Source organism: Lates calcarifer, linkage group LG17, assembly GCF_001640805.2.
Source record: "Lates calcarifer isolate ASB-BC8 linkage group LG17, TLL_Latcal_v3, whole genome shotgun sequence".
Lineage (NCBI taxonomy): Eukaryota > Metazoa > Chordata > Actinopteri > Centropomidae > Lates > Lates calcarifer.
Genome location: NC_066849.1, coordinates 24,989,978 through 25,091,005, shown reverse-complemented (window position 1 = coordinate 25,091,005; position 101,028 = coordinate 24,989,978). Strand labels below are relative to the sequence as shown.

Sequence of the window (101,028 nt, the reverse complement as noted above, 5' to 3'; positions counted from 1 at the left end):
TGCTTTTAAAGGGCTCATCGTGTGCATGAAAGAAAAGAGAGAAATATAACTGATGAGGCTCAAACTGAATTTCACATCAGTCACTTTAATCTAATGTTTCCACATTTAAAACAGTGAGAAATGTTAGTGTAGCGAAATTTAATAGACAAAACACACGTTAGATAAGCTTCAGTTTAGAAACCGAGCATGAGACGTCAAGTCATTATATTTTAGGAAATCAGTCAATAAAAACACAAGTCAAACATCTTCACAGGTCAAACAGTATCAGGATGTGTAGAGTTGAGAAGTAAGAATGACTGAGTTGTACAGTGAAGAATCTTTAACCTCTGACCTGGACCCCTGCTGCTGTACCAGAACTACGGCTGACCTCTCCTCTGTTTGTCCTGAGCTGCTCCTTTGTGGATTGGTGCCGGCCTTCAAACAGCATTCCTCTGTACAGTGTGTGTGTGTCATTACTGCCGGACGCCTGCTGTTTGCAGCTGCATGTCTCCGGACGGCTCACAGAGTCACCGTAAGGCTCTGAGCCCCGGACGGAAATTGATAGAACAGACTCATCCAGATGTGTCACGTACCGACTCGTCACCTCAGCACTTCATCACTGCTCCAATCTGAGGAAAAACAAGACAAAGCCCAATGTTGCTTTGTGTCTCTTCCAATCATTACATATAAATTTAGCTTAGCAGCTCTGTCCCTCACTGAAAACCAAAGAATTTACCTCAGCAGCATTTTCTCCGCATGGCCAAATTAGAGTTTTGTGCATTTTCTACAAATAAAGCTCGGGACAAACCTGAAGACACAGCTGAAATCTATAAATCCTGGACAAAAGATCCAGACAAAGAAATATTGTTTCCACCAGCTTGCACATTTATTAGTCTTTGACAGTCAGGACGGAGTATAAACCTGAGTATCTACACTGGACAACGCACGGAAAAAATTCTGCAAGAACACCAACTGTCAAATGTTTGTGTACTGAAACAAACATGGACGCCAACCATCAGCTTGCATTGTTTATGTGCAATGACATTTGTGCTGAAAAGGCCAAAAAATAAAGGGACAGAAGCTCAGAGTTTGGTTGCGATCCTGGATGGAGAGGAGACTGTGGAGTTTAAAACTTCAGGTAAAGCTGGTTATGTACTGGTATGTTGCACAAGTGAGGGCACCCCCTGAAGCGATGGACGGTGTTGTTCACCTTGGCAGCACAGTTGTGTTTAGCATATTGTGAGCATTGAAGACTTCAGTCTAGCATGACACAGCTTTTTGTGTGAGCTTTTTTTTTTTTGTACATCATCACCAAATTCATCACATCATCCTCTGGGGACCACGAATGCAACGTACAAACTGCAAACGTTTGTTTTATTTTTCTGCTAATGAAAACTTGTGACGTGGAGGGGCTGTTTTCATTTCAGTCAGAGGTCTCGTGTTTTGCAGCCTGTTGCTCAGCAGAGACAAGAGGCCACTAATGTCACTGTGTAACCAGCTGTGGCCAGATGATGAACTCAGGCAGAGTCAATACTAAATTACAGCTTTCGGACAAAACAAGACACCGACACATGATTGAGCCTTGAGTGCTTCAGAGACTAAGTGAAGATACAGTGAAGAAGCTCTGATGGGTATTTTTCTTTTTTTGTCTTTCACAATAAAAGCCCCTGCTTGTTATTCAGCAGGAGTTTGCACAGCATGACTTTTGCCCACATATGCAACATTTACATGTCCATGTGTCTTCTGTTTACGCAGTGAAGGTGTGTTGTCTCCTTCCTCCTGACGTCTGGATGATGGCTGGCTGCAGAAAGAGAGATCGCTGCCGCTGATGACGCCTTTGACGGACGTTTCATTGACACACAGGACGTGATAACCTTCAGCCCCCCCCTCCCAGGAATTCATGAGGAGACATTTTATGAAGATGATTTGAATGATAATACACTGAAAGTCATGCTTATGTAACGTTTAGTATTTTATATTGCTGTTGGGCCAGACTGACTTTTAAATTACCTCCTCTAATGATTTTACTGGAAGGCACTTCTCTAATCTTTGCCATTTTCTCATTTCATCCTTGTTGCATCGTCTTTTATTTACTAGTTTGTTTTTATCTTTCTGGATGATTTATTGTTTTATTCCACTAATGTATCTCCATCAGTTTAAAGTGTTTTTTCACTGCTTTGAAACAGTTTACGACTTGAGTTTTGAAAAGCAATAAAGAAACAACTAATATTTAGACTGCAAATGAGTTAATTTGGACAAAACTAACCACACAACCACAGCTCTGACATTTACTGACATTTTCTTTGTGTTTGTCAATTACTTTTTCACATTTAAAAGGTGAGGGTTTTGTTTTTTTTCTCCCTGGGATTTTGTCCTAAAATAAACTAAAAGAAGAGCTTGGGCTGAGTAAAGGAGATGAGGCCAGTGTAAAATGTGAGTCCACTCACTCACTGTCGTGGGGTTTTGATGTTTAGTTGGTACGTGAGGAGTTTTTCACAAATGATCTCACAGGGCTGTCTGAAGGTTGAATTTAATTGTATTGCAGAGTGAGTGTCCAGCTAGGAAGAGCTTTTACATTTTCAGTCAAAAAAAAAGAGAACAGCTGTATACAGTCAGTGGAATAGGACATTAAATTCTTTTGGTTTTATATCATCATGACACTGGTGCTTTGAGTTAGATACTAACACATACCAACATCATTATCATTCAGTGACAAAGCTAACATGCATTTAGTGCGTTAGCATGCTAACATTTGCTAATTAGCACCAAACACAACGCAGAGCTGAGGCTGATGTGTATGTGCATCCCCTCGTCAGGCTACATCGATTGTAGTAAATCAGGATAATTACTCATGCTCCATCTGCTAGAATTCACTCACTCTCTCTGTTAGGAAGAGGTTTCTGTGCAGGATTGCTGCAATCTGAATAAAAAACATACTCCTTCCTAGAGTCATAACTCAAACAGGCATGGTACACCCTTTCCAAGAATTTCATTGTTTCCTGTCAACTGCAGACAAATGTCCATAAATACACTTCAATTCATAGAGAGGAAGGTGCTCCTTATAACTGAAGAGCTCAGTCATTAGTTTAAGTTTTCCTCTGCACTAAGGTTATTCAGTGATAGCTGACTGTGTCAGATTTTAAAAATCCCCACACTAGATGAAATGTTACAGGATTAGAATTCATCCTAAGGCGAAGCTGAATGAATCAGAACCAAATTTCATGACGATCCATCCAGTAATTGTTGAGATGTTTCACTCCAGACCTGAGTGTGTGTTTCCTCCCTTAGAGGAAACACACACCCCTGTCCACTTTTCCTGCCTTTGCAATGAAGGGCAGAAGTTTATCCTGAAAATTAAAGGTCGTACTAAATCCTTCCCATTTTAGAGAGAACACACAGCTCGAATATGATCAGAATCATTTTGCTCAGATGCACTGAAATGTGTATTTTTTTTATACTGTGTATTAATGAGTCCAACCACAGTATCGCCAGTATCTGTCTTCAAAGCCCTAACCCTAACCACAGCGGAGCTGCTCTCACAACAACGGCATCATTAAAAAAGAAACATGATCAGCATTATCTTTACAAGGACTGACAACAACAGCAGCAGCAGGTCTCTCCCCACTGACTGAGAGGAACCCTTCAGAATGAAAAGTCTCTTTTCTCTTCTCTCATTAGTCCTGACCGAGGTCAGAAGTCATGACAAACACAGAAAACTGGCGAGCAGGTAAACAGATTCAAATGACAGATGTTTGCAGCCTCCATTAACCTCTGTGTGTAAGAGTCATCATAAGGCTCATTGTTCTCAGGTTTACCACAAAAACAGACATGGAGAAATTGGTTTTAAAACATATTTCTGTCTTAGTGACAAGTTGTAGCAGTTTTTATAAGTTAGATAAGGTCCTCCTGTGATGAGAACAGCTCTGAAAATCTCCCAGCCTTTGAAAGAGAAGAGAAACGTGATGAAAAAACACAAATGAACAGCTTATAATGCACCAGAGTACCTAAGCTAATAAACAAGACAGCCATGCTCTGTCTTTCTTCTTGTGACCATGTGAGGTTTGCATTTGCTGATTAGCTGAGGCTGATGATGGTGTTGTTGTGCATGTATTTGGATAAATTAAAATTTTGACCTGATGGTGGTGCCACAAATGAGTGAAACATTTTACTGGATAAGTAAAGAATTTGATGGAGCTACAGGAAATATCAGGGAGTCGCCAGAGTTATTAGGATGCCATGAATATCTGTACAAATGTAATGGGAATCCATCCAGTAGTGATTGAGATCAGTCTGTGTCAAAGTGGTGGACTAACATGGCTGAGAAAGAACACAGCATTGCACCATTTTGTCAAATCAGTAACTAAACAAATATGAGCATCATTCTTTCATCTACTCCCCAAATGAATGTAAATGTATTCATTGTAACTGTTCTGTGATCAGTTTACTACTAAACAAACTAACCATTAAACCAGCTGTCTGAGGCTAATCTGCTGCAAACAGAACATTTAAACTAAAGCTAAAGTGTTAAATCAGGTTCAGACTCCACAAGAACAACCTGATTCAGTGAACCTGTTGTGAGCTTAGCAGCTGTCAGCCTCTACTGCTGCCTATGATAGTGATTTGTGTGAGGTAACATATCTGAGACTGTCAGAGTGTTTGTTGCTGTTCCTGCTGGTTAAGGAGCAGGAAATCTTCTATATGCAGGATTCAAGGTCAGGGGTGAGCTAGTAACTCCTGTGAAAGCTGCTCTATACTTTTGTGAATCAGGTTTCCCGCTGCACTAATGTATCTGCAGTAATTTTGTTCTGACATTTTTTTCCTCTGATTTATCATCACAGTTACCGAATGTGCTCTGTTCAATCAAAAACTACTTTCATAGTTTTACAATTATCTCCAGTAAAAACTACACTGTGACTCCTGTCTTCAATCTTTTTTGGGAGTGCATTTAGCTCGCTGTGTAGCTCTGCACCTACACTCAGACTGAGGGCATGAAAGTGATTTATTTGTTGTTTCAAGTTATGGTGCTTCCATCATTCAGACTTTCATCTTCATCAGAGTGCTCTGTCCTCGGAAATACGACACTTTACTGAAAGTACAAAATGGTCCAGATGGTTCAGCACTGCCCTGAACTGTTTTTTTTTCTTGACATGAATTTCATGACAATTTTTTTTGTTTTGTTTTACCAATTTATTTTCATTCCAACACTGATAAATTAATAATAATTAATTAATAATACACTGGATCTGAGCCCACAGCTGAATTACCACACACATGTCAGTAAAACAAATCTTCTCTTAAACAAGACTCCTGCTGCTGTGAAGCCCTTTGTCACTCCTGTGTTACAGTACAGTAATCCTCCAGCTCCTCTTTGTTCTGACTTGTAAGCAGGGTTTAATGAGGATATCAGGTTGGAGACAGATAGCTGGCTCCTAATTATGGCTTCATCCAAAGCCAGACTCTTGTGCCTTTTAGAGAGGCCTCATTGATCTCTCATGTTTACACATTTTTTCTCTAAAGAATTGAGCCCTCTTTATGGTAACGGTTGCTATAGAGTTTCAGAGGTCTCAGTTTAATCAGATCAACGAGCCGAACCTTGTGCATTTCCCTTTCGGATGATGTCTCCTAATTGAACATTCAAAGCCTTGCATTTATCATCATTATCTCTGAAGCACGTAAACACTCTTCCACATTCTTTCCATTAGGGTGGCTGCCATTCATTAAGATGATCTGTTTTTTAAGGTGCTTCACATTCAAATGCACACCGTCACAATATGTTGATGTGCATGAGAGTTTGTGTTTGTGTGTGTGTGTGTGTGTGTGTGTGTGTGTGTGTGTGTGTACTGGGTGTGGTCTGGTCCTGCCAAACCACCTGCACACCTGCTTCTTATCAGCTCATCTACTCAACCAGCTCCTGCTGTATTTACACCCCTCCTCCTCGCTCCACTCCTCTCCAGATCTTCTGTTCAGTCGCGTGGTATCATTCCACAGCTAAACTCTAAGCTTTGAGTTAATGTTTCCTCGTGTTGTTTTTGACTCCAGCTGAACTTTTGTCTTGCCTGTGCTGCTGGTTCTCCGTTACTTGCCTGCCAGACCCTGGTCTTGCCCAGATCCTTGTCTTAAACTCCAGTCTGAGATCTGGTAGCAGCCTGCTCAGACCTCAACTCCGCTCTTCACGAACCCTAACCCTGGCCAAAGACTCATACTCAACTGCCTGTCCCGCCCCACAGAGACCTCAACCTTAAGCCAGTCTTTGAAAATTTGACAATAAAACGTCTTTCCACATCCTTGGGTTCAACAAAAAGAAGATGAACTGTTGTTAAATGCTCAAATCAGCATAGTAACATTGTCACAGTGACAATAGAAAGATACTGATTTTAGCAGGTAATATTCACCAGTTTCACCACCTTACTTTACTGTCTTCATGCAAACAAAAAGTCTAGCTGAGGCTGATTTTAATTAGTTTTGAAGGCATCTGATCATAAACCAAATGAAAACTGATGGTGCTAATGGAAGTCAGGGGATCACTTAAGGACGTTCCTGGAAAAAACTTTAAAGCAGTGTTTTCAGTTGTTGTCAGTAGATTTCACTCTGAACCACAAATATCAGTCTCATGATGGTGCTAGAGAAAAGTCAATGGATCATCAAAGTCAGGAGGATTCATCCTGTGGGGACTATCTGTCTGTATGAAATTCTGTCTGTATGCCTTGACCAGAGTGGTGGACAATCCAGCCAGCTGACACTGCCATCCAAAAACTACCAAACATTTTCTGCTGCAGAAATGATACGTTTAGATTTTTCTGCAGTTTTGGCAGAGGCATAAGCTCTCTGAGCGCTTTCTAGTTGACATTTAGCAGATCTCACATATCAGCCAAGAGAATGGTTTTCATACAGCACTGTAGAGATTCAAAGAGATGTTTGTGGCAGCCATGACTCTGCTTTTGGAGACATGAATGCAGCTTTAGGGAGGTGAACGCACGTCCTTCAAAGTGCCAATATTAAGGTTGCAAATCAGTGTCTGCAGCATCCACACAAAGTCCTCCAGGAGCACTGAAGAACAGCAGCCTGCGGGGGATTGATCAGTGGTTTCTCACTAAAAGCCACGTCTCATGTTTCCATTATGGGTAAACTCATCTCTCTGTTTATTGTGATGGATAAATCAGCTGCAGTCCCTTGGGCAGCTTCTCTCTGAGAGCAACAGCAGACAGACACATGAGAAGCGTTATTATTATTATTTTATTTATTTATTTTTATTTTATTATTTTATCAGGCTTCATGCAGCCAACTTCCTATAGCACGTTTTAATTTTTCACAGCACATACTTCCAGATTCACGTGTCATCTCCACTCCCGTCACATGTCTCCTGGGTGTCCTGGGTGTTGGCTGAAGTATAAAGGAGAACATGGAAATACGAACCACTCTGGGAGAAATTTTTGAACCTTTCCAGTGCTAAATTATGCAGATATAACACTGGCCAGCTGCCCCCCTTTGTGAACACATCCCAGGACAGTAGTTCTTTATGTGCTCAGTATGATGGGATGTAGATCAGGGTCCCACAGGTGTGGATGACATACAAATCTCAAATTATAACTAAAGATCACCACATCCACACTGCTGAGAATTAATTTCACACTCTGGAGATGTAAGCCACACAAAACCCTGTAAAGACAACTGCATTAGGGCCAGTGTGCTTTAATGACACATTTATGAGCACTAATGCTGATAAGTAATTGAAAGAGCATCTGACTGTGAAAGTCATAATTCTCAGGGGCTGGAAAGTGTGTGTGTGTGTGTGTGTGTGTGTGTGTGTGTGTGTGTTGGGGGGGTAATAAAAGCCTGTCTTCTCATGGAAGAAGAGGAACTTTTTTTTTTCCATGAATATGAATTGATTAAAAGTGGACCTAGATGAGAATGTCCATAAAAGCTTTAATGCATTCGTGACCTTTAATGCAAATAGTTTATTAGAAGGAAAAAGGCAGAAGAATCCATTCAGAGATAAAAATAGAAAAAGAGAATATATATGAACCAAATAAGAAATAAACCACAGTGACAGAAAGCCTGACTGATACTCCTTTTGAAATCAAACCCAGATCTGGATTGATTTATCAGAATCTGTGTGGGTGACAGGCTCAGCAGAAAAAGACGTCACAGTGACTTCCAGTCCATCATCACTGATCGTATTTGTTCCCCTTCCTGCTGGAAGCTTCCTGGCCGCTCACAGTGACGATGAATGTGCTCAGATCTGACACAGATAACGAGTAAACACAGTGTGTTACAGTGCTGTAGAAAGTGCTTTGGATGACAAGGTGAACACATAGAGTCTGAACAGTTTGTGTCATATATCGATATGTATATATTTCTGTATTGTTTATAGCCCCCGTCGACACGTTTACAGTCACTGCCATATGTTATTATAAAGGAGAGATAATTTGTTAATGAACAGGACTTTGACAGCGTGGGAAAGCAGAAGTGTTTTTAGTTTTTATTAATCATTTATTTCATTAAACTCCAGCTTGTGATGCACTCTGATTTAACACTTTGTTACAGAGCAGAATTAAAACGGGATTTTTTGCAAATGTTCCTCAGCTAACTTCTGAAAAAACTGAAATCCAGTCCTCACTTAGTCCAAAAATATAAGCCCATTTTTAATTTAATCATCAAATATTTTTTTGTATGTTTGACTTGCTATATTGAATCTCTAATTTAGGTGAAACTCTGAGTTTCTGTTGTAGCTCTTTAACATCGTAAAGTAGACAAAGAATAATGACTGGACAAATTTGACACTGTTATTTTACTGTTGTTGTTGTTACTGTCTTATGTGTTGAGTCAGAATAGTCTGTCTGTTTTGGAGAAAATGGTAGAACACATGCTTTCATTTCCTCATGCTTGGGCTACTGCAATGGTTCACTAATGAATATAAATTAACGTGTAACTTTTAAAGGACGTTCATGGTCTGTAGACAGTATTTGTGTTTTTGGATATAAGATTGTTTTGGTGCCTTTGGTAAAACATGTTGTAATTGTATGTGTGTGTGACTGTGTGAGGGACAGTATAACTCCAGACTTTCTGCACAATCTCTGAAAATGAACTGTTTCCCAAGACTAGAAATGTCATGTTGACTCAGTGGTTGCTGCTTTGTGCTCTGTGTGTTTTATTATGCAGTCATTATCTTCTTTCAACAAACCCAGAAATACTTCAACTAGTATACTGCTCAGACAAGCACAACACTCCCCTTTTATGTAAACACACACGCAGGATCTGTACTTTTTTTTGCATAATGATGAATATGCTCAAAAATGCTGAGCATGTTGGATTAAAGGGTTTGTTGCTTTGTTGAGTTGTGGGGCCGTGCATTAAGACTCAAGGCTGCTCGCCCCGCTGCAGCCAACCGTGCCCTTGGGTATATAAAAGAGCCAGACTCATCACAGAGCGTAGCACAGCGCTCCTAACTAGCGTAGAGGTCATCCACAGAGCTGATCACAGCGAGACGAAGAGGAAACGCGGTGGACAGCAGGATCAAAAGCATTCGCAACGAAGACAAATATCCAGCGAGGCATCGTTTGAAAAAAAGATGAGACAGGAGAAGTGAGAGCTGAGGAGACTCTTGCACTTTAATGTAAGAAAACCTTGTGCGTATTCAGAGCACGTGAAGTTGTAGAACATGCAGTGTTACACTGATGAAGTTCAGGTTGGCACGACACCAAAGCACACTTCAACGACAACAAAGCAGCGTTTTGCTGTATCCTAAGTGCAACAGACATTTCAGATCAGTCTAACTGTAAGCCTCTGAAGTCTGGTAAACATTCATTCCCTGCTTTGTTTACATTAACTGCTCTCAAGTCAGAAGTGAAATATGCATTTTCACAAACAACTGAGGCAAACTCATGGACCTCTGTCACCAGGGTTTTATGACTGAGGACACACGGTGAAAGACAAGCGATAAGAAGTTCACTGTTACTGTAATTTACTGTGTAAGAGGGATCAGTCCACCTGGTGGAGTCCACATACTGTTCAGACTTAATGCAAAGCAGATTGAGAGGCAGTGTGACTGCATGCAAATTCACCTGGAGTGACACAAACTGAGGTGAAGACACTTCCAAGGCTGTGTTTCATGTACAGATATCAGAGGGAAATGAAAGAACTGGGGTTCTTTCAGAATGATGAGTTTAGTCAGAAAGTTTCAGAGTCAGGGTTCCATCAAAATGTGACACAAATTTTGAGAGGAAAAGGTGTTTTTTGGTCAAGTAAGTTGGTGGCAGTAATTCTCTCTTGGTTTCCATTAAACCACCACTGTCTCCAGAATGTTTTACTTCTATTTCTGTCACTTCTTTTCCTCTATAGAAATTAGCATACTAACTAACCAGCCCTTCCGCGGCTGACCTGTCTCATTACTTTCCGATAGCGACTCACTGTGGAAACCAGACTGCCCTGAGGACGTAGTGCTGCTGGAGTATTCTAGACTCACAATATATCTCTCTGCTGCCAGAGAGTCCTTTCTCCCTGTCATTAAACCAACATGACATTTTCCTGTCCGGCAAACCTCACTCTCACATTGATCTTTTATTCATGGACACCATTTATTTCAACCTTTTTAAAATGAGTGTGTTAAATATCTTGATCACTTTAAATATTTTTTTCAGCTCTTTGATCTGACCTTCTCTCCTATAAATATCTTTTTTTTTTATCCTGTAAATATCTTTTTTTAGACTTTTACTTCCTTTACACTGCTGAAACTTTCCTTCATACTTCATCTAATGTCTTTATATGTAACTGGTTTGCTAGAACCATAAAAAATAAAATTACTAACTTCTAAAGCTTGTGCCACATGGAACAATTGTTTTATATGTGACCACCCAGATACGAAAGCCAAAGCAGACATCTGGTGAGATGATCAGAAGAAATCTTGAACTTAAGATTTGTTTTACGTAGTGAAAGGCAGTGTTAGTAACACTGCTGATGACAAAGTTCTGGAAATCAAGATCACAAACACCAGTTAAACCTATGTGACCTGTGTGGTACTTTCTGGAGACAGAGAGGATAAATGAGAACATATTTCCTGCTGCTGAGGCACCAATAAAAACAATCTGCGAAGCATCCCGATTATTTATGTCTTTAATACACTCCACCATCGACTTAACTGGGCTCAGGTTTTCAGGGAACAGGGATGTATATAGCTGAGAGTCATCAGTATATTTAATGGTAACTTGGTGTGTGTGCAGCAAGTGCACACTAAACATTAGAGGACCATGAATGGATCCCTGGGGAACGCCAGATGGTCAACTTTCATAAAACTGCACGACTCACACTCGGCCAAAATCAAGGATTTCCTAACAAACATTCCACTTCAGAACTTCATCTGTGATCAATAAGGCACTTTGAAGGATGTCCTTTATTCTTCTTGAGTGCAAGACATTCACTGTTTTTTGTAAACTGGAATTTACCGACATACAGACAGACAGGCCCTCCCATGATTACTGGTGTTCTCAATCATTTTGCAGATCAGATGATTGTTGATCGACAGATAATTGATCACGACAGAAGCATCTTTCATGATCGTTTTAGAGCTGCTACAGACTGCATAGGAGTGGTCACTAAAAATAAGATTTTACTTCACTGAAATTAAAAACAGTTAAAAACTCCAAAGGAGGATGGAGAGCACGGGTGAAGCAGTTTATAGTGTTCAGCTCCATTTGTGCAAGAAGTGGAAACCATTTTTGATCTTATTAATTATGTGTCTTAAAAACAACCGTTAAATACCAAGGTGTCTCTGTAGGATGTTTAATCCTTCCTAGAAACAGTTCAGTTGCTGTGTTTTAAAGTTCCTCTGAGAAATAATTCAAATAGATTTTATTTTATTTGATAAATTTTGTCTTTATGTTGATAAATCCCATGGGTTTGGTTGTTTTAAAGGTGTTTTCTGTGGTTGCTTTGGGTCTGTGGTGGACTGCTGTGTGCCCCATAGAGTTGCCAAAGGGTGGGGAGTAACAATATGAAAACATCAAATATTCTTTGTTTTTTCCTTTGTCACTAAAAACAGCTACATGTATAAATGTTTTTCAGTAAACACACATGGAGGACTTGGGATGTGTTTTATTATTTATTCATTATATTCATTGTACTGTACATCAGAGCAAGTAGCAATGAACTTACAGTATAAATTGAGGGCCACAAATTTAGTCCTAAGTAGCCATTTAAATGCAATTTTCCCAATTTTGCAGTTTTCCATGTTATACAATATTATCCCAAACACGTCAGTTCGAATGCTGAAAACAGGATTGTCATGTCAAAAAGCAACTTATTTCCTGAGGTAAAATATCAAATATTCCAGAGAATACAAACTAATTTTACTGACATATGAAGTAACTGGTCCAGACACCATCCTAAACTCTCATTAGTCAGAAAACATTAAGGTACATTGGTGAGCAAATTAACAACTGTGTATTTACAGTAGTGCAGTGCAGTGGCATTTATAACAAGCCACACTCTACTATATCTATTATACTGTCTTCTTTGGTGGATTTGTTTGGTCTGCAGGTATCATTTAAATTTAATATGAATTTTAAAGATAATTATCAAACACCAGGGAGAAACAATGAACTACAAAATCCTAATATTACAGTGCAACATTTATTTTGGCGACACATACTGCACATCTGTCAACGTTGATTTTCTTGTCTTTAGATTATAGTGCAAAAATACTGAGCAAACATTGTCAGTTGGTGCTTTTTCTTCATATGATACTACGTTAATTAAACATAGTTATAAATTTTGCAAGCCTAATAAACTTTCCCAGCCCCAGAGCAGAAAATTATATAAATATACATGTTTTAAATGTTCCTGTGTGAACTTCAACACATTCATAAAAAAATAACAAAGCAATCGAGCAAAAGGAAATTACATAAACCGTAAAGGCAATAACCAATATTTTCTTCTTATTGACGAGTTGTGCGATGAATAAGCAGAGAGCTTCTCCAGTGTGGCGACGTGTCCTCTCAGCGATAGAGGCTTACGGTGGTACTCTGATACAGGTACATGTAGGCGTCACAGAAGAGACGCTTGGCCACACCTTTCATGTCTCGAGGCACCTGATTGGCCAGCTCTGCAGGAGACATTTCCAGGTACACGCCGACTTCAGGGCAAGGCTGCACCTCAGGGATGTTGTAGCCATCTCTTTCTCCTGAACACAACGAACAACTGAGCCAAAGAGTATTTGTGTAAATGATGTACGTGATGGGACCGTGCATGAAAACAGACCACTCACCTTCTCTGTCAGCCATGCTGTCAAAGAAGATCCAGTCCTCACTGTTTGGTCCATATTTGATGAAGGACACGTAGTGGCTTGTCTCAATGCAGAGCACAGCAAACAGCTCCAGTTTGTCTCTGGCCTGAATGTGAGGTATGCCATGATCCTGGTATCCTGTGGGCAGGTCCACAGCAGCCGGCTGATGGGCCCGGCGCTGCGGGTGAGAGTGCACCTGGAAAGAAAGAGTTACAGTGAATGATATCTGTTATTCTTTATCTTCTCCAGAAACTAAAAGAAAACCTTGCACAATGCATACCTCTACTCCTGCGATGTGATTGGCAGTTCATGAGTCATTTCCTTATATCATCAGGGTTTGTTTGGGACTAACCTCACTTTACCAACTATATATACGTACGTTTAATGTGTCACAAAGCTAATTTTCTGGCCACTTTCCAACATCTACATATCATTACATGTCTGATTTACTGTATAGTTGAATCTTATTCTGATGGCTTTTATTTTTTGTACAGATGTTTGTTGGTTTCCTGCCTGTTTAACAGCTCTAACCCTTAACAGCAGCCAGAGTTGGTGAGGTGGTAATAACGTCAATCCATATCCTCTGTACCTGACCATCCCTTAATTATTCCAAAGACAGACAAAGTCACGCAGGTGTCCAGACAAAGACACAAACCTGAGCTGAGCACATCTTGCAGAAAACTTTGAATCCCGTCTGGCTGAAAACAGGATCTTTAAAACAGTCGGAGCACTGCTGCTCAGCCAGGTTTCCACACAGTATGCACTGCTGAGGACCTGAAACACACACACCACATGTTGCATTCACTTGTTTTTACATTTCAGTCTGTGTGCACTGTGTGTGTGTGTGTGTGTGTTTGTTTACCTTCAGAGAGGAGGTCAGAGATGTCCAGCTCCAGAGAAGGAACAATTTTGTCAAACATCTTGAATTTCTTTCCAAAGCGAGGCATCTGGAGGATGAGACAGGAGGGAACCTGCATTCATAAGGACAATGAAAGAAGAAGATTAAACACTGCTCAGACAGTAGAGGCAAAATGATGAGAGGATGTGAGGTGCAGGAAACTGTCCAACAGAGCCATCTACTGGAAAATTTAAATTAAAGAGGGAAAGGATCAGCTGAAAAAATCTGATATCCTCTGACGTATATAACAAGAAACAGTTTTGTATTAGTTGCACAGACTGATATCAGCTGAGACAAAAGAGTAAAAAGTATGGTCCATTTGGTGTATTAGTGTTACAGTGTATGAAGAGAGTAAATCCAGGGGGTGTCACCTCTGCCAGTTTGAGTCCTGAACTGTGGAAGGAATGTTCCAGCAGCTGTTGGACTGTAGGCAGAACCAGACTGTGGTTCTGGTCCAGGAAGATCTGATAGCAGTAACTATCCTGTACTTTACCTCCAGCTGAGCTAAATGGGAGAAGACAAGTGATTAATGATCATTCCATAAAGAAGTCCCAACATTTCATTTTACTCCAGTTGTATAGAGGACCATTATTATGTCAGTGTTTAACAGTGGTGTCGTACAGTTTGAGAAGAGGGTCCAGAGCGAGGATATGATGCATGATGACACTGAGGAACTCCTCTGGGTCTAAAAGGCAACAACATCAACAGTCACTTTAAACAAACAAACAAAAAAAAAAAAAAAGAAAAACCAGATCACATGGTTTTAAGCCTCCAACAGCTCTGCAGGTTGCACTAACCCTTCTCATCTGTGGTGAAGGAATGACTGTAGCCGTGTTTCTGCAGCTGCTGTCGGAGCTTCATGATGTGCCGCCCTTCAACAAAGCCCTTACTGCAAAGAACAGACGACGTAACAAATAGTGTTTTTAACAAAAATGATAAAATGTGTTACTACAGACCATTTTGTGACGGGATCACACATCACAGGATGGTCTGTAGTTTTACCTAATGTCTTACAGAGGACAGCAGTGATTGAAATTGGGATATAGTGATCCATGACTTAAAACAAATCTGGGCCAGGAGTGTAAAGTGGGGGGTAGGGGGCAACCCTACTTCTGACAGCCCTATTCCTTCATTTTGATCTCAACTGCAGAGCTGTGAAACTACTGCAGTGACAAAATCTGTCCACAGAGAGACAGACATATAAACACCTGTCAGAATACTAAAAACCACCTCTGTGCTAGTTCCTGCTACAGCAGGTGCCTCTAGGACCATATTTTGCCATGATGACACACACACACACTGACTCACAAGTGAAGACAATACCAGGCACGCTGTGGCGGCTGGTAAAAATACATAAAAGCACCTGCGGAGGGGGTTGACAATGTCATGAAGCAGCGTTCTCTGAATTGGGGCATCTTGAGGTGCAGTTGATTTAAACAACATAGAGTCCAGCACAGAGGAGCAGGAAAACAAACTGAAAACACAGAGAAAGAACAGAGGTTTGACATGTCATGTCCTTAAATACATATTATTTCTGATCATGTGTTCATCATCCTGACCTGAAGAGGGCAGCATCCATGTAGCAGGAGTTACAGTGGCCTTGAATCCCCTTCATTCGTCCAATCAGAATCTGGTTGACCTGTTCAGCGCTCAAAGGAGGAACAGTCTCCAGCTTCCCTGTATTGTGATCTGTCTCTATGTCTGACACAAACACACACACACACACACACACACACACACAAATTATTATCTACGTAAACACATTAAACCATAACACATTACACAATCATGTTTGATGCAGTGTTGCCCCCAGCTGTGGGACCAGCTGGAAAATGAAGCATTCAGCTTCATGTGAGATAGTATTTAAGACACACATCGTATGTAGGTAGCAAAACATACAAAATACAATACAAGAACTGAATGTACAATATCCCTGTGTGTGACATTTTTCTTTTTTACTGATTGATGTCTCCTCTTATATTTTTTAAATGATGATTGGTAGAACTACAATGTCCACAAGGGGACACTAAGTGTCCCAACAGTCAATATTCCAGTGTGAATGCTGGGAGTTACAAGTTAGTCAATCAATCCTGTTCTAACCTGTGTCGTCAGGTTTTGGCATCTCCTCATTGTGATTGGTTGATAGGCTCTGAAAGCGTGAGTCAGGGCGGCAGGAGCTCAGCTTCACAAACAGAGCTCTCTTGGGAAGACATGAGAAGTAACGCTCGTTTTTAAAGGTACCATCACTCACTCCACTGTCGTCCTCCTGCAGAGGAAAACACACACTGATTTGACCAGTGACTGAAACTGAATCCAAAGTTAAATTAAAGTGGAAATAGACAACTTTTTTGTTTTGACTCATTATGAAGTAAATGGTGATTGCACACCATCACAGTTTAGACTGGCACCCTATAAGCCTCTCCTTCACTATGCAATTCTTTGTTTTCGCAGTAAAATTAAGGCTCAACTGGCAGCACAAAAGAAGTGCGTCTGCCACTGTACAACCAAAACACAAGACAGCGCTTATGTTTTCTCCTGTAGCTATTGTTAGCTTCCCCCAGGTAGTGGAAATGGCAGATGGTGGAACAAGTGGAGTAACTGTGGAAACTCTACACAGAAAAAATAAAAGAGCTCCTCTGTTGAAGGAGGCAAAGAGGTGAAGAGGGAGAATAGAAGAAGTCAAACATGAGTGAACCTCGGTCAAACATTCACTCGATGGAGAGAGCCACGGTCAGATTGGGACAGAAATTCAGCCCTGGACTTTTCCTCTAGGACCAACTTTATGGATTTATTTTGGACAGTGGCCAGGCTGAGAGCAGTAGCCATGTTGCTAATGCTGCTGCTAGCAGCCAGAAACAAATGGATGATTCATTGTCCATTTGATAATCTGAACAAATCACATGTTTCCTGACCATGACCTTTCTAAATTGAGCAGTGGTGAAACTTATATTCTTCTTTGTGACAGCGGCACCAACATTAATACCACTTGGAAACATAGGGGGGAAAGTTATCCAGTGCCATTTTAAAGAAAGAAAAAAAAAACAACAACCAACAACTTTTGAATCCACACAGTAACGTGTTGATGTAAAGATTACCAGCTCTAGTCCAGCCATCAGCTGCTTTCGATCAGTCAAATTGCCGATCCAGCGGATGATTCCATATGCGTTGCCTTTACCCAAGGTCACCTCCACCACAGAGTTCACAGTCAGACCTGTGTACAGATCATCAGTGTTTGGTTCCACTGGTGGTGTATCAATGTCCATGCTCTCTGGCTCTGTAGTGAAGAATATATTTGGGTCAGATAGATCACAAATGTGTGAAACAGCCTCACACTTCATCATGAGAAGAGTTGCTCCAACCTGCAGGAACCTCTCCCTTCATGACCGAGTCTAGTGGAACTCTAACTTCACCTCCTCTCTTCCCATTCTGGTCTGTGTCCTGGAAACACCAGCAAAGAAAAATTACAAATGTCTTGCAAACTGTTAACTTTGTGCTTAAGAAAGTGGCAAATTGGTTTTACATCTGAATGGTTTGGTTGTGTCAGAGAACTCAAGGATGAGCAGGAACATTCAAACTGTGACAGTATGTGGAGATATGAGAAAACAAAAAGGAACTGCCTCATTCACAGTACATAAAAAGGAAGCCTGAACAGCTACTGATCAGGCAGGATAAACAGTGATCATGTGATCAGCTGTGAAAAAGTGAAAGCATGAGTCACAGAGGAGGTTGTTTAAACGATAACAGGATGGTTACAAATTGAATTAACTTATATTTTAAGACATTTAAAACCTTGATTAATTCACCAATAATCAACTGAAATATTCTTACAGTAGAGATCTGAACAAAATGTTGTCCATCCACTTCCTGCACATCCAACACCATTCCATGGATGACATTTATCATTGATTAGGTAAGTGACCCTGTCCCCTGGGATTAGCTCATCTGTCTGTAGCTGGGGTGAGGTCTCTGGGACTGAGGGCGACAAGGAACGGGGAACCACAGGCCTGACTCTGGAAAATGGGGCAAAAATGCCACAATCTTTTGCGCAGGTGAAGAGGGTTTGATACTGGTAGGACCCATCGGTTTTCCCCTTCCCCTTGTCTGGTCCCTGTGGGTGGAGAGAAGCATAGCAGGACCCCTGAATTAATGTTGGTTACATTCTCAGATCAAAAACTAATATGTACATTTTATTGAAAAGCGTATAAAGGCTCAGTTCATCCACATTACAAAAATCCTCTTTTTCAGGACCAGCCATGCACATACTTCTGGTTTTGCTACCAAAAAAGTTTTGACAATGCAATGCCTTCTTGCTGAAACTATGCCACTGAACTAGTTTCTACCCATGAAATAATTCCTATGTGGATGTTTCTGGGAAGAAATGTCACGATAAGTAAAGTTAATGTAACATGTAAAAAGAAGTTCCAGTGAAAACTGCTCATGGCCTCAGGAATATACACTGTTACTTATGGAGATGGTTTGTGTGCAAGAAATGAAAGCAAAATAATTTATTCAAATACTGTACTCAGAGAAAGTCTGACAGACTAGCTCATAAAGAAACTGATGATTTTCAAACATTATTTAGGGTAAAATGCCACATTAAACTAAATGTGTTTAGATCTGTGAACATCACAGACACAATTCAATTCATCCTCCATTTTTCTGAGGTGGAGGCTTCAAAACAAATGAAACATAAACGTCTGTATAAGCATGACAGATTTCAGTAAGGGAAAGCGGGAAAATATGTTTTTGTTTTTTTGGTTGACACTTCACCTGCAGTTCAATCCCAAAGAAAGTTCCTGATAAACGATCTGAAAATGTTGGCGTTGTCAGCTCCCCAATATAGCGGATGATGCCTTTCAACTCCTCTCCTCCCTCCTCCACAATAACTGCAGTGCCCTCAGTGAGTCCAAGAGCTGTTTGGAGAGCAGCTTTGTCTGTGAACCACTTCAGTCTCTCTGCATCATCAGGCAAGGCCAGCAGGAGCTCGGCTTCCTTTTCACTCAGCGGCTTCATGCAAGTCAGGAGGATGTCATAATCCAATGATGAATGTGAGTTGAAGAGGATGACTGGCAACTTTGAGGGAGAGGGACATCTTCTGACCACCGATCTGTACCTGTATCCAGGGGTGTAACATATGCTTCCAACATTGACATGTCCAGGATATTCCGGTTTTTCTGTTATGATGAAGTAATGGTTTTCTTTTGCTGCCATGCTGGTGATGTAGCAGGGTGCTGTACAGAAACACAGAAACACACACACACACAGCCCAGACAGAGTATAAGCACAAGTGTAAGTACAATAACAATAAGCCTATCATAAAGTCAGTTAGCTGGAGTTAGCTGGAGACAGTAATAAACACTGTTACTGTACAACGTCAGACTGAAATCAGAGCTAACACTACAAACGTTAAATGGAAAGTTAATGGAACAACTCCAGTCTAGAAATAACTCGTCGTTTTCCAGACTTTCTCAAACAACCGTCTGTGACAAACTTAGCTTTAGTTAGCATTACCTTCACTTATTCAGCAGTTTTAAAGTTTTCTTTCTGTTTTATCTGCGCTTCTTTTGGTTTATGTCCAACCAGCTGCCTCGATAAGTTTCACTTCCCCTTTCATTTCTTTTCAGAGCGTCGTCATCTGTGGCTTCGCTCCTTTGGTGAAAGTTACAGTTTGTAGAGAAGTTTCTACAAGTCTGTAAACAGATTAACAATTAAAGTGTACTTCCTCGAAAGAGGTCATTAACGTTTTGAAGGAAAAGTTTCAGTTGTTTTCAAATCAGTTGACAGCCAACAGCACATCGTGCGATTATGTTGGGAGAGATTTTATCCCTCAGTGTAGTCTCACAGGCAACCACCCGTTTTATCAAATTAGTTCAAAACAAAGAACCAAACTTTGGAAACAACCAGTCAGAGCCAGAAGGAGTCCATGACTGCAATGTCGTCTTTTGTGTGTTTTGAGTATGAGATATATCTTTCTATGAATTCTGATATGACCCCAGCACAGTGAAGGTGAACTAATTTATTTGTAGTGAGTATGGTGTTAGAAGTACGCAACAGCAGCTTTTCTTTTTAGAAACAGTTGGTCCAATTATTCTGGATAATCCAGAGAGATTATGTGTCCTCCTACTTAAACTAGGGTGCATTATATTGACCAGATTTTGCCTAAAATTACGACAGTGGTCTCTAATGAAATTCCACCCTGCACGACTTTACTGAGGGCACACAGCCGCCCGTGTTTGTACTCTGTGATTGGACAATATAAAAATCGTCATCCGCAAGGGTCTATGTTAGTCGCTGTTTGATGACGTACAAGTTCAAGCGTAAACATGGAGGAGAGAGAAGCATTGAAGAGGCAAATTGAACTTCTTCAGAGTAAGTCTTGTTTTGTAAATGTGGACAGTTTTACGAGTAGCAAGCGGGTTGAGAAAATAATGTTACTGACTATTCGCAGCTGCCGTTAGCGTGAGCTGTCCCGCGCTTTCTGGCGTTTAAACAAGAACGTTAACCGTTAGCTTCCCCTTCACCGTCAAAAACCAACCGTTAACGTTACTCACGTCTAAAAATAGGCATGTCACTGCCCCCCATATTGTCGAATATTATATGTAGATTTACCTAGTTAATAAACCCGTGTCTAATCTCTGGTAGAAGCGCGTTAACTGGTTGTTTTTGCCGGTAACGGTTAGCTAACAGTAACAGGTTAATAGTTCTACTCGGCGGTTCTCTGTCATGACAACACATCAAACCAGACAGTTTAAACTGTTCAACTGCTAAGCATGCTGGTAACTGATCTAACTAATTACAGGATCGGGTTGGTACTGTGATGTCAAATTTTCATGCTGCAAATATCTCAGTCCACCTCTTTCCGTCACATTTTCCTCCAGCTTTGTTGTATCATTGTCTCCTGTGATCACAGTTAGCACAGAGGATTAGACAGAGTTAATAACTGTTCTGCCGTCATGAGGCTGTTGAGTTCAAGCACACCAGTCTCCTGAACACTTGTCCTGGAAGTGTGGTGATTTCAGCTTCTTAATAATTGCCACTAAGAAAATTTCCAGTTTAAATAATCATCACTGCTCTTGTGTGTTTCTGCTCCAGCTCCTAACGTTAGTCCCTGTTATGTTTTACTCTGGGTTTATTGTACAGTTTGTATTTCAGACTTTCTACTACACTGGAGTATGTTGTTTTTAGCTCTCTGCCCGGGTACGATGGTCTTAATAGAAAGTAAGTTTGGGCCATCAAAATCTATCAGAACAGTATCAAGTGGTTTACACTGTGAAGGTTCAGTCGGGTTAAGATAAAATTTGTGAAAAATGTCTTGCTGTTTTCCCAGAGACAGTGTCTTCAGATGGCATTTATGTCAGACCAGTACTCCAAAACCCAATGCTACTCTAGACTATCTTACTATTACAGGAAGAAAATTAATGCTGGGACCAGTGAATTTCAGGCACTCCCACTGTCCTCTCCTTTGTGCCACACTGTAGTGCTGTAACAGCTACAGTCATTCATTATGTTTTCTTGTTTTTGTTTACCAGAATCACAAACCAAATCACACCTATTTTTAAATTCCCAGATCTCATCAATAAACACAAGAGCGTCCATGGTGACACACCATTCGAAAGAGTTGAGCAGAGGCTTCTAGAGGCTCCAGCAGCAGCAGCCAGAGGCAGAGCTCACAGCACATCTGTCATCCATCCTCACAGCTCCAGAGGGAGGCCTTATGCTCCTCAGACACGTGGAAGTTGGAGGAAAACGTACTCTCTGAATAACAAGAACCCTCAATCCTCTTTCGGACATCACTCAGCTTCTGCCTCCTCTTCTGTGGATCGGTCTAGTTCCAAACCTGTGTCTCACAGCTTGTCACTGCCTGGCCACAGCAGAGGAGAAGAAGGTGATAGAACCACAGCTGTCACTTTATCATCAGGGATTGCTCAACAAAAGAAAGATGGACATGTAAGCAGCGTCACAGGGATTAAGGAAGATGCAACAAAGAAAACATCCACAGATAGTCTATGTAAAAGAGCTGAAGGGGCAGTTGTGTCTCAGCATCAGGGTGGAAAAGGAGATGCAAGCGCAGCAGGCACTAGCATGCAACATGAAATGCCATCTAGACAGACTCAAGATTTTCAGCTGAGGGCTAAAAGCAGGCATGTAGTTCTTCCAGGAAAGCCTGTCAGTACTTCTTCAGAAGTGCATTCTTCAGTCAAGACCAATACCTCGACCAGTTTGCAGAGCAGCTCTGAAGTACTGATCAAACCTTCCCTGACCAGAAAAACCAGGAGTGAGACTAAACAGACTCCAACAGTACCTATGACTGGCAATACCACATTACCTCTCTCTGCTCTGTCTAAGGTAGCAAAACAACCCTCCCTTGACGTCACATTTCAGACCAGCCAGGCACAAGTCGGTGGATCTTTTTTGAAAAAATCCAAGTTCACTTGGGTAAAGAGCCAGAATGTGGGAGGAGTGGAGCCCAGACAAGGTAGCTCAATTTCGACACCCACAGGAAAAGCAGTGACTGTCGCCCCAACATCAGTCTTGAAGGCTGAAGTTGCCAGTGGAAGCTCCCCCTCATTCACAGTCAGTAAGAGAACCCCTGCCAAGAAGTTACCCCGAAAGCTTAGTCCGGTCACTGTTGCCCCCAAGACCTCCAAGTACAAGTGGGTCTCCTCCTCTGCTGGAGCCCAAGCCAAGACGTCTCGAAAACCACTATCACCCAAAGCTCTCACTCTTGCTCAGAGGGCTCTGGATAAGCGGGAGGCCACCAAGAAACCTAGAGTGCCCTCCACTCCCTCTACTAAAATTAAAAAGGCAACCTGCTCCTCACTCAGCAGCCGTTATCGCTGGAAGGCGGCGGGGCAGGGTACCTCTGGAGCAGCAACAGCAGTAACAGCTGTGGCTCGTCGTAGATCTGCCTTCCACTGGTCTTCAGAAAAAAGCAGCAAAGGAGTGAGAGGAGGGCTTGTTGTTTCCCCACCTCAACGTGCCTCAGTCTCACCCTCCTCCCCTGGTGTGTTCAAACTCCGCAGCAGGATGAAAATCATCAGGAAGTCTGCTAACAGGTAAATAATGGAAACATGCACATGATCTGATTTATTGTCTTCTAGGTTTATTTCTGCTCTGAGACCTTCTTTAATCATGCTCTTGAAATTTTTTTTAGTGTAACCGTCTTTAGCCAGAAGGTGGCAGCATAATTTCCCTAATACTGTATATTTATGTGCCCTTCCTCATGTCAGACTGTTGTTTGCTTATACATTAATTACATAGATTTTTCCTGGTATAATGTGCTTAGTAGTAACCTCTGTTGTCTTCCTGATCACACTGTTCTCTTTTGCCCTCTGTATTGTGTCCACAGTGGAGGTGGTTCAGAGAGGGGGAGCAGCCCGTCAGCAGTAAAGTATTCCCCACGGGGCCGAATCTACACCTCGACTAGGACTCCCATAGGAGCTAGGAGGACACCCACCAGGGAGCTTGTGTCTTTTGGTAGACACAAGTTGAGGCGGCTCTCTCTGACCTTATCAAGGACAAGTAAGGAGCACACACTACAGACTACAGCACAGGATTATTGTTGTTTCATATTGGTGCTTTCAGTTTCTTCAAGACCATTTGTTATATTCTGTTTTTCTGTCATGAGTTTGCCATTGCCAACTAATTATTCTTAAGAACTGCCATTCAAATGCTCATGCATGGAAAATAACATTACATGGTTAGGGAACATATCTAATCTGGTTAGTCATGGTCCAGCTGCAGTTTCTATGGTCCTATAGTAGAAATGCTGAAATCATGTAGTTATTTTTGATAGATTTTTTTAATAGTCACCCTCCTCTCTCCCACTAACAAGCCTGTGAATATTAGCAACCACCCAGTGAGAGCTGTAGCAGCTAAATTTTCCAGACAGGATCAAAATCTCACCCGCTACTTAGTTGATAAGACTTACAATCTGCGGCCCGATGGTGGTGCTATGACAGCTTGTTTTACAGTCTTGCCACTAACTCACAGCATTCAGAAACCTCACGTCTCCATACATTCCTCATGCTCTGTTGGATCTACTGACATTTCTGCCTGAGTTCTCTTGAATTCCAGTAGCTGTATTTACTCTAAACAGTTGCAGATCTTAACTTACATCATCAAAGTGCTATAACATACTGTATGTTATACATGCCAATGTCCTTCCAATGCTTAACAAACCTGTTCCTCACATGCACTGTGGTTTATCTTTGTCTTCCTTAAAAAGAAATGTAAACACAGACTTACTGATTAACAGCTTTGTAGTCCAAATATGCAAAAGCCTTTTTCAGACTGAATGGTAATCTGGCCTCTGTTTTCCATATCGCATGCTAACTTATATCTTGTGTATCAGATTCTTGTTCAGCCTCTTTCTCTGCATATTGTTCTCCAGCTTCACTTTAGCTGCTTTCACACATGAACTGCAACCCTGACCTCTTCTAGATATGTATGTGGATTATTTCGTAGTGGACCTAAAGCTGACCTTACCCTGCCAGCTCTGTTGTATAAACTCTGTGTAATGTCATTTTAAACTGATGTGTGAATGGAGCCGGTCAGCCAGAGAATGATTCTCTAGAGTTCATATGTGAAAACTGCTTTGGTCTCCTGTGATCACAGTTGGCACAGAGGACTCCAAACACATAGTTAATGACTGTTCAGCCATCATGGGGGTTTTTATGGTCAAGCACATCAGTCTTCAGAGCAAAACACATGTCCTTCTCAGGTATTAATTTCAACACTCCTCTGTGTTTCTTTTGGCTCCTTGCATCCTAACTTCAGTCCTGTTTTTTTTTTTAGATTCATATTGCTTTTTACTATGGCTTTATGTCTCTATTCAGTGCTTTTGTTACTTCTACACCAACATGTTCTCACTTCTATTCTTGATCAGTTTCAATATTTTTCAGCTGGTAGTAGCTTCTATTGTAACTGTTGTGCTTTGCATTGTAAGGCAGCAGTGTATAGTATACTGACTTCTCTGTGTATAATTTATTTTTGGGCAAAGTGTCTGACTAATTGGCCCTTCAGCTGTAGCTCTGATGGTAGCTGTTAGTCCAGTAGAGGGCAGCAGCTGACACCCATGTTTTCTCTGTAGGGGCTTTGTGTTACTGGCTGTCAGAGAATAGGCCATACACATGGGCTATAAGAGGAGGGGGGGGGTTAATTGATTGCCCAATTCAGCCGTGATGGCGAACAAGTGCCGATAGCGGGTAATTTGCAGAGGTGGAGGCAGGCAGCGACACTGCTATCAAGCCCTGGCACCGCTCTCCCTCCAGTAGATAAAAAGGAGCTAATGCATAATTATCCTTTTGCAAATTGGATTGTTTTAACGAACTGTAGAATATATCCCTAACCTGATGGAAAGCAATCATTGTTTTTACAGCCCCTCTCCCTCTCTCCCCCTCTCCTCCCCTCCCTCCCTCCACTTGCCCCTCCAACCCTCCGGTCATTCTGCGTGTACCCTACACGCCTCATGCCCATCTTGGTGTAATCTCCCATACTCAATGGAGTCAGAAGACATTAGAAAAGCCATCACTATTAACATTAGGCTTTATTCGTCCCCATGGTTCTGCGTCTATCAGTCCGCTTCTCTTTTTCTGATTCTTTAACTCTATGCCCCCTTTCTTAAACCTCCTACATCCTTTTCCTCTGCCCTTCCTCTTCATCATTTCTCCCTGTTTTTTATGTCATGTGGTGAACCTGAATGTTCTACTGTAGGAACACATGCATCTCTAATTAAAGATGTGGATTCAGAATCAGAGACACAGGAAAGGTGGGGCAGGGGTGAGTGCAGAGGAAGATGGAGTGAGGAAAGCTGCTCGTAGCCGTCTGTGCCTCTGATAAGAGCCGCTAATAAAGAGCAAATTGAATTACTAATGATGGGAAGCAGAGTCCCTATAGATGAGCCCGTTAAAAACCAACCTTATGACCACACTCACATGCATGATAATACACTCGCAAACAATGTTTCTTAATTTCCTCCTCAATGACCGGCTTTAGCCTCCCCTCTTCACGTTAGGGGGTGAGCTTTTTCTGAGGTGCTTGGTTATCTGCAGTTTAATTTAAAGGCGGCATAAACCTAAGTAAGCAGTTAAAACTGTAATGAATCGAGAGGTGTGTGTGTGTGTGTGTGTATGTGTATGTATATATCTATATCTATATATGTGTGTGTGCTTGCATGTGCCCAGAGACAACCATGTAGCCCAGATAATCTAATAAAGCAGATAAATGTCAGGAACGGACAGAACACAGAGAGGAAGAGTGCTGAGCCGAGCGGCTTCAGGCCCCATGTGACAGGCTTCTGGAGCATTTTAGGTCTCTATCTCACTCGGCTTTCTTTCCCCCCTCACCATCTCTCATCCAGTCTTGCTCAGTCTTTTTCCTCTCTGTAGCTGTCTTCACTGTTCTGCTAATATTCCCTGTGACTTTTTAAAGCCCAGTACTGTATATCACTGTGCTGCAGACATTTTCTGTATCATCTACTTTTAGGTCTGAACTGAACTATAAAGTCAGGAGAGTTAATCAGACTTTCTGAATTCAAGATATTGAAACATCTCAATGTGTCAAGTAATAAATCTTGTCATTAATTATTAGGATAGAGCTGCAACAATTATTTCCTCTATTGATTTATCCGCTGATTATTTTCCTGATTGTTTGGTCTATGAATGCCAGAAAGATATTCAGTTTACTGTCACGTAAGACAGAGTGAAGCAGCAAATCCTCACATTAGATGATCAGATGTTTAGGGAATGATTGGTATGGTTTATTTAATTTATCAAAATTCTTTTTCTGTTGATGGAGTGATTGATTCACCAATTGATAATGTCACATGTTTTCAAAAGACACTTCAATAGGATAAAGGCAGTACATTTACATTTTCTTGGAGATTCATGAGAAATTTAGCTTGTCCACTGGATCAAATTATTTATAAGTGAAAGTTAAAATGAACACGCCCGAAATATCAGCTGTAATCATTCACTGTATTGAAAATAACTCTTATGGACGTTTTTTTGAAAATAAATGTAACATTTTCACATGCAAATGGTAAAAAAGGTTAACTGTTCACTGCATTACGGGGATGTGTCCAGAACTGCTCTGTTTATTTTAGCTCTGTTTATGTAAATCATAAAATGCCCACTCACACACACAGTGGGGGTCAGATTGTTGACCTGTTGGCGCTGCCACCTTTGCTCTCCCAGCATCAGCTTACCAACATGCTGCCCCCCCTCCACCCTTCACCCTCCGGCACCACAGAGCCCATTACTACCACAAAAGAATCCTCCCCCCTCACCCCTCACCCACCCCTCCTTCAGCGATCCTGTTACCGCTCCTACAGTGATCCCATTTATTTTACCCATAAATCATATGTGCTGCTCTGCATCGAGGCCCCTGCTCTCACTGACATTTTCCACTTTCACCAGTGATATGTGCGAGTGTATGTACACACTGCTGCATGTACAGATACATGCAAACATAGATGGGATACTATTAACAAAACAGGCTTTACTGTGCAGTGTAATAATTTGAGAAGGTCAGAACCATTTTCATAGAAGTGCATCAAGTTCCTCATCAACCTGTGCAGGAGTACTGATCAAAGTATTAGTCATCAATGATCTGAACGAATTTGACCTTTTGATTAATCTGATTTTGGGTTGTGTAATCCACAAAAATACAAACTTATTTAACTAGTCTGATTAGTGTCAAACTTGGTCACTACGTTACTGATGTGTTTTCTTTATTCACAAAAGAAGTTCTTTTCTTCCCAGTTTTTCTGATGCTTGCTCTGATGCTCTCCTGTTTATGCCTATTGTCCAGTCACACTGTGAGACAGTTTACTTTTGCATGCTTTATTATCTAAAGGCCCTCATACACTGACCGTATCTGATGGGTGAAAACATCTGCATCCATTTTTTTTCCTGTGTATTGGGTTTTTTTTTGCATGTTATCGTGGGTTCCGTGAACATTGACTCATGAGGCTATGCCACTGTTCTGGTTCCCAGTGTCAACATGCATATCAGCTTTTCAGAAAAGCAGCAGTTTTTACATTGGCTGGCGGGGTTTGTATCCTGGTGACTGTACCTTCACGTCCTTTGTCTACATGGTACATTTACTGTGTGGGGCACCAGTTGACAATATGTTTCTGAAGTTTCTGTCATTTATGAGAAAACTGGAAAACCTCCCAACAGGCCTACTCTTGTAGGTTTTCCAGGCGTTAAGTTTAAAGTTCACTACACACATGTTAAAAATTCTCTAAATAACGGCATCAGATGGCTATTCACTTCATGCTCTGGGGAGTCTTAATGTTGTTTAGCGCTACTCTTGATTATTTAGATGGCTCAAGAAATTCAGGCAAGATGAGCATATTACAGTCTTAAACATAAAGAAAACTGGGTTTTTTGCACACTGTTTAATTATAAGATTATTTTTAATTGTCTTTCATTTCACTGAATAGTTAATTCAGCAAATCGTCCTTCATGAAGGTTGTAATGTGTAGAAAAGGTGTTGATTCAACTGTGTGATCACTTTGTAGGATGTAGTTTATGTTGCTGTTGAGTTGTGTTCCATTATACACAGAGCTGTTGTCTGTTTAGCCTAACCTCATTGATTTGAATGGGATGGACACAATAATAGGAATCTTGTCAACAATTCCACACCTCTTTAACACACTTCTGACAAAACGTTGAACATTATTATCTTCATTTATTTTATGTGCTCTGAAACCCAACCAGTTAGTTTGTTAGTGCTGGTAGGTGGAAGCCTTGTATCTGTTATTTGTGATGATGAGTTTTGTGAGCCTGAGTAGTTGAATTACCTCATCTGTCAGGGGTTTAGAGATGTCCTTCAGTTCATATGATAACACAATAAATATCACAGCCAGTACATTTTTCATGACTTGCAACATGTGAAACTGGACTTTAAAGCCCCGTCTGTCCTTTTCCGACTGCAGCTTGGCACGACGTGCATTTATTTATTTTTGTTTGTTTATTTGCATCACTCTCTGGTTCACACTTGCTCCAGTTTCTCCCACTTTTCCTTCACACTGTGGCCACTTGTCCTGCGCTCTCCTCTCACTGACTCACACTCCCACATTTATACACACACACACACACACACACACACACACACACACACACACACACACAGGCAGCTTATAGAGGACATTGACTCACTGTTTGTTTGGACCTCAGAGCGCATGGCTAGTGTTGCTATGTGCATACTGGAGGCGTCACTCTATATCATATGTATTTGTGCGCTGATCTTTCTCCGAACTTTTTATTGGTCAAATGATTTTAATAGTTTGTCTGTCTGTGTGTGTGTGTGTGTGTGTGTGTGTGTGTGTTGGTGTGTATGATTCTCCCATCAGCTGCTTTTCTACATACCGTTCTCCAAATGCCATTCCCCAGTGCTCCCATAGTATTATCAGTTGGATGACACACACACATTTGCACCGTGTGGACCTTAACCTAATGCAAACACACACACACACACACACACACACACACACACACACACACACACACTGGCATTCTGCTCATTCCTCTGCACTTTCTCAGGCTCTCTGTGTCAAACAGGTGGACCTCTGTCTTCTCTTTCTGTCTGTCTGTCTCTGCTTCTCTCCCTCTCTTCCTTTCTCTTTATATCTGTCACCATTTGTCTCACTCACACACATGCTCTACAAGACCTGTGCCCACACACACGCAAACAAATCACATATCCAGAATTGCTGCATTGCTGTAATGATTTAGGTAGAGACTGCTGCTGCCGTTACAGAGTGTGTGTGCACTCTAGCATTAAGGACGAAAAAGCAGCTTGAACCTCTGCATACATTTATCTGTGTTCCTATGTATATATAAGCAGTATTCGGTTGCGGGAATGATTCAGTTTCTCGTGTAAGATGGTGTCTTGTGCAGGGCTCAGTATAGCTCTCTGCCACGGTGCACAGTAACATTTGGCATTTTGATTAACCCCAGGACCCAGGGAGCCATGCGTGCCAGTGACCAGACCCCTGTACCTACAGTATGTCCACATGAGTAACTCCTCCCCATGTGTGTTGTAAGACCCCTCCTCCTTCCTCAGACTCTCATCAAACTGTCAACTGGCCATAATTAAAGTTCTGACTCATTTGAGATCAACATGCAGATGGACCTCAGTGGGCTTCTTGAGGACAAACATGCAGAGTAGTGAACACTTGTAATGCTTCGCTGAACCCAGTCAAATGACTGGATGAGTTATGTTAAGTTTCAAGTTACTCAACAGGTTTTTACATATTTTCCATAAGAAATCTGTCATGATTGAGAGGTTCCAACAGTCCTTTACATTCATATTACTTGATCAGTGTGTTTTTGACTGAACTCTTAAGATGAGCTCTGAGTGCTATGTGCCGTCGTGAGGTTTTCTTGTAATGCTGCACATCTGCGAGGGGAGAGAGATCAGCGGCATGTGTTGAAATGTGTAATCAATACTATTGAGTCCTGAAACTTGAGCCTGAGATGACTGTGACTCCTTCCCAGTTAAGGAGGTAAATGTTTTCTTGGTATCCAGAGGAGTGGCCCATGTGCCAGGCTGTCTGAATAAATCAGAAACCTAACAGGACGCAGGCACAGCTCTACTAATTATTTGAGAACACTTCGCAGGCAATGCAGGTGTCATTTATTGGTAAATGGCTTGGCTGGGGTAGGAGGTGTTGCCATCTTTAGCTACAGGAGTATGAATCCTGACGATAATCTAGTATTCCAGTATTTAAACAGGAGGGTGCCCAGTTCCTTATGATGTTGTCTTCCACCTACAGACTGCGTTGTCTGATTTACTTTACTGTTATTTGACTGTTATTGGACAGAAAATCATATGTATTCTATATTGCAAAAGATTTCAGTACTATTGCCAATAACTGAACTTTGGTACAGATACCAAACAATAGTTGATCAATACCTCATTTACCTCCAATCTGCAAACCGGTCGTATCAGTGTCTTTTCAGTATCAGTCAAAACTGGACTATACACATGTGTAGTTACACCAATTTATTTTGATGTTAGCTGAGCTGCTCATCTCAGCAGCTTGAGCGTCTTCATTGTAAAATCTGCGAGTAAAAATGGTGTTTTTCAGTTCCATTAGCTTTACTTGAGTTTAAGTACAGACTGACTGGGGGGGGGGTGATTTGAGAGTTTGTACAACATGACCTCATAATAATAATGTTCTGTAAGTGTGATAAGAAATGTCAAACAAATGTAAACTTCATGTTGATGTATTACAAAACTGAAGCAGGTTTTAGGAATGCAACATTTGATTTGCATACAACACTAAAATGAATTTAAACCAGTAGCTAAAACATAATTAAAAACCTGAAACACTGCAGCATGATTTGCAGAATAGTCTGTAACAATTACTTTTACAACATGTCTCCTCAGTTAGAAATATGTTCTCACTCAGCAGTCATGCAACAAAATCTGAATTCAGTTTATTCTTGAGCTGTTTCTGTAATTGTATTAATGAGTGTGTGTCAGTGCAGCGGGGTTTTGGCCTTGTTGTGTTACATAAAGCATGTCTGTTCTGGTAACAGGGAGGAGAAAGTCAGGGGCTGTTAGGAGCTGCTCCATAAATCTTCACCTTTTGTCAGCTGGAGAGCATGCTGGTAAAGCTGCCCAGCCCCTCACCCTGCTCTACCCCCGACCCTGTGACAGTAACCCTATCCCCCCCAGCTCTCCTCCATATGTCTGCACACACTGACGTGTTACCATAATAATCATTGGGGGTTTGCCGTTTACGTGGGAAGACGAGCAAAGAGTCTGAGGAGCGCTCGGCATGTTAATTATGTCCCACACACACGGGCACGGACACATGGTAGAGCAGGGATTGTGTGACTGTTGGGGGGGTTGGTCACTGGATGGTCATTACGGCCAGGGCAGGGTAATCTGGGCACTGGGCATGGCTGTTGACATGGGTGATGTTTTATGACTTCAGGGTCTTGTTGGGGATTTCAAGGAAGTTTATAAATTGTACTGTACAATTTAATCACGTAATGCAACCATCTTATTAAAGGGTTGACTTAGGGATCTCTATATTAGCGTTACAGAGCCAAAGTTTAACTGTGGATTGATCTAATCTCCAGTTCCAGGGTCCAGAAAACTGTTACTTATACTTTTTAATTGACAGTTTAGTTCTAGCTGTCGAGTTTAGATAAAGATGAGGTGCTCAGTGTGTCTAAGCAGTGTGTACGATTTTAATAGTTTTTATGATTCGTATGTTTTGAAATTGTTGCCTTGTGTGAGGCTCTTTGTAACATTCATACTTTGAGAGTTCAGTTCAGCAGTCCAGAAATTTGCATTAGCCTGTAACTGCATCCAGATCTGCTTGCACAGCTAATTGTGACAAAATGCTTTTCCTACACCCTGTGCAGCAATGATGTAGCATTGCACTGTAGTACCAAGGTATATCACAGCTAAGTTTGGTCTTAAGTACAACAGACTTCAACTAATATGACAATATTCAAAGGCATGACTGTCACAGTATAGTCTTGTATACATCTCTATGGCTGGGTATTAAACAATGTAGTTGTAGGCTGGTATTGAAAAAGATCAAGTATCTAAAACTGGCATCAAATGTTTCATTATTCTGGTTACTTATTCTTCAACAGAATTCCTGATTTAAGTCAGAACCTGCCCGTCTTAGGCTATCTACATTTAACATTTGGAGAGGTTGGAGGGTTGGTTGAATGGAAAAAGGTTTTTAAAGGCTGTTTCTCAATGGGAGGTGTTACATAATCATTTTGGTATCGTGTGATTGTCATAAACTGTTGACTTTATCGACTGAATCAGTGCTTTAATGGCATCAGGGATCTTCAGTTGTGCCATTGCTGCAGAGATCACACTGACCACTCACATGTACAGCGTGCAGGTTATTTTCCATCCCTTTCTGCCTACACTCTCCCTCTTTCTGGTCTTCTATCTGCAGTCGCATTCACTAATTGCTCAACCACACCCTCACTTTATTTCTCTGCTTCCTCCCTGTCCAGAGGAATTAGCCGTATTCCCCTAATTGATGGCTTGGCTGCAAGTCTCGTCAGGTTGGTGGAGCCAAGTGGGGGCCAAGACCCATATTCCTGTAATGTTAGTGAATTTTGTGTGGTCATGTGAACTGATCACCCCTTCTAGCTCAGTATTCATGTTTTATGATCGTAAGCTCTTATCTTTTTTATCTCTGTCTTGCTGTCTGTCCACATCTTCTACTCTTATGCCCTCCCCATCCTGTTTGTTCTTCCTGGCCTTCCATCCAAATCCCAGAGCCAGGCTTTAGGTCGAGAAACCTGACCCCTTCTGGACTTTTTTTTTTTTTTTTTTTCTCAGCCTTTCCAACTTTCCATTTCAGTCATACCGGCCTGGACACCCGAACCCCCCCAGGTCTATTCTGGTCTTGTTGAGTTATTCAGTGACCCCCTACCATCTCCCCCTCTGGTCCGTACTACTCATTTCCCATCCATCTAAGTACCTCCTTTCCTCTCACAGTCACCACTTGTCCCTTGCTTTCCTTTTTTCTCCTTTGCATCTTTGTCCCTCCCATGGGGAAAGTTAAGTTTTGTCCACTCTCTCGGGCCCCACGGGTATTCGACTGAGTGCCTCCAGCCATGATTGGCATGCAAACCTCTAAGCTCAATGTCCCAACTTTTCCTTACATCCCTGACCCCCCTGCTTGCAGTCAGAGGTTAGGCCTCCTAAGACCACCACAACCTCCCTACAGGTGTCCCCCAAATTCAGTCATTAGGAATAATACTGTCTGGGTTGGGGAACAAATGTGGAACAGATTCTTCAGCTTAGACATGACAGACAGGTGTAAACTGAATCATGTCTTGGTCCTGCCAACCACTCTCTTCTTCCTCCTCTCGTTACTACAAATCTGTTGGCAGCAACATGTAAGAGGACCATCAACACAGCCATCAATTTATCATTTATCTCAGGGATTTATACATTTAAATGCATTTAGCTTTGAGCCTTTTATATTATGTTTTATCCATGCTATTGTTACATGCTATTTATTGTTTATACTTTTTTCCCCTAAATAAAGTGGTTTAGATAATCTTAATAAAATGTCTGATCATCTGACTGCTTATATTTCTTGCCCCACTGGACTTTGTTTCAAGATGTCTGAGGTCTATGTTTCCACTTCTCAGCAGTTGCTTTGGTTAATACAGTGTGTCACTGATTAGAATTATGGTAAAAACTAAAAACAAAAATAAGACCCAAGTTGTAATAAATTGCAGGTATCCTTTAATTTGTCCCTCTTTCTCCATTTCATTCATTTGTTTCTACCTTGTCTTCAATCTCACTTAACCCCCCCTCCAGTCAACCTCTCACCTCCTCAGCCTGCTCCCATCATCACACCACCCACACCGTCAGTGTTTCCACTTGTCCCTCCCTAATCCCCTCCTGTTCCGCACAGCCTCAGTTGTGTTTTGGTATTTAATAATGGATGATTGTTTGTGTTTGTCAGTCAGCACGCTATTGTTAAAGGATTTAAATTACTGCTAATTCCAGCAGGGCTGTATTGATTAGCCGCGCTGGGTGCGGATTGTTTTATGGCCCGAGAAGAACGCTGCATCCCCCTCCATCACCCCCTTCCCATGCTCCTTCAGTACCCTCTCCCCCATCTCTCCCTTCATCAACGGTCTCTCTCTCTCTCTCGCTGGTTGAATAATTAATGCTTAACCTATTTAATTAGTGAGATTTGCTCTGAACAGAAGCAGAGTAATTGAGTCCTCAACTCTGTGTGTGGTTGGGGGGAAGTGTGTTGGTGCTCTCTGTGGCTGTGTGTGTGTCTGTTGGTTGTACCGAGATTGCAGCATTAAGTGGCTCACTTCCTCCTGCACTTTCAGTTAAAACCGCTTGTATGATTTATAGTAGCAATGTGGCTTGGGTTGTGACTGTCACTGAGTTGGCATCAGCGGTGTTGGCATTTGTCATAGCGGAGGTGTAACCATTTCAGTATGGCAACTCCTGCGCTGGTAGCTGTGGTTGTTTTCATCTGTGGTCATGCCAGCAGGGTTGTCATGGATTGCAAAGGGGAGTTAGCAGCGATAGGTGGAGAGCTCAGACTATGAGCTGTGGTTGTGATATTAATAACCGGTGAGGGATTTGTTGATCATCTTTGGTGTTGTAATTGAGGCTCAACACTTTGACCCTGCATTCTGATCAAATGAACAGACACTAAAGTTTGGCTTGTTTTGATTCAGAGACACTGAAAATGTGACAGTGACAGTTTGAGACATTTTTAACTAAAGATGCAGCCTCTGCAGATGCCAAAAATTCAAGGGTTTGACTTGCACGTGCCAGATTTTCAATGTGCTGTAGACCTTGTGATTAGTGACTCATTGTTTAGTTGAATCACTTTTTTTTGTCTGGCCAATGTCCAAAATCCTAAGATATTGCATTTTCAGTGATATAACACAAGGAAAAGCAGCATGTTCCCACAACTTAGAGACTGCAAACATACCATTTAAAAAGGTTTAGGAATTGATTCAGTATTTGATGCTTAACATCATAACTTAACGTCAGTAAATTAAAAAATTTGATGATGTCTTGGTGAGTAGTTGGCCTGTTACTAATTTAAAGCCTGGCTGGGTGTTGGTTATCAGCAGTGGTTAGTCTGCTGGCAGAGATAAAGTTTTGACTGTGGCTGAACGTAGAGACCACACTGATTGGTTAGAGAGGACTGCTGGTCTTGATTCCATCATGTCGTCTTGGGCCAGCAGTGACTTGGCAGGAAAACACAGAATTTGGGGTCAGTACTATTTATACTCACCTGTGAGTGGGTCAGGGTGTACAGCCAGATTCAGGACACACACTGAATCGCACACACACTCATACATTCTTAAACACGCACACTTGCTCATGTGCGTGTACGTGCATGTGAACCATCTGATCCCACTGCTGCATTCCTGCCAGTGAGCTGCAGAGGGGGCTCTGCACATGTTCACTGCTGGCTCAGCAACCTGAGCAACTGGTGAACTCCTGCCCCCCATTCAGAACTGAACCACAACCTGTCACTTGAACACAAAATTAAGACTGAGGTTTATTTGACATTTATAGATGCATGTATTACCAAATTTGTCTCTTCATCAAAACCATTGGCAACTTTTTTCAGGATTCGGTGTGACACTTATCTTTATTAATATTTGGAAGATGATGTCCAAAGAACATTATTTTAAGGCAATGTAAATGCAGAATTTTTGCCAGCAGCTAAAACTGATGCATTCTTGCCATTCTGCTTGTTCTGTTTGTAGCTATAATGTTTTAGTCTCTCACTGACAGATCATTTGATTAGAAAGATGAAACCTCAGCTCTTAGCTAAGCACATTTGGTTATTTGCTTCTGGGTCATTATAGGTCACACGTGTTTGCCTTATACCAAAATTCAACAAATGACTGTAATAAACCTCTTATCCTTCTATCAGGAACAATTGACATAAAGGAATTAAAAAAATCAGAGACAATGTTAGTAAGAAAAACAAAAGACAAGCATTGTTAAAGAATATGTAACAGCATGTCAGAAGCAAGCATAACAGACATAGCAGGCATAGGAATAACATATAACAACATTAAAACAGCATTATCATTTTTAACAATGGTGATGAAACGTCATCGTAACATATAAATGCTTATAGCAAACAAAGGAAAGAAACACACGACAAAACGTACAAGTACTACTAGATGAAAATATGAAGGATTAACAAGTGCCATCAGGTGGCTGCTGGTGGTTGTACTGTTGTACTGTGGATATGTTGCTGCAGGTAATCTGGTTTATTCATTGAAGCAGGGATATTGAGTTGCAGTGTATTAAAGCAGCATGTAAGAAGGTTGACCTTAACCAGAGTATGACAAATAGCCAGGTTGCATCATGAATGTTAACCTACAGGAATAGTCTTATGTGGGATACCTGCATCTTCATCGCTGTCCAGGATTCTCACTTGTGGTCTAAAATGCTCACTTAGCCTTCTTTTAATTAACACTTACACGAGTAATGCATGCAAACACTGTCATTCTTATTTTCATCTCTGCAACCGAATAAAAAGTGTCCTCTTCTTCTTGGTGGGCCACACTGAGCTGTGTGTCTGTAGAGGAGAGCAGAGAGTGACTGTGAGAGAGAGTACAGTATTGATCTGGGGCAGTTCATTTTCTGCTGTCCCTGGTGAGTTGCTCTGGGGGAAATAGCTAGTTTGTCTCCTGTCATTGTAGCTTCACAGTTAAAGAGGAGTAAAAAAAGAGAGAGAGAGAGAAAGAGAGAGGTGGGGGAAGAAAGCCACTTGTCTAACAAGAGCATCGTGACCACAAAGACTTCCTCGGTCACAGAGAAACATAAGGATCAGACGGGCCTCAGTTGGGCCTAAAATATTATGTTTATGCACAGGATTGATATACTGTCTCTGGATGCATGTTTGTGTGTTTGCACATGTACTTATGTTATGTGTATCTACATGTGGGGCTAATATTGTGTGTGGGCTTTCCTGAAGAAGGCAATATTGATCACTTGCCGTTTACTGTCCCATGCTCCCTTGTGAATTGCTCTGTGGGAAGTGGTTAATTTGTCTCCTGTCCAGGGGGTTTCTTCCTGTGTGTGTGTGTGTGTGTGTGTGTGTGTGTGTGTGTGCCACATGTGTGTATGCCTGCAGTGTGTGGTTAATTTGTGTCTTGTCTTTGGGGGGCTTAGCTGTTAAATACCTCACTCTGTCTCTGTGGAGACACACACTGATATCATTGATTGTTGTGTTCGATGACAGTAATGCTGGACTGATTGGCAAATAGCCGCCATTAACAATCTAAACTCTAATGTAAATGCAGAAAATTTAAAGTGGTGTAACACAGTTAATGTTTTTTTTTCCCTCCTCATAAAATTATCCTCAATGTTAACTTGTACACCATCACGATACAAGATAGAGCGGACACACTGTACAGTCATATTCCACCCTTTAAACATTCCTATCCAGGTCCAAACTTCAAATTTCTTTTATAGTATATCCCATAGAAACACATGCCACAAAAAGAACATATTTACAGGGACAAACTAATACTGCTTCAAGTCTGTAGATCTAAAAATACAACACATAACAATGAGATAAAAGAAGAAAATAGTCAATTGGAGTCATTGGAGATGTCTAGGTAAGAAAATCTCTATAATGTGCTATAAGTGGTGCAAAAGCTCTCAAATGTGTCTTTACATTAGGTTTACACCTCAAAATCCTAAAATTAAACTCAAAGGCCGGACCATATAGTGAAATATTTAAGTCACATACCTCCATCCTGTTTCTGTGTCTTGTTCTTATACAGAAACCTTAGCTCAGTTTCTCCTGCTAACTCCTCCTGTTTACAGCAGCCGTCCTTTCCTTGCATGCTTGTATGTGATACTTTATAGGATATCGGCTCTCTTACAGTTTAGCTTGTGTACTTGAAGTTCATGACCTCTGGTCTATTTTGGAGAGGATTACTGTGCTTCTATTTCCTCACTTATCTGTCTCACACTGAGGCTAGTCTTTCAATGCATTTTTAGTTTAATGAGTTTGTACATATAAACAGCCATTTGGGAGCAACTTGTGTTGAATTACCACAGTGATGAGGATTGTGTAACTAATGCACCAGCTTTGAGTGATGTCAATTTTAATCGGTTCCATCTATTTTTAATATTAGAATCTCTGAGCTACAGTTACGTAGAAGTCGCACACTGGTGGATTTTAGAATAGCAAAGATTACTTAATAAAGTGATTTGTTGATCTCCGAGATGTTATTTGGTAACTGTTTTGTTAATTGATTAATTGTTTAAATCAGTTTTTCAAGCAAAAATTCCAAACATTTGCTGGTTAAAACTTCTTAAATGTGATGATTTGTTGCTATTTTTTGTCTTTTTTCTGTCATATCTAATGAAGAGCAAGATGAATATATCATCTTGCACTGGAAGTAACCTTTCCCCATTTTTTGACATTTTATAGTCAAACCAGTCGACCGATTAAGTGCAAAAATATTTGACAGATTAATCGATAAAGAAAATAATCATTAGCTGCAGCCTGAGTGGATTTATCCACAAAGTCACAGCATGTGCCTTACATTTTGACGATTGTACATTAGCTGTTTTTCCTGTGCTCCTGGTGTCATCATCTTTGATGTAATCAGTAAGTGATAAATGACAAAATGTAGTGAATGACCTGACTGTTTGTCTGATCTTAATGTTGTTGAGCTGAGGCTGTGACTTTGAAGGACCTTTATTAGTACATATGCCTGTGTATGTGTTTGTGAGTGGACTATGCCAGCGGTTCAGCAGCGGTGTCCGCTCCTAGCAGATGCCCACTCCTCCTGGTTGCGATCAGCATTTTAGCGGGCTGCTGCCAGTTCCTCCTTGGCCCAAAGGGACCAATTAGGCCCTGGCAGCTGTACCATGAATGCCACCATGGAATGAGGGGGCCGTGGGTGGGTGAGGATGCTGCACAAGAGAAGGGCAGATAGCGCTAAGGACGCACATGTAGATGTGGAGAGTAATAACACTGAGTTATTATAGAAAGGCTCCACAACTTAGACTAAAGAGCAGATAGTTTGTTGTGAGCAGGAAGTGATCGATTACTGGACAGAACTGATGAAGAAGAGAAAGGTGGAAAGTAGTTGGAAGTACACAGTGTTTATTTGGATCCTGTGTTCTTCAGAGCACCTGCTGGTCTTCTAAAGGATCAGAGAGACTAGAGTGGAAGACCCCTGCCCTCTCCAAATTAGCACCCGAGCCGACAAGAGACGTGACTGTCCCTCATCACGCCATCGTCCCCCTTTCTCCTCTCCTGACCTTTAGCCCCTGAACCCTCACTTTTCACCCTGGTAAATGCAGTGCCATGTTCAGAGCTGTGCCCCCCTCCTGTTACTGAGCTGACAGTGGTTGGGGGCCAGAGTGAACCATCAGACACAAGTTCAGTAGTTATTCCAGCCCTCTTCATTACATCGAGACTCAAAGGTCAAATATCAGTGTCCTTGCCAAGGGTCCTCTGAAAATCTATACTCTATATATCATTGGACATGCAAACCTTTACAGTCACACAGGGAGGTCACTTTCTTATCCTAATGGCGTCCTGAAATGTTATTATATATAAAGTGCTCTGAGGTTGAAGGCTGTCATTTCTGTAGAGATTAGAAGTAAAAACAAGAAATGTAATGTCTAAATATAGGAGAGATTAAAGTCTTAACAGAGCAAGGATAAGCATGATAAAATAAAAAATGGAATCTAAACAATTGCACAACACCGCTTGTAATAATAGCAGTGCTGTCAACACAAAAGCAGTCAAGCTGCATTAAAGAAACAACCGAGAGTGAACAATTACAATCATGGGATAGACAAGAAGAAGCACAAGAAAAAAAGGGATCATGCAATAAGAAGACAAAAATCAGTTTGGGTTTTAGAAAACAAAACATTCTTAAATAAACCATATGAGCACAACAATTGTTTTGTAAAGGTAAATCATTCTAATCAAAAGCAGCTTTAAACAAAAAAGCTCTATTTTTCCCAGTGTCCCCGTAGGTTACAAGGACCAATAAAACGGAGCTCACCGGTGAGTAATGTGAGGTTTAAGAGAAAGGCAAACCTTTTTTAAGGCCCCCACATCATATGAGGTATGGCTATTAAATAATGAGACTAATGTTGTAATACGATTTTATTGAACATAAACACTTTTCATTGTCTTTCTCCTTCAACATGCTCCCCCTCTGCATCAACACACCACTGCATCCGGGTCTTCCACTGATCGTCGTTGATCATTTCGAACAATTTGTTCAGTTAGTTGAATGTTTTCAGAGGTTTTTGATGTTCATCGTCTTGGACATCCTCTCTGCCTTCAATAAGTCTTTTGTGCCATTCAAACACACGTGCACGTGACATGCAGTGTTCCCCATACAATGTACAAAAAGATTCAGCTGCTGTTTTGTTTAGTTTCACCAAAAATTTCAAGTTAATGCGTTGCTCAACTTCTAAGCTAATCATTTTCCGATGCCTTAGCAAAAACATGTGCACTTCAATCAGCGGCGAGCAGTGAACTAAAGACTTACTTATTGGAAACTTACAGCAGCTGTGTGTGAATACCCAACCTTTAATATATAACACTCAGTCTGACTGTGAACCTTGCGGTTTTATCCACATAAATACAGTCTTGTTATTTAATAGCCATACCTTGTACTCTTGTGTGATGGTTGTTCACTTACAGCCTCCACAGCTTTGCCTAATATTTTGAAACCTGGCTACAGATATTTGCTTTCATTCAGCCACAAGGGCATCTGTAATGTTCAACAGAGATCTGGCTCACAGTCAGTATTCTAGGGCTCTGTGCAGGCCAGTCAAGTTCTTCAACATCACTGTATGGCATAGCATCAAGATTTCCTTTCATTGAAACTCACGGTCCTGGACCTAAACCATGAACAACTAGCCTCAGACCAAAACTGCACAAAGGTATTTAGAGAGCCGTGTTAGATATAGTAAACTGTCCTTAGCATGTCTAATGGACATTGTCATCCAAATCACATGGATTAAGTAGGACTGCAGCTACCATTATTTTATTACTGATTATTCTGATGATTTATTTGAGAAATGTGAAAATGTTCGAGCAAATACAATGTCTTCATTCAACAAAGCTCAAACAGGATATTAGTTACTTAATGTAAGCAAGAGACCAACAAATCTGCAACAATGAGAATCATTACATTGCATGACTGAAATGATTAACTGATCACTAAACAGATGACGTTGATCAACAAAACAATTAATCGACTAATTGTTTCAACTAAGAGCTAAGTGGAAAACTGTTGCCAGTGTTTTTGTTCCCTGACATTGAAGGAGTGCAGCTGTGAGTGAGCCTAACCTTTATCCTCTGAAAGATGTGGTCGTGCTTACAGTTGAGTGTAAAGAACACCTAAATGCTCCTCATGAGCAGCCTTGTCCTCTCGCCTCGGTGGTTCTCTTTTCGACACCCCTCTCTCAGCTCATGCTCTGCCCCCCTTCTCTCTTCACACTTTGACACATTCATGCTGCTTGTGTGTCTCCCAACGGGCTTGTACATCACCTCCTTGTCTCTCACTCAGTGGCTGAAACAGAAGTTGAGGGCCAGTGTCCGACCGGCTGACCGGGGTCCATCACTCACTGGCCCAAAAGAATCAGCAACATGATGGATGTGCACCACACTGACATCTGCAACCAGAACCTCAGTCCTGTTCTAAATCTATACTACTAAACCACATCTCCCTGTGTGTGTGTGGACTGACTGACATAAAGCACTGCAGCCCCTTGCATGTGTCTTCAACCCGTCACTCAGTATGATGAAACAAAGTCAAACCAACATACTGTGGGTCCATACACCAGCTCTTCTTTCTCACCATTACTGTATTCCAGTGCAAGTGTTGTTGTCAACCAAGACATCCAAGACATAAACTATTTCTGGGTATTAAAAGACAACACTTCTCAACACAACAAGTGTTGTGTCCACCAAGGAAAGAAATATAACCTTAAATACACCAGAAACAAAAACATCTCCTCTCTTTACCATGTGGACACTTGTGTTTTTGATCCTCAGACCTGACAGGCAGAAAACTGTCCTCAGACCCATTAATAGCCTTTGTCCACACATCTTTCCCCTTTTTCTTTTCTGTCACTCAGACTCAGAGCTGCTTACTCGCTCGGGCTCTTGATGTGTCGTTCGGGGCAGAGGTTCACATCCCTTGTGGAATCTTGTGTTGGCCTTTAGGGATGCACCCACTTAACCTTCAAGTGCCCCAGTCACACTTGGAACACACACTTATCCCCCAAGCTTTTCACTCTCTCTCTCACTCACACACATACACACACACACACACACCCTCCTACCTGATACTCACAAACAGATGCACATATAACGTATATAATAATAGTGGTCCTTAAGTGGACAAAGCCCCAGGCTCTTCCTCTTGATGCGTCTAATGGGATCTGCTGATTGACAGCTGCAGTCATCCCTTTGACCAGACATGACACTGTGTGTGTGACACACACACGTCATGGGATGCACATGAAATGTGTGTGGCGAATCATAACCTGACGGAGTCCCGATCACCACTAAAGATTTTGTCAGCTCTCAGGGTTGGGGTCAGGGTCAAGGTTGAGTTCACAGGAAATGCGTGTTTTCATCATGTCTTATTTAAGTTATTGACGTTCTTTATGGCTACAGGAGCATATGGCTACTCTGGAAAAGCACACATAGGGGCTATTATCATTTAATTATTCATCAAGGATGTTGTCAGGTCTCCTTGCATGTTGTTCAACATTTGGAAAAATACTTAGACATAGATTGTGCTCTTAAAGTGTGCAGATTCTCAATGTGTTTTATCTTTTGTTTGAGATGATGTAGTTTTTGAAAATATAGATCCATAATGTAGTGATATCGGCTTAATGCTGATTACACATGACAGTCATTGTTTAAGTATGGTTATGTGGGGCCCTGGGCTAAATTACAGACCTTGCTAAACTTATCTAACCCCCCTCAACCTCCAAGGACTGGAAATCAAACCTTAACACTTATCTGGTTTGGTCCACAATGTACTTGTTGTTGATTATGGCACGTTGTCAAGTACAAGAGAGTTGGCACTGAATGTGTGTTCTATTCACAGTCTTGTTTACTTATTCTATGATCCAGTAGTTCCTGATTAGTTGATATGACACTGTCTTATTTATCCAGATTCATGTTTGGCTGTTTGTGTTTAGACAAGATTAACATTTGAGAACTTTTTATTGTTTTTCTGAACATTAATGGAAATAAACTTTTTCACACTCTTCCTGGGAAGTAGATGAAAGGTCAGTGCCCCTCTCATTTGTCTGAGTTAAGTCTGAAGCTAAAACCACAAGGTGACCAGCTTAGCTTAGTGTAAACACTGGAAGCAGGGGGAAACATTTCATTACACGTAACATTTAGTACACAATAACCCCTCAGTCATCATATAGGCAGTATGTGTGGTATTATTAAGTAGTATTAAGATCTTAATGAGGATGTTTGCATAAAAGCTGTATAAATCATTTACTTTATATATCATGGCTATAGCAACAACCCTACCAGCACGCATTTGTGTTTGCGTTTGCCTTAGTGGAAGAATCCCCCCCCCCCAAGGTTCCCCGGGTCAGCTGGTATATGTTACAGCTGATGGCTCCACTGCGATGATGGACGAGGCCACAAGCCAGTAGCCCCCCCCTCCTTTCTCCCCCACCATCACCATTACCACCACCACCACCACTACCCTCATACCCAAAACACACTCTTCCCCCATGAACACGCCTCTCTGACATCACCACCACACTGGCTGACAGCATCTGCTGATGGCACGCACCAGGGGCCTCCTGTGTCAGTATGTGGCCCCTCGCAGCCATCAGCCTGTCAGTTCATGTCAACCCAGGTCCTCATCCACATACACACAAATGAAGCCCCGGAGTATTCCTTTAAAAAGACTGTTGCAGCTCCATCACACAGAAATACTTCCTTAAATATAATACTGTTTATTCTCAGGCATCTAACTCGGGCAAGTGTTAATTCAGTAATGACACAGTATAGAACTGAAGAGCAGCTGATTAATGTTGAACCATCTGTCATCAACACTTACAGTGGGTTCAGTTCTCTGAGGGCCGTTCTGTTTTTAGTCTGCAGGAATGAATCAAGGTCATATGCAGTATTACTTAAAAGATTCAAAGCACACAAACACATACTCCTGTGTCCTTACAGCTCCATTAGTCATTAATTTTAATCTTAGAATTCAATCAGATAACTGTGTAATGTTATAGGTATCACTTGTAGCGATGAACTGACATAATTTTAACTCTGTAGTTCTGTGCAGAGTTGTATTTTCTCGGAGCTCATCGTAACAACTCTATAAGGCAATAATACGTGAGGGCTGTGTTTCTGTCAGTTTGTTTTGGAGTTCCTCTCCCCCATAGTGGTGACCTTTTTAATGGCTTGGATGGATGGATGGCAGTTGTTGTGAGGACACTGTGCATGGTATAGGACATTTCATATTACATATTATATATTTAAATGGTTCTTACATTAAAAAAAAAAACTTGATTAAGGCACTAAAAGAAACAAATGAATTAAAAATGTAACTTGGAATGTAAGTGGTTGAGAGTTGAAGTCTACACAGGTACAAGTTTTACATTTCCAATTACTACATATTATTTATATTTTACATAATTACATAACCTTACAGGTATTTTTAAATTCATTGTTTAAAAAAATAAATTAACTGAGAAACATACTGAGTGGTACATTTTAATTTGAAAAATAAACCTGTCAGGGCTCTTTGGTGGATAAACCATGTTTGAGCTTTTTGCAGATTTTTGTTCCTTATCAACCAACACAGTCTCCTGTACCAGTACATCTGTGATAAGCTATTATCAGCTGATATAAAAAACTGAAATCCTGTTTTAGTGTTAAATGTCAGCAGCTAACAGAAAATAAACTTGTACCAGTGCTAATTCTGGTCCATATATGCACTAGTTGCAAATCTATCAAGCCACTGCATGACACATAAAACACACAGATGCGCATATAGATACTTACAGCAGGTCAGTAATTATAAATGGATCCACATCCTGCAGCAGTAAACCCAGTGACCTTGTCTATCATCTTGGAAAAATGAGCTACACTCTGAGTCTTTACAGACAGACATGGCTCCAGCGTTGAGCAGTAGTATCTGGAATTTTGTGATTTCCTCAGTCCGCCTTAATTTTCTTAAAACAAGATGTTAAACTTGTTCACATGTAACGTCTCCTGCAAAGCTCACATTCTAGTTGTACTCTAGGAGTACATGATATACTCCTATGAGTTACAGGATGCAGTATTTTTAAGACCATGGAATGCAGTTCTGTGTTTGCAGGGTGGGGCATCAAACTCTGTTGACATCTCTGGGTAGTCTGTCAGAAAGTATCACTGGGTGTCAAACATGCAGAGATCATATTATCATAACTGCTCCAGCTTACAGCGGGTTATTAAATTGTGGTAACTCCCTTGTTAAGTCTGATGTTAGCATGGCACCGCTGTCTTCTGTAAGAGCAGCAGAGCAGTGGGAGTCAGAAGATGAGCCCCAGGGGACGGGAACATGGGATGGCAGGGGGAGCAGGCACTGTCAATAATAAGATTTATTATCCATTGGGTCGTCCCAGGGAGGTGGCAGATGGAGACCGCTGTTCCCTGGAATTAGACGTCAGGTATGGAGGGTGAGACTGCTGGGGGGATCCCTAAGAGGATGGTGGAGGGGAGGTGCGGTGCAGTGGCCTGTCAGTAGCCCCAGTCAGAGGGCTGCGGATAGACCGATAGAGAACATGGAGGTATCAAAGCTCTGAAGTTGAAGACAACTTTACTCAAAGTCTAGTCCACACCGCTTAGACGAGGCTCAGTCATCTTAGGGATGTGACCTAGTTCAACGCTCTCGGATCCACTTATGTGATGCTACATCTGCTGCTTAATGTTGATTAAGCAGCATCTACATTAGTGATTTGTCACAAGTTTTGAGTGGATTCCTCTTTTGGACTAACAGAAGAGGATCAGACCTGTTATACTGCAGAGGGGATAAACGAGGAAAAAAATAAAACTTTGATTTCGTTTTGAAGGGTTGGTTCATGGAAATTTAACATTCAACATTCCCGCCTTAATCAGGCTTAATAAAAGAGACTAATCAGACTTTCCACTTTTTTAAATGGAAATATTTGCTGGTTTTTGGTTTTCCACAAAAGTAAAGTGAATATCTTTGGGATATAGAACACTGAACAAACAAAAGATACAGTTTCAAGATGTCACCTTGGTCAGTGATGGGATTTTGTTCTTGTTATCTGACATTTTATGGACCAAAAGATTAAATGAGACAACAACTGGCACATTAATCAATACATTTCCTCTTATGGTAATAGGTACAGATACCTGAAAGCCTGGATACATAAAGCCAAAACAACCTGCACGGGTAGATTCCACCAGTGTGAGAAAATGTGTTGAACCCACCCTTTAGTGTGGCTCTGGTACTAGAAGGCATGCTACTTGCAGAAGGAGCAATGAGTGCAGTGTAGAGCGACCGGAGTAGATTATCTGTGGATTCACAGCAGCGAGTCAGCAAGAGATGGATGGACGATGTGCGAGCTGCATGCGTCTGCAAACGGTGTCTTCACAGCACAGGGCGCCACTTTCCTCGCTCCCCCCACGTTGCAAGGCAGGCCACTGTCAAAGGTCTATTAAGAGAAGATTGAGACCCCCGGTGTATATGTGTGAGTAAGTGTGTGTTTGTGTGTGAGTGCGTGTGTTCGCATGCTCATTGGTCATGGTCCTGTAGTGGAAGATTGAGACCCCATTGCTCCCAGAGCCACTCAACCAACACAACCTGCAGTGGTTTACAATCAGAGCAACACCGTCCATCCATCCCTGCTGACACACACACACACACACACTGAGATACACACCAACAGCACAGCTCACTATAGATGTCATTAAACAGTAGCCAAGGTGGAACAGCTGTGTGACAGCGTCATGGACACGGGCAGTGTCATGATGTTTGGAACGAGGGTTTAAAGGCAGATCGAGGTGCAGGTTAGGGATGCTGGAGGGGGGAGAGGGCAGGAGGGGGGGGGGGCGTAAGAGGCTGTGGGGTGGGAATCATGGCAGCACCTTTGACAAGCCCTATTTGTCATCTGCCAGGACGCCCAAATAGCTCTGACTGCAATACAGATGGACTGTGGGAGAAAAAGTGACTTCAAGCCAGGCAACTAATCCTGTACAAAGCACCACCCCCACCTGCACCCATGTACTCTCTCTAGCTCCCTCTTTTGCGCTGTCTGTCTTTTTTTTTCTCCCCCTCATAACCCACCTTCTGATGTTGACAAACAGCACAATGTCACATGTAAATCTGCAAAAGCATGTAGAAAACACTCAAAAGTAATCTTCATTACAGACTCAGACAAAACCTCACATATAAAACAAAAACGATGACAACTGGTAAAATTGGTTAGTTTATTAGTTTTAAATTGCATTTAGCTGGGACTTAGCTGGGATCCTTAGACTGAAGGATAATCAAAGGACGTAAAACAAAACAAAATAATAATAGTGAATTGCTGAGACATGGGAGCAGTGGCACCTTTGAGAAAATGTCAGATGGGCCAAAAAAGGTTACAAAGAGGTCCGCAGATAATTTAAACCATTTCATGCGGAGGTAAAACTGAAAGTGAACGGACATGAAAAGTTGGTAAATGTATAGGAAACAGGTCAGAGTTGAACCTGGAGCTCTGTCCATAAATTGTACTGGAAACAAACAATTTGAGTAATAACTACTGTTTTCTATTTGCTTGATAAATTTGGCTAAAATGTCTGGCGTACGTTCTTTCTACCAGTTACTAATGCACTGTCTGTTCAAAACGAGACTTATTGCATCATATCAGGACACAAAGCAGATGAATGCAGCTGTGTTCAAATCATAAATCAAAGTTTGTTTGTGGTTTAACTGAAGATTAAGTCAGTTTTAGTGAAAGTCATGATCTGCTAACATAGCATCAGGTAGACAAGTAACTATGGTTGCTCGCAGTTTAACATATCTTGCACTTCTGTACAGGACAGTTATAACACTGGACCTTTGTGTTAGCTGTCCTGACACAATTTTAGTGATTTACCCTGACAGTTATGATGGTAGAGACAGGGCATAACATAGAATTATAACCCTAATGCTTTGTCTGCCTCTCCCTGTACAAGGCACATTGTGTGCGTTTGTGGGTCTGTTTGTGTCCCAAACATGCAGTGAGTATTTCGGCAGCTCGGTTTGCAGTGATTTGTTCAACAGTAACTGTTTGTCTGAGATGAATTCTCCAGCTGATCCAGAGCTGCATCCCGGCCGACAAATGAAACCAGCGCCTGAGGGGGAGTGAGAGTGGAGGGGAGGAGCGGAGAGGGAGAGAGAGGGTGGAATGTGTAGAAGTGGAAATCGAATCATTTTATTGTTTGTCACTGCAGCCCTCGTGGTCACGGTTTGTTATTGGATGCTAATTAAAATGGCAACAATCCTGATAATTGGCAATTAAAGACTTGTGAAAAGAGGCGATTGGAAATGAGCTCCACTCTGGGTGTATAAACTCATTTGTTATCCCTCTCTCACACCTCCCTTCACTCTGTCTTTTCTTTACTCATTAGGGAGACAGAGTGCTGTCACTGACCACCGCAGTGAATGATTGGTAGAAGGGGAAAAGGTAGTGCAGATAATGACATTTTTTTTTATGGGTGGAATAATTTAAATGAATATGTTGAGCAGCTGATTCATGTTGCATTAAGTCTTGCTTTTCCGGCTGAGGCAGTGGAAGGTTTTTACCTTTTTCATGAAATACAATGCAGCTTTTGGCAAATTAATTCATAAAAGGCTTTTTACAAATGCAATTTTCCACAAAGCTTTTAATCCATGTCTGTGAAAGCTTGTAAATAAGGATATTTCTGGTTTACTGCAGCTTGTATCTTATTTTTATAGGTTTGGCCATTGTTTTTATCGGCAATAATAACATTGTACGAGTAAGAGAGATCTGGGAACTTGGTCGGGTCAAGAAACTCAAGCAGACTTTATTCTGTCAGGAGAGACTTAATTGAAAGAAGAGTTGATAGTGTATGTGGATATGTGAGGAATGTAGTAGTAGTCGTGTCACGTACTGGACTGATAGTGATAAAAGCTGAAGAACAGGCCTGAAGAGTTTGATTGTTGAGATTTGATGGCAAACGTGATGGAGGTAGTTCACATCGATCGGACACTGAAATGACAGCTGCCAGCAGCAGAGAAAGGAACAGTTTCTGAAGTTTGACAGGTGAGTTAATTGGCTCACAGTGGTGAAAAGTATCAATACCCACAGTCATTTGGACTGAACTGACTCTAAAGTACCCAAACTATCTGCTGGAAACCTCTATCACAGTTATCAATACCCACTTAAATATGCCAGATGTTGATGTTAAATTATGTAAATCTCTGACAGGTGACAGGTCTTTAGTCCTAACTTTAACCTGCCTTTGAATCCTACTGTACTTGGCTGTGTGGCCTTCCCTTATATCTACATTGTACCTGCTCAGGTTTAACTACAGTGGCTGACCCCACTGGTTTGAATAGGCAGCCACATTTGAACACCAGAGTTTGCTCAGTTGTCCAGTTTCCATCACTGTGACTCTGGCTTCACTAGTCCTACTTACAGATGTTAATTAGAAAGCCCTGTAGTATAACAAAACACTTTACATGAATCATGTAACCTTTGCTACCAAAGCTAAGAACATAGTTTCAAGTCTACAGGGTCATCACTTCCTGGTTCCTGTACCTACTTCCTGTAGTGCAATTAAGGATCATTACCAACATTTCAGCTGCTTTCAGTTTAGGGTTCACTTCAATGATAAAAATGAATAAATTAGGGATAGACCGATTATTGGCCGGGTCTTTAACATGTTGCAAATCTGAAAAGCTGTTTAATAAACATATGCTTAAAGGCATTTAAACAAAGTTAAGTGTTGGAGTTTGTATTATTCAAAATTTTGATGCCAATATTTTCACTTTTACTGCAAATGAATATCTGCTCCAAATATCAGTTATCGGCTTCCTTGACTACTAATAATCGGTATCAGTCTATCTCTAGAATAAATCATCATCATCATAACTGATAGAAATGATGCCCAAAACTATCAAAATAAGACTCAATCTGTTATACATGGGAATCCTGTAAGTGTATGTTTTGACACAGTCTTTTATAACTTATCACAATGACCCTGCATTTCAGACTTCAGTAGAAAGGCTCCTGGCTCATGTGGTCTTTAATCTTGGTGAACAGGGACTTAGATGATCCACAATGTAAATTCTCTTCTTTGTGTGACTACGTCAGCCAGCCCAGGCCATCATAAAACAACATGATGGATACACAGACAAATAAATAAATAAATAAAAACATTTAGTCCTCTTTCTTTTTTTTTCTATTCCGATCTCTCTACTCTTACGCCTCTTCTCTGATGGATCTGTAAAATCATATAATGAATGAGAGCCGGGCAGGAGGGATGAAGGCAGCGAGGAAAGAGACAGAGGGTATGATTTATTAGGCTCATAAAAATTCTGCCTTTGTTATTCCCTCTCATTTTTATATGTGAAGCTTATTAAAGAGCACACCTGCCAGAGTCCACAGACAAATTTGTGTGTGTGTATGTACTCATAGTTTTATGCATTTGAAATGATGTGTATGTGTGCATTTGTTCACACACTGGCTGGATGTTTAACTACTGCTTCTGTTTCAGATGTGGTCAGACTCTCATTTGCAAATTGTCTTACTGATCTGTTCATGTCTCTGTTCTCAGGTCCAGCCTCTTCCTCCCACTGTAGCCCTGCCTCCCAGCGGGTGTTCAGGACACGCTACAAGATGGTGACCCGCCCGGGTTCCAGCGCCGCACACACCCCCCAGTACAACCCCGCCCTCTCCTGGAGAGCCAAGAGGATCCAGTCTGCCAGGTGATCCACAAAGACAAATACACACACACCTCCTGTAGGTCTGGGTTTAATGTCTCTCAATGGCTAATATCCTTCAGCTCAGAGCAGTGCCCTGTCTTTTATGTCACCGTCACGTGCAGCATGAGTGGAGGAGGTCGGAAATTTATGGTGCTCATTTTTACACAGTAGATAACCCAGAGAATAAACCATTTACACCAATGTGCTCCTCACATTAATTTACACCAGCAGGGAAAGCGTCTCACCTAGGACAGATACAGACAGAGGGAAGGGTGGGTCTGTTTCTTAACATCATTACTGCCCTCATCGTCTCTCTCTGTTTTTCTTTTTAAACCTTCATTTATCTAACTTTAATCCCCTTTGTCTTAGCACTCATCCTCTGTCATTCTCACTCAAAATATAAACCATCCTTGAGTTTTTTTGTTTCTTTTTCTCAGTAAATATGCTTTAATATGACTGCAGCTAATAAGTATTTTTATTGGTGGTTCATTTCTCAATTGTCCTTGTCTATAAATTGTCATAAAAACAAAATATCCATCACAGTTTCCAAGAGGCCAAAGTGCTGTCCTTAAACTGCTTTGTTTTGTCTAACGCATAGTTCGGAGTAGAAAACAAATTCAGTTTATAATGATGTAAAACAGAGAGAAGCTGCAAATCCTCACAGTGGAGAACCTGGAACCAGAGAATATTTAACATTTTAACATGATAAATAACTTCAGTGATTAGTTGTTCAGCAAAATTGTTGTCAACTATTTTTTTCTGTTGATTATCAATTAATCCACAAATCATTTCAGCACCAGTCTGTAAATAAAAGAAAATGGAGTCCTGTATGACTAACGTGCATAATACATACAATACATGTTTTTAGCCCGAAACGTATAAAGCTGAGAAGATCTTTTCTGTGTGATATGGTTGTGGTGGTGAGGTATCTGAGAGTAGATAGTTGATTAATGTTAATGAGGAGGCCATTATTGAGTGACGGATGTTAAAGCCTCATTCTTGACTTTATCATGATGAAAAACGGCTACATTTAACATTTACTAACCAAGTGGTGTTGAGCTTTTTTCCCTGCAGTGGCTGCATAACTGAACTATGGTTATGAAAGCTGTGATGGGGTTGTTGTGGTTGGTTTTGATGATCTGTTAATGTGTAGAGAATTAGCAGGATGCTCCTCACAGAAACTGGCTGCAGTACAACAACACTGTCTCACACACACACACCAAACTGTGCAGGGCTGAATATGACATGAGAGTAGCTTTGTCTTCTCTGTGTATTGTTTTAGTGGTAAAAAGCTTTGTAGGGCTGTGTGCTCACTGTAAGCAGATTTATGTAATATAGGGACCACAAAGTTAAAACTGATGTTTTAACTTGTTACTTGTTAGGGTAGACATTTCAGAATTAAAGCATTCTGTGTATTTGTTTTCTGTGTATGTGTGTGTGCCTGTGTGATGGTGATGGGTGGGTGGTAGGTGGGGCTTCATTTGTGTAATCCAGATTTGGTAAGACAGAGGACCCTGGACTGTGGCTGGACTCAGCCTCTGGTGACTTATTACTATTCATTTAGCTGCTGCAGTAAATATTGATTCATCAAGGGATTTTCAATTTGAGCCCCGTGACACCTTGTGAAATATCACCAAGTGTGTGGAAGAGAGGAAAGAGATAGGGAGGGAGGGGGGACAGGTTGGGTCCCCAGGGATAGTGGATCACCCCCTCCTCACCCACTCATCCACTCTGTTCTCATGCTTATCTATCTGTTTAACTCCAAAGACCCTCCACTTTTATCAGTTTGAAGCTATTGAGTGGAGCATGAGCTCATATTCTCTGCTCTTAACTACTGAGTGCTGCTCTTCATCTTTGGCCTATCAGAGCCACTGATCCCTGTCCTCATATGTCCTCAGTTCTCCTCTCTGTATCTGGTCATAGCTGAACCTCCCACTCAGGGCCATGCATCTGAAAGGGAAAAAAAGAAAATACCAGACCAAACCTCTTACTCTGGTCCAGATGATCTTGATATATTTGACAAGGCCCCATAGTGCAGATAGAAGTTGTGAAGACATTGTTTTGCTTTTTAGATGGAGCTGGATAGTTCTGCTACCAAGATATGCATGGATCAGCCACAACATTAAAACCACCTGCCTGATATTTGGTAGGTCCTCCTAATCCCCCCAGAAGAGCTCAGACCTGTTGGGGCATGGACACAAGACCTCTGGGGGTGTCTTGTAGGAACTGGGACCAGGAGCAGCAGATTGGGATCTGGGGAGTTTAGAGGGCAGGTCAGCTCCTTGGGCTCTTTGTCATTTCTGAGCTGTTTTTGTGTTGGGGTGGGGGAGTACAGTGTCCTGTCCTGGTTGTCAAATTGCAACCACAACCATCCAAGTGTAGAGACAGGATGAAAAGGACACACCAGAGTTCATTTTTACCGACCGAAAACTAATCCAAATCCAGTGCAAAAAAAACTGTGCACACAAATACCACTGTTTGATTGGAACTGGAAAAAATTGTACAGTGTTGCATCAACAACCAGTCTAACTGATTGTAGACATCTCCTGTTCCCAGGGTGACAGGAAGTGAGATTCTCCCTACCCAGCATGCTCTGCTCTCCACCTGGTATCAGCCATAGCGAGCATGGTGGGTGATTTAGTGCAAGGCAGCAGTTTGCAGGGGCGGAGAGATCGGCTGCAGTATTTCAGCCCCCTCCACCAGAAAATAGATATAATCTCACTATTAACTCCATTAATAGTAGCAGGAGTTGAATTAAGAAAGCCGTAAAGCATGAACACTGCAGGATAAATTGCAGCCCAGCCCTCCTTTCATCTCTCTCATGCACACTCCCTACTTTCCTCTCCCCCTGTCCCTTCTTTAATTTCTGTATCCATGTGTTTGCTCTGGCGTCCATTCTTTCACTTTCTCTTTTCCTTTCTTTTTAATTAAGTTTAACAAGAATTTTGTTTCACATTCTACATGTTGCTGTTTATTCTCTGTTTCTTGTCTTCCACTTGCCTCTGTCTTTTTCTGATTTATTTCTGCCATAAATGTTAAAGCCCCCAACATGGCAAGACACCCCAACCCCAAATAAAAAGTACACTATTTTTGAATCTATACATCTGCACAAACACACACACACACACACACTCACACTCACACACTCAGTCCAGGCGCTCATCTCCTTTAGTGCTTCAGTATCGATCAGCACAGGATGTAAGAGACTGGGCAATAAAGTGAAGCAGCGCTCCCTCTTCTTCACTTCTCTCCTCCTTTTCCCGCATTCACTCCCCCATTCATCCCCTTTTATACACCAATTCATTCATTTACTCATTACTTATCACATTAGTCATCTACCTGTCTCCCACAGTCACATGTTATGAGCCTCCTCTGGTGCTGTTCACGCTGTATTCTGCACAGATACACTCTGGCTTGCCTCAAAGAGGATTTTGTTCATTATGGCCGACTCCCTTTAAGTTGGATTTGATAGGACTGTGATGCGTAATGACACTGCTTTGGTTTCCTGTAAGTGCCTGAAGAGGAGCAGCAGTCCTTGCTGTTGGAATTAGCCAGATGACGATGTTTTTGCTGCGCTCTGTTTCAAGGGTAACTGTTTCCCAATATGAGCCCACTAATGCTTGGGTTGCAGACAAATAGACAAGGGCAGCATTATTCTGAGCAGTCGCGCGACCCTCCAAATTCTTCCCTGTCACTAAAACAAAAGTCAGATCATTCATCAACAGCGGCGGTAGTGCTGAATCGCGCTCTCCTTTATCTGTGCATTGCATGGTCAGAGCAGTCCACGTACACACACCTGCATACACACACATTAACAATAGCACATACACATGCAGACTAGTCTCAAGGGAGTTTCTTTGTGCCCTTGCCCCCTCCTCTGTATTTTTTTCCTTTCTTTTTGGAGACTTTTTGTTCTTTTTCTGTGACCTCCAGTTGTTGTCTTTAGTTTATAAAAAAACACCTAAATGAGTGTCCAGCACACAAACTGTTTCAAGGCTGAAATAATTAGTGGATTCATTTAACAAGACACACTGGGCTTTAGGTCTGGTTTTCTTATCATTTTATAGACTAAAACTGTGGTCTAGATCACAGTAGATAATGTTTCTTTTATTTGTTCTACTAAAAAATGTAAAATTAAACCTGCAGTGCAAATCTATAGTAGCTATATAAACACTATTGATGCATGCTTACAACATATGCTTTGCTTCCTCTGATCACTTTCTTATTTTAGACTGTGATTCTTACCCTGAACGAAGAGTTTCTTTTTTATCTGGAGCCTCAGAAACTTTTCTTGGAAGCTTCCTCGGTTTTTTCACCGTACTCCTAGTGGCTGTATCCTACTAGCACTGTGGGAACTCATTTGGCAGCGAGGGTTTGAATGTAACAGATATTCATTTATATGTAAAAGTCTCACACTCCAGCTTTAAGGAATATAGAAATTATTCAGACTGACACATGTTTTGGTGCTGTCTAGACAATGAAGTTAAAGTTCTGACACTCAGCTGTTATTTCAAGACAATGAAGTTAACATCCGCATATAAGAAATGCAGTCCAGACCAGTCTGCTGCACAAAAACTAGTGTCTAGTCCTAAACTGTTTGCCCACTATGGGAGTTAAACTTTGAAGCTCACAACTATTATTTTGTCTTAAATTCAGTTTTATCTGTAATACAGAAACAAAAGAACAGAACATTTTGACAGACTCCACTGTGCAGCTCTTGAGAAAAATGTCAGCTTTAGCAGCTATATGTTTCACTTCCTGACCAGCTGGTCTCTAACTTAGTCTGTCTGCTGTCAGGGGGAGGTAGTGTACAATAGGTTGTTGAGCTCCGTAATAATAAACAATGGGCACTCTGAGACCAAATTATAAAGTAAATGAACCTTAAAAGCAAAATTAAGAGCTAAATGAGGCTAAAAAACTAATTTAATGTGGATTTGTCGCTAATCATTGAGTTGAGTTGAAAATGTTGATTAGTGCAATACATATTGCAATATTAAAAAATACAAGAATTCCCACCAGATGACTTGAATAGCTCTATTTGGAAAGAATTAGGTTGATTCACCAAGGTCAGTGATCTAATTAGTAAACAGCTTTTAAACAAAAATCTAAAAATAAAAGAACAGCTGCATCAGCCCCCTGAGTGGTTTACAAAAATGCAACAATGAAATAAAAATCAATTTTTGTAAAACAGCAGCAAAGTAGTTAAAACAAAAGAGGATCATGTTTTTAAACCCCTCTTTTGCAGCTGTGTAAATTGGTGCCATGTCTTTTGCGAGGTGAAAAGTTATGGCGTCCGTAATCTTGTGGTGGTGTCACAGCATAGGCATCCGGAATGGTTTTTTGTGTCGTAACATTAGTTTGAGTTCTTGCTTTGCACTCATCATATAGCGCTCTGTAATGGCGACTCAGGTGATCAAACAGATTTGTTGTTTTACCTCGTGTTGTGGCAACAATGGCAAGGCACTGTCAGCACAGCAGATCCTTATGGTCCACATCATCTTTTTTTTATATTTCCATATTTCAGGTGGTGACCTTCTTTAGGGGACTAAATCGTCCATCACAGTTTCTCCCTCGTGTTTATCGCTCATCTTCGGCGTGGTGTGTGAGGGACAGCATGTGCATGGGGGGAGGGGCTGACTGTGAGCTAACTGCTCAGAGAGTGAGAGAGAGCAGAGCCGGTTCAGAGATGCTCTTCTGAAGCAAAACAAAAGTTGACATGTTCTAAAAAAAGAGAACATGTGATGTGACTATCGCACATCGCGATGACGATGCTCAAACGATACACTGAGCAGCCCTCTTTGACAGTGTAGAGAATAACGTGTGGGAGTGTCCTTCAGGTCTTGTAGATGAAGGGAAGGCAGTATTATACCTGCGTGATGGACAACATTAGGAAGGGCTTCCCCCTGAAACAACTTGGCTGTCCAGCAGGGGAGGATTTGTGCATCAGACAGGCCTGGTGCTCTGATAACAGATCAGGTCAAGGGCATCATGATGAACAGGCCAAGGAGAGTCTGGAGGCAGAGAGAAAAACTCTGCCTTTCTCTGATGCTTTGATTTTTTTATGCTCTCCACTATTTGTTTCTGTTCTTCCTTCCTCTCCTCCTCTCTCATTACGGGCAGATTACCTTATTGTGTGGGTAACTGCTCCCACAGAGGCTGTTCTCACTAATGGTGTCAGACCTGAGGCTAAATCTCATTCATGTGGCTGTATGTCTCACATTGGTCTGGTGATTAGAGTGTGTGTATGCAAGCAAAAACTCACAGACAGTCTAAGAACTTTGTATGGAAAATGAGGCTCTCACTGATTGTACCAAATCTGCACTTCTAGATTTTTCATACTTAAAGTTTAGTCTTAGCTTTTTCTAGGCCAGTATACAGGCCATACACTGTACTAAAGACTAACTGAATCAGATGGTCTGAGATCAGTTCCAATCAAACTGTGTTATTTGTGTGCAGAACATAGAACTGCTTTGAGATAAAATACCTCACTGACTTATGAGCAGAGAAAACATGAAGAGAAAACATTCAGACCCTATTTAATGGTGGGCTGTGGTGTTATCTTTCCCTGCACACTGTTCTCTAATTTACCTGCATTTGTCAGAACTGCACCAAGATGAGACATCTAATGATCTAAGAAGTATTAGTAGTAGTAGTAGTCTGGGACGTGTTCCTCCATCTGCACCTAAGTGAGTGTGCACAGGTGTTCTTTAGAGAGATTTGCACGATTGTTAAGTTTAATACTGGTTAATGCAGATGTTCAGCGTAACACTAATGTGCTCAGTCTAGTTTTAAGCCTGCCTTCCAACAGAAAGTTTAGCTTGTTTGATGCACAACACATTTAGATTTTAAAAATACATCAGCTCCTCTGTGAGTCTTAGCAGCCTAAGGTAATCTATTCTCTATGTGTATCTCCAGAGATGTTTACATTGTCTTTGCAGAACTAGAATTCCTGTATACCACGTTACTGCATCCCTTGGTTTGAATTTGGCCGGTGACTGTGCCAACATAATTTCCTGGTAACAGTAATGAATTTACTTTACATGGATTGAAACAAGTGTGGGACAATCACTGAGATTCAGACTGAAAAATACAAACCCAATGTCCTAACAGACTCAGTGTTACACCCCTGTTTACCCCCCCGACTGCAGCCCAGTGTCAGGGTTAACTGCTGTCTGTGTTAACTGTTCATGTCATATCCCCATTAACCTCCATTGTGGCTCCCTAGGCCGCCCAGTCCTTGTTTAAGCCTCCCAGGGTGGCAGTCAGCGCTCCAACATTAGCCTCCATTACAGCTCCCCTGGCTGCAGTTGCCCTGTGTAGGGCAGCCACTGATCAGTGAAACTGAGTGTCTGTGCCTCTGAGTTATGGCACACAGTCAGGTAGACCATGTACGTGAACGCAGCTGATGGCTGATATTTGCTCCCTTTCTTTCTTATTTGCAGCAGTGCAGCAGCTCTCCGCAGGCTGCAGCGTGTTAAGCGTCTGTGTCAGTTGTTTTGTGCGCGGCGTGCGTTTGGGGTAACCCTCTCTTCTCTCTGTAATGGGAGGCATGAACTCTCGCTCTAAACCCATTTCCAGCCCATCTGAAATACGGCAGCAAATTACCTCCAGTGGCGCCCTGCACACCAGCCCCAATCCGCCCCAAATAGAAGTGACAGGACAGCGCAATTTATCGCCATAACCCCTGCACCGCCCCACCACCACCACCACCCAACATCCCCACACATACTGCAGGCTCACACGTACAGCCGCCGCACACATACACAAGTCTACTGAGTGACTCCTTAATGGTGAGCATGTGTGTGCAGGGCCTGTGATTGTGTGTACTCTACATACTGTAGCAAAAGTGTGTTGTGATGCTGTGTGTGTGTGTCTGTGTCTGTGTGTATGCGTGTGTGTGTGGTCTCTACGCTCCAGTGTAGGGGCCAACCTCGCTGCTCTGGCCCCCTGCCCTGCCTATTATCTCATTGATTTCCTCCTCTCCTCTTTTCAATTCTCTCCATTTCCACACTGCCGTCCTTTCCATTAGAGGAGCAATTTAACAGAGTGCTGTGACATGGGAGGGAGAGAGAGAGGGGGGAGGGAGGAGGGGAGACTAGAGGATGGGAAACATAAAGTGAGGAGGGGAGATATAGTGGAAGAGCTGGAAGGAAGATGGGCTAAAGAGGGGTGGAACTGAGGGAGAGATGAGCAGATACAGTAATATGATTCCAGCATGACTGAAAATTTCACACAGTTTGTGAACCACAAACTGAACAGACAGTTACAGTCATTCCAAGTTTTAATAAACTGGAATTATCTTTTTATTCACTGTATGAATGTATGACTTAAATATCATTTCCAGAGATGTTTGCTTATTTCTCATTTCATCTCTTTCTCTCTCCCTCTCCGCATTTCTCGTCCCTCGCAGGAGTTTCCTTCAGAGCCGTCTTCGAGCTCCCCACGACAGACACCCGTCGTCCACCCAGCACTGGAGAGGAAGTGGCATGTGCTGGATTGGTGGTTCCCTGTACCGAGTGTCAGCCAATAAGCTGTCCCGCACTGCGCTGTCCAACACGCCTATCAGCCGAACAGGTACGCTAACCAACACCACACCAGTCATCATCATCATTATCAACAACTGACTTGTGGTGCTTGTTTAGCTCCATTTGAATCAAAAATATCAATTGCAGGACTCATTTTTAATAAATAATGATGAGGAAAAAACACACTTGATGAGTTTACACATTAAGCTTTTAATATTTTGTATGTATATTTTATCAGTTTTAAGTCTGATGTATGTTTGTTCTTTCTTTTCTAACTCCTTGGGAAATTTCACTCGTAAAACAAAACGTAAAACAAAACGCAGCTGTCAAGTTTTAATGAACCTGTTGCTTCAGAACAGGAAAAACAAATGTGAAGAAACATGTGGTTGTATTTATATTTTTATTCAACACTAAAGATGGGTATCATCTGATCACATTGAATATGACCAGTCCTTTAATAGTAGCATCTGATACTTAATATTTTTTGATCATTAGTGCTCAGGCACATTTCAGTCAGTACTAAAAAGGAACTGATGCAGGACATGCCTTGCGAGTCCAGGGCAGTAAATCTGTGTGCACCCGAAGGTGATACAAGGGTGTTTATTCATGTTTGTGGCTGCAGCTCTGTCCACATGCTCTCTAATGGACTTAGTAGAGCTGGCTGGATTTGCCATCTGAAATAATAAAGTCGTCATCTGTCAGAGCAGCGAGGGGGAGGGTCTGGAGAGCTGGATGGTGCAGATTAAAGCCCGGATCTGCCTCTACCTCCCTCACACTTCTCTCTTATACACATTCTGTAGCAACTACACCTGCAGGAGAAATTGAAGAGCTCCACTCTGTTAAACTCGTGACCGGCATCCCAACATTCCTGCATCCTCCAGGAACAAGCCTGAGATGTCCCCTCGGCAGGACTTATGCTTTCATATCTTCCACCGGCGAGCCTCACATTTGTTCTTGGTCCAGAGCCACCGGCCTGTAATCCTACTGTGCTTAAATCACAGCCGCGGCGCACACTTGATAAGAGCCTTAACAGTCATAAAAGTTCCAAAATTAGAGGTCTGAATAAGATCAACTGTCCTCTGTGGGCCTGCCGTGGGTCTTGCTCGTGCACAGGTCACTGACTGGCCATAATGACCGTTCCAGCAAAAGAGCTCCCCTCTCTCGTACTGCTATTTAATCCAAATATAGGTTAACTAAACTCCACTGCTGAAACTCAATCACACTAGAAATAGTTGTCAGTGGAAAATTGACTACAAACTTGTTATTTAATGATCTGATCATAATCTGCGTCAGACTTTTACTCTTGACTCGGGGCCCGAGACAACTGACCCGGTGTTCCCCCAGAGTTGGCGGCGCTGGTCATCTGTAACCTCAACCTCCTCACTTCCTTCCTCCGTCCTCTTTCCCGCTCTTGTTCATGACATCCAACAACCATACACACACACACACACACACACACATACACACACCTTTCCCTCCAGTGTTTGTAGAGTGCATTGGGTACATTGTGTTTATGATGTTCTCAGACAGAGCTGGACGTCACGTTTGGCTTTGGCACCTATACGTCAAACCACCACAGTATAAATAACCAGTCACATATCAGGTTGTTACTGCATGTGGCTGCACAAACACACTCAGACAGCTTCTGTTCCATCATATCTGACATGAATAGTTCTAATAGTATTTTTTTTTAATTTAATTTAGGTCAGATGTATGTAATATAACACCATAAGGGAATGCAAGATGAATACCCTTTAAATAATGATGATTAAATCAAAAGAAAGACAAAAAGAAAACACCACCTCTCTCATGTCAGATATGTTTCAGTGTTTTATCACCATGCAAAACCAATAGCTTGTAATATTGTGGAAACATATCACAGCATAAGTCATTTAGGAGGAGTTTATTCCTGATGGCACATGCACAAATTTCTCCTGGATATTGTGTCATTTTGTTATTGAAAACCAATGATCACAGTGTAAAGTATTTAGGAGCGAAAAACTGTACTGGCTGTAGTTAACATCCTACTGTAAATGCTTGATTATATTTAATATCCTTTATTTTGGGGGCTATCCATTCTCACCTTGTTAAATAGCACAATTAACACTTTATTTACTAGGTAGCAACGTTTCAATGGCTCCATCAGGCATTTGATTCAACAAGTAAAAATCAACACATATTGACAAACCATAACTTTAACTTTAGTGATGATTATCAGCAGAATAATTACAACATAAACCAAAATGAGAGCAAAATACATTGTATCAATAAATATTCAGGGGAAACTGCAAGAAACAAGAAACATGTTCAGAAAGAATTCTGTAGGAATTTTGTACAAACAATGCCTGAGACAACACCTTCATCAATACCATTTTACCGTTTACTGTCATTTGGAAACGTACCTGTTTTTTGTAGGTGGAGATGGTTGAGCCTGAAGTGTTAGAATGTATCAGTGATGCCTGTTGTAGAGGATGTAATTACACCTTGTAAAAAGCTCCACTGAGATGCTGGGAAATTAATGTGGCAGAGGTTTATGTTCTCACCAGGACGTTTGACTTGCTGTGGAGGTTGTTGCCCATATTAAACTGAAAGCTGTATATGAGACATTTTCATGCCTTCAGATTTCCTGGTTTGTCTCTTTTCTCCACATTTAGGAAGGTCCTTCAGCCCCCACGTCTCATACATGATTCCTGCTTGGAACCGACCCTCCAGCACTCGTCACTTAGCCAGGTAGGCTCTCCAGTATAAGTAGTGTTAACATTTCTACAAACATATCCAACTTTTAAACTTTTTAATTAGTAACCTTTATATGTGGGCCATCCTGCTGGCTCCTCTCATACAACAGCCTCGTCTTGAAATCAAATCCAGCCAAGACTGTTGCATTTGATTCCCCCCCCCCAATATTAACTGCCTCTCATCGCTGTCAGCTAAGGGCTGTAAAGCCAGAAGTAATCTTGAAATTAAAATTAGCATATGGAGGATACCTCTACCCAAAGCCCCTCATAGGGGTGAGAGTTGAAACTCTAATCCTGACATAGTTTGTCCTCTTAAGTTACAACAGGCTGCTTATCATTGATTTGTGGAAACCTGTGGTTTGTCTGTGTTTTCTAAAACAAGTCGTGCAGTTCAGCGGAGCCTCGCCATAATCAGACATGCTCGTCAGAAGAAGCAGCACAAGCAGTACTGTATGTACTACAACCGCTTCGGCAAGTGTAACCGTGGCAACAGCTGCCCCTACATACACGACCCAGACAAGGTGGCCGTCTGCACAAGGTAACATAAACACACAATGTCATATTAAAATGGGAATCATCCTGAACAACAGGAGGGAAAAGTTCAGTGTTTGAGTTTGATGCTTGATCCTCAGTAAAAGGAGAAAATCTTCCCACTGTACCCAGTGTACATCTGATGCTCGTGAAGTGGCGATTAATTTCAGACATCTAAGTTCTGAGATGTCCCAAAAATCCCAATCCAGATGCTATCAAAGCTGGGATGTACAGAAAGTTCCCCTGGTTGAATCCTGTTGCTAAACTAAAGCCAAAGATTACACTTAACATTCAGCAGTTAAAATCAGTACACTTTCACAGTACAGTTTCTGGGTCAGTTTTGGATAAATTCAGCAACCACGACCTGATGTTTTTGTTCCAATGGCAACAACGAAGCAACAGAATCAGGACCAGGTCTGATCAGCACCTCTGTCTGGTTGCTTCTCCATAGAAACAGCACCTGAGGCACATGAGTATTGTAGTATTTTAGAGCCCTTTGCTATATGAAATCCTTAGGAACAACTTTGGAATAATTATCAAAAAGCTAGTGTCAGTACATTATCCTGGAGGCTCCGGTGCCGGTGTTATTTCAGGCGTGTTTCTGTTGTTTATGTGCAGGTTTCTGCGAGGGACGTGCAAACAGGCGGACGGGACCTGCCCATTCTCCCATAAGGTGGCTAAGGAGAAGGTAACAGCCTCTTGGACAACCTAGTGTTTTATGGGTTTTCATTGCAAAGGCCAGGGTTGGGTACAGTGTGTAGGTATAAGATGACACAGTATTGGGTGCAGTCATTGCATATCATATTTGCGCTCTTGGCACCGCTCCTGTTTCCATGACACAGGAAGGAGTGAGGAAGACTTGACCTGGTGGGGTGTTCAGGGAGAGGCTCATGGGTAAACGAACAGCCTAAGGGTTCGAGGTTGTGGCAGGAGGGTGACCTGTTTGATGTACAGACCAGCTGATTTTTTTTTTTTTCTCAAATGTGTGAGTTTCACACCGGTGTTTGGATCTGGTTTACACATAGAACAAAATGGGACACAATCTTTACCTCAGATATATTATTAGCTACGTTATCATGCTCGTGAACAACAGTAACTCAAGTCAGTATAGCACTAGGTGTTACAGCTGAAATTGATATCATGGTATTTAGTCAAAATTATGGACAACAATTTTGATAAATAATTAAATGCTAAATAAAACTTCAGCTCAGACCTTGGAAATTGTGATGAGCATGTTCAACAAACGATGTATGATTAATCAATTAAGCTACTGTAGACATTTGTCTGATTTATCAATAACAAAAATATTTGTTAGTTGCAGCCCTAAAAATGTTAATAAGAATTTTTTTTTTTTATAGTAATTTATATTGCAATGTGACAGGTGTTTGCAAAATGACATCTAAAATCACCTGCTGGTCATTTCAGTGAACTGTAATACAAATACTGACCAGTTCATTTTGTTGGCTTCAGTTTTCTTTAAGATAAAAAAAAAGTCAAACTTAATTTATTTTAAGTGATTTTTCTTTTGTCGTATTATAATTCAACCAGAGGTTTTATAATATTGAGTCACACACAGACCAAACTCAGTTCCAGCAAACCAAACTCTGAGCAGGGATGGACAGTGAATCCAGTTTACTGCATTACGTTATATTATGAACTGACTTAAAGTGGCTTAAATCACAGTTGTCTATAAACTCAATAATTCAGCCAACAGCCCAGCATCTTTAACTGGTAGTAATTTATACAGGATAAGCATATCATAAGTGAGCCAATGTCAGTATAGAAAAAAGACATATTGATATCAAGGTACATTTTTCCTGACACAGATTTTTGGTCAGTGTCACTCCATCTCCTCTTAGATTCCAGGAAGTCAGTCCTGCATTCATTAAAACTCTGCCTCCAGATTCATTCCATTTGTTGTTTGAAGTCATATCACATTGTGTCACCTGGTCGCTCCATCCACATTTGGCCAAAACCACCAGCTGAGCTGCGTGGATGTGTGTGTGTGTGTGTGCTTTCCTGCCCGTGTATGGGAAAGTGTAACCATTCAAAAAGGGAAACCTGTTTTTTCCTTTTTTTTCCACTTGAGACAAACAACCCCAAACAACAGGTGCCTTGCCTCACCCTCCACACACACACACACACACACACACACACACACTCACACACGCACAATGCCCGGCACCTGTGTTGGTTGTCACACTGCTGCCTGTAAGTGCTGAGAGCCCAGCTGTCTGTTTGTAACGCCACCTCTACAGCAGCTCCCCCTCCTCACCCCAGAAAAAACCTTTGGCCCCTCCCTCCCCAGGATACACCCGCTCTTATTTCATGCAGACTCCATAAACAGGACTGTATGGGGGTCTTAGGGAGAAGAGGGCTGATATGTGTGGGGGGTGTGTGTGCAGGGTTATACACCCAGCAGCCATCCGAACCTGATCCGGGCACTGGTGCGTATAGGCGAGCCCGAAGCCTGAATCCTACACCCCACCCTCCTGTTCCCCCACAACCACAAATACCTCGCAACCAGACACCCCTGAGTCTACTCCCCTGGTATCAGTCCCCCTCACACCCGGGAACCCCATCCTCACCCCCCACCCCCTTCACCACTGGCCCAGTCTGTGCACACATCCAGAGCACATAAACACATCATGAGAGCTGGACAAGCTGCAGCCTGGATAAATATTTCTGTAGCAGTTAATTAGGTAGAACCCAATGAGGTGGAGTCCCTCTCACACCGACCCCCCCACCCCACCCCAATCGTTCCCCACTGACCACCCCACCCCCCCAGAGGTATATTTAGACCGGCCTCCACCAGGCTCGCCCCCGCACGCCAAACAGTAGATCTCCCTGCACACACACACACACGCTGTCAAGACACACATTCACTCTCACTCTGCCGCTGTCAACTGCAATTAAGGTCATTTAGCTGCTCAGAGTGACAGATCACTTGGCACACGGGACACGCCTGAGCTGTACATGACGGTTTTAGAACCACACCTTTGTTTACAAACTCATATAATCTCATGCTCTTATCACTCCTGCCATCTTCCTCACTGGGTTGTTGTTTTCTTTATTTACATCTATGTTCTGATCAACTGTTTCATGTTGTAGGACTTTGTACTTTGAACAGTTTCTCAGCTTCACATGGCATATGTGTTTGTGTCTGACTCTCTCCAGATGCCCGTGTGTTCTTACTTCCTGAAGGGAATCTGTAACAACAGCGACTGTCCCTACAGTCATGTCTACGTGTCCCGCAAAGCTGAAGTGTGCGAGGACTTTGTCAAAGGCTACTGTCCTGAGGGAGAGAAGGTAAAACACAAACACACAAAAGACATTTAATCTGAGGGAGCACTTCAGACTATAGTTCATAAATTCTTAATCCAACCTGTTCAGTTTAAGTTTCTTATTCTGTTTTCTAATTCCTCCATCCATGCAACCCCCCCCACCCCCACCCCCCACCCCCCATATGTACCAAGCTAACACAACACATAAAGTCACAAAAGATTTACAGAAGACCTGCTTGGGTTTAAATGTGAAATTAGAGTCCACAGCTGGAGTCTAATTTGCAGTCCAGATGTTTTCACACACCTGTAACACACACCTGGTGTTCCACAGCATCTCGGACATCACAGTGTGAGATGAAACGTAATATAAAGGATACAGAGTGAATTAATGTGTTTTGTCACTCGATTTCTCACCTGAAAAGCCAGTGTCTTCAGCCATGACTCAACCATTTATTTTTAAATATTTTCTTCTGTTCTCAGTGACTTCAGCTCACTGAGCTCTTGATATTGTTGTACCTTAAATATAAGTTTAGTCTTGTGCACTGCCAGCTGAAGATGTGTTATCATTAGACAGGACAAGAGAAAGTACAGCCAGAATATATCAGTTTAGGGAGTGAGTCTAAACAAAAATTGCTGCTTTTGTGGAGTGTTGACCAGTGTTGATGCTGGAAATAAAGCTGTGGCATCTTCTGTGACACCATGTGCGCCAACGCCAACAAGCATCCAGCCCCTGGCAATGTGCAGAGTTGTTTAAACCTCTGGCAGACATGCATATAAATCTGCCTTTAACCCACTCATATGAGACAGAAATCACAGGGTACACTCTGGTTGTCAGTGTTCAGACTCACGTCTGCAGATGCAGGTCTAGAAGCTGCAGTGCTAAAATACTGAGTTACAAAGCAGCAAATAAAATAAGGTTTCACTGAACACTTTTCCCTGCTTGCTTACTGTTGAGTGCATATTGTCCTGCACTCTTTCTCTCCTGCTCACTCACTTAAATAACATCAGTATCTTTAAATGAAGTTGGGCAGTATCTGAGCAGACCAGGGATGTGGACACTGATCATCTGATGTTTGTTGACCCATTCAGATCAACCAGCAACACCGGTTTAACCTGTATCACTCAGTCTGAATGGAATAATTGAAATAAAACACTGTCACTTCATATTTGTTTGATCTCACTACATGTTTATGTAGCACTGCACTGGCACCACTGTCTGATCAGTGTTCTTTTTTCAGCTGTGCTCTTCATTTGAGCGCACAATTATATTGTACAACATGTATATAGTTCCACTGAAGTTAAACTGAGGCTTAGGTAAACAAGTAGTTTGGTAACCAATGCCCCCCGCACACACACATGTACACAGTGACACACAGGCAGGAACAGCTGCAGGGGGTGGTGGTCCATAATGGCATAACTGTAGTGTCTGAGTGACACATTGAGGGCCTGATGGGTAACAGAGAGCCACCTACACATGACAAGAGACACTCGAGTCACCCCCCCCCCCCACACCACACACACACACACACACACACTGGCCTTGACGTCCTCCCCCCTGCTCTGTCTTTACCTCTCTTTGTCTCCCCCTTTCTCTCCCTTTTCTCCTCTCTCTGCTTGTTTTTGAGTGTCGAGTGTGAAACAGATGCTTTTTCACACTGTCAGACCTCATTTAAATAGTGCATGGGGAAATGAGGATATAGAAAACAAAAGGGATATTAATATTTATTCTATTAGCTGAAGTGCTTAGGTCTGTGATTTTTGCCGTGTGTGTGTGTTTGTATGTGTGTGTGAGTGTATTTGTGCCTGTGTGCATGTGTGTCTGTGTTTATGGAGCGCTGCACTGTGAGGCTCTGGCGGCTCTATGATGGATAGCAGGCAGTAATTATAGATGAGAAAACTGCTGAGGATGGCACTATGGGCCAGGCAGGCAGACACTCCAGCAGCTCAGGGGTTAAGTCTGCTCCTCGCCTCCATCCTCATCCTCCTCCTCCTCCTCCTCCTCCTCACAGACTTGCTGCCATCCTGCCTCATCCTGGCTTTGTCTCACACTCACCCTCCACCTCACAGGATCGGTCTGTGCTTCCCTAATTGTCCCTTTGGTTTCTTTACTCCACGGCATCAATTTATAGCCATTTTCAGTCTTTCAGATGTTGATCTTGCATCAGGTACATCCTCTTGGTTTAAGCCCACAGTCGCTCACCAGGCATCATTGGGCGTCTGTGGCCGGCTGTCATCCATAGTTTCTGGAAGGTTGGCTATAGTTAACTTTTATCGGCCTTTATTAATGGCCATTCGGACGATTCAGCATGTTGAAGCTACGTCCGTGCCAGTCGGTAACAGAGAGCTGTCTGATCGGCTGTTTAGTGTAATGAATCAGTGAATTAATCCTTTTTAATGCAGTTTCTCCTTTTCACTGCTGCCTTTCCTCTTTTTTCCCACAAGCAAAAAAGAACCAGCATGGAGAAAAATATCACAGTGACAATTACATTTTTAAATGTAACTGTCTAAAGGTTCAGGTTTTTTTTTTAATTCATACATATATAAATATTGAGTGTGCCATGCAGTTGCAAAACACGCAGCAAACTTTGTTGTGTACTTTGTATATTTTTTGGGACTTTTTTTACTCTGAATTCAGAAATCCACAAAATCTTTCCACCATTCTTCTCTGCTGTTAAATTTCATTACTTCTGTTGTGCATCAGTGACAGAATCCAACTGAATTCACCTTGTGGAGGTCTGCATATTTGGAGTCAAAGTTCAGTGTAGCTGGACTTTTGCCACACAGCCTGGGGGAAAAATCAGTGTGATATGTTTCGTGATAGTTCCTGCATTTTTGCTTGCACACCCTGTCTTCTAATTAAAGATTCCAGTGACTCTAAGGCTGGAATTTTTGTTAAAATAAAATACTCAATGGTCTGTGTTGGTGCAGGTGTGCTGCTACATTATATGGTGAGATGATGAAGTCCACTCTGACCAATACATCCTTGGATGTGAAGGCTTATCATACGTCCAGACATTGCACAGATATTAAAAAGAAAATAAGACAGAATTTTACAAAAGTTTTCACAGACACACTGATTTTCTCCTTCGTCAGGATGATCATCATGTAAATTACAATGTAATATACCAGGAATGTTTGCTTGTTCATACTGTAATTGACTGGCCAGTGAATTTCAGTTTTCTGGATGATGTTGCATCACGTCGTGGCAGAAGAGTTGAACCTGCCTCACCTTTTGCTCCAACATAATGCAACAGGATGACCCTGTTTTTTCTCTCACTTTAGCTCGAAGCATTGGCACCGACTGTGTCAACACAGTGATCTAATGACACTGAACACCCCCCATTTTTCTCACTATTTTCCTCCTTGTAATCATAATAATCGATCAACCTGGGCTCATTTATTGTTCTATTCCACTCACTATAAGCTGCTCCAGACGAGTGTCGGCTTAATGGCCAAGATGTAAATGCATGTGATGTCCCTTTTTTTTATTTTACTGTCTTTTCCATCTCCCGCCCTCCCTTCCTCTCTTTTTCTTTCTTGCTTCTTTTGCTACTTCTCCTAGTCTCTTGGTAAATGTGCTGACTCCTCCTGGTTTTGGCCCAGCAGAGAGCTCTCTAATAGGCCCCAGAGACATCCCAGCATTCCTTAAATCAAGTGGAAAATTGTTAACTTGGTGTGGGATAAAGATGTTCTGTCCACTTTAGCTTTTTCCTCCCATCTCCCATCTCTCTCTCCCCCTCTCTCTCTCTCTCTCTCTTGCTCTGTCTTTTTATGAAAATCTGGATGTATGGAGCTGTGGAGACACAGCTTTTACTATCAATTTCTCCGACACTTTCTGTTTCTCACACAGGTAAAGTGCTTCAGCTTTAACTCTTGTCATCCCATCACGCTCTATCCCCATGTGATGAGTGATGGTGTGTTTTTTGTTGTGTTTTTAATTTGTTTGTCAGTAGTGACAACTAAACGTCTAATCTGGCTTCTGTCATTTATTGAGATGTGCACAGTCGCATGTCAAATTATATAACTGCTGTTCATCACATTGAACAGTATGGTAATTAGGGCTTAATCAGGGTTTTCCGCAGTGGAGACACAGCATTTGCTACCTCACCCACCACCTCCACTAACCAATTTCCTGAGTGAAACTCTGTTTGTGATTATGTCTAAAATGACGATCAGTATTTCGCCTAATGCTGATTATCTCATTTTTTGCTGTACAGTAAAAAGGATCAGGCCTGTAGCTACAGCTACAGTATGGGAAGCAGAGAGCTGTTAGAGTACTGTGTGATTGATCAGGAAGTTTACCAGCTGCTCAACAGTGAGTCCTCAATTTGATGCACCAGAGATCTGTTTAATCAACTGTGGAAAAATATCATGAGAATCATAGTTATCACAGACTTCACTGTGCAGCCCTGATGGAAATGCAGAGTCTTTTGGTGCTTTCACTGGAATCAGATTGGATGAATCTGGATCAGGCTCATGGTTTTTATTTAGACAACAAACTGGTCTGGTGCTGAAATGATGAGTCACAGAATCTATTAATCAGTCAATAGAAGTCTGACTCCAGCCTCATAAATCTCCTCAGTGTTTTATTGTTTTATACCTTTTTGGTCTACCTTCGACTGTATTTTCAGTGGGATGTTTATGCTTTTATCAATGTTGACAGTAGAGAGAGAACAGGAAATGATGGTAGATAGATGAGGAACGACATGCAACAAAGGTCCCCGACTCGAACCTTGGATGTTACGGTTCATGGTTGCCGTCTTAAATGTCTTAAATAATAATTTTTTTGCAGTTATAAAATCAAGTGTCACGACTCATATAACAGGAGCTGGTGGAGTCAGTAGTGATGTCAGATACCAAACATAGAGCCCGGGGCATCATCGACACCAGTGGCAGGCCTGATTTGTTGAGCGAAATGTTGTGTCAAAACCGCAGCCCTATAAGATGATCCAGAGAAACATTTGACAGCGAGCTGATCCCGGGCCGCCCTGGCACCCAGGGGTGCAGGAACATGGGTGTGAGGGAGGTGAGAGGGGCTCTGCTGGCAGCGATTCAGGGCTGCTGGGCTCCAGAGAGAGTTGACCAAGAGTCCAATGCGTTACTGGAAAATCGATCTTAAGATCCTTCTCCCCTCCACACACACACACCCCAATACACACTCTATTTCTGGACCAATCTGCTTCTCAGTCCCGCACTCCTCACCCCTCCACACACACAGACACACACACTCCTCGCAGCCTGCACCCCAGAGTGAATATAATTAGCTTTTCTGACAGGTGGGAGGGATCGGATCTCGTGGAGAATGAAGCCACCAATTTACACCCGTATTACACTGTCATACACACTCAGTTGCAAACATGCATGTGAAAGCTCACTCTCCTGTGCACAATGCTCCTCAGAATGACGCTAACTGTGACCCACTCAACCTGCTCAACTTGCACATTAAAGGAGAGGCTGAGTGTCTCTTCTACGTAGTAACTTAAAAAAAGAGTGGACGGAATAACAGAACAAATATCCAGCACGTAATCAGGGGTTGGGTCCTTTTCCCGCTTGAAATCGTGTCACAGAAGTCCTGGTCCAGATCTTCTACTTAAATTGGGTCATGTTTTTGACCTATAAGGATATGAAAGTTTCTGGATTCCATCCAGGTCTTCATGAACCATTCTTAAATTTAAATGTTTCTGCATCTGTCTATATTTTAAAGGGACATCTTCCTCATATGGTATTAGCTTGTTGCTCTATGAGTAGTTGTGACTTTCTTCGTATGATGTAAAACGTCAAACCTGATGGTCTGTGCATCTAACTTCCAGTGTAAGAAGAAACACACACTGGTGTGTCCAGACTTCTCTAAGACTGGCTCCTGCCCCAGAGGAACCCGCTGTAAGCTGCAGCACCGCCAACGCCCCAAACGAAGCACCAGCAACACCTCCACCACACCGGCCAAGAGAGCCCGAACCAAGGAACCCTCCAAGAGGTTAGAAAAGCAGATAGTACAGTTTAATCATTACTGATACAAACAATCATCATCACTAATCATGTTTTTTCTCAGCCCCAGGCCCCGTCTGTCTGTCGTCATGCCACACAGCCCTCAGGCAGCTCCAGGGACGCCCACCGCGGGTCCTCTGGAACTGCCGTCCTACATCTCCCTCTCCAGCTCCCCAGAGGAGGCAGACGCACCGGACACACTGCAAGCCGAGACCTCACAGGTTAAAGGTAACAAAATGCATAACCCAGTGAGTGTAGAGCACCTCAGAGTGACCAGCAGTGAACACAGCACAACTATGTGACATGAAACTGGCAGTTAAGACCATCCGTTCGTTAAAGTGTCCAGGAAGTATTGATTTGTTGATTTGCTGGTCAAATGATAAATAGATGTCCAGGCTGAAACTGGATAAATTTGCTTGAAAATTGATTTTGAATTGTTTTGTTATATGTTACATATAACTGCTTTTACAAAAGTATTTATGACTGTTTCATTGCATAGCGAGGACCTGCTTCAGGGTGTTGTTAACACTGTATGTAATATAACATCCACAGAAGTTTACTTTTCAAACACACTGAGCCCAGTTTGAACCCAGACGTCTTTTCACATTAATTGCTAAAAAAATACTATCTGAGTGAGGCTGTCCCACTTATTTGTTGTTATTTCCAATCTCCAGATTTGGTGAGTAAAATGTGTAAATTGATAGGAATGATGGCAAAACTGGGTAAATTACCTCCAGGTTGTCAAAAATAGAGGACTTAAGAGGACTAACTGTGCTGACTACTAGTGTCAGCCATATTTTCTAAAGATGGATTGTGGAAGGATCTTGTTTGTGGTGAAAGGCACAGGATCATTCCTCAGTTCATGGGAGAGGGGCGTGGTCTAAGCTGCAGACAGATAATGATGATCAGAGCCAGGCTGTGGAGTGAGCGTGATGATGCTCAGGGGAGGAGTAATAATGCTCAGAGGACAGAGGTAATAACATTTAGGTTTTGGTTTTGGACAGGAGCACAGCTGAGCTCTCTGTTGACAGACTTGACGGATAGAGGATTAGGAAAGAGGCTGCCTCCCCCAATCCTTCCCATTCTCCCCCCTCCTCCTCCCACCAGTCTTGACCATCCACCTGCCCCTGCCTGCTGGACACACTCGCACACAAACTGGCTGGCACTGCACTGTAACATTTGACCGACTCTAACACCTGTGTTCAACCTGTCGTAGCACGCAACTCATTACCCAACAGTTCCACTCCTTCATTTTATTTAACTTTTGATTTCGATTTCACCTGATGATCATATGGTGCGTAACAGCCAGGAGTCAGGTTGTGATCGTCTCAACACTTTGAAAATATTTCCTGGGTACTTCTCTAAAGATTGCCTAAAAAATGAGTTGCATCATTTTAATTACTAGCCTTGACAAATAAGTTCTTATCCTTGTGTGCATTTTAATGAACTAATTTAAGTCTGAAAATAACTCAATATTTTATCTTGACTAAAGAGATGACAGAGGTGTTTCTTTTTCATTGACAAACAAATAGAAAATTTGGTGGAAGCACTTATTATCAAACTATATATACAGGCACTGAACACCATATGAATACTAAAAGCTATAATGGTTTGGATTGATCATATTCCTGCTGGACGGTGACAAATCGGTCACTATTTTAATTCAACCTGAGGAATCCATGACAAATTCTGTTTCTAGTCACTCTTATTTTCCCATTCTTTTGTAATCCTCCTCCTGCTTCATGTTTTATATTTAGTCTGCACTGTTTAGAAACAAGCGCGACCTTTGACCTGACCTGAGACACCTCGACCCCTATGCCTCTGCACAGACACGCAGCCCAAATTTCTAATAATACTGCTGCAGTAGACGTGTTTGTTTCTCTGTACGTCTCTGTATGTGTTTATCCCTCTGTGCAGGCGACAGCCATGTTTTCATTTTCATCATGTTTTAAGGTTGTCCGTCTGAGGGAATTTCTTCAGATTCGGCACAAACATTCACTTAAGGACTCGAGGATAAACTGATTAGATTTTGGTTGTTAAGGGTCACAGGTCAAAGTCACACTGAAGAATTCATACGCTAAATATATATAGACAAAATTTCACACAAATGTCTGTTAGGATAAAATAATGAAGTGGTCAGTTTCACTGTGGCAGCATAACGTTCTGTAAAAACACTTTTCTAGCCATCATCCAGCACCATAACTCAGGAACAGAAGGGGAGATTGTGACCATATTTCCTGCAACTTGACTGGTTGACAGAGGCATTCAACTGCTTCATTTAATGCATGTATATGTGTGTAGGCCTACAGTATACAGTATATAAGGTTGGATGGATGTGTTGCATATATATATATATATATGAAACATGGTGTGTTCACACCTCACAGTATCTCCTCAATCGCAGTTCTGATCTCTGACGAGCAGGCGTCACTGAGCGTGGTTTGTAACACAAGTTTACACTATAATAAATATGTCACTCAGTGCAACAGTACAGCTCATCTATGTGTCTGAACACACACAAACACACACGTGATCCAGGGATCACTCCCTCGTCTCTCCACCCCTTCTGTCCGGTTGGTTTGTGCTCTTAAGTATTACTAATGACCCTATGGTCCCTCGCTATCACACCGCACCACCCAGAGCCTCATTAAAGGTGGAACTCAGCCAAACAAGCTCCTCTTCACTTTGCATAAATTAGCTCTGATGCAATGTATCACTGCCACACTGCGAAATGCACACACACACACACACACCTTCATCCATCCCTGTTGTCCTGCTCTCTTCCTCATTTACTCATCAGCTGAGATGTCATCACTCAGCGTTTCAGCAGGATTCAACACAAAGGAGATCAGAGTCAGTTACGCTTGAGGGAACACACACCTCGTCATTTTATAACTCTATCTCTTTGTCATTTCATTTCTGCCAATACTCTTTAATCTCCTGCGTTTCTTCCACAGAGAAGAAGCTGCAGATCAAGCCTCGGCTGTAAGACCACAGAGACCAGCGGCAGTGGAGGTGAACAACACTTATCACTGATTTCTGAGCTGCAGGTTTGTCCTGACAGGTGTTTCTGTGTCTCTTCCTTATGAATTAACTCAGGGCCTGAAAGTTTTATCCTCTATATCCACACATCAAGTTTACATATCAGTTTGGATGTTTACAGATTTTATCATCAGGTTTTGTAAATTGAAAAAAGACAAATAAAGTATCAACTCTCACTGTGTGTTGATTCACAGACTCTTTTTGACACGTGAAGTCAGTGTTGTGAGAGTGTTTATAGGCTGTGAGTGCGTTTCTGTTTCTGAGCGGCGGTGTCGTCACATCGCCCGAGCGTTTTCATCAGGAAGGTGGTGACAGAAGCAGCAGTGCCCCTCACTTTAAAGGCCTGGAGAGGAGACACATGAGCGCACGGTGACTTCATCCTCACCATACTGTGAGTGTGTGTTTGTGTGTGTGAGAGAGAAAGTGTGCACAGGGAAGTTTATCATTAAAAGAACCACAGTTTTACTTCTTGTACACAACATTTGAAAACAGTTTTTCTCTCTCTTCTGTTCCATCCACACTGAAGACCCATTTGGACAGGACTAACATCACAAAGGGAGGTCGGGGTAGTTTAATGCATTTTTCCGGACAGTATTTTAACCCTCAGGAAATGACAGGATATGGTCTGTAATAGACGAGGGCATTCTGCAGGACAAAGCTACCAGATAATACCAGTGCCTACCTAACCGTGCATTTTTATGTGGTTCTTTTGATGGTCTTTTCCTGTCGTGGCATTAATTCACAAATACGCCTGAATGTTGCTGCCAATATTAGATTAAATTACATTAAATTAGCAAAAACATTTTTTGACTTCTGCTGTTTTCACACAAAAGTCACATTTCACCCTGAGATGATTTAAAAAGATTTTTTTCTGTCTTTTCTGACAGAAAAAAACTGAAAGACAGGATTTAAATTACCATCGATTTTTTTCAGTCTGTTCCCTCCGTTTGTCTCCATCTCCTTAACTATTCCTCTGTCCTTCATCTCTCTTCATCACCTCTTTGTGATCTAAATGGAGTGGTAGTACAGAGTGTGACACAGAGAGGATGCTGGGACATGTAAGTCATCTGCTGCTCTGCAGAGCTCAGACCTCCACTAATAAAACTATTAATACACTGTGTGAATAAGTGAGAGTGTGTGAGTGCCTTGCCTCATATTTACAACATTAATACGCTATTTAACTGAGGCATCGTCACAGCGACAAACAAGCGGCATGAAACTCTAGGGGGGGCAGGACGTTAATAAACAGCCAGGAGGTCACGATGCATGTACTGTACATTTACAGACCTGCACAAGTTAACAAGGTGAGGGCACCCAGCAGAAGAAACGCCACTCACTTTTCTCAGAATGTCCACACTAATGCAGAGAAGTTTGCTTTTTGTCTGTTAAAGGAGATATTTTGCTATCGCTACATAGGCAATGCTAACATTAACAGTGTTTACTTACCGGTCTAGGAATGTTGCAAGTTCAGCACCAGACTTATTTTCTTTACTTGCCAAAAGCTGTCTCTAGTGGTGGAATGTAGCTGCAACGTTTGGCTTCTATTTCTATCATTTCTTTTCCTCTACTGAAGTTAGCATGCTAACCAGCTAGCCCCGGACCAGCGACCTGTCTCATCACTTTTTGATAGTGACTCGCTGTAGCGTCCAGACTGCCCTGAGGAAGTAGTGCTGCAGAGAAGGCGTATTCTAACCTCTGAAGCTCTTGGCAAATGACCATCACCACCACCTGCTCCTGGCAAGAAACCATGTAATGGCATCCATCTGGTAAGGAGGGTTTCTGCACACAAACAATTTCCAGCATATCAAAGCCACACATTTTTACATTTGTGTTTGCATACAGTTAAATAATGAGCTTTAGAGGTGTCACTGTGTGTATTCTTGTCAGTTTTGGATGCCTACTTCCAGTGTTTATGCTAAGCTAAGCTAACCATGTTCTAATGTTTTCCTAACTCACACCACAGGATGGACTCGTGCTTTAAAAGTGTCCAATCTAAGTGGCTTTTTACAAAGCTGATTTTGAAGATTAAAACATGTTTGTGAACCAGCATTTCCAGCTTTATCAGTATTATTGGGAACTTGACTTCCGTCGCTTGATTGTCATTTAGCAACTCAAAAACCTTCAATGTAGATATTCTGCCAGTTTAACTGTGTTGAATACATTTTGTCAGGATGGATATTCTGTGTGTGTGTGTGTGTGTGTGTGTGTGTGTGTGTGTGTGTGTGACTGCTCAACCTGATTCTCTCTCAGATGTATTGACAGCAGCGAGCGGAGATGGAGAGCTCGACATGTTTCTCAGAAAAGGCAGGAGACAGGGAGCCATCACTCTTCTCTTCTCACCACACGTTTTTTCCCTTCCTCCTCCTCCTCCTCCTCCTCCTCCTCCTCCTCACCCTCACCCACATAGCTCCTCTCCTGCGCTGAAGACATAAGTGCCTTAGACAGATGTCTGCTGCCTCTTGTCTAAAACCCTCAACGCGAGCTGCTGAGCTCGGCAAACTCTAATTAAGATCAATATTTCAATTTTTAGTAAAAGCGCACGAGACGGAGAGAAGACGGAGGGAGAGAAATCATCTGTCCACGGAGATTCGCAGAGACAAAAGGAAAGGTCAACTGTGATTCTTCATCGTGTGTGTTTGTGTGAGAGAGTGTGTGAGTTTGAGAGATTTGATAAGAACTAGTTTATATGAGTGTGTGAGGATCAAAATCCTCTTTTCTCTCTGGGAGTTCTCTCCTGTTTAGCTTAACTTCCTTTGTAGGATAGTTTCAGTTTATTGCAACTTGGATCTTGTTTTTGTAATGCTGGCCATCGATCTTATTTCTTCCAACACTATGCTCAATAAATAGTTAGATAACCTGACTAACTTCACTAATTATCAATGGGGAAAGTTGTTCAGCTGCCAGTGTTCAATAAAAACAAAAGAGGAGCGATTCAGATCATTCAGAGAACATTAGGTTAGATAAGAAGCTGCTAACGTAAAAGGTTACATGATAAAATACTAAAGATGCTCATAGGTAACACACCTAAAAAAAAACATGACAAAACAGAACCTAAAAATAATATTAAAAACACATCCAGTATCACAGAAAACATGCCAGTATAACATGATTGATGCACAAAAATCCTCCTGTGATGTTTTGTGGAGGTTCAATCAGATTTCAGTTCTCTTGGTTCTTTCTACTGACACTGAAGGATGTCCGTTAACTGAGGACAAACAACCTGGACTGCGTCTTTTGAAACAGAATTAATATTTTATGACCTGACAAAACTCAAAAACTTACTTAAAATTATTAGGATTATGCTTTAGATAATTAACCTTAAAGAAGTCTGGAAACAAAGCTCCAGAGGAGGGAAACTTCTTTGAAAAAGAAAACAAGGACAAACAGTTGAGTTATGAAATCAACTGTCTTTTGTAAACATCCCTCACAGTTTATAGAACCACTGCTCATCTGTTTGACTTCTTTGTAAGATGGTGCACACCTTATGATTGATGGACTGATTGTAATTACACAGAAGTAGATGACTAATTGGATCAAGTTGGACTGACTTTGTCTCGGCCAGTTGCTGTCGGCAGTTCGGAGATAAAATCTATTCTGTCTAATTGTTGTCTTTCCCCTTCAACATAGTGCTTGGAGTTCTTCCAGCCCGGCAGGAATCCTCCAAAACCTACTGATCACCACACCAACACTACGTCTGATCCAGTCACCACCAGCTGTTTTAAACATGTTTTATATTTACAACTAGAATCAGGACCTTTAACAGCAGTGGGGAAAACCAAAACAGGTGAGAAAGTAGAGATTCTTTTCTAATTCACTTTGGGTTCAGCTCAGAGCTGCAGTTCACCTCAGTCTGATGAAGTTCTCTGTCCTCTCACTCACTGTGGAATCTACAGTCTGTTGCTTTCCTCTCTCCATCCACCATCTCATCAGGATCTAGTTTTTTTTCCCTCCTCCACGTGGAGTGCAGATTCATCAGCGAGGCAAACTCTTTTTGATGAATGTCTGCTTCTGTTTTGGTACGTGAACACATGTCAACTCGTGTTCTTGCAGGATTTTGGCTGTCGCATAACAATGCAGCTGTAATCAGGGCTGATGTATGACCCTGCGTGTTGTCTCTCTGTTTACTTAGTTATTCACCATTCACTTTTTGTGACTGTTGTTTGGGCCTGTTCCCAGCTTTAGTGATGTTACTGGTCTGTGATTTCAGTATTTACCTTGGTGAGTACACTGTTTTCACCAAAGGAAAAAACTACAAGAGCAGCACCCGAGTTGTAATTGGCCTTGAAGTTTAGTTTCTCATTTCCCTCCTTTCAGCTCAGCGTCTGTGTTCTCACATTTTCTGCTTCTTAAAGACCAGAAACCTTTCATCACACATGGCGAACAAACATGATTTCTATACAAGCGAGTCCTCGAACGTGTGGTCAGACTCCTGCTTTCTAAAGTAAGCCTCCCTGTTAACTTCACCGTCCGTGCACATGCATGGGTGCGTGCGTGCGTGTGTTCATGCCACATCCCTGCACAATTAAAGCTGATTCCTCCACAGCGGCATTAGTGACTTAACGGCGGTGACAAAAACCCTCCAGGCCTCAGATAACCCTGAGCCACCTCGTGGAGCCGGTCTTTTTGGTTTGGATGCCGGCTCGCTTGGCTCAAAGCTCGCCTCGCGGCCGGCTCAAAGCCCACCGTCGATCCTCCACCTTGCTGATGTCCATTTTGCTTAAATCGGTAGAACTGCACTTACAGCGAAGTCCCAATATGCAAAGGCACAATGAAAACCCTGACTTCAAAAATTTATGTCTCAAGCCCTCGGCCGCAGACACTCCCCTTCCCCTGACAATGAATGGACCACAGCAGATCTTCTTAAATGTGCCATTTCAATGCAGACTGCTTAGCTTGGCGTTTGGGGGCCAGTTCCTGCTTATTTGATAAAAAAAAAAACCCCTCTCCTAATGACTTAGCGCACCTAAACTTAAAATACCTTGATATGATTTCCGTCCCTTCATCTCATACTCGTCTTTTCATCCTCGCCAGCAGATTTGAGGCGGGGGTACGGGTTGGGGGTGTGGGGGGTCGCGTATTTCATGGCCACTCCGGACTGGAAGTTAAGCTCAGCAGCTGTGCAAGGTTTTCCTGTTCACATCTGACCAAGTTAAACTTACTGCCACCTGTTTTTTTCCCGCAGATAGGCACTTTATTCCGCAGATATATCACTCACATCTCGGCGGGTGGATGGGACTCTGGGGGGCGGCCTCTGCTGAAAAGGCCAAACGGGTCAGGTGCAGCGGTGTCCCGGTTTAAGCCCTGCTCCCATGATACTTATCACCGGTATCGACATCCTGCTCAAGCCTTCCGCTGTGGTTTGCTTTACACCCCGTGAAAGCCTCTCACCCGGGAGAAAAAGACATATGTGTCCAGAATGGAGACACACACGGTCGGGCTTAATTATCCGTCGATCCGCGGGGATGAGTCTGGATGCAATTTGTGGTTAATTGCGAATGAAAACCCTGTAGACCACCGCCAGGACTATCCAATCATACTTAACCCGCGCGCAGCCACTGCGCGGCCTCCTCGCAGCCTCGCGGAAATGCGGATTGATTTTTGGCAGAGGGGCGCGTGGCCTTAAATCGATCAGTGATTGATAGATTTGGTGTTCTGTGGCATCAGAGGCGTCCTCGCGCTTCTTCACAGAGACTTAAGTGAGCGAGGTGGATACAATAAGCTCTTTTTAATAAAGCTAATGAAAGAGAAGTGTTTGATCCTTTACCTTTCTAAGTTCCTATCAGCTCAAATAAGAGTTCTGCGTTTAATTTGAGCTTCTAACTACAGAACAGAGCTCAGTCTTCCACATATTCTGCACACAGTAACAGTTTAACTCGTTCATAGACGCCGTGTTTCATTTTTACCTCCTGTGTTAATTTTCTGTTTCGGTCATATCTGCACCTTCATCCTTTGTTTATGTGTTTAACCTTTATCCTGCTGTGCAGTTGTTCTTTGCTCTGTGTGACAGATACCAGAGTCTCCAAACATGACCAGTCAACTTCATCCTGATTCCATCTTAACCTCAGTAAGTTTCTTTCTTAGGGGCCAAACGTGGAGAGTTGATCCAGCAGAATCCAGGTCATATTATCATCAGATCAGGTCCATCCTGAGTTTGTGATAAACTCTGAACATATTTTACAATGACACGTAAAGTGACAGTATATACCTAACATAATCTAAACATACAGCAGAATGTCACTATGAAGCCCCTCAGTCTAAAATAGCCTCACTTCTATGTCTCAATAAAAGTGTACAAATATTTTCAAAAACCCTGAATGAACCACCTGGAGGTCATTTTCTTTTCCTGTGAAATGTGAACACACGCGGACAGCCTCATTGCATAACTGACACTGGGTTTTGAAAAGTGTTTCTCTTTTCCGAGTAAACATTTTTTCTCTGAGAAACCAGCGGAGCTCTCATCTTACCCCGCGCTCCACCGTGCAGTAGCATCTGCTCGGTCACTAGAGGGGGGGATCTGCTGCACCTGTTCTCCCCTGCGCGCTCCGCTCGCTTCGGCCCCGCTCGGCTCTTCTCGGCCGACCGCTGCCTGAGTGTGTGTGTGTGTGTGAGTGAGTGTGGAGGCTTTGCTATAGGAGAATGCAAATGCGCCGCTGCGATCTCCTCCCATTGGCCCGTCACACCTCTGTGTGGGAGGGTCGAGGGCCACGCTGTCTTTATAAGTGCAGATTGCCTCTCAGAGCCTCAGTGACACTACGTGGTTGCACCGTGAAGCTCTTAGAAACAACCTGAAGGCCGTTAGAGAGAAAACCAACTGGAATTTATCGCCTCTTGCATAATAACACACACACAGTCAACACGTAAGGTCAACAGCTCGCCCCGCTGAGGGGGGACAGGACCGTGGGGACCGAAGCTGTAAGTACACGCTGCTTGAACTGAATATCTGGACTGAACACAACAACAGGGGACCAGACTCTCCTGTCCCTCCAAGCAGGAGAACTATCCTGCAACTGCACATTAATCTCAGATTCACGTGAAGTTTGAAAACTTCTGCACGTGCCATTCCGTTTTGGATTCCTGGGACTTTTGGCACACCTTTACGCACGCCTGCGCAGCGCTCTGTGACTGTCACACACCGTCTGATGTGATTGTGTGTTAGAAAGTTTAAATCCGCCTGGGACTTCATGATCAAGTTGTAAACAGCAGGAGGCGAAGAAGGATGCTTGGAAAGTATTTATAACACACCGAGCGGAGGAGACGAAATCTTTTCGTGTTACTTGATCGAGCAGAACCGGGGACAGTAAATCACAAGGAGGCAAGTGGGCTGCAGAGGTGAAGCGAGGACAAGACAGGTTGGTGTCTCCAAATTCACCGGGCTCGAGTTTCAGCCGCCCCGGGGGCTCCTGGTATTAAAGCGTGCATTTGACCTGGGATAAGTTGTCAACAAGAGCAGCGAGCGGAGGCAAACTGGCAGGTGTACAAGTTCATTTACATGCATACGTATATTCACGCCACTATATATAGAAGTTGTCTTAGGGACGAGCAGCCTTAATAAGTTTCTCCACCCACCCGCCGGCCCTGCAGCAGCTCCACGCACCGGGCGTGTGCGTGAGTCTATATATACACCATACAGGCTTTTATTCCTCTTCGCAATCTGTATCCGAGAGGGCTGCCTGCCGTCGGTTTGGCTGTGAGGGCAGGAGTCGTCGCATGGACTGACATGGCCACCGACCTCGCCATGAGCGCAGAGCTGCCCAACAGCCCTCTGGCCATCGAGTACGTCAACGACTTTGACCTGATGAAGTTTGAGGTGAAGAAGGAGCCGCCGGAGGCCGACCGCTACTGCCACCGCCTCCCGTCGGGCTCCCTCTCCTCCACCCCGATCAGCACACCCTGCTCCTCCGTGCCTTCCTCGCCCAGCTTCTGCGCCCCGAGCCCGGGCGCGCAGCCCAACCAGAGCCTCACCAACGGGGTCAACAGCAGCGGCAGCAGCAACAACAGCAGCGGCAACAACAATCACAGCAACGCGGGCAAGCCTCAGCTGGAGGACCTGTACTGGATCCCCAGCTACCAGCACCACATCAACCCCGAGGCGCTCAACCTGACCCCGGAGGACGCGGTGGAGGCCCTCATCGGTAACGCGCACCACCATCACCACCACCACCAGGCCTACGAGGGCTTCCGCGGGCAGCAGTACGTCGGGGAGGACCTGTCCACGGCCTCGGCGGCCCACCATCACCAGGCCCATCACCACCACCATCACCACCACCACGGCCACCACGCCCGCCTGGAGGACCGCTTCTCGGACGAGCAGCTGGTCAGCATGACGGTGCGGGAGCTGAACCGGCAGCTGCGGGGCTTCAGCAAGGAGGAGGTGATCCGCCTGAAGCAGAAGAGGCGCACCCTGAAGAACCGGGGCTACGCGCAGTCCTGCCGCTTCAAGCGCGTCCAGCAGAGGCACATGCTCGAGACCGAGAAGTGCACCCTGCAGAACCAGGTGGAGCAGCTGAAGCAGGACGTGGCGCGCCTTGTCAAGGAGAGGGATCTTTATAAAGAGAAGTACGAGAAGCTGGCCAGCCGGACCTACAATGCCGGTGGACCCGCGAACACAAGAGATCCGTCCGGGAAACAGGCCAACACCGAGTTCTTCATGTGAGAGACTGATGATTTGTAGCATAGACTCTGAATTACACCCCCACCCAAACATCCTTGTTACATTAATTTATATTTTTCAGCGTTTGTATTTTGTTTACAGTTATTCTCTCGACAGAAAAGACTTTCACACACAACATCTGAACAAATAAGCGTTAGATGTGCACAGAAGTAATCCTTGTGCGCATTTTAAGTCTTAAAGATGTTTTGGCTAAACTTCTGTAAGCCTACAACGACCTGTCATGTAGTGATGTGGACACATGGGATCACTTAGCCTGTAGACGTTTCTCTGGTGCAACAGAACCGTGGTCAGAAGTCTTACTGAACCAACCTGACATGTGACATGACTGTCTTAATTCAGAGAGAGATGATTTGTCTTAAGAGTGGGGGGAAGAATGATCTTTTTAAAAAATCAAATTGGACTGAAATAGAAGCAGAAAAAGCAATACACCGCCTCTCCTCTGGCTGTAGAGAGCTCCACAGACTGTGTCAGAGAGGTGGAGGCGGTCTGTGATGCAGAGAAGAGACCTTTCAATATTGCAAGTCTATAGTTTCCCATCCCTATTTGCAACCCTGCATGCAGGACATGTATGGTAACCTCCAGTCATCTCCCAGAATCCTTCCACATGTATGGAAAGCATGGCCCATGGTTCTCTCCTCCTCTAACGCTTCTCCTCCTCCCTCCCTCCCTCCCTCCTCTACCATTAGTAAGGCCTGGGTATGCAAAAAGCCACAAAATGTTCCCTCCATAAACTCCCCCCCTGAGAGGTGCAAGGACTGCGGACTAAAACGCAAAAACAATCTGCTACTGCGAAAAAAATGGATGCGTCTTTAACTGCTATTTTCAATCAATTTTTCTATTGTTTTAAAAAAGAAAAGAAAAACGACAAAAAGAGATTAACTGAGCCAGATTTTAGACTGTATTTATTTCCACCTGTACATAATGTGTAGAGAAAAAACAGTTACCTGTGTTATTTTACCTTCTCTCTTTTTAAAGAAAACTGCTTTTGTTGCTTGGATTATTCGAAATGTCTTAATACAAATGTTTGTATGTTACAGCATGCAAATCGTCTATGGTATCCTCCTCCTACTGAACATGTGTAATGTCAAAGGCAAGCCTATACTGCACTAAGAAGAGATCAAACTGGACGAACCTTTTGTTTTCTACTCATAGGACCTTTGATCTGTTGCTCTCTAAAAACCTGGATGTAAATTCGATGAGGTGAAATCCTCATTTATTAGATGGACAAAGGACTGCATTCGCTGCTAAAACTCTATGCACCAACCTGATGATTAAAAAGACTTAGTTTCTTTTTTTCTTTTGTTTTTTACTTTAAAATATTTGTAGAGGAAAATTTCTAGGGCCTGCGGGTTTATTCTGCAGCCCGGTGTCTTAATAAGATCTTGTGTCTGATAGGAGGATGCTTGATTGTTTTTTGAAAAGAGGAGACTTTTGCCTGGTGGTAGAGCTTACTTACTGTTCTTGGAGTAACTCGATGCATTATTCTGTCAACAAAGAAATCCCTGGTTCGTGTGTTTTCTGCTGCCTAGATATATGTGCAATATTGTGCAGAAGTGTCCGAAGCTCAGCCAACCTGTTGGAGGGCGAGATGTGCAGGAAGAGAGACTGGAAATATTTCATTCACATCAAAACGCCACGGAAAAACAACCAGAAAATACGCGATAAATTTGAGATAATTATTATTTCTTGCTCCCCAAAATGCCTGATCTTTTTGTGTGATCAAAAATTAAACTTAATTCTTGCGACCAAATCTAAAAAAAAAGAAAAAAAAAATCTTTTTTAAAATGTAGGCGAGCAACAGATTCTCTTTGGTAACTCTCTTTGTTTTCATTTCATTTTTTGCTTTTTGCATAACCTCAAATTTATAGTCATTTTTCCAAAAGCGACCACAGCCTAAAATTAAAATCCTAATTTGATTTAAAGAAGACTGCGCTCAATGAAAGGCGATAAAAAGGAAAGCAAACTTCTGCACAGTGCTGTTAATGTATATCTGTACATATAATTTCTATATTTATTCAATGAACGTGTCCTAACGTGTCAACAAGTGAAAAACCTACAAAGTGGAACGTTGTTGAGAATCTTGTTTTCATAATGTTTAATAAAAAGTTCTGTCCCAAATCTGTCAGACTGCTGCTGCCGTCATTGTTACAGAGAAGGTTTTATTTTGAAAAAGAAAAAACAAAACAAGAAAGGCTTCCTGCTGTAAATTATTAAACCTTGGACTTTATGTAAGAATCTCATAAATTTCACTTTGTTTTTTTAGGCCAGCTGAGTTTCGCTGCAGATTTATGAACGTGAATAAAAGAAAACCAAAAAAGCAAAATAAACCTGAAAGAAACTGCCCGTTAAATAAACTGCGATTATTTATGAGTGTTAGAGATAAAATGATTCCGTTTATATTTGTGAAAGTAAAATCAGTTGAATCTGCATATGAAGATTTTTTTAATGGTTTCAAAAAATAATTAAAACAAATGTTCATAAATTTTAAATTATAACAAATAAAATTGAATAACGACAGAGGACCTGCTGAGGAGAGTCATAGTGATGAAGATGTTGACTTCATCGTTATTATTTTTATTTATTTTATGTGGTAGTGTAGTATCAGTATCCGTAGCACCAGTATTTGTATTATTAGTTTCATGCGTAAAATTCTTATAAAACTTGAGTCGTCATTTGACTCTTAATTAATGACTTCCCTAATTTAATTTCGCTTTTCTTCTTCCGCGTTTTAATTCCGTGATTGATTCTGTGTGATTAGTCCTGAGCTGTCAGACGTGGTGACAGAACTTAAACTCATGTTGTGCAGATTTTTGTGCCGAGGTGGAGAGCAGGATGTTGGGGGAGAGGCTGCTCTGATCTCCGGGGAACATCACAGCCCAGACTTCCAGGACTGAGTCTGTGAGAGAGAAGCGGTCGCAGCTGCCGTCCTCCTCCGCTCCGCTGCTCCGGCGCCGGCCGCCTGTCAGCGGGCCTCTGCGCGCCTCGTCAGCCGGTGATGGATGCACGAAGCCCGCCTGCCTCTCTGCCTCCTCCCGCCGAGCAACGAGGTAGACCAGCATCACTCTTTCTCACTTTATGTTTTGAGCGCGTCCGTAGGGCAGCTTTGCATGATACCCCCGATGTCCAGTGTCTGTGCTCGCGCACGCGCTCGTGCACGCGCCCCCTAAACTGTATTAAGTGGTCTCTCTCCTCCTCTCAGGGTGGAAGCAGCGCGGGTTGAGACAGATGCCACCCCGCGTTGGTGCTGATGTGACACCGCCGTCAGGCCAGGTGGGTGGCGGCTCACTTCAAACTCACCGTGAATGAGTGAGCGACTCAGAGAGAGTGAGTGTGTGTGTGTGTGCAGGGTGTGTAGGTGTGTGTTTGTGTTGTGGGGTCAGGCGGTGAAGACCAGTAGATGGTTAGAGGTCAGTATGAGAAGGTCAGCGCGTTGCAGCCTCTGCAGGTGCGTGTTTACACGAGTGTAGCTGTGTGTAATCTGGGTTTTTCAACTAAAACACGGCAGCAAACCTATTTAAACTGAGGGGTGACTACTTCTAATATTTCTCCTCTAAGCAGTCAGATAATCTAGACTAAGAAACCTGAACACTGCTGCTCAAATTTGATGTGTTTTCAAGTCATGTAACACTGTCACTCTCATAGCAGTCAATATTGTGAGTGTGTGTCAGTGACAGACACAAACAGAGAGATGGTTTCATTTCATGCTGTCTTTTCTTCTCTTTAAAATGTCAGATTATTGATCATTTCCATTTTTCCAGCATCAAACATTTCAGCCTCATCACAACAGTTTCATTTAACCTGATTAAACACACTTTATCAGTTATATTCAGCTCATTTTTCTTGTCCACTCTCTTATATCACAGACCTTATATCACATATAGGTTCATTGTGCAGCTCCACACTCGTCCCTGCCAAACTGTGCCAACGCAAGACATAAACTTGAACCCTGTGCTGCCATTAAAGTTAAACTCTCTTTATGTTTCTGTTCACCAGCATCAGAAACAAATTAAGCTGCTGAGTGATTACATCTTTTTTTGGGGGGGTGAGGAAACACACAGATTTTAATTTTCTCTTAATATCTCCCCCCTCCTCCTCCTCTCTCTCCTTTCAGCCTCTCCATCACTCTCCTCCTCTTCCTGTTTTTGCTGACTCAGAGGAAACGTTGAGCAGTGTGACAGCCGTCACCTCACAGAGAGTCAGAGTGTGTGTGTGCTTATAACACACACACGTATATGGTGGAGATTGTGGTGGTATGCAGTGGAATGAAAGAACAGGCGTGTGTGAGACGTAAAGAGAGAGAGAGAGAGAGAGAGATACCATGACTACACTGTGGGCTTTTCTTTCCATAAATCAGGGCAGTGTCCATCTGAGCTGCATCTGAGAAACAAAACAAGTGAAGCAGTGAGAAGGATGGAGAGAGAGAGAGGAGAGAGAGAGAGAGAGAGAGAGAGAGAGAGAGGGAGGTAGAGAGAGGTGCAGTGTGTCTCTGGCGTCTGGAGCTGCTGCTGCTGAGATTCAACACAGTCAGCGTCTCTTCGGCTCAGCTTACCTACAGTATCCCCACCTACACACACACACACACACACACACACACACACACACACATTATAAACAGAGTCCAGACAAACACAGTGGAAGCTGCATGCTGCTGATAGATTCACATCCTTTTAATAAGACTGATAACGACCTCAGCCTCCACCTCCTTCACCTGTTGTTGTTGTTTTTGTTGTTGTCAAAGGTGGATTACAAAAGTGAGCAACTGCCCCGGGGCCCCTCCAACCCCCAGGGACCCCAAAAACCTCAGATTCACCACTAATGTGCAACACCACCCACGTCATTACTGGCTAGTTTTGTGGCCCCGTCTTACAGATGTTTAGTTATTTTAGTTTCTGTTGTCTGTAAACAAATCACTGACTGGTGATTCTGCCCTGTGTGCTTTGTACTTAATGGTCAATAGGGACTGTAAAGAGTAACGCCTGCACACTGAGTCTGAATCACAGCTTTATTCTCATGACAGTTCTGGTGATAAATGGTGAGAGGAAGCCGCAACCACTGTGGCTAGATTGTGCTTTTAAGGGGACAAAAATTTGCTGTTGGGCTCCAGCTGACCACCAGAGAAGGAGCTCAGCTGTACACACGTAACATGCAGGTGTACTGCGGGAAAACTGCATCAGTGAAAAGGATGACCACAGATTTAGATAGAGGTGGTTTGAGGTCAGAAAGTTAAACCATGGCTGTCACACTGCTGGGCAGGTTGGGTGTGGATAGGAAGCTGTAGAGGATGAATTCAGATTTAGTCGACAAACTCACGGCGTACAGCACGCTGAGAGAGTTATCAGTCGCTGTATCATTCCTCTTGTCCACGCTGGATGTGAAGTTAGTCAGAGCGTCACTGTCTACATCCTGGTAATTGTGTGTAGTTTTTTCTTTGCCTCAGAACTGCATGGAACAGGATTAGAGGATTTTCTTCTGGTACATAAATGAGTGTAGTAATCATTTTGCCCTGCTCCTTATATTGATGCTGTTTTCCAGTAGCCTTGCATCTTCATGTGACGTGCATATAATTCCACTTCTTCTGTGGTGATAAACAAGGTCCCAGCAGAGCCTCCATTAACAGGTTAAAACGTCCATGGTTGTATTGTTTCTGTTCACGATACAAAACTCAGGTGATCAAAACTGTTACGAGACAGGAAATGTAAGAGATAGATGCTTTTATTTTGAAGATTTTGTTGCTGTATTAATAATTTCCTCTCAGGTGCCATTCAGGCCTTTTCATTTAGCACAGACCCACTCGGCTCCACACAGTGGAAGTGTTCTCATGCTTAGACCTGCTCCCGAGGGACGGGTTCAGCTTTAAAAAGTTGTCACCCTGCGCAAAACATAATCGACATTTTTGATAAATCACCTGCGTGCTGTTAACGCTCACAGGGTATTAATAATTATTACTCCTGATCTGGTGATTGAGTTAGTGACCCGGGGCCAGGAGCCCCCGCAGAGCGAGGAGTGGGTGGGGTCCTGAGCCGGTCCCCAGCCCGACTCGCCCAGGAAAGCAATTTGGCACCGGTGGAGCTGTACTGCTGCTGCGACCCCTGAGCGTGTGCCCTGCCTCCACCAGCTCCACACTGTCACACACACACACACACACACACACACACACACACTGACACGCCGCATGCTGAGTAGACAAATTCAAACATGCTATCACAGGAGAAAATATGCCCAAACAGCAAATCTAACCTTGTCCCGTGCTTTGAAAATACAGTAATAAACAAACCTAACCGGCAAACAAACAAACAAATAAATGAGACCGGTGGGATGATGTGCTGATCTCTAAACAAGGAGGAGGAGGAGGAGGAGGAGGAGGAGGAGGAAGAGGAGGAGGAGGGTCGTGTGCGAATCAGAGAAAATAGGCTACATTTTACCAGAAGGTGGAAAATAAAGCTTTTAAAATGTGCCATAAAGGGAGAATTACCTCCAGATATTCTCTATTAAGCATTTAAGCAGAAGGAACTGTTATCACAGTAATTTGCAATATCACAAATAACTGTACAATTGGTGTCACGGTTCTGTATTTATTGTGCTGCAGATAGTTGTTGTACTTTTTATATCTCGTGTTTGTGCTCAGCAGCAGTTTCAGCTCATTATTTGTTGCCAGGGATTCACTTAAAAAGAATTTCCTTCATGTTATTTTATTTCCTGTTGACGGTGGTCACGAGGCGATTTACTGAGTCAACCTTTTAACGAGGGGTCGAGTTCCTGCTGAATCCCCCAAACCACCACTATCACTTCCCTTCATGTTTCACTTCTCCATCCCTCTCTCTCTCCCTCTCTCTCTTTAAGTGTGTATGATTCAGCACTTTTGTCTGAATCAACCAGTCACTGTTTCTCAAACTTCATTCATTTTGTTGTGTCATGGGTCACGCAGGCCTTTTCGGTTTCGTGACAGTAGTTGGTTTGTGGCTGCGGTTTGTGGTCAGAGGGATCACACACACACACACACACATACACATACACACTATATACTGTATGTACACACAGCTGTGAAGGTGCACACATGCTGTTGACCAGATGAGTCTGTGCTGTAATGCAGTGCAGAGGACTGTCCTCAGTGGCAGTGGAGGGTCAATCGGCAATCAATTATTCCACTCAGCCTGGCCTGCAGCCACACCACAGACTCACTTCCTGCGCCAAACACACACACACATAGTCACACAGCACACTGACATTCCTTCAGTCTCCACTTCATACACAACCCACACACTGTAACCACAAATTTGATGGGAAACTTTTTAAAGATCAGGTTAAATCATGCTGGTTTATGGTGTTACAGAGTTCACTGTCGGACGATAAACATTGCTTTTATTTTTGTAAAAAATAATCAGGATTTCCTGTGAGATCAGACTCAACGTGTAGATCGAGCATAAAACTGCCATGACTGAAATCTCACTCATCTATCCGCAACAGGACTGATGTTTATACAACTGTTTATACAACAAAGTTTTTCAGTAGAAAAACACAGTGAGAGCTCTTTTCCTCTTGATATTTAACTATCTGTAATAAGTTCTGATCCTGTGTCTGATTTTCATCAAAGCTTGGTTCATATTCTTGAATGAACCAAACTATGCACATTTGAAAGCAATTTAACCTCCCTTAAAAAAATCACTTCTCCTACATAAACTTTTTTGCGATTCGTTTTTAAAGAAGGGTAAAACTGATCACTGTTTTCCACAGTGTGCTTGGGTTAGACACCCTAACATCATGTGTTGATGTTTAATGTGTGGTTAATTTAGTGCAGTGAATACATGTCACTGTGTCAGCCCTGACTTTGAGATGCTCTCACACACCTCTGAACGCCATCTTGAAAACACCATGGTCTACATGTGTTTGCACCAAAAACCACTTTTTACTTTGTGTTACATTCATTCAGTCACACCTCATAATAAGTGATTTGAAGACACTTGCTGGACTCTGAGATCAACCACCATCACTTCCTCTCAGCAGGACTGTGTGAGTGTCAGACCACATGAATCTGGACTAGACGTTAAACACAGTCCCATCACATGAGCTGGTTTTCTCCCTGAATGATTCCTCTTCATCCTGAGGGCTGATCTGTTTGCTTGGTGCTGAACAGACTCTCACAGATGACAGGGAGTGCCAGTGCCACGCCGTCCTGCTGTCCTGCACCCTGTCACCCTCTGCGCCCGCAAAACGCCGCGCAGGCACTCATGGTGGCGACGATGGTGCAGCCGCAGAGTGGAAGTGACTGCGGTGTCACTGAGCCTGACACACACACCTGAGGACCTGGACCCAGAGGCAGACACACACTGTCCAGGACTGATGCACATCTAAAAGGTGACTCCCCCCCACCAAGACAGACCGACAGTGCATGAAAGTGTAATGTTTCTTAACTGGATTTTGTCATGTTTGTCAGGCAGGAGGACACACAGTCAGGACTGTGGACAGACTAAATAAAAAGACTCCTCCTGCGCAGGAAGTTTGAGGTGAACTCTTTCAGAATAAGATCTGACCACGCTGCAGTAATAATTATTCAGAGCAGTTATCTTAATGTTTGTCAAGTTGATTGAAGAACTACGTCAGTTTAAATCGGCTAATTGAAAGTTCTCTCTGCTGCTGACTGTGGTTTCTATCCAGGAGTGGTAGTGGTGATGGTCGCTTCAGTAGAAGAAAAGAAGTGATAGAACACGATGCTGTTGATGCTGAACTCGCCACATTTCCTCTAGACTGGTGAGTACAGCTGGTAATGCTAATGTTGGCTGTGTAGCAACAACAAAACACACGTAAAGCTCCTTTAAGAGTTTTTATTTCTGTCTCATCTCGGCTTGTCGCCAGTTTTGTGCTCATCTTTCTATCGCTGTGAAGAGCTGGAAACCTGACATCACATCCTGTCCTCTGATTGATGAACTGCTCCTCCAGCCAAGGGAACAGCTATGAATGAATGAACACACCAACCTGAGTCACAGATGAGAGCAGTGAGTCAGAGGTGAGGAACCAGGCTAACTGAGAGGACTGACAGGTGTTTTTCTGGTGACGACAGGCTCAGTATAGCAGAGTTCTACATGTATTGGTAGAAGTTTGGTGTATGTAACTGCTAAAAGTTTTTCTCAATTAAATTTAGAATAAGAATATCTGAGAGCGAGCGAGGGGGAGAAAGCATCTAAATTCAATCACACTGTGTGACAGAGACTGTCAAAGTAACAGAAAGCGACGGAACAACGTCGTCTTTCTTCTGCGATGTAAACTTAAACTGGGGTACAGTCAAAGCTCCCGCCTTATAAAAGCATGTCCTCATTTAGCCTGTTTAATACCGAGCAGAGGAATCGTTCTGTGGGAAGAGAGCGACAAGGAGAAATAAACAGAATGAAGAAGTGTTTGTGGTAAAGGAGTGCAGACTCAGCGCTGCCGCCGGCGTGCGGAGGAGACGGAGACAGAGTGCTGAAGCTGTCATGGCAGCCCTCGCTCGGTGACAGAGCGGTGTGAGCCGTCACAGAGACGCCGATGACGAGGATGAGGAGAAGCAAAGGAGGTAGAAACAGAACAGAGAGAAACTAAAGGGAGTTGGTGAAAGAGAGGAGCTACTTGTCTGACATGTTGCCTTTTCATTTAGAGGTATTTTTTGTGGTGAGAGATGTTGGCAGTTTGGGGCCAGCTGTTCTATTCTTTCTGTCTCGCGGTCGTTTCTCTAACTGATACCGTTCTCTACCTTCACTGCTGCTGCTGCTGTTGTTGTTGTGGTAGTTGTTGCTGTTGTTATAAGCATTATTCTTCTGTTCTGGTTCACAGTTTCTCAGTTAACTTCATTCGCTCCAGTGCACAAGTTGGTGCAGGTTCTTGTCCATTCTTTGTTTGTCTTTGGTAAAGGTCAAGTTCGGCCATCTTTAAAACCTGAGAGTCAAACACTCTTCACTCCACATCCCTCCTCTACACTGATGGAGTTACCGTATATATTTCACATCAGGCAGCGACAGATGTTTGTTCTCCAAGAAAAACTAAAGTGATTCTCTGAAAGGTTTTATACCTTTTCCTGCCTGCAGACAGGAGCTGTGTCTGACCATTGATGGTCATATTTCTATTTTCCATATTTAAACTTTGTCATTCTCCCTCCACAGTCAGAACAAAAACCAGCATTTTGCCTTTTGATGCAAAACAGCTCATGATTTCTCGTCCGTGTTGCAGACAGTCATCAGCACCTCCTGTACATACTCACCCCCCATATGTCTTTATGTTGACTCCACCACCTGTAATTCTCGGTGGTGTAGATCAGCATCTGAGCATGGTGACATTCACACGCGATCAGCCTGATGAGCGGTTGGACACACATTACCCTCCCTCCCTCCGTCAGCAGGTCTCGGTCAGATAGGCCTCCATGAATAAGTCATCCTCCACAGTCCACTCACCTGGCCCTGTTTACATGGATTAAATTTGCATGGCCTTTATTAAGATTTAAGGACAGACGCCAGAGTTATTGGCAAAAACATTTGCCTCTGAACCAAACACAAACCCACAGCTCTGTGACTTTTTACTGTGCTTCTTGTTCGTCTGATGTGAGTGGGTTTTTTACAGTTTAATGTTGAAGTGATGTTTGGTTGGTGCAGACCTGAAAAGCTTTGACAAGTCAGAGCTACAGTCTGAGATGGAGATCAGTGCTTGACGCTGCATAAATATTTGGAATTGGACAAAATTATGTGTTTCCATTTACTCGTACACTTTCAGTTCTTAGATCCTGCCAAAAGGAGAAGTAATTAAGCACATTTACTCAAACAGAAAAAAATTAGTTCCCTAACAGCACTGACCCTGTGAACTCGACAGTTTTTATTGACACCCAGAAGCAGCAGCTTGGCATCAAACGTCTACAAACCTACAAAGTTTCAGATCTTTGCCAACTTGTCTGTAAGCCACGCTTGTTGTTTTGACCTTTGGCTGCTCTCTGCACCTTAATACAGATTTGTTACTCTGGAACATGAGTATCTCAAATTTCATCTCAGACTCATCAAGCTCAGCTCTGCATCATTATTTCAGTGCTTCCTTCTGTACGTCTCTTTCCTTACTTCTTTCCCTCTTCTCCTCATATCTAGTTCTGGCCCTTAAACTTTGATGATGTGAATCATCAGTCGAAGACGACTCAAATCAAATCTCTTGTTGTCTTTTGTTTTTTCATCATTAATGCAGGAAAGTTTCCTCTTAAGGTGTCAGGATGCTTCAACTGTTGAGGCCGTGTCCATCAATTTTGCAACTTCCTGAAGCGGAACGGGCACATTTTACTATTTCTACTTGTGTACTTTTAATCAAATAAAAGTAGTAGTAGTAGTAGTAAACTAGTATCACCTCACTCTGATATTACTGCAGTATCTAATGTAAGTAAAAGATTTGATGTCTTTCACCACAGGCTCCCGTTGACTTTGTCCACAGAGCAGAAGGACGAGCCACATCTGCAGCCTGTCAGGTTGAGCTGGGCTGAAGTCGAGGTTGAAATGTCACGTCTCTCATTAGTGAAATGTCCCACGGTGCTTCTCCCACCCCTCGGAAAGACAGAGCAGTGGTGCGTTTGGATAAAACCTCAGGATTTGCGTCCGGAGATGAGGGGAAGGGGAGATTCATCAAACCTGTCAGGAGGGGAGCGGGTGGGAATCCCCCCTGGAGAAGGGAGCTCACCCTGGTCCTGATGAGACAGATTCATCTTCCACATCCTGTCAGACCACCGGACATCCACGGTTATGTAAGGAGAGAGATGAATGAGTGACAGCTTTGGGAAATCCAGAGTGGAAGATGAATGGATGAATGGAGGGGCGGAGCTTGCAGTGCTGTGGTCAGGTCAGCCAGAGAGGGGAGGACAAATAGAAGTGCCAGTTGACCTTAAACTGGGATCAGACTTTATGATTTTTTTTATCTTTCAAGATGGTCACCATGTCAGATTATGAAACTATAAGTAAAATCTTGCCACAGAGAGCACTTTGTCATCCTAATCGTCAACATGAAAGAACACGTTGTAGGAGATGTCACACACTTTTTGTCAGGGTGTCGAGGACCGTGCACTGAATTTGCCTGATGAAGCCCACTGGTTTTTGTTTGCTTACGAGGTTAAGGGCTGGGCATAGCAGACCTACAGTAAACACAGATTCACATATACTCCTCAAGAAAAAATGTATATATATATGAATGTATTTTTGTGTGTGTTTGTGTGGGTGTGTCCCTTTCACACTCGCGGGTTAATAATCAGTCTCTGTGGGGCTCAGATGGGATGTTTCTGCACTGGTCTGATACTGCATGTCATAAGACCAGTTCTGATTAAATATTAATGAAGCATGCAGCGGCTGTGTGTGTGTGTGTGTGTGTGTGTGTGTGTGTTTGGATGGGGTAGATGTGATGTGACAGGGGTGTCAGTGTACTCAGTGGGAGGTCAACTTCAGGAGAGAGAGAGAGGGGAAAGGTGCTGAGTTACCAAGGAGATAGTTCTCACTCCAGCCAGGCAGAGCGACACCCCTCACACAAACACACACTCACACACACACACACACACACACTCACACATGCACAGGAAGACAAACAAACACACTGCATGCACATTAATAATTAGAGCTTGTATTCACAGTGTTTTTTAATTAATAAATCATCATTAACTCATGTTTCAGGGAGTATCACAACACATTCAAACTGGCACAGTTACCATGTTCAGAGACACATTCACACTGTCACTGTGCCTCAGTTCAGGCTCTGTCTCTATGAAGGACTGAGCCAATGAAATGAAGAAGAGAATGTAGAAAATCCATTGTAGTGTAGTGTTAGAAATTTTCCATTCTTACCAGAATAATAAAGATGTGTACTCAAGTGTATCCTCTGAAAGTAAACGAGGTGTGATTAGAAAGTTCCAGGACTGTTCCTGTTCCTCATGCAGCAGGTGCAAGCAATAACTTTAGTGAGTCAGTAGTTTGCATTATGTCGCACAGTCAACATCAGGACTTATGCTTCACTTGTCTTTCACCATGAAGCAGAAGTTTGGGAGGATCTCCACCAACAGGCCCAGGAAGAGCCAACCTTCACCACCCATGGCTACGACCCAGAGACCAAACAGCAGTTGACAGTGGAGGAACCTGCAGTCTCTAAGACCTAAGAAGGCATGCCAGGTCAGGAGCACTACCAAGAGCATGCACATCTTCTTCAAGGGAGGACATTTGGTGCAAGTGACCTGAACTGTGATGGTAGGTGGAGTTTGTTAGGCTGTACGAACACAATGATTGCTCCTCAACTGCCTTACTTGCCTGATTCAGGCTGCTGGTGACTTCTTCCTCTTCTCGAGCTGAGGGGTCGCCATTTTTACATAATGCAGGAGATCCAGCATGAGTCGCAGATGGTACTTGATGCGTTTACAGAGCTGGACGTCCTGGGAGTGGTGGCAGCTGTGTCGCTGCATGACATGTCCGCTCCAAAGAGGAGGGCGGTCAAATTTAAATCAAGTTTTTGGTGGTTATAGATGCAGTCTCTGCGCTTTTTGACTGCACCTTTTACTCAGTAGTAAGTATACTAAACACATCGTTATGTCTTCAGAAGTAGTACACTGTAGTTGTCTCAACTAGAGGTATAGAGGGGCATAAAACTGGAATAGTCAAGGTCAGTACAAGTAAAGTGGTCTTTCCACTAAAATCTGTGTTCACCTTGTTTTCAGGTTCAAATCTGTCCTGATGAAGGGATTCTGAAATCACCTGAAAGTTAAACTGTAGTTTTTGATGTTCAGTGTTTAATGAGCAGCAGCTCACCACATGGTTTACATACATTTCCCTCTAAACACCACTTTCCTGCTTCTTCTCACCTCCTGCAGGTAATGAGTAGACGTCATCAATCTTTACCTCCTTCCACAGGCTTCACCTCCCTCAGTCTTTCCTTTACTCCTCTAACTCCTTGTTGTCAGTGTTGTCCCTCCATCTCTAACATTTCTCATCTTCTTCTCCTGCTGCTCATATAAAACAAAGATTTCAGCTGCAGCGGTGTCGTCTCCGCGTCACCAGGGTTTCTCTCCTCTCTCCAATTAGGAGTTTATTTCCCATGGTGCCTTTTGTGCTGTGACTCACGAGTGTTTTCACTGTCCGTGGAGACGAAACACCTATGTTTTCTCTGTGTGTGTGTGTGTGTGTGTGAAGTGAGTATCAGCTCTGATGAAGAAATGCACAGTCAGCAGGGACTAAACACACAGGAGAAAGACATGATGAGAGAGACAAGGCGGAGGATGGAGAGAAAAGGGAAAGAGAAGACAACAAGTAAGAAACTAATACTGTATGTGCTCTGCAGCTGTGACTGAGGACACTCTAAGTGTTAAAAATGTTAAAAGTGTCTTTACTCTCTGCTGTGAATATTCTCAGTTTTAAATAGCCCACTGATGAAAAGTACATCCTCATAAATCACAGTAAATAATGATTTATAACAGTCCACAGAAACAAGTTGTTCTGTTTTGTAAAATAACTTTTCTGCTGCTTTCAGCTAATTTAACTGGCAGTGAGTTCATGGCAAAGTACTTTTTATAGAATGAGTGACTTAAATGCCATTTTTTTCTTTGTTGGTATTTTTAGCTTTAAAGTTTGTTTTTATCTCTAATCTGAAACTGGGACACAGTCAAGGTTTAACACTATTGATTACCAGAAGTTGGCACATTTAATGATTGATGCTTGTTGCAGTTAACAACAGTATTCAGCTGATTTAGTAATGACAGCAGTGTTTTTTTCTAATTCTAATTGTTCGTCTAATTCTAATCGTTAATTATTTTCTCCCATTTTAATAATGTCCAGTTCCCTCTGTCCGCCCATCACAATGCCCCATGTGTTTGTTGTGTCCAACTCTCAAACTATAATAATATATAATGATTTATATGATAAATAAGAATAAAATAATTGGAAAACTACAACATAATTATTAAATAAATACAGTAAAAGCAGCAAATCCTCATGTTTGAGAAGCTTATACCATGAAATGTACAAGTATAAAGCTGCATGAAAATAAAGATACTTAAGTAAAGCACAGTTACTTCAATTTTCTAACTACAGTACAGTACCAGATTAAATGTATTTAGACTCCACTTAGGCTAATGAGGCACATTTACATCGTAATCAACTGACTGAACTGCGACTAAAACCATTGTACCAAATAAAAATCAGGTGCAATATTTAACACTGGAGGCTGAAGAGGGAAGTTAAAAGCAGCAGGGGCAGGAAAGGTGAAGAGAGTGATCAACAGAGAGATGAAATCTTGCCAGACCACTCACTGAATTATTCAGACCTCCCTTTTCCGCACCTGTCATTCCACCTTTACTTTTCTCTCTCTCTTAATCTCCCACAGTCTCCCTTTGGTTTGGTCTCTCTCTGTGATATAAAGTGAGTCACAAACAGCCGATGGACACAGACGTACCTGCTGTTTCTCTGCTGGAACACCGAGTATTATTCTGTTTGAACAGGTGGGTAAAGTTTCACCTGAAAGCTGTTACTTTCACTGTCCATTCACCTACTAATTAATAGATACAGTGTGTGGATTTGAATGTTGTGCAGTGGAAATGTGATGTACCATCATCCTGCTGTGTGACAGCTCTGCGATGGACAGGTGGCTCTAATGGGGACAGTCCATCTCTGCCCTCCATTTTCTTGAATTATTGAAGGCGGGGCTAAATCCAGGTGCAGTGGATGAGTGACAGCTGGACACTCACCTGAAATTTCTACCTCTTACCAAGCACACTCATATATTTCTTGAGATCTTTCATAAGTTTCTTTTAGCAGAAACTTGAAGCTCGTTGTTTTCAGTTTTACACAGATTTTTTTGTGCACATCCACATGAACTTCATTTGACAAAGCAGCTAAAATTTGTGCAATTTCTGCATTTGTGCAAAATGAAACTCATGACTAGTGTTGTGTTCCAGTGAATGAATCTTATGGTACCTTTTACTTCTCTTTTTTTTACTAGAATGGAGCAAATGAGAAAACATTAAAGGTGCTGTTTGTACATTTTTGCCATCACTACATGGCTAACATTAGCATTAACAGTTATTAACAGTCTAGAGGAAATGTTATGAGTCTTCCTTTACTCACCAAGAAAGCAACAGTAATCTTAACTTTCTATCACTTTTCTTTCTCTTTTTTAATCATTCAGCTTAAAATCTAATTACATTCTATAAGGAACTTAAAGGATGTGGATATGTTGAGTGAATTCAGATTTGCTTCAGTGCTGTTTACACAGTTTAGTGAACAAAATCTTCTTTGTGTTAAAAATAAATAGAGGAAGTGCAAATAAGCTGCAGATCATACAACAGAGATCCAAGTAAAGTAACACAATTAATGACAAAACTGCAAAACCAAATCTAAATTTTACCCATTTTAAATTTTACATTCAACACATTTCTGTTTTTTTTTTAACATAAACCCCTAAAATATGAATAACATTAATACAATACAGAGGTGGTATTTCTCTTAGCCACACACAGATACTCACAGATAAAGATGCATATAATATATGTGCAAAAAGGTCAGTGAGGGTTTCTGTTTGTGGCTCAGGGCAGCGACAGTTCACATGCTTATGTTCTGCACTGATACGCTGTGATGTTCAGGCTGAGCAGCGTCACCTGACT

At 42.4% G+C, this 101,028-nt stretch overlaps 3 protein-coding genes across 3 annotated transcripts; 2 read left to right on the top strand and 1 right to left on the bottom strand.

Moving 5' to 3' along the window:
* Positions 1-12,060: 12,060 nt before the first annotated feature.
* cyldl (cylindromatosis (turban tumor syndrome), like) lies at positions 12,061-19,979 on the bottom strand. Its single transcript, XM_018670926.2, is given in 16 exon segments — positions 12,061-13,153; positions 13,238-13,451; positions 13,911-14,029; positions 14,118-14,226; positions 14,525-14,657; positions 14,775-14,838; positions 14,951-15,042; positions 15,517-15,627; positions 15,713-15,854; positions 16,254-16,419; positions 17,249-17,427; positions 17,513-17,591; positions 17,982-18,041; positions 18,043-18,261; positions 18,924-19,384; positions 19,665-19,979. Coding segments are annotated over 15 exon segments (2,313 nt in total). The 5' UTR covers positions 19,365-19,384; positions 19,665-19,979; the 3' UTR covers positions 12,061-12,968.
* Positions 19,980-20,432: 453 nt separating this feature from the next.
* zc3h3 (zinc finger CCCH-type containing 3) lies at positions 20,433-75,918 on the top strand. Its single transcript, XM_018670918.1, has 12 exons — positions 20,433-20,522; positions 21,721-23,209; positions 23,503-23,675; positions 51,493-51,643; positions 60,051-60,214; positions 62,820-62,895; positions 63,283-63,438; positions 64,050-64,119; positions 66,609-66,740; positions 72,526-72,689; positions 72,765-72,928; positions 75,658-75,918. Exons 1-12 carry the CDS (start codon positions 20,477-20,479, stop codon positions 75,687-75,689), a joined length of 2,817 nt encoding a protein of 938 aa, XP_018526434.1. The 5' UTR covers positions 20,433-20,476; the 3' UTR covers positions 75,690-75,918.
* A 6,549-nt stretch (positions 75,919-82,467) lies between these two features.
* On the top strand, positions 82,468-86,531 carry mafaa (v-maf avian musculoaponeurotic fibrosarcoma oncogene homolog Aa). Its single transcript, XM_018670927.2, has one exon. The coding sequence runs from the start codon at positions 83,460-83,462 to the stop codon at positions 84,393-84,395; it is 936 nt and encodes a 311-aa protein (XP_018526443.1). The 5' UTR covers positions 82,468-83,459; the 3' UTR covers positions 84,396-86,531.
* Positions 86,532-101,028: the final 14,497 nt, after the last annotated feature.

Coding starts and splice junctions, on each gene's coding strand:
- zc3h3 (XM_018670918.1), top strand. CDS start 20,477: ATGGAGGAGAGAGAAGCATTGAAGAGGCAAATTGAACTTCTTCAGA. Junction 62,896..63,282: donor AGCACTCGTCACTTAGCCAG/GTAGGCTCTCCA, acceptor TTCTAAAACAAG/TCGTGCAGTTCAGCGGAGCC. Junction 72,690..72,764: donor ACCAAGGAACCCTCCAAGAG/GTTAGAAAAGCA, acceptor GTTTTTTCTCAG/CCCCAGGCCCCGTCTGTCTG.
- mafaa (XM_018670927.2), top strand. CDS start 83,460: ATGGCCACCGACCTCGCCATGAGCGCAGAGCTGCCCAACAGCCCTCTG.